Source organism: Furipterus horrens, unplaced genomic scaffold, assembly GCF_987537825.1.
Source record: "Furipterus horrens unplaced genomic scaffold, mFurHor1.1.pri manual_scaffold_4, whole genome shotgun sequence".
NCBI classification, from domain to species: domain Eukaryota; kingdom Metazoa; phylum Chordata; class Mammalia; order Chiroptera; family Furipteridae; genus Furipterus; species Furipterus horrens.
In genome coordinates, this window is record NW_028327174.1 from 73,074,898 (window position 1) to 73,219,076 (window position 144,179).

Sequence of the window (144,179 nt, forward strand, 5' to 3'; positions counted from 1 at the left end):
TTGCCAATGTGCAAGAGGTGAAACAAACAATAGCAGAAGCACTAAAAGGCATCAAAATCAATGAGTTAAAAATATTTTTGAGCAGACTCAAACTTTTTTGAGACTTAATAGGCATATTGCAACAAATGTAGAGTACATTGAAGGTGACTGAAGTTTAAACATGTAAGAATACACAATTTTTTATAAATAAATTCTGGGCCTCCCCTTGTATTAGTTCCAGGAGGTTTTCTTGTTAATTCTTTTGGATTTCCTACATAGATAACAATGTCATCTGCAAGCAGAGATGGTTTTATTTCTTCCTTGCCAATCTGTGTACTTCTTCTTTTATTTTTTCTTTTTTTGGGGGGGGTTGGGGGGGTATTAGTTCTTCCAGTACAGTGTTGAAAAGAAGTGAGAGGGAACATCTTTGTCTTGTTCCTGATCTTATGGGAATGGTTCTAATTTCTCACCATTATGTATGATGTAGGCTGTACTTTTTTTTTTTTTTGTCAAGTTGATGACATTCCCCTTTAGTTCTAGGTTACTGAGAATTTTTATCATGAATGGGTATTGGCTTTTCTCAAATTCTTTTTTCTGTACCAGTATGATCATGTAATTTTTTTTAGCGTGTTGATGTGATAGATCATATTAATAGGTTTTCAAATATTGAACTAGCCTGCATAATTGACATAAATCCTACTTTGTTATGGTGTATAATTCTTCTTATACATTGTTGGGTTCAGATTGCTAATATTTTGTTGAGATTTTTGCATCTATGTTCATGATGGATGTTGGTCTATAGTTTTCTTATAACATCTTAGTCTGGTTAGATTTATGGTAATGCTGGCCTCATAGAATGTTAGGAACATTTCCTCTGCTTCTATCCTCTTGAGAGAGATTGTAGAGAACTGGTATAACTTCTTCTTAAAATATTTGATCAAGGTCCATTTTTAAGGCATAGTTTTCATTTAGGAATTTTATGGTAGCTTAGGGTGAAAGAGCTCAAGTCCTAAGCAAGGTTTCCTGAATTATCACCACAGGAAAAGGCAATGCTAGATCACCTAGAAACCCGCCCTTGATTTGTTTCAGAGCATTCCTTTCCTGATTTCTAGAAGATTTACTGAAAATCCTCTAGATGACAGCAAGCATTGTGTTAGGTGATTGAGAAACAAACAAAAAAAACATACATGCATATGCATAGATAGGTACATATATAGACAAATAAATATATATCCATTTTTTTGTTTAAAACTAAAAATTCTTTTGACATAATTTGTTGAAATAACTGTACCAAGAATTTCCACATATTGTTCATCCAGGTTTTTCAAACATTAACATTTTAGTATCATTTTTCTTTGAGACTTTCAGAGAGGATGATGTTTCATTATCTTTAAATACTTCAACATGTATTTCCAAAACAAAAACAAAAACAGGGACATTCTTTTATATAACTATAATACAATGATTAAAATCAGGAAATTAACACTGATGCAAAACTATTGTTTAATATACAGATCATATTCAAATTTTGCCCTTTGTCCTCATACTGTCTGCTATAGCAAAACAAAATTCATGGTCATATGTTCCATTTAGTTTTTGTTTAATTCCACAGTCATCTTTCGTCTTTCATGACATTGACAATTTTTTTAGGAGTACAGGCTATAAATTTTGTAGACTATCTTTTTATTTGGGTTTGTCAGCTGTTTCTTCAAAATTAGATTCAGGATATGGCTTTTGGTTGGAATGTCACAGAAGTGATATTGTCTTCTCAATGAATCACTTCAGGACGCACATAATGCCAACATACCCCATGTCTCTATTTTTAAAGTACTTAGCAACTAGGATTGGTGAAGGGCACACTGAAATAACTGTGATATAGTCTGATTTGCACAGTAAAAGAGGCATACATGTATGTGTATATCAGACATCTTTTATTCCTTTTTCATAGTCTTTTAGCACACGTTTTTGCTCCAGCTATTGCTGCCACAAACAACTATACTCTGTCATGGGCTTGCCTTGACTGCATGGAGCATCTCTTGCTTTTTGCAGTGGGGCTTCTCTGCCACCATCACATGGATGCTTGCAGAAGCCCACACAGCTGTTTTGGCACAGGCACAAATTGGGGTGTGTAAGGGGATTGACACTTACTGGGACAACCTTGACTACTGAAGAGTAGAGCTAGTGAAACAATCATCTCTTCTGTGTCAGATACTTCTGACAAATCCATGGCACAATCCACACAGCTCCCAAAGACTCTTAGCAGGACCAGGCTCCATGTGCCCACAGTGGTGACCAGCTCAATAACACACCCTTGGATTGGCTTTCTTTCCTTCCATTTACCATTTCTCTCCAGACCTCAACTCCTGCTCCCTGGAATCACTTCTCAAACTAAACCAATTACATACATCCAAGTTCTTATTACAAACTCTGCCTTTCAAGGGAACCCAAGATAAGACACTTGATATTGGGAGTAGACTACAAAGCAAACACCAGAAATGGATTCTGGAACTGAATGCCTGGCACTTCCACTGCTAATGGAAAGTATGAGAGGTGATAACCCCTGGCCTGAATCACCATCACTGGGACTTCCACTGGTGGATGATTGCGATGAAGTGTAGATGGAAATTCAAGTATTTGCTTATGGACTAGGGATGACCCATCAGCAGTCTAAAGACAATGGTATTTATAAGACCTGTGGATTGATTCACTTTTGTTAAGGGTTCTTGAAGACTTTTAAGAAAAACATAGGGTCAAGTTACTAACTTTCAATTCTGGTCAGGCCATGAAAATGAGAAAGCCTCCAAAGCATTATTTAAAGAGATGCTTATCTTTTGCATCCATAAAGCAAGCTGTGCTGATAATCAGACCCAGGATTGAATTGTAAGGTAGCATAGCTACAAAGGAATCTGAAAACAGTGCCTTGACAAGTCCCCTTAGTTCCTGCTGGTTTGATTGAGAATAGCTTTCCTTTGTGTGGAGATCCCGCAAAAAACCTCAAATAAGGCAGTAGCATATAAATAAAGAATTGTAGACCTGGTTAATGTTACCTGAAGGAACTGAGGAAACAGGTATGCTAGTGAATCTTGAAAGTTTGGGGTCAGGGAGGACAATATAATGGCGTACAGGAGAGAATTTATTGACATGTAAAACACTTGGAGCTTCACGCTGAATGGTTTCCTAAACTTTGGATAGAATGAAGACTAATAGCAAATGCTGGAGAGATTTTAAAAGTGCATTGACTGCCATGAGGAAGGAGTCAGAAGGTGCAGGGGGGTTAGAATGTTAGAATAAATTTATAATATGAGCCCTGAGGACTCACCATATGATTATGCTTCTTGTAAGGGCCTAGAGGACATATCCATCTTCAAGGCAGTAAGGAATACAGTGGTGAAGGTACCCCTGGCATCTTTGAGAAGCTCAGTGGTAATTCTTCACTGTAGTTGGTAGTAAGAGATGCTGCTATGGAACTTCATTTCCTATTATCAATTTTATTGAATCCAAAGTATCAGTAGCCAGATGGTAATTATGATAATGAGTGGGAAGGCCAGAGGGGTAATCAGAATGTCTTCACCCACAGGGTTCTGAGATAATATTTAATAGACCATGGTGTTCCTCAGGGCAAGTTAGATGAGTATCCACAAAGGAGTTACTTGACTATATGTATAACCAGAAAAAATCAATAGCTGGTGAACAGAAGGCTGATGCCAGCTGTCTCAATGGAAAATTAAAACCTCTCACCCAGTTTAAAGATTTAAGCAAGTTGAAAAGGAAGCTGTGTAAAGACTCAGCTATACCAGCACAAGTATACATACTACATATTCCCCCAACTGTTCACCAAAAAGATGTATACCCACTTATGGAGAAACTGTACATTAACAAAAGGAAAACATACAGTATAGGCATTTCAAGGTTTATTGGATACAGGATCTGAGCTGACACTAATACCAAGAAGCTCAAAGCACTATCATAGCCTCCAGGGAGATTGGGAAACCAGATGGCCCAAGTTCCTCTCACAGTGGTTCAATGGAGTCCTAGACTCACCTTTGCTTATATCCCTGGTTTCCAAGTGAACAATTGGGATGCAGTATAGTTAGAAACTGGTAGAACCCTCACTTTGGTTTCTTGACCTGTGTAGTAAGAATTAGTATGACAGGAAGGACCAGTGGAAGCTTCTGAAACTTTACATTTTTACTGGCTAAGACAGTGAATCAGAAGGAATACAACATCCTGAGAGGAAATATAGAGACCATCAAAGACTTAAAGAATTCAGAGTGTTGGTACCCACCATATCCCTGTTCAACTCACCTATGCAGCCTATTTGGTCACTGTATAAACAAGATACATCATAGAAAATGATCTGGACTACTATAAACTTAACCTAAGAATAGCCCAAATCACAGTTGCCGTGGTATATTTACTAGAATATAACCACCCAGCATTTGGTACCAAGTATTACACTAGTCAACAGGATCTTTTCAATCCCTAAAGCAGTTGCCATTATTTGAGAAGGAGAGAAGTACACATTCCCTGTCTTGCCCCATAGCGACATTAAGTTTCTTGCTCTCTGTCGCAATATGTGTAGTCCACAAAGACATTGATTAACTTGATATTCTATAGACCATCATGCTACACAGATGGCACTATGCCATTGGACTTGCTAAACAGTGAGTAGTAAAATACTTCCACACCCAGTTCTTAGTTCTTCCATACCCAATGATAATCATAAATGGACAAATGCAATAGCTCTTACCTTACCCAACCAGGCTAAAGAAACTGAGGTCTGCAGCCTGTCCAAGATGAAGAAGTGGGTAACCCACCAGGCAAACAGCCTAGATCAAGCAGAGTGGTGGAAGAGAGGATGAATTTATCACTTACGGCCTTGAGACCAATCATGGATTCAGGGATTGTTGCTTGTTCCTCTCACATTCCTGTATTGAATTTTTTGTAGACATTGTGGTCAGCTATCATCTTGAAGGTTCTATGACAGACTGCATTTAATGCAGGCTACTAACAGATCTGAGGAATACACATTGTAGGGTATATCAGACTCCTCTTATTCCCATTTCACATAGCTACTAGTTGAGCCAAGATGACACCTGATCATTGCAGCAGGTATCTCTTACTTTCTACCCTTGGTCTTCTTTGCTCTGTGAATATGGAAGCATGAGAAAGCAAACACTCCCTAGAGCAGCCATATATCAATAGTGGATAAGATGCTCCCTTCTCTGTGTCTCAGCAAACAGTTTTGAATTCTGGCTCCTCAGATGCTCTCCAGCAGGGAAGAGCCCCCATTGCCTACAAAGGTAACCAGATCAATAATGTGTGTCTGCACTGGTTTTCTTCTTATCCTGTTTTACTCCTAATCCTTCACCCCCAGCTCTTGTTCCCTGGGATTTTGTCCCTAAATAAATGAATGTGAGTGAGCCCTTGTCTCTGGTTCTTCTTTGTGGGAACCCAAGCAAAGACAACAAAGTAAGCTAGAGTCCCACGTATGGTGCTATAAGGTTTTGCAGAGAAAATAACAATTGTGACATGTCTTAAAGTCTCACATTAGAAATTTTCCATGTGGACAAAAGGAAAAAAGTGTTTTAGGTAGAGATCACAGCATGGACAAGAGCAAAGAAGAAGAAAAAGCCTCAGTAAATTCAGGAAATTTTTAGTGTTTCTCAACAGGAGAAGCTCTAGCCTATAGTGTCATGTGCTGGCATTGGCAGGGGGTACTGGAGAAGTAAGTAGGAGTCAGGAGACCGATTTTGTGCCAAGTTAGTTGGGACTTCTCTCTGTAAACAACAAGGGAGCATTACATTAATCCTTATACCAAACGTTCTGCCTAGCCTGAGCAATGTGAAAACCAGCTCCCTTTCCAACATTGAGACAGACATGAGTTGCTCTTACCCATGACTTTTAAACATGAATTTGTTCTGAGAGAGCTGATTGAAATTTCTATGGAAAAATGTATGGGAACATAACATAGACATTGTTGACTACCTATCTAAATCCATTCTTCTCCTCCTGTCCTTCCTTGCTAGAGCTCAAATTTTGTTTGTGCTTACCGACCATACAGTCTGATGTTCAGTGGGGAGACTCACTGGCCTTAGGTGATAGCCTAAGCGAGATGTTGGCAAACTCCTCCTATAAAGAACCAGATATTAAATAATTTAGGATTTGCAAGCCATATGGTTTCTGTTCCAATTACTCAGTCCTGCTGTTGTGCTGTAAAGGGCAGTCTTTAAGAATACCTAATCTTTATTTATAGACATTGAACTCTGAATTTCACATAACTTTTTTATATCACAAGATATTGTTTTTCTTTTGGTTTTGCAACCATTTAAGAATGTAAAATCCATAGCTTATGAACTATTAAAAAATGGGCAAAAGGTCAGATTTACTCATAAGTTTGTCATCCTCATGTGTAAGCTAATCAGGGTGGTTTAATTTCCTTTGCCAAAAATTGGCTTTAACAAGGATAGGTAGTCTAATCCTGACCAATGTGACCTGAATGGTAATATTCTGCAAGCTTTCCTTAATTTAAAAAAGAGGTAAATAAGAAGAAACAGCTTTTTTATTGCCTGTAGTTACTACTAAGTGATGAATAATGCCTAGAGCTGCTGCAGTCATGGTGATACCATGAGGTTTCTTGCCATTTTACTGAGAATAGCAGAGCAGAAGATAAAAACCTGATCGAATCTTTGTAGTATTACTAAGCTATTGAAATTAACCTGAAAAATACTTGAATCATGAAATTTCTAGAGTGTTGAATTAACTTGATGCTAAACTTCTTGTTGTCAGAAAGAATAAAGATCCTTATCATATAGGCCACTTTTCTTTTTCATATAAGACACTTTTAATCATTTTCTGTTACTTAAAGCCAAAAATATTCTAACTAATATATAAGGATCTAGGACAATATTACATGTCATTAAATAGAATAAAGTAGAACTCTAAATGTTGCTATGGGAAGATAATCAAGACAAATTCTTAAGTAAAAGCAAAAAAAGCCAGGTATGGAACAGTTTGCACTGTTAGGTTGTCATCTTTTTAAGATATATATGTATCTTATAACTATATATACATTATATATGTCTTATAACATATATTTTATATGTAATGTATATTATATATATTTTACATATATATAATCTCGTAAAATTTGGGAGGACTATGATTAACCATGATTAGCTCTGGGAAGTGTTATTGGGATGAATAGGGAGAAAAAAGCCAGTTTATTTTAATTGTAGATATTACTTTATTATTTAAATGTTTAAAATAATTTGCAATTTCTTTCTTCAGTGTCTTATAATTTTCCAGATACAGGTCTTTTACATACTTGGTTAGGTTTATTCATAGGTATTTTACTCTTTTTGAAGCAATTATGAATGGGATTGTTTTCTTAATTTCCCTTTCTGTTAGTTCATTATTGACATATAAAAATGCAACTGATCTCTGGATATTGATTTTATATCTTGCTACTTTGCTGAATTCATTTATCAGTTCTAGCAGTTTCTTGGTGGAATCTTTGGGGTTCTCTATGTACAGTGTCATGTCATCTGTGAAGATACAAGTAAGTGGAAGTACATACTGTGTTCATGGATAGGAAGAATTTACATCATTAAAATGTTTGTGCTACCCAAAGCAATCTATAGATTCAATGCAATTCCTATCAAGATTCCAATGATGTATTTCACATAATTAGAACAAATATTCCAAAAATTTATATGGATCCACAAAAGGCCTCACATAACTACAGTGATCTTGAGAAAGAAGAACAAAGTTGGAAGAATCACGCTACCTAATATCAAACTATACTAGAAGGCCATAGTAATCAAAACAGAATGGCACTGGCTTAAAAACAGACACATAGATCAATGGGACACAACAGAGAGCCCAGAAATAAATCCACACCTTTATAGTCAATTAATATTCAACAGAGGAAGCAAGCACATACAATGGCATAAAAAGTTTATTAAATAAATGGTGGTGGGAAAATTGAACAGATACATGAAAAAAGAAATGATACTAGACTACCTTCTTACACCACACTCAAGGACAAATTCAAAATGGATTAAAGACTTAAATATTAGACCTGAAACCATAAAAATCTGAGAAGAAAACAGGCAGTCAAATCTCAGACATTGCTCATAGTTATATTTTATCTGATATGTCTCCCAGGCAAGAGAAACAAAAGAAAAAAATAAACAAATGGGACTACATCAAAATAAAAAGTTTTGCACAGCAAAGGAAACCATCAACAAAATAAAAAGACAACCCACAGAATGAGAGAACATATTTGCTGATACATGTAATAAGGAGTTAATATCCAAAATTTATAAAGAACTTACAAAACTCAATACCAAAAAGACAACCAATCCAATTAAAAAATGGACAAAGGACCTGAATAGACATTTCTCCAAAGAAGACATACAGATGGCCAATAGACATGAAAAGATGCTCAATGTCACTAATCAAAAGAGAAATGCAAATTAAGACTACAATAAGATACCACCTCATACCTCTCAGAATAGCTATCATCAATAAATCAACAGATAACACGTGCTGGTGAGAATGTTGAGAAAAGGGAACCCTTTTGCACCATTGGTGGGAATGAAGACTGGTACAGCCACTGTGGAAGGCAGTATGGAGATACCTCAAAAATTAAAAAGTGGATCTGCTTTATGATCCTATTTCTGGGAATATATCCGAAGAAACCCAAAACACTAATTCAGAAGAACATAAGCACCTCTATGTTCATTGCAGTGTTAGTTACAATTGTCAAGATATAGAAGCAGCCCAAGTGTCCATCAGTAGTAGATGAGTAGGTAGAACAACTATGGGACATTTACACAGTGGAATACTATGTGGCCATAAAAAAAGAAGAAAATTTTTCTTTTTACCAAAGCATGAATGAACCTGGAGAACATTATGCTAAGTGAAATAAGTCAGTCAGAGAAAGACAAATACCATATGATTTCACTCATATGCGGAACCTAATGAACAATCTGCACTAACAAGTAAAACAGAGACAGAATTACAGATAGAGAATAGAATGACAGCTATGGCGGGGGGTAGTGTAAGGGGTGGAGGGATTGAGGAAAAAGGCAAAAGGACTCATGGACATGGACAACAGTTGGGTGATTGTGGGAGGTGGGGTTATAAGAGTGTTAAATGGTAACGGAAAAAAAACACAATAAAATTTTTTAAAATAAAAAATTAAATAATGTGCAATTATTTTAACATTGAAAAGCTGATTAAAAAACAAATAAAACTATTATTTCTAGGTAGACAGGATTCCACAACTCAATGCTGATGCCTAAAATGGAGTATGGCTCTAGGTTCAGATAAACTGTTTCATGTCTATCTTATTCTCTTAATGTGGTATATTTAGTTATGCCATCTTCTCTCTGAGTGAAGCTTGGAAGGGTATAACCTCGGAGAGAAGAGCAGGGACTACCAGATACCACAACTACAACAGTTTAGCTTCTTATCTGAGAGACAGAATATCTGATGGACTTCTTTGGGTGTTAAGACTTTGTCTCATCTCATTTACCATGTGCATCAATAATTCAAAAGTGGGAAAAGGGGTATTTAGTGATGAAGTCTTCCTTAGGTTTCACTAGTAAGATTTTACTTGTCTGGGAATGATTTAGGTAAGGAAGATAGAAGAGAATATTAAGAAGATTGAGAAGAAAATAAAATAAAGAAGGCCTACAGCATGAGAGGTTTAGGAGAGAAATCTGGAAGAAGTTTCTGATGGTAAAAACTACCACAGACATAACAGAAGGTAATTGCAGACAGTGCAGATTTTTCACTATGGTAATTTAAAGGAAATCATCATCTATTTAGGAAGGTATTGTTATAATTAGAATCATAATGATAAAAGAAACTTTGAAGAGCACCTATTCTAAGCCTCTTGGTTTTACGGATGATAAACAGAGGCTGAGAAATTAAAGCGAAAAAGATTATATAGTTCATTAGCTGTAAAGCCAGAACCAGTGTTCAATTTCTTATAATAGTCTCTCTTCTATACCATATTTATAAGAATTATTTTGTCTGGAGGCACTAGGACAAACTAGATGACTTTTCAAAGTCCTTTAAAGGCTAAGGACATTAGTCAAAAACTAAATCTATGATTCATCACAATCAGGGAATTTTTTTCACAAGGGGTCCATGGACTATGCTCATGGAGTCCTGAACCCTCTGGTATTTATGCAAAATTGTGTATATATGTTTGGAAATCTAGTTCCCAGTGCCTTCATACGATAGACTAATCTAACAGCACATATCCCCAAAGCTGAATTTAAGATTAATCTCACAGAATTAAATTAGGAAAAATCATGCAATGAATGAAATAACTGATTATAGAAAGAACCCAAACTCAGCAATGAGAAGTGGCAGGTACTCTCAGGTTCAGTGATTTGGGAATATTTTCTAATGCATCTAATTATATCAGCATATCACAAGCTGAGTGGGTATAGAGGAAAACTTCCCTGTGTTGGGGAATTTATAAAATGTCCAGGTGGCCAATTAAAATTGCACCACAGATTTTCTATCCCTTAATATCTGTTTTTAAAAATAGTCCAGAAAATTTACCAACTCAGCAACCAAAATATGAAAGAGGCATACCCTAAATTTAAAAAGAAAAATAAAAAACTGGCAGGCACAAAAAGGAACATAACATTCTGAAACAGAGTAGAGTATGATTGGGCTTACTATTTGACTTTGCCCTTTCATCCACTTACCCATCTCAGGCTATAATGATTACATAAATATTCCAATTCTGAGTCATGCTAGTATCCCCACCTTTGTAGAGAAAGAAATGTAAATGATCTTACATTTTTTTATTTCCTCACTGTACATTACTAGAAATAGCTACAAGCAAGGCTGGTGATATGGGGAAAGTAAACTACGGGGCTGACTCTAATGAAAGCAAAAGTTCCAGGACTATCACTAAAATGGGGAGACTACCTGATGCCTGAGGATATTTACCTATGGAAATGACATAATTCTCAGCTAGAACAAGCACTCTGCAAGGAGAGCATGACTCAGGCTTTCTAATGCAGCCTGTATCTTGCCACTTATGTCTCTTTAACCATTTCCTTGAGGAACAGAAAAGTAAACAGATGATAAAATACTGTGTCCTCAAACAAAAATTAAAGAGTGGAAACCAAACAGGACTCATATATGGAGAAAAGAAAGTAAAAGGTCACCCACACTGTATCACAACAAATGGAATTATCTCTCAGAGCTATCCAAGCCTGAGTAAGAGGAAAAGAAATGGCATAATGGTGCATGTTACAGCCAGGGAACATAGGCAACATTCCTTAAGTCACAGAATTAAGATGAGGCTGGGATTCAAACCCAGGTGGTCTGACTAGCCCAGGAAATCTGGATAGAACAAAGTTTTGATTTACTAAACTACTTCCTAAATAAGATAAAGCAGTTAACACTACAGTTAGATTTCCAACTCTCAATTTTATTCTTAGGTGTAAATAAGGCAGTGAGATAAGAGTCTCTGGTTCCTAATGGCTTAGAGAACATAAGCCAATTAGGTTATATCCTTCCAGTGATGGACAAGGGCCTTGGGGAGGAGATTAGGGAAAGTATTGCTGGGGAACACTGTGGAAGTGACCTGTACACTCATACTATCTTAATGAAACCTTAGTATAAAAGTTTACTCTTTCAATATCCTCCTGAATAGGAGCCTTGGCAGGGGTCTGGCAAAGCAAGTCAAGACATGTATTAGCACCATGACTGTCGCTGTTTCCAGCCCTAAGTTAAGCAAGCTTGAAACATTTGAGTATTCTTTAAGAAAAAAATTTTTTAAATCCTCACACGAGGATACATTTGTTGAAATTCAGAGAGAGAGGAAGTGGGGGTGGGTGGGAGAACATCCATTGGTTGTCTCCTGTACATGCCCCGCCTGGGGATCGAACCCACAATTTAGGTATGTGCCATGATGGGAATCGAACCCACAGCCTTTTGTTGTATGGGACGAGGCTTCGATGAACCGAGCCACCTGGCCAAGGCCTGGAACATAAGACTATTCTGCCCTAGAATCAGGGTAACAGGAGACTGTATATTATAGTTGGGTTGACTTCTTTCATGTGTCACAACAGCCAAATTAAAGCCCTCTTCTTGTTTTTAAGACAAAGTATAAAAAACACCCAATTTGTTCTCAGTGTGGGTTGGGTCAGTGAAGATGTGCAGAATTTAGTCCTTTAAGTTCAATAGTCAATCTGGAAAACATAAATGCACTAACTATATGGCAGCATATAGGAGGTGAGCAGAGGATGGGTAGAGGTGGAAAAGATGTGATCATTGAAAACATGTTTTAACTTTTCTACATTTCCCCCTAATTCATAGAGTGCTATGGCCTAAAGCTTCTCTGAACAGCCTTGCTTAACTACAGCAGGTAGTGGGCGGGGCCACATTGCTTGGGGTAATGGGGTAACCTGGGTAACCGAGCTAGTGCCTTGCTAACGCTCTGCCCTGGGTGCAAAGTGTCCTTGTCCTGGCAGCAGGTCTCCAACCCCTGGGCAAGATGGCAGAAGGAGGAAGTATTGCACTGGGCTTGTGTGAGGCTGGCAAGATACTAGGATAGGGGGACAAACCCTCCTTCCTCTTTCTGATACCTGATTGCAGGTGGGACCAGGAGAAGGCAGGCACATGTACCACAGAGGTCAGAATGGCAGCAGGGAGAGATGCTGGACGGAGGGCTGTCAGTCTAGCCTCAGGAAGAGAAGGGATAGATCAGGGTGTGGACCCTCTTGGAGCATGTGGAACTTTGGGAAGTTAATTGGGCATTCTGAGAAAGCACCTGGCTGTCCCACACCCTATTCTAATATAAACCCAAGGAAAGGAAGGAAATCTTAGCCACCTCCCAAACATAAAGGCCAGTGTGTTTACGGGACCTTCTGTCCTGAAAGCTGCATGGCCAGTGGTAATGTCAGCCCTGCACACATGTTCCAGGAGAGAACCTGAGGCCTGACAGTGGCCAGGAGGAAAGCTGGGCTGCCTGGATGACTGTGACTGCCTGTGGTTTCTAAAGGACGGTATTTTAAAATGGGAGAAGGAACTCTGGATGAAGCCTATGGTTTTGGTCTGGCCAAGGATGGCTGGGTTTTTCTCCAGGTTTCCCAGAGGGAATGGTCCTAGACACAAGAGTCTGCCATTCTCCCAGATTATGCAGCATTTGAATAAAAATCCTCTCTCCTTTCTTACCAGCCTCTGCCTCTAGAGTTTACCTACTGGTGGTGGCGGGCAGCTGAACCTCCACTTTGGTAATAATACTAATTAGTACCTACCTCTTAGGCTCCATATGAGGATTACAGTAAATGAAATAGTGTACCTGAAGCATATAGAACAGTCGCGGGAACAGAGAATGTGTATTAATCAAGGCCCCTTCAGTAAAAGGAGTTCCCTTTCCATGACAAAGGAAGAAATGTTTGTGAAAGTACTACTTACAGTGATGGTGGTAGGTTTAAGGGAACAAGCAAGGGGTAATAGCCATCCAGAGACTAGCAAGATGGTCAGGCTGAGGGGACACAGGGAGGAGAGTCAGCTGACAGCTGGAACTGTAGAAGACGGACCACTAGGTAGGCACCGTAGTCTAAGAGGGATGAAGATGCTTTGTCAAAGCAGAGCGGTATTGGGAAGAAATGCTCAGGCCTATTTTTTCTGCCATTGCCTCCATCAGCCAAACCCAAACAGCAGCCAACTTGACTAGGCAGCCCAGGAGATGAAGTCCTTGGTGATCAGTTTGCAAAAGCATAGGCAGAAAAGAGCAAAGATTGGATGAGGTGGGGTGGGAGTAGTAGGGAGAAGGGGGAATGCAGATTAAATACTCTGGACCATTTTCCATTTTAAAACAAAAATACTATTTAAATCCTAACAAAGTTGGTATATAACTTTATCTTTTTCCCCTCAGGTGAAGTACCGTATTTTTCACACTATAAGATACATCTGACTATAAGATGCACCTAGATTTAGAGGAAGAAAACAAGAAAAAAATATTCTGAACCAAATGGTGTACTAAAATATTAACTAAAAATAATAGAATAATATTTCAACCATGTAAAGGGAACAGCAGTCAACAGCGGTATTAACAAATGAGGAGAGACTTTAAGGTTCAAGTACTCTTCTAGTTTTCTGGGAACCCCAAAACTCATCATTGCTAGTGTCAGAATTTATGAAGTTCAGTTGCTCATAATTACTGATATCAATCACTTTCTTTGCTATCTTCATACTGACCAGACACCCTCAGATTCAGCAGTAAAGTGGGACATTTAAGCGTCCCCAGGGGTTTCGCATGGGCCTACCGCTTCCTCTTCTAACAGCTGTCACCAGCACTGACAGGTCAGGTAATACACATCATGGTCTGTGACACAATATTCGCTCCATAAGACAGATATTTCCCTCCCCATTTTTGGGAAAAATAAAGTGCGTCTTATGGAGCGAAAAATTTGGCTGAATTATTGTTCAATTGAGCCTTTCTCAGATACTCCTCCTATCTCCCAAAAGACAAGTGCTCAGGGGGTTCCTTTGGGCTTATGGGTGCACTGGAACATTGCAGAGGGTGAGGGTCAAAAGGCAAAGAGTAAAACTTAGTGGCACTACCTGGCATGGACACACCTTGGGTTATTCCCAGTGTCACAGAGAAAGGGGTTCTTGCCTTCCCTCAAGAAAGAAATTGAGAGAGGAGGTAAAACAGATTCAAGAGAAGAGGTTTACTGAAAACAAGGTGGAGGGAAAGGCAAAAAGGAAGGAGTTTGATGCATTAAGGGAGCACAAACTAATAAAGAATACGGCTCCCAGAACTGCTGCCAGGGTCTGGCTTACGTAGGGCTAGATTCTTCATGCAGATGCAGAGTGGAGCTCTTTGGCGCATGCCTTAATAGAAACTTCAAACTTATCTAGGAGAGGCTTAAAAAAGTAACTGAAGAGCACCCACATCTGTTCAAGAGAGGCTCATCCTGTCTCACCACTGAGGAGTAAAATGATGGAACACTGGTGCTTAACAAGAGCAACTTGCTCCCACATACAGAATGAAGGGAGGTCCTGGGCACTTACCTGTTTTCCATATAAACTAGAAATCTAATTTTAGGTAAAACCTCCTGATTTATTGAAGTTTGGTGTTTACTTAAAATATATTTGGAAAACTACCATATGAGCCAAATGAAACATTTTTGCTGAATGAATTTGGCCCTTGGTCCTTCCATTTAGGACCTCTGTGAACCTAGGATCACTGGGAAGGCTAAACATCTTCGTTTTTTTAAATCTCATCATCATACTCCTGCCCCAATATTCCTGATACATGGGTACTCGTGAAACATTCTTTCCTGTTCTCCATGCCTAGTTTCTTCACTCCTCTACAATCCAGTACCTTCTTCGCCCCACCTCCCAACTTCTGCACTGTTTCTTTACGCTCATGTTCTCTCTGTTCCCAGTACCTGCATGGTATAAGGATAAGGAGGGGGAAGACCGAATCAGAATGTTGAAGTAAAAATAACTTCCGTCCATGTTAAAATGTCTCCGAAGGCACTGTGGAGTTCCAAAAGCAAAACCCCAGTTCTCTCTAGTTCTACATGCTGGGTAAAAGAGTCAACACCAAAATTCTTGGTTTGGGTTAGGGCCAAAAGAATAAAAATCAGCTCTAATTGAAATGAGAAAAAGCAGCAGTGCCGGGAGGATAGACACAGGTAAAGCCAGCTGCAAAGTACACAGAGAACCTTGTTTTCCCCACCGCCATTCAACAACTGTAAAACGCCCTATCTACCCTCTTTGAGGAATACTGCTCTCTCATTAATGACATCCGTGCCCCCTTTGCTATTTTCGCTCATTACTGGGCTACCCAATCCCTAACCGGCCCTCTTCTCAGGAGGATCGCATCCAATCCCTGGTTAATTCCCGTTTTTCCTAATCCCGCCTCAAGAAACAGCGTCCAATCCAGAACTGATCCTAGCTCTCCCTGGACTGCGCTGACTCCTTTGGCGGGAACCCAAAATTTACAAAAGAGCTTCATTCTGTTCCCTTTTCCAGGGCCATCCAAGCCTCCTCTAGGGTCGTTCCTCGTGATTTACAAACCTGATGTTAGTGAATTGCAGACTTCTTCCGGGTGGTCTTTGGCTGATTTGGCTTTAATACGAGGCAGGTTACTATTAGGATCTCTCTGTTTCATGAGCTCTGCTAAATCTTGCTCTGAACAATTTAGATTTACAAATTCTAATAGCTAAAAACATAGATGAATGCTTTCTGTAAATGTCCCAACAGCGTATTTCTAGGAAGAAATCCTCCACCCCCTACAGCCCTAAAATCCGTTTAAAAGTGTCTTTAGTCATTTTATCTAGTTCACATTTCAGCGAATTAAATTTAAATCCCTTCAGTTCTGAATTCTCGGGTTACATTAAAATGTAGTAGATGGGGGCGTATGGGCCTCGAGGACGTAATTTTATGTGGTTACTGTCCATTCAAGTCCAAGGAGGACAGGTTGGGATCGTTTTTAAAAGGCTTCTCTAGGAGGAAGCCCAAAGCATTATTTGTGTCTTTACGGGCGCCCCCGCTGCAGGGGGCATACATTTAGGGGTGACCTTTACTGAGCGTGGAGGAAGGGGGTGCTTCATCAGGAATTTACGTCTGCATTCAAATCTGAGATCCCCACACCTGGAGGCAGGTAGCGGGGTCTCCGAGGAGGGGTCCCGTGGGTCTCGGGGAGGGACAGTGGGAGCTGGTGGGCGTGAGCCGCCTCGGCTGCCCTGACCATTGCTACTCCGCTCCAGAGTCCGTCCCCTCTCCCTTGCTGAGAATTTCCCACGCTAATGACTCAAGAGGCCCCCGGGTGCCTCCCCGAGGCGACCAGAGATGCACAGCTGCCTCGGGCCTGGTGCCCGCCCCCGAGTAGCGGAGCCCACGCCCAGAGCCTTCCGCCCGCCTGCCCCGGCGCAGTGCAGCAGAGCGCGCTCGCGCCCCGGGCCGCCCGGCTCGCGCGCACGCGCGCAGGGACCCCGCGCCCTCCGAGGGGGAGGGGGCAGAAGGGGCGTCTCGGGGGCAGGGGAAGGAGAAGGAGGCGGTCGTGTAGCCTCCGGCCGGGCTCGCGCTCACCCCCGCGTTCGCCCTCCGCCTCACCCGTGCTCCGGGAGTGTGAAACGCTTTCTCCCGGCATGCAGCGGGAGGAGGGATTTAATACCAAGATGGCGGACGGCCCGGATGAGTATGATACTGAAGCGGGCTGCGTGCCTCTTCTCCACCCAGAGGTGAGGAACCACGCCGAGCGCATTCCTCGCCCTAAGGCCTTCGGCCATTTCTCTCCCGGACTCGCGGAGGGCGGTGGCCTACGCGTGTAGGGTAGTGGAACCTGCCGAAGTTGAGGAGGGCGTGGAGGCAAATCCAGGCCCGAGCGCGGCTGCGAGCGGATAACGGGGGAGGAGATAGCGGGGCGGGCCCGGCCGGGGCGGGCTCTGGGACGCAGTCCCTGGCTGTGCCTGGAGGCCACAGGGAGAGATGTTGATGGTTCTGCTCTGTCGCCTCGCTGCTGGCGGGTGCACGGGCCGCGGGGGCCTGGTGCTGGTTTGGAACCGCACCTTAAGCCCCTAGTTGTGCCCCAAGCCTCTCCGCCGCGAGGAGACACCGCGTCTGGTTTTCATTTCTTCTGTTCCTTCGCCATGGTGAATGACGCCGTCAGTTCCTTGGACAAAGTGATGTCCTTCCACGTTAATGCCGTTAAGCAGCACCTCAGGCACCTTGTGTCGGATGTCCTATTTGAGCTTTTGCCCTTAAGCGATTAAAAAGAGAGGTCAAAACTTTTGAGAATAGACCCATGCTCACATTAGCTCGTCAAAGTACCGGGGTTTTTGTTTTGTTTTATTTTTGTTTTGGAGCCAGTGGAGGACCGTGCAACACGTTACCCATCATAACACGAGTCTCATTTCTCTGTAAGTAAACAGTGCCCCGCTCCAGGATCAGTCACGTTCTGTACTTGCATAGCTCTTAGTTTATAGCTGAACTGGTGCTAGTTCTGGCCTGGAAGCAGTTCTTGATGCATTCTTATTCTGAACGATCCACAGTGATGTGCGGATGGGCAGCGGCAAAGCTTCCTGAAGAACCTCTGTAGTTTTTATGAGGTTAAAGGATGAAGACAATTTTTGTGTTGTAGTAGGATGAACAAACATGGACGTCTGTACCTGGCTGCTCTGCATTAAAATGATACTGTTTATTGCTGAATTTTGATTTGTAGCATGCTTACATTATTTAGTAAAATGTGAATAAAGAAAAGCACTTACCCATGTAATATATTAGCACTCAACCTCGCTCTCATTCATTGCTTTGATTAATCAAAAAGAGATGGGATAGTTTCTTACGAAAATACCCGGGCCAGTCTCAATAGAAAAGGCTGTTAAGAGATTTCTTACAAACAAAACTGAACATTGAGTAGACATTTTTGTTGTTGTTTTGTTTTTTAACCAAAGTGGTAACATTTTCAGAAATGGGATTGGAGAGCTCTCTTTTAGTTCACACTTAGGCCCTGAAAATATGTCAAGAAGTAGACAAAGTGTTTGCAGATACTTTGAAAATGTTGCCAAGGAATATTTCTATTCATCTATTCCTGTGAAAGTATTTCAGATACTTAAATGTTGATTGTATATTTTATCATACTGGTCCCTCTTCATAAACCTTAGCTTTGTGAAACATGGTTTGGCACTTTAAGAATAATTTTAACTGATAACAAATCCAGAGATTGCTTGGTATAATGGAATGGCCTATAGGCTTGAAGTTTAGAGACGAGTCTTAAGGTTGGCATTTAATAGAATATTACTATAGAAAATTGACTTCCTCATCATTGAAAGTGGAAGTTTTGTATAAATGATGTACACCATTCCTTTTCACCCAACAAACACAGGGGTTGATTTGTTTAGATGGTTTGCATCTTAAGCTAAGGTCTTTCTGCATTTTTCCTGTGGTTTCTGTTGCATTCGTAACTTGCTGCAGACCTGGTATAGTTCTGCATCCTTGCAGTGCATTCTTGGGCAAGCTACTTCTCTGAGTTCTAGCTTTATAATATGGGATGAAATAATAATTACTAATAAGCTATTGCAAGGATTAAGCGCGATAATGTATTTTGTTGTTGTTGTTGTAAAATAAGCAGTGCTTTCAGTCTCCCTTTGGAAAGAAGCTCATTCTCTGTCTTAGTGAGCAAATAAAATACTAGTACTTTTATTTAGCTCCTTTTTGGAGGGAACATAGATTTTGATTAGATACATTTGGGTTCTCATTCTCCATTTGTACTAATTAGCTAAGTGACCTGAGACAAGTACTTGATTACTTAACGCCTCAGCTTATTCACCGGGAAATGGAGATGTTGCCTACCTAGTTCACTTGGCTGTAAAGGATTAGGTGAGACTATATGTTGAGGTTCAAGAACTGGCACATTGTTCAGTTAATGTTAATTCTTTTTCCTGCATCAGAAGAAGGAGGGAGTGTTAAACATTTAATTTGGTTTTAGTGGAATAGTTTTGAAACTTGTGTGAGTTTTAATTTAGTGTAACAGGTCTTTGCAGGAACAAGTTTTATTTTACTGTTCATCTTCAAATTTAACACTGTCACAAAAAAATAGTTTCTCACTAAATATTTGTTGAGTAGATGAATTGTCTGTAGGTTGAACAAATAAGCCATTCTTGAAATCTGTTAGTGTGCAAACTGCTCAACCTTGAAACCTTTCTTAGGGGATTATGTAATTAGATGAAAAATAAACCCTTCTTTTTAGGGGAATTTGCTGTGAGAGAACCTTTTTAATTAAATAATCCATTTGTTTAGTCATTTAAACATTTGTTTATCTTGTTTGGGTCATGCACTGTGTTGAACTCTTGAGACTGATATTTTTGTCGTAAATTCACTGAGAGGCAGTATAGAGTACTGATTTAAAGCCAGGGCTTTGGTAACACACTGAGAATCTAGTCTCTGCCACTTAACTATCATCATGGTCAAATTGTGTATTCTGCATTTTAAAAATTGGGTTAATAGCACCGACCTCTTAGAGTTATTGTGAGTATGAAATAATGTTTATAAAGCAGTCATCACAGACTTAGGCGTGAAGGCTGCCAATCAAATCCTACCTCCTATAGGTCTTGACCTATAGCATATAGTGAATACTGGTGGTGTTTCCCTCCCCCCTCCCTTCCCCTCCTTCCCTCCCTTCCTTTCTTCCTTCCTCTTTCCTTCTTTATTTCCTTTTTTCTCCCCCCTCTTTCCCTTCCCATCCCTCCCCTTTCCTCCCCCTCCCTCCTTTCCTTCCTTCCTTCCTTCCTTCCTTCCTTCCTTCCTTCCTTTTTTTAAAATCCTCACCTGAGGACGTATTTATTGATTTGAGAGAAAAAGAGAGGGAGAGACATCAATCGGTTGCTTCCTGTATGCCCACTGACCAGGGATGGAACCCACAACCTAGGTATGTGCCCTGGCCAAGGGTTGAACCTGCAACCTTTTGGTCCACGGAGTGACACTCCAACCAACTGAGCCACCTGGCCAGGGCTACTTTTGTTTTCTGATCAAATATTTTGTCATAATGGAGGAAATTATAGGCTCTTTGGGAGAGGATGAACTGATGATCAGGGAATTAGGGTGCTAATCCCAGCTCTGACTTTAGGCTAGAGGACATTTAACTATTCTCAGTTTCTTTGCTTTTAAGATAGTCTAGACTAGATGATCTCTTAAGATTTCCTCAAACTCCAATAGTTTGATTGTTATGTTGTAATTTTTCAAGATTGATAGGCTTAAGCATCTATATGCTAGATGTTAGGTTATATGGGTGAAAATGAAATAAAAGGACAGCTTCTGCTCTCCAGAAGTTAATGATCTATTTGGGAAGATATATGCATATGAAACACTTAACAGAATCTAAGTGTTGAATTGAGTACTATAGCCTATAAGCAATGTCAGATTTTTGTCATCTAAAACGGTTAGAAGAAAGACTTAAACAGAGAAATAGAGACCATATGCTGGTCTACAGGTTCACATGACTTGCTATCATCAGTCTTCCGTTTCACCTACTTTAGTAAGTCATCCCAGCTCTTTCCTAGAATGAGGCTGCACTATTCCCTTCTCCCATAGTATTAATATAGGGACTCTCTTGTTTCAGCAAGATCTGACTCAGAGCTTTGAACTGGATTGCCTAGATTATCTAGGGATTTCATCTCTTGTTCTCTTCATTTTTTTCTCTAAATTTCAAAACTTATATTATTGCCTTCTCTAAATTCTTATTCTTTTAATGGTTACGTTTTTGTTTCACATTAATTTTGCTCATATTTGTGTCTCATTTTTTGTTTAGAATATTAAACTGAAGTAGTACGACATCTCTTGTCCTCACAGATTTTATAAAATTTATTTTTTGAAGCTTTTCTTTAGTATAAGTGATTTTGCTTTTTTCCATTATTTTTTTGCTCTCTTGTGTAGTTAGAGATATATATGTACATGTACATAAATTAACTCATTTGCTTTGAGGAAGCAGATACAAAATTACTTTGAAAATTGTTTTTCTCCTTTGATACCATAATAACGATGAGTCAATATATGTAAAATAAAAATACAACTAATTGGCTACCTCATGGTTTGTGGCAAAGCCAAAGTTGAAAATTACTGACCTATAGAACCAAAAAATTATATTTGGTTGTGAGAAATGCCATTGTACTGTTTTGATTTCTTTCTTTTATTTTGCTTACTATTTTTATTTAATTCAAGAGCATTATCCCAAAAGTATTTATTAAGAGTAGACTATGGCGTAGGTAGATATAAAAGTAGATAAATTAAAAGTGTGAGTGCTGGTGTTGGGCTGCTTGAGTTCAGATCGTAGTTTTGCCACTTACTAGCTGTGATCCTGAGCAAGTTATTGAACTGTGTCCCAATTTTCTGAACTAAAATGGAAATATAGTACCTCATGAGATTGTTGTTAAGAGTAAATGAGATAATGTATACAAAATTCTGTGTCTGGCTTTTAGTAACATATTAGCTACAAATGTTGTGGTAAGAAGTTAGTAATATCTCAAGCAATAATATTATACACATGTTAGGTATGGAGGCAACTGACTAAGTAGCTAAGAATTAAAATTGGTTGTCTGGGGATTGAGGAGAGGATGGGCAGAGATCTCTTTATCACAAGACATTTTGCACTATTTAATTTTCTTAAAGATGTGTGCTATAATTTGAGGAGTATTTATTGAGCATTGATAAGTGTGGTCTTGATGTTTTGCTAGGGCATATAGTAATGAGGAATACAAAAATAGAGATTGCAAAGTAAAAAAAGATGAACTGTATGTAGTCCTACAGATCCCTCAGGATAGATGAAGGTGTGTGTGTGTGTGTGTGTGTGTGTGTGTGTGTGTGTGTCTACAATGCACACAGTCTGTTAAAAATTAAAAATGCATGTGTGCCCTGACTCAGTCAGAACATCGTCCCACAAACCGAAAGGTTGCTGGTTTGATTTCAGTCAGAACACATGACTGGGTTGCAAGTTCTGTCTGGGTCAGTGGGTGTGTGTGGGAGGCAACCAATCAATGTTTTTCTCCCTCTCAGTTCCCACCCCCTTCCTCTCTCTCTGGAATCTGTAAATATATCCTTGGGTGAGGACTGAAAAATAATGCACGTGGACCTCCTTTCCTCCAGAGAGTATCCTAAGGGTATGTTAGGGTAGTTAGGGTTCCTTAGTCAGTTAAGGGGTCTTGATGTAGTGTGTGTTTTTTTTTAAGTATATTTTATTATGTTGTTACAGTTGTCTCAGTTTCTTTTCCCTTGCTCCCCTCCACCCAGTACCCTGTTTCCCTCCAGCAGCCCCAGCCCTCTTGGTTCATGTCCATGGGTCATGAATATAAGTCCTTTAGCTTCACCTTCCTCCTGTCTATTTTGTATCAATCAGTTATGATTCTTAGTCCGTGAACCATTACCCCATTTCTCCCCTTCACCCTCCCAGTTGATAACCCTCCAAATGATCCCCATACCTATGATTCTGTTCCTATTCTGTTTGCTTAGTTGGGTTTTGTTTTTATTTTTTAGATTCAGTTGTTGATAGTTGTGAGTTTGTTGTCATTTTAACGTTCAAAGTTTTGATCTTCTTCTCTTCTTCTTGCCCTCCTATGATTCGGATGTTGGCATGTTTAAAGTTGTCCCAAAGGTTCCTAAGCCTCTCCTCATTTTTTTGATTCTTGTTTCCTCATTCTGTACTCGTTGACTTTTTTTTTTTCTTCCTTATGTTCCAAATCATTGATTTGAACCCTAATTTCCTTCCCTTCACTGTTGGTTTTGTTTGGATTTTCCTTCGTTTCACTTAACATAGCCTTCACTTCTTCCTTTCTGCGTTTGCCGTACTTAAACATATCTGACAAGTCTGTAAGCATCATTAACACCAGTGTTTTGAACTCTGTGTCTGTTCGGTTGCCTATCTCCCCATCTGTTAGATTGGCTCTCTCCTCGTTGCTTAGTTCTCCCACTGGAACCTTGATCCATTCCCTCTTTTGGGCCATACTTCTCTGTCTTCTCATCTTGACAGGCTCCTGTGTTTGTTTGCCTCTGTGTCTTAGGTAGAGCTGTCGCACCTGTTATTTTGTAAGGAGCAGAGCCTTAGGTATTTGTCAGTACAGGGCAACCCATTTTACCACATTGTGGCACTGTATGTGTGTGGGGGGGTGGTTTAAGAGGGAACAATATCGTTTGCTCAGCACTTGCCTCTTTTCCAGGCACTTCTGCTTACCATATGGGACTGGTGCCCCTCTAGCTGTTGCCCTGGCCATTGTTCCCAGAGTGGGTGGATCTGCAAATGTTCTAGGACTGTGGGGACCCTTTGAACAAGCAGACTCTGCTGACAGACCAGCAGTTTCTTCCTCTGCCCCAATCTCCACTTGTTTGCACCATCAGAAGCAAAGAGGCTTTATTTTCCCCGGCATTGGATCTGTGAGCTGTGCAGTCTGTCTGGGGCTTGGAGTGCCCCCCAGGTGTCCCTCCCTACTTTTTAAAACAAGTGACTGTGTTTTCAACTAGCCTGTATCTGCTGCTACCACCACACCGCGTCCTCTCTGCCCCAGCTCCACCCCTCCTACCTGTCTGGATGAGTATTTCTTATTTATATCTTTGTTTGTTGAACTTCCATGCAGCATGATTTTCTGGAACTTATGGTTGTCTCTAGTTTTGAGGTAGTTGTATACCTTCTTAGTTGTGGAGGAAGATGCAGTGTGTCTATCTAGGCCTCCATCTTGGCTGGAAGATGCAGTGTGTTTTTAACAGAACCCCCAACAATTACATAATCCAAAAAGGTATTTCAATATCAAGGTGATGTGCAATTCTCTTTCAAAGCATCATCTAATTCTATTATGTTATGATTAGATTGTATTACAGATAGGTAATTCAAGGATAAAATAGCAACTATTTTAAACTTTTGATTTTGAAAACAATTCAGGGTAATATTTATAAAATATGCAAGTAAAATTTTTACCCGGTGTAATAATTATCCAATTATAGGGTAATATCTTCTATTTAAAAATCCTTAAAATAAAGCTATAGGCAGCTAATTACAAAGTACAGTGGAACTCCAGGCTTTTGTAAAGGAGTTATTGTAAGAACTTAATTTCCTGAATTATAGAGAACAGAGTATTTTTAGGTTTCGTTTTAAAAATTGTTGAAAATTTGTTAAACGAATTACTCGTTTTCTAGGGATAATACATACTAAATATGGTAGAATCTTTCTTTGACATATCAGAATATTATAGTGTCTTAGGCTCATCCGTTTCTTTTGCAGTGATTATTGTTGAAGAAATGGAGATGATAGGGCTAAATGTACCTGAAGTCGTTTTTTTCTTTTTTGTACGTGTGTCAGAAAGCTTGTGTTTTTTTTTCAGTTGTTTTATAATGGGGAAAAAAAAAATCAAGTGAAAAATAATAATTACTGATTGAGATGTTACTGTACTATACCCTTGGTCAGTTTTTTAAAAATAACTTTCTGATGATGAACAGTTGTTAATTTGTGCAGGATTTAATGAGGGATAAAATTAGTTACCAAAACCATCTTCATTCTCATGAAAAAAATAAAATCCTTCTATGAGCTGAAGACCGAAGTTGCTTGTGTTAGAATCCTCAGGTTGCAAATGTCACCAACCCTTTTAAAACTTACTTGGACACAAAAATGGGGTAATATAACCCAAATTCAGGATGGCACAGGTGCAATTAAACTCTGAGCCGAGAATGTCACCAAGACACTCTGCCTTCTATCTCTCCTCATCTCTGCCTTTCAGCTTCATCTTCTCCTCATGTAGAGCGGCTTCTTTTTTCTCTATACTGGGTGTATGGATGGATGCCAGCCTTCTTTTTGCCATGTATCTCATATGTAAGTAACCATTAGAGATGGTCTGCATATCTTCCCTTATTCTACATTGGAAAAAAGCATAGGGTTGTCTTGATTTAGGTTGTGTGCCCACCTCTATGACCATGGGATAGGGCACTATAATTGACAAAGATCTCTTGGTTGAAGGTAGGGGAGGGACAGTTTCCTTAAAGAAGAAATGCTAGCAAGCAAAACTATTTCTGTGCTCTATACTCTTAATGTAAAGCATTGTTTATTTGTTTTAATTACATTGAACTTATTCTCAACACTAAATGTTCTAGTTGGGCTACTGAATAGCATTCTCTATGAATAATCTAGACCAGGGGTTGGGAGACTTTTTCTGTAAAGGCTGGATAATAAATATTTCAAGTTTGTGGGCCATGTATAGTCTCTGTAACAGCTACTCAATTCTGTGGTGGTTGTATGATAGCAGCCATCAACAATATAGAAATGAATGGACAAAAGTGTGGTGATTGCTAGGGACAGGGGGGTATAAAGGGACTAAATGGTAATGGAAAAAAATACAATAAAGATTAAATTAAAAAATAATTTTTGTGGCTAGGAAAAAAATAAAACTGAGATTATTTTTTAAAAAGTGAATTGGTATCCTGTGTTCCAATAAAACTTTATATTATAAAATCAAGTGGTGGACCACATTTGACCTGTGGTCTGGTCTATTTGCCAGCCCCTGATTTAGGCAATACCTAGAAACTTGTAAGAAATTTTTACTAAAATATGTGGTATTTCATCACATTGAATCCCATTAAATGCTGGTGTATTTTAACTTCATCGTAACTGGATTCGTGTGGTTGGGTAAAGTGAGAATGTATGTGTATATGTAAGAATCTTATGGATAATGTTGTTAGAATACACATGCTTTCATATACACTTCTCAGAGTTTCTAGTTTAGTATGTGGATTTGTGATATGTATACTTTGAACAAATTCCAGAGGTGATTCTAATAGACACTCCCACACTTGATTCCTCATTCCCTGCTATGCCCTAATAGGTAGGAAAAGTTTTATTACAGGAGGAGGAAGGAAGCTGATTTGACATTTAATGTATGAGGCATTGTACTTGGTGCTTTTCATGTTTCCTCAGTCTGATAGATGATAATAATGATAATTGCTAACACTTGTCATATTATAACTACGAGCTAGGCAGTGTCTTAAACAGTTTTGCATATACAGTCATACCTCAGTACTTGTTGGCTTCAGGACTCGTCAAACCCTGTACTCCTTGCATTTTGATGAGAAAAAAATGTTTTAGCACTTGACACTTGCTTGGGACTCGTTGCACTTGGCTACAATTTCTATGAGTCACCATGCCACCCAGCAAGAGAAAACGCTTTATTGTTAGGTACTTGTCGGTTTCAGTGCTTGTCATGAGTTCCGGAATGAGTTAACGAAAAGTGTGGAGAGGTACCAATGTGTTATATATATGCATTCATCTAATTCTCACGCTTTTTATACCTATTTTACAAATGAGGATATTGTGGCATAGAGAGGGTAAGTTGCTGCTAAGTGGCAGAACTGAGTTTGAATCCAGGTTCAAACAGCTTAAATCCAGCTGCCTCTTTTTTCTAGCACAGCACAGTGTGATAGCAGTGATAATTGTTATAGAGTTGATTGAATATAATTTGCCAGGCAGGCACGGACTAGCTGTGTTTGCAAATGTCCTCATTTTCATAAAAAAATTTTTTGAGACTGTGTTTTAGAGTAGTTTTAGGTTCACATTAAAATTGATCAGAAAGTACAGTGAATTCCCCTTCACCTGCTGCCTCCACACAGGCACAACCTCCCCCACTGTCAGCATCCTGCGCCAGAGTGGTACATTTGTTACAGTCAAGGAACCTGCATTCATTGGTATATTATTTGTATAATACCTGGAGTCCACACTCTACATTATGGTTCACTTTTGGCATACATCCTATGGTTTTGACAAATGTATAATGACATCTGTCTGTTATTACAGTACCAAACAGACTAGTTTCACTGCCCCTAAAGAGCCTCAGTGTTCCACCTATTCATCCCTCCCATGTCCTAACTCTGGCAACCACTAATCTTTTTAGGTTGTTTTCTGTCTCCCTAGCCTTTTTTTAAAAGATTTTATTTATTTTTAGAGAAAGGGGAAGGGAGGGAGAAAGAGAGGGAGAAAAAAATCGATGTATGAAAGAAATATCATTTGATTACCCTTCGCACACATGCCCTAATTGGGACCAACCTGCAACCTAGGCATGTGCCCTGAGTGGGAATCAAACCAGCGACCCTTTAGTTTGCAGGCTGGCACTCAATCCACTGAGCCACACCAGCCAGGTGTTTGATCTTGAGCTAATAAATTGCTTAACCTCTCAGTTCTTCAGTTTTATCTGGAAAATGGGAATAATAATACCTCTTAGGTTTCTTTTGAAGTTGAATTAATAAACCATATTTTGTAGATTTTAACATATGTTTTATATTTTAATATTTCTGAAAATGATGTCTGTTGCTTTTGGTCAAGGGGTAGTGATGTTTTAGCAATAGAATAACCAATTTACTTTGCTTATATATCTCCTTTTAATATATCTAAAGACTACTATATGATAAAACTGCCTAAATAAGTCTAGAAGCAATCTTTCCATTAATAAAAAGAAAACTTCTAAGTCATAGAGAGCACTATATATGGTTCAGTTAGCAGTCTTTCTTAGTGATATGTACAATAATTGTACATCTTACAATCAACAGCATTTTTGCTTCTATGGCATCCTGTCTCTCTCTCTATAAAGTTTAGAAGAGTACTTGGCACATAGAGTTAGCTATTATTTGTTTCACAACCTTTCTTTCTCCAGTTCAAGATTATGGGAGTATATGTATACCATTGTTAAATCTACTTCCACCTTGGAGATTTTATCTCTCTTATCTGTAATTATAAACACTTCATTAGTCTATAATTCTATAACTAGAATTATGAATAAACTGTAGACATTATTTTCTGAAGAACTTTTGCTTTCTGACTGAACACCCAGTCTAATATCTAGGATCTTCCAGTTGTTTTAGAAGTTAATTAACTTGATTTTAGAAGTAACCACTATTTGAACTTTTTTCCTTATTTGTCTCCTTTTTATTCCTGTGAATAATTGAATGTAACCAAATCTCAAAAAAGGGTCACATTTGGGGCAAAAAATTGACAAACTAGAATCTAGCACTATAACATAGTAGACCAAATAAAAACTTAAACTTTCTAAAGTATTATTCATCTGATTTATTCTATATTGTTGAATAGTATATGAATTTTAAAGATATCAGAAATTTAAATTCCAGCAGAGGTTTTATGGCTTTCAAAAAAAGTGGCATATTCCTGGCTGGGTGGCTCAGTTAGTTGGAGCATTGTCCCGTATACCAGAAGGATTGTGGGTTTGATCCCCAGTCAGGGTTTATACCTAGGTTGCATGTTCAATTTCTATTTTAGGGGGCATACGGGAGGCAGCGAATCGATGTGTCTCTCACATCAATGTTTTTCTCTCTCTTATTCTCTCTCTAAAATCAATAAAACATATCCTAGGGTGAAAATTAAAAAATAATAATAAATTTTTAAAAGTGACACATAATTATTGTTGAAAATTTAAGTAGTACAGAAGGGTATGTAGTAGAATGTAAATGCACGTATACATGTATATTTTATATACATGCTTATATATGTTTATGTCCTTGTTTTTGTTACATAAATGGTATACAATATGTTGTAAAATTTGCACTTTTTTCTGAATGCTCTTTGGACATAGTTCATCTTAGCATATAACGATATTTTTCATTTTTTATAATGTCTGGACCTCCTGTGTCCAGCATAGTAGCCACCAATGACATGTGGCTATTTAAATTTACATTAATAAAAATGAATAAAGTAAATCAGCTTTTCAGTCATATTAGTAATATATCAAGTGTTTATTAGCCATGTATGGCTAGTGGCTGTATAATGTTTGTAATTGCAGAAAGTTCTATTGTATGGACAGTTTTTAAAACAATTTGTGTATCTTAAAATTTTGTTTTACTATATCACTCTTTATTGCAGTATATTTTATTTATGATAAATTACATGAATTTTACATTTGTAAGTTGATAGTTTTTAAGAAGTTTATTTTGAGATAATTGTAGATTCACATGTAATTATTTAAAAAATGCAGAGAGATCCTGTGTACCCTTTACCAGGTTCTCCCAATGGTAACATCTTGCAAAATTATAGTATATTACAGCCAGGAGATTAATATCAAATCAGTAAATATACAGAACATTTCCACCACCACAAGATCCTTCACATTATCGTTGTATGTTTATCCACACCAGTCATATTGCCCTTGTATACCCATACTAATCTAGTCTTTATTTCTATAATTTTTAAATTTTAAGAATGTTATTTAATGGAATCATGTCATGTGTAACCTTATAGGATTGGCTTTTTTCATTCAGCATAATTCTCTGGAGATTCTTCTAGTTTGTAGGGTGTATCAGTAGTTCCTTGCTTTTTTTACTGGGTAGTATGTTGATGTATCAGTTTGTTTAACTGTTAACCCCTTGAAGAACTTCGGGGTTCTTTCCATTTTTGGTTATTATAAATAAAGATGCTTTAACCATTTGTGTACAGGTATTTGTGTAAACATAAATATTTCCCTGGATAAATGCCCAAGAGTGCAATTATTGGGTCAGATGATGGTTGTACAATAATATTTTTAAAAAACTGTCAAGCTGTTTTCCAGAGTGGCTTTACATTTTACATTGCAGCCAGCAATATATGAATGATCTGATTTCTGTGTCCTTCCCAACATTTGGGGTTGTCGCTTTTCAATTTTAGCCTGTTTTAATAAATATGTGGTAATTCATTGTAGTATTAATTTTCACTTTCCTAATGGCTAATGATGCTATTATTTCATGTGCTTATTTATCATCTGTATATCCCCTTGGGTGAAATATCTGTGTTTGTATTAGTTTGCTAGGGCTGCCATAACAAATGCCACAGATTGGGTGGCTTAAATAATGGAAATGTATTTTCTCACAGTTCTGGAGGCTAGGAGTTCAACCATGATCAAGGTATTGGCAGGTTTGGGTTTCTTCTGAGGCCCCACTCTTTGGCGTACAGATGGCCAGCCACTCTGTTGCTGTGTTCTCACATAGTTTTCCCTTCATGCACATGTGCCCCTGGTGCCTATGTGTCCAGATTCTTTCTTCTTCCTTTAAGGACATCAATCATACTGGATTAGGGTCTACCCTAATGGCCTCATTTTAACTTAACCCCATCTTCAAAGAGCCAAGCTTCAAATATAGTCACATTCTGAGGTAATGGGAGTTAGGGCTTCAACCTAGGGATTTTGAGGTGCACACTTCAGCCTACAACAGTGTCTTTTGCCAGTTTTTAAAATTGATTATTTTACCGTTGAGTGTTTTTTTCTTAGTAAATAGATATTTAATTTGAAATGATTATTGCAAGAGAGGAAAGAACTATTGCAATAGGAAGAATCAGAAGCATTTGCAGTGGAAGAATGTATTGACCAAAGATCTACGTGTCTCAAGTATCAGGCAGAAAGGGATTTTCTTTCATAGTGAGGTATTAACAAGGCTAGAAAGTACTGAATATGAGGAAGTGGGATGACCAGGAGAGGCATGATGGGGCTGAAGTCAGAGAATATTTTACTCTGAAGCCAGCCTATTTTCAGGAGGGGCTGTTAAGGATGGGTTGTCTGCTGGGTTTATTGTTGAATTTTGAGAGTTTTTTATATTTCCCAGATACTGGTTCTTTGCTGTGGTTTGCACATATTTTTCTTCCAGTCTGTAGTTGTCTTTTTATCCTCATAACATGGGCTTTCTCAGATCCTAAGTTTAAATTTTGATGAATTCCAGTTTATATTCATGGATTGTACTTTGTGTGTCAAGCCAGATCTCTTTGCCAAAATTCCAAAGATTTTCTTCTTCTTTTTTTATTTTTTAACAGTTTATAGTTTTACATGTAACATTTAAGTTCAAGGTCAATTTTGAATTAAAAAATTTTTTATTGATTGATTTTAGAGAGAGAGAGAGAGGAAGGTGGGGGAGGGAGAGAGAAACATCCATTTGTTGTTCCAGTTATTTCTATATTCATTGGTTGCTTTTTGTACTCATGTGTACCCTGACCAGAGATTGAACCTGCAATCTTGGCATATTAGGATGATGTTCTAACCAACTGAGATACCTGGCCATGGTGATTTTTAGTTATTTGTTATGTAAAGTGTAAGAATTAGATTGAGGTGTGTTTATTTATTTGCCTATAAGATGTTCAACAGTTTGTTGAAAAGCTTATCTTTCTTCCATTGAATTACTTTTACATTGTTATCAAAAATCAATTGAGCATGTTTGTACATTTTTATTTCTGGATTCTATGTTCTTTTTTTGTTTTTGTTTTTAAATCTATGTGTCTATTCCTCAGCCAATACTAGACAATTTTGATTACTGTAGCTATGTAATAGGCCTTGAAATTGAGTAGACTGCTTCTTCCTACTTTATTCATCTTTTCTACAACAATTTTAGGTCTTTTAGTAGGCTTCTTATATAAATTTTAGAATAACCTTGTTTATATCTGCAAAAAAATCTTGTTGAAATTTTTATCAGAATTGTATTAAATTCATGCATCAGTGTGGGGAGAATTGACAATTTTATCATGTTGAGTCTTTCTAGTCCATGGGTATTTAGATCTTCTTGGATTTCTTTATCAGTGTTTTGTGCTTTTCAACTTAAAAATACGTATATGTTTGGTTACAGTAGTTTCTATCCTCATGCCCACTTAAGGCATCTCTTCATCAGCTCTCTATTGATACTCCTGCGTCATTGGTTTTGGGACTACCAGGTCATTTCCGCTAGCGATCATTTCTCCCAGCATAAAAAAAAAACAAACCAAAATTGTATTTTTCTTTGATGCCACTTCTCTTCTGTCTGTTGCTTTATTTCTTGGTCTTCTTTGTAGCAAAACTCTTCAAAAGATTAGCCTGTACTTGCCGTTCCCAGTTTTCTTCTGTCTTGAATCAGTTTCTTTCTCATACACGTCCCCACGTTGTCAAAGTATTGTGGTATCTATATTGTTAAATTGTGGTCCTTATCCTTCTTGACTTTTGAACAACATTGATATAGTTGATCTCCTACCTAAGTTTCTTCACTTTGCTTGAGGGAATTGAAGATCAAAACAAGATATAATTTGATTCTCATTAGATCTCCCCTCAGGTCAAGAAGTTTGGTAAATTTAAGTATAGTATAAGGAAAACTCAAGCATTGCTAGTGAGAATGTAAGTTGATACTACCACCTTAGAAACAGTTTAATGATAGTAAGGTTGAAGATAACTCAAAGTCTTTTTATCCAGAGGTTTCACTACTAGGTGCTTATCCTAGAGAAACTTTTACACATGAGACTTCTATACGATTGCTTATTGCAATATGGTTTATAATAGCAAAAAGTCTCTTAGAAGGGGAATGTATGTGGTTTATTCATATAATGCAACCATGTTCAACCTTTTTCATCTCATGGCACATATAAACTAACTACTCAAATTCTGTGCACACCAAATATATATATATATATATTTGCCAGTCTGACAAAAAAAATAGTTTTAATTTTGATTTCGTTCCCAGCAGACAGCTATTATTGTGTCGGCTGTTGTCATTTTTTAATTTGCCAATTTATGAAGGGAAAATAGGTGAGTGTCCCTGACTAAATAGTCAGGTATTGCATGTTTTAAAAATTCTTGTGGCACCTCAGTGGGCCTCTTGTAGCGTACTGGTTGAAAATTGCTGATATAATGGGATATCATCTAGCAATTGCATTGAATAAACTAGAACTACTTGTCTCAGGATAGGTAAATCTCAAAAACATAATGTTAAGTGAAAACTAAGTATGAAAAGAGAAGTACTTTATGATATATTTTGTATAATAGGATATTATACAAAGTGGTGCTTTTCTTGTCATCTAAGCATTTTCCCTGGAGCTCAAAGCTGAGGACAGTAGCTGACAAAGGATTCCTGCAGTGTGAACAGATGTGCTTAACTTGCTGGGAAATGCTATAATTTGTCCTGGAACTCTGTTACTTCCAGTCTGTACAAGATAGAGCCTTTAATGGAGGAAGGGTTCTTTGAAGAGTTACCAGCCCAAGAGGGAGTGTTGTAGGTCTTACTGTTCTCCTTGTGGGTTGCAAACAATTCCTCTGGAACACTGGGACTTTTCCGGAAGGAAGATGTTTGCTTGGCTGGATTCCTGCTAGGTTGCAGAAAATAATTAGGATTCCCTGGGGTGCTTGCTATCTGAGTGGAGTGTTAGAGAATTCTTGGGGAAATGTGATATGGGTCCTTTGGAGTCATTGAAGGCCCAGCAAATGGGGGTTGCTGCTGCTTTACTGAGGAAGTGTAAAGGGTAAGAGGTACATAAAGTGACCTTGCAATGTCAGAGCCAGAGGGAGAGCTTTCTCTGTGTGTGATATTAACTCAGTGATACTGAGTTAAGGGTATTTCCTTGCGCTAACCAAACACTTTATAGAGGCTGGATCGGCTAGAGACTTGAAAGAGACTTAGATCTAAGAGAGGTGCCTGCTCTGCAGAAGCAGCCCAAGGACTATTTATACCACTAAGATAGGGGCTGAGGAGGAGTTTTGAGAAGTGAGCTGGAGAGTGTCTGTTTCGCACCAGAGAATGTTGCAGAGGGAGGTTCTGTTAAGAAAACCAGAGTTGAACAGTGAAGTGGTAAAAATGGATTTCATTCAGACACTATTGCAATAGGGAAAAAGAAGCCCTCAGTATAGAACTGGGCTCAATTCCACATACAGCAAGGACAGTTGTGGATTTAAAGCCAACAAGCAGAATGAGGGGGTCAATGGATGGAAAATATTAAGAGGAGACATCAAGAATGGTATTCTTGCTAAACTAATTGAACAGGATTCTTGCTGAAGGTAGGCCAGAGTGATTGGATATCAAGGATGGGAGATTCTCTTTACTGAATAGGGTTCTTGGTAAAACTGGACTATGTTGTCCAGTAAGGGCAGGGCCCAAGGTTGAGGTCTAGTTGAGCAGAGAACTCAGAGGAGTTGGACTAAAGTTTGGTCAAAGAGAGAGTCTTTGTTTCATGGGATAAATTTTAGAATTTTAGAAGGCCTCACATGAGAGAGCCAACAGTTGGTATTGCCAATGACTGAGGGATTTTTATTGCTGAGAGAAAAGTACAATCTGTATAGTATGAACTTTGCTCCTTTATTTCTCATTTTTCCACCTTTATGCCCATCCTGTGATAGGCAGAATATTCCTTCCCCTTGCCCCAAAGATAACAAGTCTCAATACCTGGAACTTGTGTTACTTTATAAGGGAAAAAGACTTTGCAAGAATGATAAAACGAAGGGTCTTGCAATGGGGAGATTATCCTGGATATTCAGGTGGACCCTATATGTAATCACATGTATTCTGTTTTAAAGATTTTATTTATTTATTTTTAGAGAGAGGGGAAGGGAGGGAGAAAGGGAGAGAAACATCAATGTGAGAGAAACATCTATTGGTTGCCTCCTGCATGCACCCAAACCGGGACCAAACCCACAACTCAGGCATGTGCCGTGACCAGGAATTGAATGGTTACCTTTTTGGTTTGCTGGATGACGCCCTACCAGCTGGGCCACACTGGTCATAGCTAATCACATGTATTCATTTTAAAAAGATTTCATTTATTCTTTTTTAGAGAAAGGGGAAGGGAGGGAGAAAGGGAGAGAAACATTGATGTTCGAGAAAAACTGATTGGTTGCTTCTTGCACACCCCCAACCCAGGCATGTGCCCTGACTGGGAATAGAAACAGAGACCTTTCAGTTTGCAGGGTGGTGCTCAATCCACTGAGCCACACAAGCCAGGGCCTAATCACATGTATTATAAGAGGGAGCAGAGGGAGATTTGAACATACATGCAGAGAAGGCTATATGAAGCTGACCAGCTGGATTTGAAAAAGGTGTCCTCAAGTATTGGAGTGGTGTCACCACAAGCCAGGAAGTACTAGAACCCCACCAGAGCTGGAAGTGGCAAAGAATGGCTTCTCCCCTAGAGCCTCCAGATGGAGCTTGGCCCTGCTGACACCTTGTGATATTGATATTTGATTTTGGACTTCCGACCTCCAGAACTGTAAGATAATAAGTCACTTACAGCAGCAATGGGAAACTAACACATATACCATCCCATAGTACAATAATATGTTTGCATAGCAATAGGAACACAGATGACAGGACAGTTAATTCTCCCTGAGGAGAACAAGAATGGATATGGTGACATTGGAATTGAATTGAAGGATTTGAAAAGTTTGCCAGACCTGAGATGCAATGTGCCTTCTGAGTAGAATGCTGACATGAGCAAAACCTACTGAGGTTTTGAAAGTACATGACTTCTTGGAATGGCTATTAACATGTAGGGAGCTTAGTAGGAAATGGTTGATACTAAAACTGGAAAAATAAATTGGGGTGGTTCGTTCAGTTTTGTATGATTGCTGGAATTTTCTTTTTTTACCATATCTGTATACTCTTAAGAATTCTAAGCAGGGGAACAGCAAAATGTTGAGGATGTTGTGGAGGCAAAACAAAAGAACTGACAAGGGTTTCTTTGGAGAAAAGTAGTTAAGACTTCGTAACTAATTAATTAACATCTGACATTTTGGGAGACAGTCAAGGTTGAATGAGTTTTTACTTTGGACATTTGATAGTTAGAAGTGCCTTCTAGTAAATAGTATAGGAAAGAGGAAGAATATATTGTAGAGGTGATGAGGAAGAAAAAATTATTGGATGATCTTATAAAATTTCATATCTAATCCTATTTTCTTGCTCAAAATTCCCTGATTCTCTTTTGCATACTGAACTAGAGGCCAAAGTGCCTTTGTTTATTTTCATTTGAAGATGAGATTTGTACATTTCTTCTTTTAAGATTTTCAGTGTTTCTATATTTGCATTTTGGTAATTATATTTAACTAATTTACATGTGTACTTGATCCATAAAGTTAAAAAAAACAACTTACAATTCCTAAAAGATATTTTCTCAGAATTTTCCAGACATAGGGCATTCTGTGTGTGCTCCAGCTTTCTGAGGCTAGTTGGAAATGTGGCCAGGACTTGAGTTAGGGCTGCTGGTGAGAAGAGTTGGCTGTGTGTGTGAAGGGCAGGAGGGAGGGAAGGTAACTTCCATAATCAGTTCAACTGCGAGTTATATTATAAGACTATTAGTCAGAATCTTAGAGTTGGAGGATCATATTGGGAATTAATCTCAACTGAAATATGAAATTGGACATATTCTGTAATGCAAGGATGTGGTGGTCAAGTGGACATTTATATCCAAATGCAGTATTGACTCATTCTTTGCAATGTACAGTATTTGAATAAGGATAATTTAACAGCTTCATATATAATGGAGAAACAATGAAAGGATTGCCTTTTTGAAAGAAATGAGGATGTATTGTCATTTTTTTCCAATATTGCATTTGATATTTTTGCCTATGCCATGAAAATGAAAAACCACACTTATTTGCAGATTTGATTGTATTATTAGACTATTCAAAGAAATCATCAAAAAAATCAGAGGTTACATTTTTACATTGTGACCAGATACAAGATAAATCTGAACATTTGTAGTCCCGTATACTAGTTATAACCAGCTCCAAAATACAATGAAAATTGTTTATGTAGATTCCCCATCTGCATAGTACTTACCAAAATAACTCAGAATTGTATGTCAGGATAAACTAGATTTTGCTGCAGAAGCAACCCTAAAATTTAGTGGTTTAAGTGTTTGTGGTTGAGTACGCATGCATTGTGGGTTGGATAGTGGCTGCCCTTTGACCCAGACTAATCAGTACTGTCTGGAACATTGCCAGTTTCCATGGCAGTGGGAAAGAGGTGGGGTTGGGGGGCAGAGGGATGGTATAATGGCTCTTAAAACCTATTCTCTGAAAGCAACATATCTTTTATTTGTATTCTGTTAGTTAAAAAACAGTTAATCACTTGGGCATACTTAACTTTCAAGGAACCAAGGACAAACAGTCCTACCATGTGTTTGGAAAGAGAGCTGAAAATATTTGATGGGTGGTACTAGTAGATTACAGTATGAATATATAAGTCAAGACCAAAAGAGCCCAGGAAGAGGAATAATGGGTGTAACTATAAAAAGTATATTCCTTGAAGTATATTGAAAGCTTCAGTAATTCTAAAAATGCAACAGAAGTGTTTAGATCAGTAAGAAAAAGGCCAATATCTAATCAATATACATAAAAATCTGATTAAAATATTTTTAACAAACAAATTTTAGAACTCAGAGTAAAATTGCCAAAGGATAAGAATGGAAAATTCTCAAAGAAGAAATAGAGCAGGATATTATATTTAAAATTGAAATTTCTATTTAAATTTGGGGAGAATTTAAAAATAACACCTAGTGTCAGTGAGTTTATAGAAAAATGATTAATTGTATATTGCTAGTGGGATTATAAATATAATCCCTTTGCAAAAACAATTTAGATATCATATCAAGAACCATAAAAATATTTATACTCTTTAAGAATCCCTTTCCATGAAGTTTACTTCAGTTAAAAAGAAATGTTAAATGAGTTAAAATAAGTATTTTTTAGTGAGGAAAAATCCATTCATTTATTCTTTGATTTAAGGGCACTAATATGCCACTCTCTGTGCATGCTGAGCACTGGGAATATACAAATAATTAGGGTTCTTGCCCTGTCATAGCTGCAGTCTAATGGCGTAGAGAATGTTGAAGACATAGAAGAGGCATGCCTGAGAAATAACCATCAGTTTAGTTAGGACAGCATATTTCAACCAGTGTGCCACAAAAAATTTTAAAACATTCATTACCTAACTATTTAGTCAGTGGCACTGACCTCTTTTTCCTTAGATTGTCAAATTAAAAATGACAACAGCCAACACAACAATAGCTATCCAGTGTGAATGAATCAAAATTTTACCTATTTTTTTTGTCAGATTGGCAAAACTATATTTTTTGGCGTGCTGCAGAATTTTAGTAATTATTTTATGTGTGGCATGAGAAGAAAAAGGTTGAAAATTGCCGAGTTAGGGAATGTAAGAATAAGCTGAATGTTCAGTGATTGGGAAATGTTTCAGTATGTTTCAATATATCAATTTAATTAAATATTTTGAAGTAGTTAAAAGCAGTGCAGTACTTATAAAAATTCTGTGTAATGGCATGAGGAAATATAAAAGGGAAGAATATAAAATATGAGTATTCTGATTATAGATTGCATAAAATATATAAACACTTTGTCCTGGCTGGTGTGGCTCAGTTGGTTGGAGCATTATCTTGTAGACTGAAACGTCACTGGTTCTATTCCTGGTCAGGGCACATACCCAGGTTGTGGATTTGATCCATGGTGGGAGTGCATACAAAAAAGCAACTAATTGATGTTTCTCTTTTTCTCTCCCTTCCTCTTTCTCTAAAAGCAATGAAAAAATGTCCTTGGGTGAGGATTAAAAAAAAAGAAAGAAAAAATATATACATGTAGGCAAATAAGGATTGTATAGCAGAGTAGAAAGTAATTTGAAAAATCAGGTTTAATAAAAAATGCCTCCTCCTAAAAACACATAATTCCCATCTAATTAATGGGGAGAAAAAAAAAACCCAGACAAATTCCAGTTGAGGGACTTTCTGCAAAATACCTGACTAGTCCTCTTCAAAACTGCGAGCTTATCAAAAACAACAGAAGTCTGAGAAATTGTCCTAGCCGAGAGGAGCCTAGGGAGCCATTTTTTAAATGTAATGTGATATCCTAGATGGATCCTGGAACAGAAAAAGGACATTATGTAAAAACTAAGGAAAGTTGAACAAAGTATCGTATCGTATCGGCAGCCGTCCGTCTCGAGAGACGATGGTGTAGCTTCTTAAGAGTCTATCTGCACCGCCGAGAATGGTTGTGCAGTCCGACTCGGGAGTGACACGGTATCTGTCTCCTCCCGTGTTGAATCGACATCTTGCGATGACGCTGGAGTGTCCTCTCCAGTGAAGCTGAAGCTGAAGCTACAGAGCCTGGGCAGGGTGATATGGAGGGTCTGCTGTTGCCCATGCAGCAGACCCCCCCTCTCTTCGCAGCTGAAGGGTCCAAGGGAAAGATGGAGTCAATACAGCTTGGCTTCAGGTGCGCCGCAGGAGTTGCCGGTGTTGACTACAACGTCAAACCGCCTTAGGGACTCCGGCTCCGGATTTTCTGTCGGGGTTTACTCCCTTAGCCTTTCCCCTGAAGAGGTATGCCGCAAGGCAGCGGAGGTTTTTTGGAGTCAGAGTTTTCCTTCTCTGATGTGCCCTGACTGGAAGATCGAACCAGTGACACTTAGCTTGCAGGCCGATGCTCAATCCACTGAGCCAAACCAGCCAGGACGAACAAAGTATAGACTTCAGTTAATAATAATGTTTCATTAATTGTAACAAATGTACCATACTAGTAATGTTGGATGCTAATAATAGAGGAAACTGGGTGTGTGGAATATGGGAACTCTGTTTTCGTAACTCTTTAACTATCCTAAAAAGTAGTGTATTTTTAAGAGAAAATGTACATATAGGCATTTGTTAATCAAATGTCTGTGGAAAGAAAAAAAGTATGCCAAATTTATGCATATTATTACAAATATGTGTGTATATATGGATTAATGCTAGAAAGAAATGAAGTGATAACAAGTTTTTGAAGAAGCTAGAAGGTGATGAATATTTTCCTGGCCTAAAATTTGTTGGAAACAAGCAATGTTAATTTGATAGTTTGGATTGAGGTAATGGTGGTACCACAACATAGAGAGCCTGTGTCTCAAGCTGGGTTCTGGTTATTAGAAGCAGCACTCAGGTACTGTTAGCCAAGGATCTGGGACCACAGAAGAACACACAATTTGTAAGAGACCAGTTGCTTATTGGAAAAAATTTGAAATCTTTCCATTATATAACCACATAATTTTTGTCCAATCTTCCTGTAAAGAAGTGTGCATCAAATAGCTTAGTGAACGATTCTGTTTTGAGTGTGGTGCCATCTGCTGGCACAATTAATTAAAAACATTTTTAAAGTTATTTTAGGGTTTGGTGTGGCTACTGGTTTTCGTTGTCATTTATTATTCACTTGGTAATATGTTTTATGCTTGTGTTGCCTTTTTTCATGATATATAATCAATATTTCTTTGTAAAAATCCTTATGGTATCCGTAGAATTTAGTTCAGGTGTTAAGATGGCCTCACATTGGCCCCTTGATTTGTTAAGACTTAGAAATGCATTATATACACAGAGACCTTTTTTCTTTTCTATTTTCTTCTTGTCAGCAACGCTATGTAGTATTCTAATTTCATCTTATGTATTTAATGGAATTAAATTTTAGCAGCATAATTATTTAATTAAGTACCTTTAGCTCCTTGAATCAGAGTCCACCCTTGTAGAATGATTCCTGACCACAGACATTTACACAGTACAAGTCATAAGCATATGGTTAAGCCCTAATGGTTTGCTAATTCACCTGTGTATATTGGCTATGCACCAAAGGCAGACTGGCAGGTAACATGGATGTGCCCTAGAATTTTATTGAATTGATTTCTCTTTTTTTTTTAAGTTTGATAATGCATTTAATTAATTTAGAATTATGCATCTATTTAAACATATTTGCCATTATATTTTTTAATTGTCTACATAGTCTTTGCTCATTTTTCAAATGTGTTATAATATTTATGCTTTTCTCAAAATTTTTTTAAATTAGGATTTTTCTTGCCAGTATTCTTTTATTTAAGTCTTTGTTCTGGCTGGAAGTTTTCTGATTTAAGGAGTAAGGTGGGAATCTATAGGAAGAGTCCTTAGGCAGACTGAGGCCTGGTCTTGCCAGGGTATAGTCACATCTCTGAGAAGCCTGGGAACAGATCTTCAATTTATTTTGTCTGGAAATAAATGTTTAGGAAAAGTCCTGGAGCCATTTTGAACAAGTTACTTAGACCTGATGTGCACGAAGCAAATGGCCAGAGTTCCCAGAGCACTCCAGAGGTTCCGGGGAGTTGAGGGGCACAAAGACTCCCCAAGAACAGGAGGGTGTGCATGTTTCTCTCACCAGGGAATGGTATAGGCATCTGTATGTTCTTATGGGGAGTGTGGCTGACCTGGGAAGCCTCCACCTGGGAGCTTGCTGCCTTGAATTCTGCCCTGTTCCTGTTATTTTCAGGCTCATACCATCTGCCATTGCAAAAACTATAGCCTTGGTTTTATTTATTGGCATCTTTCCATTCAAGCATGTTGGAGCCTGCTGAAATTTAAAAAAATCCCAAATGACTAGCCAGTTGTCTTTTTTATACCATTTATTAAGTATCTTTTCCTCCTGATTTTAATTTTCATTCTTCGAGCTCTATTCCATCGCTCTGTTTATAACCAATGTCCCTCTTTTTACATTAGTTTGCTTTTTAACATTATAATTGCTGGTCTCTTCCCTTACTCTTCTTTCTGAATATTCCTGAACTTACCCACCTTGTATGTTTGTTTTCAGACATACTATACCATAGAACCTATTGGAGAATCTTTTCTGACTTACAAAACATCTACATTTGGTTGGTAGTAAACCTAGAAGCACTCGTCCAATAGAGGATTCTTTGCTCTACATCACCTCCCTGTTTTTATATAGGTATATGAATGTAAACTAAAGATTTAATAGGTATAACATTTTTAAAAAGCTAACCAGGCTTCACACAGACACCTGGTAATTGGTTGATTGATTTTATAATTCTACCTGGGCATGTGAATAAATGTATTATGGCATTTATCATCGTGGCATACAAGCCAGCATTTATACAGCAGGTATAGGCGTACCTGCTGTATAAACTTGAGTTCTAACATGCTGATTTCTCTTAGCAATAGTGTATAGTAGCTGAGCTTATCCCAGTTCTTCTCATTCCTGTCTGCTATTTCAGCAGCAGCTCTGGGAGGTACTTTTTCTCCTTCCAGTTCTCTTTAGCAAGTACCAGGTCTTCCTAGTGGCTGTAATTTTTATACTCCCAATACTATATAAAATCATTGTATGTTAGCCTTAGAAGAAATCTTGGAGGACTTCAAATCTAGTAGTTTTTGAACTTTAAAAAAAAGAATTTTTAAAGAGCAGCTGAATTATGGTTGTTTTTTTAAAAATAATTTTTTTAAGAAATCTGATATAAAGCCTTAAAATCTAAAAATAGGATAAATAACAGTTTAAAAAGGGAATGAATAGAATGGGGCTGGGAATCTTTTAGCTCTTTGATGTCCTGATATTGGTTCTTGAAGCAACTCAGGGAACTCTATGCAGATCTTATTCATCCTCCTCTTTTTATAAATAAGGAACCTGAATGAGTCTTTGCTGGGATGTAGCCTAGATAAGAGTGGTAGTCTTTCAATTTAATGGTCTCAAAGACTTTTTCTTTTACACCAAGCTGTTTCTCATGGAATTATTGCGTTTTTTAAAGTTACAATGACCTACATATGTATTTTTTAATTAGTAATACTTTTCTTGGCAGAGCTATCAATTAAATTGCTTCTTGGTTCCTGTTAAAATCAAGGAAAAATTATAGAATTTTAAATACCATTAAATGTTTGTGTGTTGAATTGTATCTGATATAATAGCAAATTTGTAATTAAAAAATAAATAGTGTTTATACATTTATACGATATACTTATTTACATGAACACAGTAGTTTTTTATTTTATATCTTTAAAGTTTAAAAACTATAGTTGTTATTTCTAGGCCTAGTGATACTGGTTATCTTGATAGACAGTGTTGGCATTTGTCATATTGACAGTGTACTAATTCTAGAGACAAACCAGTTTCCAATCTGTTTAAAAGTGAGAAATAAATTTAAGTTCTGAATTACAATTTTTCATTTTGTTTATTGGGAATAAAACAGGTGGGAAATTTGCTTGAACACCATTTCTTTTTATGAGAAAAACTCTTCCTCTCTAGAATTTCTCTTGGGACACATTTAAAGCCATCTTTAAAAAAAATAAGATTTGACATCTGAGACTGTTGATGAATGCCCCCCCCCAAATATATATTATTTTACTAAAAAGTAAAAACAAATAAAAAATCTTACAGATGGGATAAAATAGTGATTTTTAGTATATTTGGAAGATTATATTTGGAAATTCCAGTGAGACAAAATGGACTGTACAGAAACTGAGAATGGATATCTGGGGATACAAATGACATTAAAGAGCTTGAAAACTAATAGTAAGCCTTAAATACAAATTTATTTTGTTTTATGAATATTTGTTATAAGCCTGGGAAGCAGTATATTTGTCATTAGTAAAAAAGAATAACAATTCACCCTGAACAGATTTTCAAATTGAAATAGTTTTTAAAGTCATTGATTTTTAGACCTTATGTTGTCTTTAATTATGTTTTAACTTAATTATTGGAAAGCTCTTGCTTCTAATGTTTGGCTTATATTTCTTACCTACTTTGTCCTTCCACTCTGGCTTTTAGAGTCCTTGAGGGCAAGAGACCATGTTTGCTATATGTTTACAGTGCTTCTCAGCCACAGTGGAAACTGGCACAAATAGAAAAATCAGCAGTACTGATGCAGTGTATGTTTAAAATTCTGGTGTTTAGGTTTTTTTGTTTTTTCATTTTTTTTAAAAAATATAATTCATTAAAATATTTTAAAAAGCATTATTAATGAAGTTTTTTTGGCACCCTCTTAAACTTGGCACTGGCTTCTCACTTATCCTCCTATAAAATGAGATTCAATTTGGATTATTAAATACCAATGGCCAAAAGAGCATGAATTCTTCTAAGGATCTCATTTTTTCCAGATTTCTTGTTATGCTTTATTGTTTTATTTATATTTACATTTGTGTGTGCATGTGAGAGAGAGAGAAAGAGAAAGAGAGGGTGGGAGGGTGAGAGAGATCAGCATCATGGAAATTTGAACAGATGATATTAGAGCTGAATATGCTCAATTTTTCTGTTTGTATATAACAAAACTATGTCAGTTCTAGATTATATTAAGGAGCTGCCTATGCATAGCAAAGTTTGTTCGTTTTAATATGATTTATTGATTTTGCTCTTATAGCCGTCCCAATTTCTTTTCCCTTCGTTCCTCTCCACCCAGTGACCCCCTTCCCTCCAGTTGTCCCCCCACCTAGTCCATGCCCATTGGTTGTGCATATAGTTCTTCTCAACATCTTCTTGTCTACTCCACTCCCTCCTACTATGCTTCTTAATTCCTGTATCATTTCCCCCCGCCCCCCTCCCAACTGGCCTCCCCCCATAATGTTCCCCATACCTATAATTCTTTTCCCAGTCTCGTTGCTACTTAGTTTGCCTTTGTTTCTGTTCCCTAGCTTCTGTTGTTGGCTGCTGTGGTACAGTTTTCATTTTAATGTTCATAATTTTGTTCCTCTTTCTCCTAAACAAGTTCCTTTAACATTTCATATAACGTAGTTTGGATCTGATGAACTCCTTCAGTTTTACTTTGTCCTGGAAGCGCTTTCTCTGCCCTTCTATTCTAAATGACAGCTTCGCTGGATAGAGTAATCGTGGTTGTAGGTCTTTGCTTTTCATTACTTTGAATATTTCTTGCCAGTCCCTTCTTGCCTGCAGAGTCTCCTTTGAAAAATCAGCTAATAATCTAATAGTCTAATTCTCTTCTTCTCTCTTTGCTGCTTTTAAGATTCTCTCTTTATCCTTAATTTTTGACATTGTGATTATAATGTATCTTGGTGTGGTTCTCCCTGGGTCCAGTTTATTTGGAACTCTCTATGCTTCCTGGACCTGTAAGTCTATTTCCTTCCCCAGGTTAGGGAAGTTCTGCTTCATTATTTTTCACATAATTTTTCAATTTCTTGTTCTTCACCTTCTGGCAACCCTATGATTCAGATGTTGGCCCACTTATAGCTGTCCCATAGGTTTCTGAGCCTCTCCTCATTTTCCTCACTTTTCATTTCCTCTTTCTGCACTGATTGACTGTTTCTTCCTTCCCTGTGTTCGGATTTGTTGATTTGACCCCTGATTTTCTTTCCCTCACCACTAGTTTTGTATGTGTTTTTGTTCATTTCAGCAGGACTAGCCTTCATTCTTTCTTCATCTTGTTTAAGATCTGCTGTTAGGTCTGTAAGCATTTTTATAACCAAAGCTCTGAACTGTGCCTCAGAAAGATTTCCTATCTGCTGCTTCATTAGATTAGATATTTGCTGTCTAGTCAGCTTCGTCACCGGGATATCTATCATGATCTGTGCCATCCTGACAGTTTTGTGTTTACATTTGCTTCCTGGGTGGGGCTGTCACACCTCCTATGCAGTAGGCGGTGGAGCCCTGTGCACTCGTCACTACCAGGCGACCCTTCTCACTACGCTGGGGTGTTTTCTGTGGTGGTGGGGGTCCAAGATGGATGCCTGCCATTCAGTCTCTGTTAAGAGACTGGGAGCCTCCTCCTCCGTCCCCACCCCTCCGGGCCTCACAGTCTGAGGCAATGTGGGGGTCTGCCTTCCCCAGCGTTGGAATCGCGAGCTGACAGGTTTGTTCTGCAGCCAGGGTTGCTCCCAAGGCGCTTTTCGCCTCCCCTTAAATACAGGTGTCTGTGCTTACTGCCATGGCCACTGCTGCCGCTGCCAGCACAGCTTGACCTCTCCGCCCCAGTTTTGCCCTATCTACCCGTCCAGACGAGCACCACTTCTTTATAACTTCATACGTTGGACTTCCATTTATTTTCTGGAACTTCTGGTTATTTCTGGTTTTGCAGTAGTTGTATTCCTTCTTAGTTGTGGAGAGAGACGGAGCATGTCAGTCTAGGCCCCCATCCTGGTCGGAAGTCTCCTGTGTGTGTTTGCCTCTGAGTCTCAGGTAGGGCTGTCGCTCCTGTTTTGTTGTAAGGGGCGGAGCCTTAGGGAATCGTCAGTACAGGGTGACCTGTTTCACCACATTGTGGTGCTGTATGTGAGGGGAGGGGTCTGAGAAGGAACAATGCCTCTTGCCCAGCACTCGCTCTCGCCCCCTTTTCAGGCACTTCTCCCACTTCTGAATGGGACTGACACCTCTCTAGCTGTTGCCCTGGCTGTCGTTCCCAGATTGGATGGGTCTGCAGACTTTCTAGGACCGTGGGTGCCCTTTAAACAAGCGGATTCTGCTGAGAGACTGGCACGTTCTTCCTCTGCCCCAGCCCACACTGATTTGCACAGTCAAAAGCAATGAGGCTTGATTTTAGTTGTGGAGGGAGACACAGCATGTCTGTCTACGTCTCCATCTTGGCTGGAAGTCACAAAGTTTTTATTTAAATAGGAAATTGTACACAGTATATCTTTGAATGGTTATAATTTTCTATGAAACTAGTGTTTAATTGAATTTTTATATAAAAAGTTTCTTTAAGGGTATTGACATTTTTAGAACCATCAAGTGGATTTACATTTTATTATTGTTGTCCCTATGTTCCTTATGCGCCTAAGGATAGATCCTTATAAGACAAGATAATAGCTAAGAATGATAGAATAATAATATCCCTGCATTCCTAGTTTTGGGCATTAGAGTTAATTTGGCATGTGATGAAGGTTTTAAAGTAAGGTGTTAGAGCTAGGGGTAATGTTAGAATAATAGAACAATTGGTCTGAGAGAATGAGAGTTAATTTGATGAAGGGATAAAAGTGTTGTATGGAACTAAAGATGAATTTCAATTACTAATTTGTCACTAATTTCTAGTCTTGCATATTTTCTGTTTTGAGAGTGTACCAAGGGGTATATCTATTTGAACATGGTTTTCCTCTAGAGTATGGACCTCAGAAAAGTTAAAACTTAATCATTTCAATAATTAGCATTCTTCAAATAGTGTAAAAACAGAGAAATATTGAAATATTTTCTGTACCTTTTCTTAGTTCTTTGCCTCTGTGTGATTTTCTCTTTAACAGGAAATCAAACCCCAAAGCCATTATAACCATGGATACAGTGAACCTCTTGGACGGAAAACTCATATTGATGATTACAGCACATGGGACATAGTCAAGGCTACACAGTAAGTTTCTATAGTACAGGTATACCCTACATAACATGGTACTTCTATAACACGGTGTCTCTCTAACACAGTTAAAGAATCGGGGAAAACTCCCGTATAACATGAAACTGGGGAAATCCCTGTATAATACTGAATGTGATAAAAGCATTTAAGAGCTAAAGATAACTCATTTAAAATTTTTCATTTGAGTGCATATGTCATATCAGATTTGCCTGTAGAATTTTAAAATTAATCAGAATTTTAAACCCATTTTGTTCATGGAGTGTTAATTACACTTTAAAACTTTAATTGTGTTTTTCGTTTTGCTACATTACACATACATCTATTAGAAAATTTCAGGTGAGTAATATCCAGCCTTTTTTAAAGAAATGGTAATTATGTTTTTATTTTTGTGAATTAATTTGTAGCCCTGAACTGTGCCTAGTGGAAATAAAAAAATACCTCTTAAAACATTCATATCACTGGAACAAAAATTACAGATTTTGAATTTTTGAAACCTAACCCCCCTTTTTGTACTAGTTCTTTGTATAACACGAATTTGCATAACATGACCTTTGTTAGGAACCTAACAATCATGTTATACAGGGGTTACCGGCAGTTGTTTTCTTCTTTGACACTTTGACATCTATATTTTAAGTGAAAATGAACATATATATTTCTTTATCTTTTTAAATATCCTCTAGTTGTGAGGTATTGTTTTCATCCTTCGGTTCTTTAGACCTGATTCCCTTTAGTTCTTTGTACAAATTTAAAATGGCTGATTTAAAATCTTTGTCTAGTAAGTCCAATGTCTGGGATTGTTTGGGACCAGTTTCTATAACTTGTCTCCCTCTACCCCCCAACACACACATGTATGAGTTATATTTTCTTATTTCTTTGGAGGTTTACAATTTTTTGTTGAAAATTGGACTAGTCAAATAATGTAATGTGACAGGTCTGGATATCCGATTCTTCCAGGGTTTGTTATTGCTTGTAACATTTCTAAACTATTCTGTGAAGTCTGTATCTTGGTCTTTGTGGTCACTGAAGTTTCCACTTGGTTAGTTAGGAGTCAGCTAATGATTGGACAGACTTCCTAAACCCTTAGAATCAGTAAGTCTTGATCTTCATTGAGGGATTCTTTGTGCATGTTGGGGCACTTAGCACTCAGCCAGGTAGCTGACAACTCTGACTTGGCCTTGACTTTCTGCTTGCACAGAACCTCGAGGTCAATCAGAGGTGAGAACTTAGGGCCATCACAAATCTTTGTTGAACACATGCACACAACTAGATGCATGTGCATGGCCTTCTAGATTCCCATGAATATGTCCAGGCCTTTTAAAGCCCCTATGGATAGCTTATTCCTTAGGTTTTGGTTTGTCTGTTTGTCCCAGCTGCTATCCATCTTCTCAAGTACCTGTGATGTTAAAACATTTGGCATACAACCCCAGGGAGAAGCTTTTAATGGGTTTGAGTTAGATCTAATAGGTCGTCGGCAGTCGTCCGTCTCGAGAGACGATGGTGTAGCTTCTTAAGAGTCTATCTGCACCGCCGAGAATGGCTGTGCAGTCCGACTCGGGAGTGACACGGTATCTGTCTCCTCCCGTGTTGAATCGACATCTTGCGATGACGCTGGAGTGTCCTCTCCAGTGAAGCTGAAGCTACAGAGCCTGGGCAGGGTGATATGGAGGGTCTGCTGTTGCCCATGCAGCAGACCCCCCCTCTCTTCGCAGCTGAAGTGTCCAAGGGAAAGACGGAGTCAATACAGCTTGGCTTCAGGTGCGCCGCAGGAGTTGCCGGTATTGACTACAACGTCAAACCGCCTTAGGGACTCCGGCTCCGGATTTTCTGTCGGGGTTTACTCCCTTAGCCTTTCCCCTGAAGAGGTATGCCGCAAGGCAGCGGAGGTTTTTTGGAGTCAGAGTTTTCCTTCTCTGATGTGCCCTGACTGGAAGATCGAACCAGCGACACTTAGCTCGCAGGCCGACGCTCAATCCACTGAGCCAAACCAGCCAGGAGATCTAATAGGTATGGTAAACCTTTTAAGTAGACTTCTGGAGAACAACCAGGCAGGTCAAATAATGACTCCTCTTTGGGAATGAAGCTTTGAAAGAACTCAATCCCTATTCTGCTCAGTTCAATACCAATACCTGTACCAGGAACGGCAAACTTATTTTTCAAGGCTGCTGGGCTGCAGAGGATGGGCCCATGCATGACATGTTAAAATGCCACCAGTCTCTCTGTTCTTCCTGAAATTCAGTTTTTTTCTTGACTAAATACTTCTTGGATTGCTTAAAGCCTTTTGTTAATTGCCAGAATTCTGAAAACGTTGACTGACAGTTTTTGCCAGATTTTTCTTTACTTTTATGAATGGGCAAACTTTCAGAGATCCTTAGTCTACTTTCGTCACCCTACTTTTTTGCATATTATGTATTAAAATTCAAAGCACATTGTACCAATTGTATTGAACAAACAAATTATTCTGCTCTACATTCATCTTTCCTTTTGAGACTTTGCTTCTTTTGATATCACCTTTCTTTCCTTTGTCATTAATCTCTCTTGTCCTACCTAAGGCATCATTTCAGCCAGCAAGTATTTTCTAGTATCATGAGGAAAAGCAGCCACCTTTATTTATCCCTCACATACTCTTCTAACTATCCTATTTCTTGAAAAGTATCTAAGTATACTGTCTATAATTTCTACTTTTAAAAATATTTATTAAATTTTGAAACTTATCAGTTCTACAGAGAACAATAACTGTCAGAGTAAGCAGATGTTACACTTTGTTGTTATTACTACAGATTGCTCAGTGTGCTCTTTTCCCTATCTACCCCAAGGGAACCTCTCTTGAAATTGTTGTGAGTCATTTTCATGAACATTCTTATACATTTATACAAATATCTATAAACAATGCTATTGTACGCTTAAAATTATTATAAATTGTATTCTATACTACATATTCTTTTACATCTTTTATTTTTAAAAATTCTATGGCTTTTATGATTTATCATTGTTAATAAAGACCCAGTTTATTTGTTTCACTGCTTTGTAATACAGTAGTCCTCCTTATCCGTGGCTTTGCTTTCTGTGGTTTCAGTTACCCGCAGTCAGCCACAGTCCAAAAATATTAAGTGGAAAATTCCAGAAATGAACAATTTATAAGTTTAAATTATACACTGTTCTGAGCAGTGTGATGAAATCTAGTGCCATCTCATTCCATGCTGCCTGAGACACATATCATTCCTTTGTCCAGCATATTTGTCCAATGCAAGCTACCTGCACTATTAGTCACTTTGTTGCCATCTTGGCCATCAGATCAACTGTGGAGGCATGGCAGTGCTTGTTTTCAAGTAACCCTTGTTTTACTTAATGTTGGCCCCAAATCACAAGAGTGGTGATGCTGGCAATTTGGTGGATATGCCAAAGCGAAGCCTTCAAGTGCTTCCTTTAAGTAAAAAGGTGAAAGTTCTTGACTTAAATCATTTTATCATCTCATCACAAGAAGGGTGAATACAGTACAATAAGGTGTTTTGAGAGCATGAGAGAGAGACCACAATCACATCACTTTTATCACAGTATATTGTTATAATGGTTTTTATTTATTTATTTATTTTTGTGCATTTTATTATTTATTTAGATGTTTAAGCTCTTGCACTAGATTTTTTACAAGCTGGTGCACACTGACAAGTATTTCTCACACAGAACTATAACCACACAGTCCTAGATAGTATGAATATATGCTTGAATTAACATTAATATGCATTACCGTTTTATCCATTACATAATAAAATAAATTATCAAATATCCAAATATTAAGTTACACAGCTCAAAAAGCACATAAAATATTAGATTTCTGCTCAATTCATTAGCATAAACCCACTTTTTTTTTGCAAGAGAGGATGGGAGGGAAGGGAAAAAAATTACATTTCAAACAAAAAGAAGTTGGTAAATTTCAGACTGTATGAAAACTAATACAAGAATTTCAGAATTTTTATGATTAAGAATTGCTTTAGCTACAACGAGGCATTTCTACCTTTACCTTTAAAAAAATATTTACTAAAGAGTGTGTTCTACCTATTCCACACAAGACAAAGGCAACATTTTACTGAAAATACTTAATAGCCCCCTCCCATTATTTTCTCAGGTCCTCCCTATATGTTGCACCCCAAGTGCAAACATTAAAATTAACTGTAAGACTTTTTGTCTGGAGACGTTAAAGACATGTGCTTTTGTACAATGTACATTTTCAAAATGGAGGCTTTCCATATCAGCACAAAATGAGATTTATAGAAAGACATTAAATAATCACTAAACTTGGTATAAAAATCAAAGAGTTGAGCAAACCTGATGTATACTTGTATGAATGTGGGATATGTAGACATAAAGTGAGCAGGCAAATAATCATATAGGCCCTACTTTCTATGTTTGAAATGACTGAAAGGATAAACCACATAAGGTCCAGAATGTTCATAGTTCCTGGGATTTTAGTTCTGTATGACACTAAAAATATACAAGTATTGTGCTGGACATTCTGGTACCTAATCTTTCTAAATATCTTATATATTGATAAGATTTTGGCATGGGGCTAGATTTAAAGATATAACTTAATACTGCATGATTTCAGGAAAAGTCTGTTGGTACAGATGATAAGCACATTTTAAAGCTGAACAGTAAGAATCTTTTGCTGAGTGTCAAAATAGGTTGATCATAACCCAAGCATAGAGGTTGTAATTCTGTCAAGCTTATGGCCTGGTAAAACTGCCTTTTTTAATACTCCTATGGAAGCTTCATTAGATTTATTCACAAGCCAATATGTTGGCTAATGTATATGACAAATTAGGTTCTATCTCAAGTTCCACTTCCAAGGCATTGGCATCAGGCACCCATTTTATTGAATGTAACAGTTGTTTCTGTGACCATTGGAGTCTTTGGTGAAGCACAGCTGCATTTTAGGGCAATACTTCTCCAAATATAAAAGTCGCTTGCTGTTAAAAGCTCCATGCTGCTTTTTTCTTATGAACTGTACTGCATCTTCATATTTCACTCCACCTTCAGTTAATGCAAGGGCAACAAGCACCTGAGCTCTTCCAAGGCCTGCAGCACAATGAACAACAATACAACAACCAGGTTCTTAATGAAACTTAATTTTTACAAGATTTAACTAGTCACCAACTATCTGGTTGGATCGTGTTACATCATCATCAAAAGGCCAATCAAGAACACAGATGCCTTCTTTCTCCACAAGAGTGGTGTCATAAGTTGCTTCACATACTCTTACTGTTGTGGTAACTCTGTATTTCTTAAGTTCCTCTATAAATTTGTTTAAGGTCCCATTGGTTGGATTGTATGTAGTAAGAAATGTCATGTTCTTGTATGTGACTTCCACAGGAGCTGAGTGGTTCATTTGAGCCATGTTAATTTAGTTAAAAAACACTCAATGGGATTATGATAGAATTAAAAAATTGAATACAGAAATGATGCAAAGAAACTGAGTTTACTTCAATATACTCCACTTGACAATCTCAGTGCTCTGAGTATGAAGTTGGGAGTAATGGGAAATGAAATGAACCTCCTAACAAGAAGCAGCAATTCTTCAAACAAGTAATAACTGAGACATAGAAAGGAAGTGCACTGAAGTATACTTCATCCAGGCCAGAACTTGTAAAATGCTCTGCAAATATCCATTCAACACATTCTTATGGGTGCTTCTTGGTGGAGTAGTAACGAATTTCTACAGTTTAGTTGTCTGCAAAGAGGTCATGCTGTGCCTGGCAGTAATCTCCACTGCCTGCTTCAGAAACTCCATAAATGTGACCAAGAACTCCACAGAACTGAGAAATATGTTTACTCATTGAAGATTGTGGCCTAATTATACAGCCGGTCCCAAGGCAATGGTGACACAAATGGCAGAGGTGGTTTTGGCTACAGGATGGGGTGGCAGTGGTTGTGGTGGCGCGGCAAAAGCTTGGCTGTTTTTATTTTTTATTACTTATTGTTATTAACCTTTTATTATGCCTAATTTATAAATTAAACTTCACCATAGGTTCATATGTATAGGAAAAAGCATAGTATATACAGTAGTCCCTCTCTATATCACAGTTCACTTATTGTGGCCTCACTGTATCATGGGATTTTTAAAAATATTATATTTAATTATCTCAGATTTTTCGCTATATCACGGGATTTTGCGGTACTGTATACATATGTTGTTAAAGTTACGTAGGTTTAAGAGTGTAGGATATGTTTAAGAACATAAGTAGTGTTTATAAAAGTGTGGAAAAGGTTAATAAGGGAGTGGGAAAGGTTAATAAGGGACTGGGAACGGTTTATAAGTGTGTGGGAAGGGTTTATAAAGCCTTAAAATATATATAAATACTAAAATAAATGTAAGGTTCCTACTGTGTGGATTTTCACCTGTTGCGGGGGTGTCTAGAACGGGATACCTGCGATAAGTGAGGGAATACTGTACAGGTTTCAGTACTTTTCGCAGCTTTAGGCATCCACTAGGGATCTGGAATACATCCTCTGTGGACAAAGAGGGACTACTGTCTTCTATCACTGGTTACTAAGAGACACTTAACATTGCTTCTGCTTTTTCATTGTTACAATGATTGTGTCAGTGAATGTCCTTCTGCCTCTTTCCCCTGCATGTAAATAAGAGTTTTTCTGAAAAAGACAACTCAAGTGGTATTTCTGGCTTGTTCGGGGTATTCTTTTTCAACACTAGCAGTTATTGCCAAATTGATTTCCAAAGTGGCTGTGTCAATTTATACTTCCATTGTAGGAATAAAGTTCTTTCACTACGTTCTTGCTAAATTCTAGTTTTGTCACACTTAATAACTATTGTCAGAGTGATAGTTATGAATTTTTTTTTTTCTGTTTTGATGGGCCTTTCTCTGATTACAGATGGTGTTGAATATATTTCTTATGTATATTGACCACTTGAGTTTCTTCCTGTGTGAATTGCCATTTTAAATTCTTTACCCATTTTAGTTCTTTTGTCTTTATAATTTGTAAAAGTTCTTTATGTATTTTTGATGGAGTCTACTATGAACTTAATGGAATCTGTGTCACTTTAATGCCTTCCAAGTCATATCAGCCACTCTCCCAAGCCTTTCCCCATCCCCACTCCCGACCCCCACCCCCACCCACCCAGTCTTGTAGCTCATGATTCAGTACTCTTCTCTAGTGTGTCCAAACTTTTTTTTTTTCTCTCTGAAACTTTTCTGGAAACCTGGACTGCCACAAAGGCTCTATCATTCGTGGGTGATTGTTTGATACATTGTTTTCTAGAGTTTTCCTGAGCTCTTAGACCACAGTGAAGAGGGGCTAGAGCCAGTTCGTGGACTATTATAGGGGCCACCTATTACCCAATACATGGGTGAGTGAAACTTCTCCCAGTTCCCTTAGCATACAGGCTGGACTCCCCAAGCTCCCATAGAGGCATTGTCTGTGGACAGGTGCAGAATTATCGTGGGAGGGGGAACAAAATGATGGATGTCTAATTCCACCATGATGCTGATTTCATTCTCTGTCCCATCTCTACTCTTTTCTCATATTTGTCTAATCTTGTTTAGTACTACATTGTTTTAATCAATTCTTAATTTTCAGAAGTGTCTCAACTATTCTTGACCTTTATTCTCATAAAATGAATTTTAGGGTTCTACTTGGGAATTTCATGAGATAATTCATTTAGGATTTAAATTAGAATTTTATTGCATTTGTTGATCAGTTTGGAAGAAAATTGGTATATATATTTCTTGTATACATTAAAGATGTACTTTAATGTCTTTCATTAATCTTATTTACAGTGAGAATGGTAAACATCCTTCCTTATTATTATTTTAGATGGTTTACTATTTTATGTTAAAATAATATGGAAATCTGATCCTAAATTGATTTTATTTAGATACTTTGTTTTAATGATTTTATTTTTATCTTCCTTAAGAATATATTGTCAATAGCATCCTACTCACAGTTATTTGCTATTACTACCCCCTTGTCTCCCAACTAAAAGCCAGCAATTTGAAACAATTATCTTTTTTGTTAAAGGGAAAATGCATAGTCACTTTTAATTGTTAAAAAAATAACCAGTGATTCTCAGTATGGTTAAAAAGATACTTATGGTCACTTACCTCATTTGAAGTGTGAGGTAGATTTTGCTTTTTTAAGGTAATATATGCCTAGTTCACTTAATTGGTCATATGTCTACAATTTTCTGAAAAAGAGTAAGGAACTGAAGAGTGTACCACTGTTATCTCCTGTGATTTGTGAAACTCTTGCTCTTCCCTTAGGTTGATTACTTGTGTACATGTGTATGTATACAGATGCAATACAGAGCCAGAAACAGGAAGGCTATACTAAATATTAGTAAAACTGGATTTCAGTATTAGCTAAGAAGTGAATATAGGTAGAAAATTTAATATTTGTTTTGAATGTCCCATTAATGTTCCATTCCTACCCCAACCTCACCCTGTGGTATGCCTTCCCCATTTTAGAGACCACTCTGATTAAGAAATTACAAATATAGTCAGAGTTCATTTAATTTGTTTTTGTGTCCTGTATTTCCAAGGGTGCAGTATTTTGTTTAGAATAAAGTTGATGGTTCTTGAGGCCTGATGATGGATTCTTGGTGGTTTATTGTACTGTTTTCTTTACATTTCCTTATGCTTGAAAATTTCCAGAATAAAAAGTTAAAAAATATTTATGCTGCCTCACAATGACCAAAAGGAGAAAGGTGGGAAAGGATCAAGCTCTTTGTATGTGCATTTTTATTCATTAAATATGAACAACTTTCCTAGAACTCTCCCAGTAGACTTTCTCCTATGTTTCTTTGGCTTGAACTCACAAGATGCTTTCCCCCACCCACCCCACTTCCCACCTCCACACATCCTTTTAAAATTTGCCTTTATAAATATCAAAGCTGAATTTGTAAATGAAGAATCCTAAGGCTTGTAAAACACCCTTTTTTCTTGACGTTCTTTGTAAATCATTGTATGCTCTTTGTTATTGCTTTTTTATGTCTTTAATATTTTTAAAAAATAAAACCAGAGGCATGTAAACAAGGAACAGACTGACAGTGACCAGAGGGGAAAGGGGAGGGGGGAAAAAGAGGGGAAAGAAGGGAAAGGATCTAGTCAAGGAACTAGTATAAATGACCCACGGACATGGACAAGGACAACAGGGTGGGGATTGTGAGAGGCGGGGTGGGCAGAGCAGGGGAGAGCAAAGGGCAGAGGCGGATTTAACAGCCAGTGCTCCGAAGGGCCCTGCAAAACCCCAGCTTTACACTTTTTTCTAATGACACCAAGTTTGGTCTCATATGTGCAATTTTAATTACATACAAGTTTACAATTGGTGGTAAAACCTGATAGTATGTTTATATTTGCTTATTTTCATTATTTCATTACTACGCTGCATACTATACACATACTCCGCTGCATAGGCCCTACACAGCTGCGCTACAATCGGAGCAATAGAATCGTATTTGCTACTTTGTACTTATAAAGGTTCTCCTGCAGTGCAGACTTGCGATATACGCAAATACGCAGGGATGTAAATGAGTTTGTGGATATGTACTTGTTTCATTTACGGTTTTAAAGTTTTCTGTACGTATAAATAAATATTAAGGTAAGTTGAAATTATATTAAAATAAAATTAATTCCTATTGTTGAAATTATATTAAGATAAAATTAATTCCTGTTACGTCAGTGCCTGGATTTTCGTAGTTTATGAATAATTTTTGAATTTTAATTAATCATTAATATATTGCACTATAATGGAAAATCTCTTCTCTAGTATTCTAATTCAGACTATTAAATTTTATATTTTTCTTTTCGTTGGTAGCTAGAAAAATGAAACATCAAAACTTTGTGATTATTATTATGCTATTATTATACATATATTCAAATTTTATTGGAAATAAAACATTAATAGTACATAATATTTTTTATTTATTTAAAAATATGGTTAACATGTATTTTTATTTTCCCTGTCTCTTTTTTTTTTTAAGGGGCCCAATATTTTCTTCTGCGCCCAGGGCCTCAGCCAACCTTAATCTGCCTCTGGCAAAGGGGGAAAAAAATGGGACAACTATAATTAATTCTAGAGAGAGGGGAAGGGAGGGAGAAAGAGAGGGAGAAAAACATCAATGTGGGAGAAACATCTATGAATTGCCTCTTGCATGTGCTCTGATTGGGGACCAAACCCACAACCCAGGTAGGTGCCCTGACCAGGACTCTAACTGGCAGCCTTTTGTTTTGCAGGATGATGCCCAACCAACTGAGCCACACAGGCCAGGGATCTTTAATACTTTTTAACATAATTTTATGTGCTTTTATAAGCTGCCTCAAGTGTTTTGTGGAATAAGATAAGTAGTGTTAAAAATAAAAACAAGCAACTGATACATGTTTGATTTCTGGTATCCTTTTCTCTTTCACATAATGAGAAAATTGCATTCTTATAGATGAGACAAAACTTTAAAATTATTAGTAAAAACTGTTGGAATATTGATATGTAAAAAGTAACATTTTATGTTGAGAAGTTCATTTTAATTTTTAGGTATTAAAATGGAGCATTATTTTCTTCTGAAAATGTTATTTTTAGCTTTAAATTTCTTGTCAAATAGTAGTATATAATCTGTTCTGTTTTGTTTTTTCAAGATATGGAATATATGAACGTTGCCGAGAATTGGTGGAAGCAGGTTATGATGTGCGGCAACCAGACAAAGAAAATGTTACACTACTCCATTGGGCTGCCATCAATAATAGAATAGATTTAGTCAAGTATGTATTTTCTTTATTTTTAACTAGTTGTTATAAATAAGTTATTATAAAAATGATACTTAAAAAGATCAGCTTTTAAAATATAGATTATACCTTTTTCCTGAAAAAAAAAATGTTTTTAGCATATATTGAATGATTATGTTCCAGATACTTTGCTGAGTGCTTTTCCATGTATATTTGCTTTAATTTTAATTCTTGAAGTAACTTTATATGAAAAATAACAATTACTGCTGTCTTACTTATGTGGAAACTAAAGCATAAAGAGGTTAAATATGCTACTGATGACATACAGCTAATAAAGTTTGGAGTCAGGACGTTAACTCCAGCAGTACAAATTGCAGCTCCCATTCTAAATGTGAATTGTATGGGGAAAAGCTACAAAAGGAAAGAGAGGGGTTAAAAAGATAATAGATAATAATTATCTTGATTTAACTGTTCATACTTGCCTAAGTGATAAATACAAACTAAGTAAAAATGATTTTTATTACTTTTAACCTGCTGATTTAGTATTAGCAAGGTATTTAGATAAGCAAGAATCAGCTGATAGAAATCTTTCTTAGTAAATCTGGTTTATTAGTCTTATAATTTGGACATAAGATCTTTAGATAAAGACATAAATCTGAAATGAACTGCTTGCAAATGTGCAGGTGAGTACAGCACACAAAGTCTACAGGCAGGTAGGCAAAAGAATTTGTTTGCTGTTATAGTTCTGAAGATTAAGCAAGTAATAGCTAAAGCATTGAACTCCATGAATCACTTTCTTCCAGAGAGCATATTTTAATTTTATTTGTTTCTTTTTTTCTTTCATGTATCTCTAATCTTCCCTTTGCTTTCAGTATGGGTCTTTTAATGTCTAATTCTCTTTTTGCTTGTTGGAAATGTTTTTATTTAATATTCATTGGTAAAGGAAATTTTCACATGGTATAGAAATGTAGGTTAGTAGCTTTTGTTGGTTTATTTTATTTTTATTTTTTATTTTTTAAAATATTATTCCACTGTTTTCTGGCTTCTGTTACTCTTGAGAAATCAGTCTTGTGGTTTTGAAGGCTTTTTTTTTCCTGGTTGTTTTAAAATTTTCTCTTTGTTTCTGGTTTTCTGCAGTTTCATGATGTATCTAGGTGTGGATTTCTTTTTATTTACTCTAAATTAGAGATTGCAAGGAATTCTTGATTCTGTTGATTGATGTTTTTATCAGTTCTGAAAAAGATCTCAGCCATATTTCTTCATTGATTACTCTGGCCCATTCTCTTTTTGCTGTCCTTCTGGGACTCCAGTTAAACATGTGTTTCACCTCTTCATTGTAGACTGTCTCTCATCCTCTCTTCTGTGTGTGTTCTATCCTTTTGTCTCTGTTTCATTCTGTAAACAACTTCTATATTGCAGTTTATTTATTCTCTGTTGATGTATATTCTACTGTTAAATCTTATTTGTCATGTTTCTAATTCTGTTTATTTTCAGTTCTAGAAATTTTGTTGTATGAAATTATTTGTTCCTGAAATTTCTAATCTTGTCTTCTATTCTCGGACATAATGAATATAGTTATTTTATAATCTGTGTCTGAGAATGTATAACATGTGAAGTCTGTGTGGGTCTGTATCTGTTATGTTGTTCCTTTGTGTGCCTGATTATCTTTGCATAGGTATTAGACATTGTGTTTGAAAAATTATTTGTTGAATAAGTTAAGGTCAAAGATGAGATTGCCATTTGTTTCTGCTAGGGCCAACTTTAACTTAATTTTAAGGCTTTAGATTTTCTGGATTACTCTGGTGGCTGAAGACCATTCTAGAGCCAGTTTTACTTCGGGTTCTTAATTACTATTACAGTGCACCCTTTTGGGGTCCCACCCATTTCTCAAGGGCAGCTGATGCCCAAGTGGTTTTTTAACTTCTCTAGGTTTTAACCCTTTCATGAATCTTGACCTGATGTATGCTTTTACTCTTCCTAGGCTGTGCTTCTTAGGAAATGTCTCTTATATCTCATTGAGCTTTTTCAGTTTTCTTCAGTGGGAGGTTGGCTCAGATTATCTAGCCTTCCACAGCCTCTAGTTTTTCAATTAATGTATTTTAATCAAAATAATAGATAAATGATTTGAAAAATCAAGTAATACTTAAAGGTTTACCATGGGAAACAGCAGCCCCTCTCCACTCTTTGTGTCCTGTATCTCAAAAGTAACTTTTTTCAATATTTTAGCTGTTTCTTTCAGTATCTGCTCTTGTATTTTATACATTCGCATTGCTACTTTTATCTAGAACATTTTTTTACGGAAATGATAGCAAACATTATTCTGCTTTTCATTTAATTTATATATCTGAGATTTTTCAGATTACTACAAATAGAGCTGTATTATTCTTTTTAAGATACTGTATAATATTCAATTATATGGATTTAATTCATTTAATGGTTTCCCTATAGGTTGATTCTGGTGTTTTTACTATTACAGATAGTGCTGTATTTATTCGCATATCATTTTGCTTATGTTCATATCTATCTGTAGAAGTCTTAGGAGTAAATTAGATGAATTTTGTATTTTAATAAATATTGCCAACTTCTATGCTGTTAGTTTTTGGTTTATCAGTTATATTTTGACTTTCTATTTTGGGATAACTAGATGTCCCAGGTTACCTCACTACTAATACTTACTTCCTCCTTTCTCTATTATAGTTTCAGTTAAATCACTATGCAAAGTTCAGATTGTTGTTAGTATGTAAATTTTCACTGCTGACCCCAGAAGTGTTCTATGGTTATTTGTTCTTTCCTGTAGAATTCTGATTTTTGCCTGAAGTAACAGTTGCTTCATTTTTTTTGTTTAATTTCTATGTACTGTAACTAATTCTTACCATACTCTTAGAACTGTAAAACCCCTCTGTATGCAAACATCAGATAATGTATTAGTTCTTCCTAGATTTCTCCACCCTTCTGCTCCTGCGCTGGCTGTTTGCTCTTTAGAGCTACTATATTACGATTGTCTTGAGACTTTCTTTGACTTCATCCTGGGAAATCCCTTTGCTCCAGTGTTGGTCTCAGTTTCCTGGATCTCAGCTTTTTATCTCTCTTGGTTTGCCACCTGGGTTTTGCAGAGCACATGTTTTGATAGCTTGCTGAGGAGAGTGCTTGGGAGGTAAATGTTTTGAAGTTATAATATCTTCTGGCTTCATACTTTAATGGTTGTTTGATTAATTATAGACTTCTAGATTAAAAACAGTTTTCTTCAAGTATTATAGTTGAGATATATTTGATCTCATTTTATTGATCAAAAAATTTACATTTGTCTTGTATTTAAAAAAATATAAGAAAGTTTGAAGTGAGAATTACAGACAAAAGGTACTGATGCTGCATGCCTTACATATTGTTCCAAACTACTTATGGATTAGTGAGGTTACAAAAAAATTCGGTAAACTAGAGTGAATTAAAAATCATAGTGTCTGTATTCATTATATTTTCAGATGGGTAAACTTAATTTCTTAACAGTACATAGTATAGCAAGTTAACTTTCCTAAAACAAACATATGGTGAATAAATGTAGTTTTCAATAGCAACTGGTATTCATAGCCTCAAGTTTAATTTTTACTATTGGGTCTGGAATTACACCCTGCTTAAAAGCTACAACGTATTACTATTTCATGGATGCTGGCAGAAGATACATGACTCAGGTAGAGACAAAGGTCTTGATTATTCATAGCATAGCTGACATCATGAACATGCCCATGCCCGTCCGTCTCGAGAGACGATGGTGTAGCTTCTTAAAAGTCTATCTGCACCGCCGAGAATGGCTGTGCAGTCCAACTCGGGAGTGACACGGTATCTGTCTCCTCCCGTGTTGAATCGACATCTTGTGATGACGCTGGAGTGTCCTCTCCAGTGAAGCTGAAGCTACAGAGCCTGGGCAGGGTGATATGGAGGGTCTGCTGTTGCCCATGCAGCAGACCCCCCCTCTCTTCGCAGCTGAAGGATCCAAGGGAAAGACGGAGTCAATACAGCTTGGCTTCAGGTGCGCCGCAGGAGTTGCCGGTGTTGACTACAACGTCAAACCGCCTTAGGGACTCCGGCTCCGGATTTTCTGTCGGGGTTTACTCCCTTAGCCTTTCCCCTGAAGAGGTGTGCCGCAAGGCAGCAGAGGTTTTTTGGAGTCAGAGTTTTCCTTCTCTGATGTGCCCTGACTGGAAGATCGAACCAGCGACACTTAGCTCGCAGGCCGACGCTCAATCCACTGAGCCAAACCAGCCAGGGTTAATCATGAACATAATGTTTGCATATGACCCTCCTGCTCTTTAGGTCCTATGAAAGTAATTTGCTGTGGCCCACATGGGTGCAGCACTCACAGTGGGTTTGTGTTTAAGCTTGCAGAATTCAGTGCTTTTATAGTAAGTGGTAAGTAAGCTTGCTCGTTGTCCAGGGGAAGACATTTCCTTATCTTTCAACATTGCTTGATGCAAACATAACTCTGAGAAATGGCCTGTGTAAAGAGCGAGTAGGGCCTTGCTTTTCTGATATACCCAGTAAGACATATGGGGGCACAGGAGGCCCATAGACAAGTATTTATTCTTTTAGTTAGGTTTCATCAGGATGTTTTAAAGGAACTTTCTGCAAGCAAAATAGCTGGGTTACTTTCATGATAAGATATAAGGTTAGTGTAATTTGGAAAGGAGGGCATCTTCAGTCTGGATTAGGTTTATATTCCTAATGTTTTCAATTGCAAGTCTTTCAGCTATTTCTCAGCTTTTACCCTAATGTAATAAAATAGATTAGCTCAACCTCTAGTGTTACCTTAAGACTCTTCATTAACAACAGCTTATTAGCATGTAGTCTCTGATTTTACTTTGATTTCAAGCCAAGACTTTATCAAAGAATATGGCCTTTATTTAAAAAATGGAGCTTATTATAATTTTCTGAGCACATACTATGTGCATGTGCCTTATTCTTCTAGCAATATGTTAGTTTTTTTCTTTATCTTCAAGTTTGTGAAGTTTATCATGCATTGGTAGGTTTCTGTTTATTTATTTACTATTTAAAAATCCAGTTTATGGCCATTAATTTGCTACTTTTAGCCTGGAAACTTGCCTCTTTAGTTTAGGCAAGCATTCTTGCATTGCACCCTCAAGAGTGCCTCATTTTTATTTTTGGTTTATTTTTTTCTTTCAGGAGTTCTTATTTGTCAGCTACTAGAACCAGCCAAATTGATTCTTCTTTTTTTAAAAGTTTTATTCCATCTACCTTTTATCTCTCAATATAGCAGTTGTACTTTGGAGAGATTTTCTTAATTTATCTTCTAATCCTAATTAATTCTAATTTTATCTAACACATTTTTAATTTTCAAGCATTCTTTCTTGATCTCTGTTCCCCTCTTTTAAAAAAAGTTATTTTTTGTTCTTATAAGTATAATTCTCTCACTTTTTGGGGGGTATTAATTATAACTTTTGTTCTCTTAAGTTTTTCATCTCTGTGTATTGTCTGTTTATTTTGGGTTTCCTGTTTTATTTTGGTCTTTGTCCATATCTGAAGTTTTAATCATATCTAGTTCTGTTGAGTCATATTTACAATAGGCATAAAAAAAGTTAATTGAAAGTTGTGGGACTTAGAGAGTTTACAACAGGAGCCTCCCAAATGTCCGTTTCTGGAGTTTTTTCCTCTGGGGTTGTTCAGTTTCTCTAAGAAAAATCTTCTAATTGTGGGGAGGGCCTAAGGAGCTGTCTGGCTGCCAGCTGACCTAAGCAAGGAAAATGGCTTTGGATTCTTATTGTTCAGCAGGTAAACTTTCATTGAGTTGCTACATTTTCAGTAAAATGTCTTATGATTCTCTGATTTCATTCCCTGAGTCTCAAACTTCTCAGGTTGAAGGCATACCCAATACACCTTTTGGCAAAGGTTGATTGATGGTTGAGTGTTAAAAATCAGCGTAAGCCTGAGGCTGAAGCCTAGGTTACATCATACAATGAAGTTTAGGGATGTAAGAATGAACCTGAACTTTTAACAAAGTGTGAATTTCTATTACAGTAACATTAAAAAATTCAAGTAGTGCACACTGTACTGTTAAACCAGTGAATACTTTTCTCGTACTGTCAGCTCTTGATAGCTTCCATGTCACTGAAATGCCTATTTGTGATGTTAAATACTCACTTTCAGTGAGAGTATAGGTTAGAAAACAATTTTTCAGCCACATATATTGACTTTCAACCAGTGTTTCTATTTATATTGCAGCTTCTTATTACTTTCTTAAGAGGTAACAATTGACTTTAGTCCTTTAGCTTTTCTAGGGTGTTATAACATATTCTGGTTTGCTTCTCATTGGTGTTCCCCTCTGGAGACATTTGAGTTTTAGTTATTTGCATTTCATCTTTCAAATACTTTGATATCCCTTGTTCATTGATGGTCCCTTCTCAAAACCTGGGGATCATTAGTACCTGTAATTGTAATACATTCCCTGATAACAACCTTGTAGTATTGCAGGGAAACTCGAGTTTAAATATAAGAATTATACGGTCTTTTTAGGAGTGTAGTTTTGAGCTAGAGTCTTAAAGCTGCAAAGGATAGCATAGAGATATAGTACTTTTCTTCTAGGAGTTTATAATGAAAAGCTAATAGAAGTGATTCTTTCTTAGCATGGGGGGGAAAAAATTCCCCTGTGTTTGTGAAAAAAAGTTACATTTCTAGAACCATGTTGGATAACACTAATTGTCATAGCCCTAGCAAGTATTTGAAATGTGAATAAAAATAACTCTCAGGAAAAGATATATTGACTATGGAGAAGGTAATCAAATTGGTTTTTTAAAAAATTCCAGTTGGAATTTTTCAGGAAGTATTTTCTATCAAAACTCTTCTTTGGCTTAGCTGTACTTCTCTTTGGATTCAAAATACAATTTTCAACTATTATATAATGTCAACGAAGTACCTTAAGAAACAGTTTAGGACTAGTTAAATGTCTGTGTTCAGGTTACAAACATTCTGTATTTCTGTTCAAAAATTACAAAATTTAAAACTGGTATTTTTGACTAAAAATATTTTAGTGTGGAAATATCTTAAAGTACTCCAAACTTTTACATGACAGAGTGGAGTGGGGCTCTCCATTGCATAACGCTTTATCAGCACCAATTTAATAAATATTTATATAAAGCAGAAAATTTCTGAGTCAGGCATTAAGTACGAGTATATTAATGTTAGAACTATGTATATCAAAGAATGATTGCATTAAATGTAGAATAATTTAAGAGCCTCAGTAATATTCATACATCATCAACCATTTGACATTAGAATAACTTGGAAATCATTTATATCGAAGAGTCATTGCATTGATTATTTCCAGAGCAAGCATTGTAAGAAATTGCTAGGTCCTATTCATTTTATAGGATATCAAGGTGTAATGACAATATACTAAACATTGAGGTTGCTCTTTCTTTTTCAAGCAATATAGCTTTAAAGGCATAATAAACAAGGTATCAAAGAATCTTTATGTTATACCTTAAAATTTATATAATTCTTTCATGTATATTGTTTGATTTAATCTAAAGTAATCTGGTGAGAGATAAGTAAAGCTTAAAAATTTGAGCTTCTATCCATGGTAGACTTAAGTGTCTAGCATGTTCTACAGCTCTTCTAATTACAAGATTCTATTTGCTGCTGTTTGAACCAAATCTTTGTGGTTCTGTGACTGCTTGCCTTTTTTGGGGGGGGGAGGGTGGCGGGGGCTTGCTTTTTTATATGATTGTTATTTGGTATTGCTATTCTTTTTGGTAACTTAAAACCTTTTTTTCCTTTTACTTCTAGAACAAAAGAAAATGATGTGTTTTATATTAAATTCTACTAAATATATTTTTTAAACTATCACAAAAGATTGTTTATTTTCAAAGGCATAAACTAGCATGAGATCTAAAATGGAAAATATTTTTTTCTTTTCACGTAATTTCTTGAACTTGAAAATGAAAGTTTCTAAATACTAAAAAATTTGTATTACAGATACTACATTTCGAAAGGTGCTATTGTGGATCAGCTTGGAGGAGACCTAAATTCAACTCCATTGCATTGGGCCACAAGGTTTAAATTTGATTCTGGATTTTTTTCCCCCTTTGATTTCTTCATTAGTCTATAATTAAGCAACTTTTTTTTAATGATATGCTAAAATGAATGGGAGAACTTATGCCAATAGTATATATTAACATCATTGTTATACTAATGTATTGCTGCTCAGTGTTATCTGCATTAGTTTATTGTCCAAAATGTTCTTGGGGAATTAATCATGCTTATAGTAAATCCAGTTAGTTACATGATTGGGTTAAACTTTAGATTTGTAAATGTAATGCTTTTGCAGCCTATATATATATTATATTTACAATTTAAGTTGCCCAGATTATGAGATTATTAAGATCATATTTGCATAGGTTAGAATATAGATGTAAGAATCCTGTACCCTAAATGTGTCTTGACATATTCCTGATATAAAATAACTGAAAAAGATGTTTGTGTTATCTCTTTCACCATTACCGTATTTAAAAAAAAAAAATTTCCAGAGGATACTGTTTGAAATAACTGATATATCTAAGTGTTTATTCTTTTATGTTTTAGACAAGGCCATCTGTCTATGGTTGTGCAACTAATGAAATATGGTGCAGATCCTTCGTTAATTGATGGAGAAGGATGTAGCTGTATTCATCTGGCTGCTCAGTTTGGACATACCTCAATTGTTGCTTATCTCATTGCGAAAGGACAGGTAAAAAAATCACAGTGGTGTTGATGTTTCATCAGATGCTCTTCGTGGGTTAAGTACCTGATATCATTGGTGTTACAAGTATAATAACTTAGTGATATTTAAATATTCCTTTCTGATGGATGAGAGTATAAATAAATATATAGTTTGAGATTCAGCTATGTAATATTTAATGTAGTTAACATAAAAATAAGAAAGGCAATCATGAACCACATGATAGTTCAGTAAGTTGGGCTTTTTTATTTCTGAGAGGGATAGAGATAAATCCCAGAAAGTAAGGGAGAAAGTTTAAGTATTTTAAAAAATATATCATCTGAATTCATGTAAACTTTTTTGAAGATATTCCTGGCTACTTTTTATATAAAATACCTCTCGAGAATAAATTCTTTTAAGATCATTTTTTCAGTTTCTGCTAAAAAAATAATGCGACTTTATACAGATCAGAAAACTTCTCATGACTTAAGTTGTTCTTCTGGTATTTCTCCTGAATGTACATTGACTATAATCACATTAAATATTACAAGTTTATATGTACCATTATTTTGTAATAAGTGCATTTTGTTAAAAGTAATGTCACTCAGGTTTTCTTTCATGTGTTTTCTATGGTTATATTTAAACATTAGCTTTATAGCTAAGGATCTCATCATAAGAGTAAGACATAATTTTAATTTATTATGATTAACACATATTTGTTATTTTAATTTAAATTTTATGCTGATTTATGCCCTGGTCCCGTGGTTCTGTTGGTTAGAGCAACGTCTTGTAAACTGAAAGTTTGTGAGTTTGATCCCCGGTCAGGGCACATATCTAGGCTGCTGGTTCGATCCCCAGTCGGGTACATATGGCGTGGGGGGTGGGGGGAGCACCAGTTGATGTTGCTCTTTCGCATTGATGTTTTCTCTTTCCTCAAGTGAGGATAAAAAAAATATTTTTTTGTTAAATTTTATGCTGATTTCGAATTTGAATAGTATTTCTTTTATGAATCCCATAAGCTATTTGTTTTCGGCAGTGTCAAGCAATGACAGTTATGTGTTGTGCATTATAGCTTAGGAAAAGAGGCATAGAATTGTTAAGTTAATTGCTGGAAGGGGGAGTTTATTATCTATCGCTGTGTTAACAAATCACCCCAAAATCCATTGCATAAGATCTTCACCAGCCATTTATTGTATTTCACTATTCTGTGGTTTGACTGGTCTTGACTAGTGGTTCTAATTTTGATATTGGCTGGGGGCTGCAGTCATCTGGGAGCTCAGCTGAGCTAGAGGACAGCTCACTTAAACATACTTTGTACCTAGAAGGAATAGCAAAAGGGCTGGCTCAGATGGAATGCTGAGACAGCCTGGCCTCTGTATTTCGGTCTTCTCCATGCAGTTTCTTCTGCTCCATAATACCTCTCCACGTGGTCGATCTCTCCAGCAGAGGAAGTGGACTTCTTACATTGTGGCTCAGAGGTCCCAACAGAAATAAAGCAGAAGCTGTTCTGCCTCTTTTAAGTCTTAGGTCTTGTACTGGCACAGTAACATTTCTCCATTCTTTTTTTTTTTTTAATATGTTTTATTGATTATGCTGTTACAGTTGTCCCAATTTCTTTTCCCTCTGATCACCTCCATGTAGTGACGCCCCTCCCTCCAATTGTCCCACCCCCTTAGTCCATGCCCATTGGTTGTGCATATAGTTCTTCTCAACATCTTCCTGTCTACTCCACTCCCTCCTACTGTGCTTCTTAATTCCTGCACCATCTCCCTCCCTTTCCCTTCTTTTCCCTCCTGCTGACTTCCCCCCTCTATGTTCCCCATACCTATGATTCTTTTTCCACTCTCATTGCCTGGTTTGCTTTTGTTTTGATTCCCTAGCTTCCGTTGTTGGTTGTGATATAGTTTTCATTTTAATGTTCATAGTTTTGATCCTCCTTCTTCTAAACAAGTCCCTTTAACATCTCATATAACAGTGGTTTGGATCTGATGAACTCCTTCAGTTTTACTTCGTCCTGGAAGCACTTTCTCTGCCCTTCTATTCTGAATGACAGCTTTGCTGAATAGAGTAATCATGGTTGTAGGTTTTTGATTTTCATTACTTTGAATATTTCTTGCCAGTCCTTTCTTGCCTGCAGAGTCTCCTTTGAGAAATCAGCTAATAGTCTAATAGTCTTATTCTCTTCTTCTCTCTTGCTGCTTTTAAGATTCTCTCTTTATCCTTAATTTTTGACATTGTGATTATAATGTGTCTTGGTGTGGTTCTCCCTGGGTCCATTTTTACTGGAACTCTCTGTGCTTCCTGGACCTGTAAGTCTATTTCTTTCCCCAAGTTAGGGAGGTTCTGCTTCATTATTTTTTCACATAATTTTTCAATTTCTTGTTCTTCTTCACCTTCTGGCAACCCTATAATTCAGATGTTTGCTCTCTTATAGTTGTCCAAGAGGTTTCTGAGCGTCTCCTTATATTCCTCACTTTTTGTTTCCTCTTTCTGCACTGGTTGTTTGTTCCTTCCCTATGTTCCGAATTGTTGATTTGATCCCTAGTTTTCCTTCCCTCACCACTTGTTTCGTATGTGTTTTTGTTCATTTCAGCAGGACTAGCCTTCATTCCTTCCCCATCTTGATTAAGTCTTGCTGTTACTTCTGTAAGCTGTCTTATAACTATAGCTCTGAACTGAGCCTCAGAAAGATTATCTAGCTGGTTGTCTGTTAATTCATGTATTTGCTTTCTGGTCAGCTGCCATCCTGGCAGTTTTTTGCTTCCTGGATGGGGCTGTCACACCTCCTATACTATAGGGGGCAGAGCCCCATGCACTCGTCACTCCTGGGCGACCCTTCTCACCACACTGTGGCACTTTGTGTGGGGTGGGGATCCAAGATGGATTCCTGCCATTCACTCTCCACTGAGAGACTCGGAGCCTCCTCCTCTGTCCCCATGCCCTCTAGCCCTCACAGTCTGAGGCAATGGGGGTCTGCCTTCCCCGGCATTGGAATCGTGAGCTGATGGGTTTGGTCTGCAGCCAGGGGTGCTCCCAGGTGCTTCTCGCCTCGCCTTAAATACGGGTGTCTATGCTTACCTCAGTGCTGCCGCCAGCACAGCTTGACCTCTCCGCCCTGGCTTCGCCCTCCTACCTGTCTGGGCAAGCACCACTTGTTTATAACTTCATATGTTGGACTTCCATGTAGCTTTATTTTCTGGAACTTCTGGTTATTTCTGGTTTTGCGGTAGTTGTAGTCCTTCTTAGTTGTGGAGGGAGACAGAGCATGTCAGTCTAGGCCTCCATCTTGGTCGGAAGTCCTCTCCATTCTTTAAGTTAAAGCAAGTAACAGAGCCAGACCATGTTTACAGTGGGAACACAAGGGCTTGAATACCGGGAGATGAGGTTTATTGGGGGCCGTCTTTGGAGACCAACTACCACAGGGGATTATCCTTGTTCTCTCACAGTTTCTTCTAGACTGGTGGTGGAAGAAGTAGATGGTGTATGACAGTATCTTTAGTGGCTTTCTGTATTGCAGATATAAATTTGCAATACTCATGCTCATGTCTTTCAGTTTTTAACTGTGTAAGAAAAGTGTGTAAATTTTGAAATCTTCATGGTCTTTTTTTTATTAGCTTATTGATCTTGGAGTTTGGATTATTTCAGTAATCTTTTTAACTCTGGCCTAGATATAAGCTATAAAATTCTTAAACAGCAGAGATTTCTATCTGTCACAGTACCTTTTGTACAATAAATGCATGATGATGATAAATGTCTGACAAATAATTCTTTTTCATAAGTAATTTTTTTCTGCTTATAAAAGTAATACATGCTTAATGTAAAATATTTAAACAATAGAAGAGCATGAGTTAGAAAATGAAATCTCACTTTTCCCTTTACCTCCTCCACCCAGTGAGGTCACTTCTTTGAACAGTTTAGTATATATTTTTTCAGCACTTTTTCATGTATCGTATCGTATCGGCAGCCGTCCATCTCGAGAGATGATGGTGTAGCTTCTTAAGAGTCTATCTGCACCGCTGAGAATGGCTGTGCAGTCCGACTCGGGAGTGACATGGTATCTGTCTCCTCCCGTGTTGAATCGACATCTTGCGATGACGCTGGAGTGTCCTCTCCAGTGAAGCTGAAGCTACAGAGCCTGGGCAGGGTGATATGGAGGGTCTGCTGTTGCCCATGCAGCAGACCCCCCCTCTCTTCGCAGCTGAAGGGTCCAAGGGAAAGACGGAGTCAATACAGCTTGGCTTCAGGTGCGCCGGGGGTCCAGAGTCCTTCCCTGGCCTATAGAAGAACTGTGTATGATCTAGCCCTGGATACCTCTCAAGCTTATGTTCTGTCATCTCCCTTTCACTTACTGTGCTTTCACCACCCCAGTCTTGCTATTCCTTGAGCAACTCTGATATGCTATTGTCTTAGGGCCATTGTGCTTGCTATTTCTTTTGCTTGGTAAATCCTTTCCTCAGATAGTCACACTATGCTCTCTCTTTCTCTCTCTCTCTCTCCAATCAGATGTTCAATCAAATTGTATTAGTTTTAATTAGTTCCCAATTATAAGCAATAGTAAATACATATATTTTTATTTCTTCTTTCTCTTACCTTTCACTGACTTTAGTCAATAATACTGTTTTTATTAGTATTAACTTTGTTCTGATAAATATAACTACATTTCTGTTACTTGATTTTTCAGCTTTAAATAACATCCTTTGACTTATAGCTATTAGCAATTAGGCACTCATCATTCTTTTGTGCAACCTTTTTCCATTGTTTTCCCCATTTTTTGTTAATTGGATCAATTTTGTGTTCTTAGGGCATATAGCATTTCAATTCAGTTTGTCATTCTAGTCTTCACAAATGTTTCATTTTAGTTATACTGTTGAATATATTTAGTGCTCACTACCATTCTTTGGGATGATTTTCAGGAGAAAAAGGGGAAATGCTAAGTTATGGATCCCTGTTTATCATGGAATTCCCATAAACTTTTGATCTGGGCTTATTAATGCTTCCTAATAGAGAATACCCATACATCCAGCTGAACTTGGAGAAGAAGTGCTAAGTTTTAAATTCTAACCCAAAGAGAGAAAAGGTTGAATTTTTTTTTCTTTTAGTACTCTAGAGATGTGGCATATTTTACATTTTTTATTTATTGATATTTTTAATACCATCACTTTTTTAAATGAATATGAAAAACTCACAGAAAGGAAGAAGTAACTTAAACATAAGAATTTACCTGTTTGTTTTAATTAAGCATCAGATTTAGTTGAGCTTGAAACCCTGACACTGAAGGAAGTAAAATAAGTTATGGTACTTAATTCTCATATAAGAAAAAAGGAAGCTTATCATTTTTTAAAAAGATTTTCATTGGAAAAAAAAATCAATGTGTATAGTATTGGAAATACTGTTTGAGGTTACATAAGATGTTCCCCAAGACACTTAAAGTAAATCCAAAAATGGATTTGTAATAGATAAGGCATAACATTCAATTACAATATTCATGATGAGGGACTGAATTGATGACGTTCAAACATGTGTTCTAGTTTGTCCAATGTAGCGGTTTTCAGCTTTTTTTCTGCTCCGATACACTTGGCTACTATTGACATCGGGGACTTATTCCCATCAGTAGTTGTGGCTCACAGAGAACTGCTGCGTAGAGATATTAAGTGTCTTATAGCCATACTTACTGTAGTTCTGCCCTCTTTCCATTGACTGGTAAATTAGATAACATAGCTTGGATTAGAATTGCTGGTTTAATGTAATTCAGGAATGGGAGATGGGGAAGGGAGAAAGAGGAAACAATATTTGTTGAATGTCAATTATGTTCCAGGCTTTGGACTAGATGCTGTACACAAAGTATTTCATCTAATTTTTACAAGGGTCTTATGAGGCCATTATTTGTATTTATATTTTTAGATTAGAAAGCTGTAATTTTGCTAGTCTTATAGCTAGCGAGTGGTAGAGCCAGGAGTTCAAACCGTGTCTGTCTTATCTAAAGGCTATGCCTTTCCCAAGCCTTGAAGAGTAGATGGATAAACATGTCTTTTCAATTAATGAATGGTTTTTGACCATCTTCTCTGCTGGGCACTGAGAATATATGAATTTAATGTTATTTTTATTCTCAAAGAACTCCCAGTTAATGAGACAGATGCCTCGGTCATATAGGATAATTGGTCCGGATTGGATTGAGTTAGGAGAGATAATTCTAGGGAATTGAAACTGATAAAATTCCTGATACATTGGGAAGTCATTCATGAAAGGGGGTTTAGATAACTAGGGAACAGTTTTGGTTGAAAAAGTGTTAATTTTAATTTCAATTTGCTAAAAGAAAAATAAATGAAGCCAAAGTGGGGAAATACGGTACCAAGTAAAGCAAAAATTTGGGAAGGGGAGGAAAAGTAATCATGGTTTACCACATGATCTTGCTGGGAATAGTCTTAGATTTATAATAAGGTAAATATCAAATGTTTTAGAGCCAAAATTACAATAGATCTCTTGAGAGGAAAGAATAGGAAAGGTGCATCCTTGTGATGTGATGAGGCAGGGAGAGGAAAGAGAGAAATTCTCATTTTGTATACTAAGGTATCTCAGAACATAATGCCTAAAGCTGAAAGATCAAAAAGTAGCAATTCAAGCATCTTATTCTAAGATGTTAAGGTAAATACCAAAACAATGGACTAAGAAGGTGAAAATAGTGGGAAATCAGGCAGAGAATTGCTTTTTTATCATAAACTTTGCAGAATTAGTTAATTCTAAAAATGTACGTTCATAACAATAGAATGAAAACACTAATTTTTTTGAATTAAAAAGGTCTTTTATTCTTTGTTTTGAAATGCTTAGGCATAAACAAGGTTTCATTATTCCCTTCTATCATGAATTAGTATCAATAAGTTTTCAGAGACTTAAGTGGTTTACTCTGTCCTTTGTGGCTGAAAGATCAAGTCAGGATCTTTAAATGCAAAATATTGAAAGGTTGATTAATAATACATCTTAAAAAGGAAAACCTTAATTATGTTAATTAAATATATATTTGATATATACCAATTAAATATTTACACATTAAAATATTTAATGAAAATAAGTAGTTTTATTTTAAATTAAGAAATTTTCATAGATCACCCATGATTCAGTAGTGTTATATTTGCTTCTCCTATGATGTGTAAATTAGATTTTTCCAAGAAAATTTAATAGGAACTTAGAAACGTTTATTGTCTGATTTTTTTTTTTTAACTCTTATCAGGATGTAGATATGATGGATCAGAATGGAATGACACCTTTAATGTGGGCAGCTTATAGAACACATAGGTATGTAACCGTTATAAAAATACTTATTCACATCATTTTCAACATAATAAAATATAAAATAGGTGACAAGAAAAATAAGTTACTGTAATGGTATACTTATTTAAAGTTTTCAATATGAGTATATAGTATATAACATAAATTACCTTTTCTGAGTGTTGAGTCTCTATGCTTACCTTTACCTTGGTAATTGCAGTACCTTAATCTTTTTTTTTTCAATAATTTTTAAGAATGGAAGAAGTTAATTTTTTTTAAAAAGTAATTTTTTCATGTGATTTGCATATTGGCAAGTTTAAAGTTGCCTTAAATCATTTTTGGAACAATCCAGATTTAAATTTAAAAATAAAATTGTTTAGTTATATAGATATTAATGACATAATTCCAAAATCAAAAAAAGAAAATGTCAAGACCAAGTGTTCTCTCTCATGGAACTATATTACTTTATATGGTGTTGCACATACTTAATACTTCATATCAAAATGTTATCTCATTAGTGATTATAAAATTGTTGAGTATAGATTAGATTAGAAGTGTCCCAAGATGGAATGCAAATACAGCCACAATCAGTTTAGTATATGTGATGATTTCTATAATTGAAATTAGGGTTGTTGTTGTTGTTTTGTTTTTTTTCCTTTTCAGTGTGGATCCAACTAGATTGCTTTTAACATTCAATGTTTCAGTTAACCTTGGTGACAAGTATCACAAAAACACTGCTTTGCATTGGGCAGTACTAGCAGGGAATACCACAGTCATTAGTCTTCTTCTGGAAGCTGGAGCTAATGTTGATGCTCAAAATATCAAGGTAAAAATATCTTGTATTTGTTATGCTATGTGAAATGTGGTTACTAAGAAGTACAATTCTTTCACAGACTGTCAAAGATGGAAGAAACTTATTTAAGCTCAACTAATTGCCTCCATACAAGGATTTGTTTTGAAAGACTGCTTTGTTTACTTACATTTTTTAGTATTGAAGTAATTTTCAGATTTTGGTGACCTTTTCATTAGTGAGTTCTTATTTACTTTTGGAAGTTAAATTATTTAATCTGTATTTTTATAACTAAAGGGAATAGTTTTCTGGTTTCTTTAAGATCATTACAGAGAGTCACAAGTTTGTAGTTAAACCACATTATACATGATAACTTTCAGTACAGTAATTCTTTGATGAGGTCATTTATTGTCTTATTTTTTAAAGATCAAGGCCTTTAAATGTGATAAATACCATTATGATGTTTATAGGAGAGCCCCTTTTCTCCCAATGCGGGACTCATCCAGGAGAAGGATGCAGAAACGCCTAAGCAGAGCTCAGTTACCAGTTACACTCTGAGCATTTAGAAATTTGTAGATGTTTTATAAATATCTGTAAGAATTTTCTATTGGTAGTTTTAAATTTTGGATAATCGTTCTCATTTTTAATGCTTAAGGATCGACCTCACCTTCCAGCAACAGGTTCTTTCTGTGAAATGACTTTAAACTTTTAAACATCATCTTTTAGTAATTTGCATTCATAAATAACTTGTGCCAGTGACAAATATTGTTTAATTTTTACTATAAGCCATAGTATTTTGAGTCATGTTTTTTAAATTTCCAAGGGATGCATGCTAATTAAATATGAAAGGGGTTCAAGCCATATAATAATCTGAAATGGCAATCAAAAAGTAGGTTATCTCCTGCTGGATCAGGACATTGATTTATGTTTCAATATTAGTTCTCTTTCTGTTGGATTCTTCTAAAAAGTGAAGGTTAAACTACTAAAATGAAATAGCTTAGACTAGTCATAAGAAGCCTATTTCACTTAATATAATCAATATTTAGAAATAAGTCTAATTTAAAATAGTTAAAAGTAAATATCAATTATTGGAAACTAAGAAATTGAGGAAACCATATATTTTCTGTATCTCTCTCTCTCCTTCTCTCTCTCTTTCTTTTTGAATTTAAAGTCTTCTTGTTTCTACCATAGTGCCTGACACATGATGGACATTCAAGTATTTGTAGATTGACTCATTAAAGATTTGTGTAGTTTTGAGCTTTACTTCTAAGTTATTTTTCATGACTTGAGTAGTATACCTCTCTGCCATTCTGAAATTATAGAGATAGATATTTACTTTTACAAACATTTTTAAATAGGAAACTCTGAAAGGTTCATCTCACTGTAATTAGTAAGTAGGCCTAAAGGAGAAGGAAGGAGGAGTTGGACTAAATCTGACCAGTAACCTGCTTAGAAGAAAATCAGTGAGATTACCTTATGTTTTATAACCTGAAGTGCTTTTGAGTGCTATTTTTCTTTTCTTTGCTACCAGACAACCATTCCTAAAGTGATCATGCCTCAGAAATACATTTCATATATTTAGTGATATATTATTGAAAAGATAGAACCAGTTTTAATATTGTAAATAGTGAGTCTTCATAGACTCTGTCAAGAACCATATCAGTATGTTAAAACTGCAGTAATACCAAAGAATTATCGCAAGATGACTATATTGTTCTGGAATTTGAAACTAGTAATATATATGTTTAAAGCATTTAAAAATACATTTTCTGTTGTCCATTTCCATGAGTCCTTTTTCCTTTTCACTCAGTCCCTCCACTCCCAACCTCCCTCCCCAGCCTTAGGTGTCATCCTGCTCTCTATGAGTCTGTCCCCATTTTCCTTGTTTGTTCAGTTTGTTCACTAGATTCCACATATGAGTAAAATCATATAGTATTTGTCTTTCTCTGACTAGCTTATTTCCCTTAGCATAATGTTCTCCAGGTCCATCCATACTGTCGCAAAGTGTAAGATATTCTTCTTTTTTATAGCCAAGTAGTATTATGTCCCATATCTTGGCAATTATAAATAATGCTGCCATGAGCATAGGGGTGCTTATGTTCTTTCGAATTAGTGTTTTAGGTTCCTTCAGATATATTCCCAGAAGTGGGGTTGCTGGGTCAAAAGGCAGATCTACTTTGAATTTTTGTGGATATCTCCATACTGCTTTTCACAGAGGCTTTGCCAATCTGCATTCCCACCAACAGTGCAAAAGGGCTCTCCTTTCTCCACATCCTTACTAGTACTTGTTGTTTGTTATTTATTGATGATAGCCATTCTGACAGGTGTGGGATGATATCTCATTGTGGTTTTAATTTGCATCTCTCTGATGATTAGTGATGTTGAGCATCTTTTCATATGTCTATGGGCCATCTGTATGTCCTCTTTGGAGAAGCGTCTATTCAGGTCCTTTGCCCACTTTTTAATTGGGTTAGTGTGGTACGGTGATTGCTGGGGGGAGTAGGGTATAAGGGGACTAAATGGTAATGGAAAAAAATACAATAAAGATTAAATTTAAAAAATGTCTTGATAAAAGAAGCCATTTTTCCTGTCCATATAAAATTTTAGATAACTCCTATTTGATCATGATTTTTAAGTATTTGAGGTGTGGTTTGTAAATTTAATGTCTTTTCAAGTAAATACTGAACACACATTTGCACTGCACATTAACCATTGCATAAACTTTTGATTAGTCTTAGTAAGAGACATAATCTGTAATGAATTTAGACAGAAAGGTAATGGTAAGAGTAGAGATATTTGAAAAGACTTAAATGGTTTGAACCTTATATTTTTAATATTTCCTAGGTTGAGACACATGCATTATTTGGTACTAAGATAGGGTAAACTGGAAAGTAGCTTTCATAATTAGTGCAGTTCATGGGACTACCTTGCAAAATCTAATGTTAGTAATTAAGCTAATTATTTTGCCTGTAGAAATTTTCTTTAAGTTTATGGTATTTTTAAGTCATTTTTCTCTATGAAAATTTCAGTTTTATCTGCCATGTATAATCAGGGTTATCTATTGACAAGAATATTTTAAATGTAATTAATTCCCTGGAAGCTTCTGGAGGAACATTATTTTTAAAGAAAATAAAGTCTAAGGAGTTACTTCAGTTGCTCAGGGAATATTTATATTTTCGGAGTAAAAATAATCTTTCTATCCACACTGGTGGAAAAGTAGATTTTTGTTTTAAAATGTACTTTTTATGTAATTAAAAGGATAAAATAAATATCAGATGTCTTTTCTACTGGAATCTGGCTTTCCTAATATGCTGAAGTCTAGTCACCACATTATAATGGAAATATTTTATTAATTCATGCAACCATCTTCATTGCTGGGAAGTCAGTATTCAGAGATTAAGTCTTTTTTGTTTGTGTGTTTTTTTAAAATATTTGATTGTTTATGCTGTTACAGTTGTCCCACTTTATCCCCCTTCATCCTCCTTCACCCAGCCCTCCCCCCACTTCCATAATCAGTTCCTTTGCAGTTGTCCATGCCCATAGGTCCTTCATATATATTCTTTGACTAATCCCTTCACCTGACAGATGAAGTCTGTATTCTTTCAGAACTTGTACTGAGGGAATAGACAATAGTTAATTAAATGCACATACACACATAGACAAATGTGGTAAAGTGATGAGGGCTGAGAGGGCCACATCGTTTGAGAGTGATTTATGTAAAGATATGTGGGAAAATTCTTACCTTGTAGAGGAACCTACATGTACAAAGCCCAGGGATAGTGAATAAGCCAGGAACAAGCTTGCCATATCAGAGGAACAGAAATGATAGCCTGGACTGATAGCAGTGAGGAAGAGAATGAAGCCACTGAGAGAAGTAGGTGCCAGATCATGCAGCATCATGATAAGGAGTTTTAATTGTATTCTCAGTCATGTGAAACAATTGGAAGGATTTATGTAGGCTGGTTATATCATCTTTGTGTTTTAAATATTTTTAAAAGGCTACTTTGGTTGCTGTATGAAGAATGCATTAAAGAATTAAGAAAGCAGAAAGGACAGATAAAGATCAGTTAGGCTATTGCAATAAGTTGGGCCAGTGACAATTTAATTTAGCCTATTATTGAAGAAGTAGAGATGGAGAGAAATGAATTGATTTGGAAATGATAGTTTAGAGTAGAAATGAAGTAGATTATACAAGGGTGAAAGAAAGCAACATTGATAACTTATGAATTGGTTTGGATAACTAAATGTCTTGTGATATATATTGAGGCTGTGAAGACTGAAGGAAAACTTCTCTGGGGTGAAGGTGATAGGAATTGGTTCAGCTTTAGTCATATGTAATTTGAAGTGGTGCCTTTTAGCTATGTGGAATGCCAAGCTAATTAAGTAAACTTAAATTGCTGCAAGTTTTGAAAGGGAGAAAGTTATTAATTTAAAAAATCAGCTGAGATTCTGTGTCCAGGAATTTGACAAATAAAGTTGATTTATACCTGTATATTTTTATATTTTTTATTTCAAGTGTTAAGAAAGAGTTTGGTAGTAATCATGAATTGTAACAGAAAGATGTAGCCTACAAATCTGGATATAGCTTTAATAGCAAGTAAAAGTTGCATTCTTTAAAGAATATGAAAAATTATACTTGTGTTAGTTATATAACTATCAGTTGATCCTATTCTAAAATAGCTATGGTGAAGCTTAAGGTTCTTAGAAATCTGTCTTTATATTAACTAGGTATTTACCCTTGTAAATTAGTTATTTGAATAAGGAATTCAGTTCTTTTAATGAATAAACAAAAGATTCTTTTATCAGAAGAAGTTAGAACTTATTTTGGGGGGACAATTCATATTAAATGGTAGGTAACTTTAAAATGGCTATTTTGATCCTTAGAAAGATCAGAAAAGGCCATATACTCTGGATTAGAGGCTCTTAATCTGGGACCCACCAGCAGATTTTGGTTAGGACGTGGGTCCATGGACTGCTGAAATTGTTATTTAAAAAGTTACATTTTATCATTTTTTTTCTGGGGAGAGAGTCAATGGCTTTCATTTAATGACAAAAAAAAAATTAAGAATTTGAATTTTAAGTAATAATTGGAGGGGGATGATTTGGGATACTAAGACTTTTTTTTAAATGATCTATGCAGTTTTTTTTTTTTTTATGGCAACATCTCACTTGTAGATTTTTTTAAAAATTGTATTTTACCTCCTTGCACATGTTTTTGGTTATAGATAAATATAGATGAATTGAGTATTGGGGAAACAATCTTTGAGTGATGCCCAAGCATTTGTAAATTTTTCCTTCTAAAACTATCAAAGGACATAATTTTCAGCTTGTAAAGAATGTAAAGTTCCTGAGTTTTGTTAATTAAGATATTGAAAGACTCTTATATAGTTTCTTTAAATGAGGTAAAAAGCTGTTTTCAGACAAGTTACCATTACCTCTTAAGTACCTGACCTAGATGGTCTCCAAGCAAGAATTTTCCTTAGTTTTAATAATGAAATTTGACTCAGGCAAAATATGATCTTCCACCCTCCACCTTCCATGTTTTATCTCACCAAAATCCTTGAAGAATTTCTTTTATTACAAATCACATCATCCATAAATACTCCATGATTCTTGTTGTTACTGCTGTTGTTATCGTTTACTATTTTAGCTAACACATGGAGTGAGCAAAGACAGACTTGATTCAGAACCCTGGTTTTAATACAGTTCTTTAAATTAATTGCTTGTTTATTTTACCAGCTGAATAAAAGAACTATACAAAAGCAGTCAGTTGACTAGAGGAGTAGTTGCAAGATTTCTTAAAGCTCCCTCCATCTTTTTATCTAGGCAAACCCTAGGTGTCACATGGCCCTCTAGTGGAAGGGATGCTCAGCTGGACCGAGGCAACTGCAGAATATTCTCTGGGAGTTGTTATCCAAGGGATTGCTTTTATTCAGGTAATCTTTATAGTTTGGATTAATTAGCTAGTTCTGACAACTTAGGTAATAGAATCTTTGAATAGGTAAGGAGATATTTTAAAGTGAATATTCCTATTTGTGTAAGACCCACCGAGATTATCCTATTCCTAATTAAATACTGTTGATCTTTTTATTAAAGGATTAGTTGGGCTTTTTGTTGTTATTGTGGTGTTGCTACAGTTGGTGGTAGTGATCTGTTTATTTTGCTGTTTGCTTCTTATTTTTTTAGGTTTAAAAATAAACTACTTCATACTTGATAATCATTCCTCATAAGTAAGGAACCCCAAGGCTCCTTATTCCTTTATTTTCATCGAGTATTTTAAAAATAAAATTTCAGTATTTTTTTAAGTAATTTTGAATATTAATTCACACATTCTTGAAATTTTGGCAAACAAAATGTTTAATTCCACTTTTATACTTAACTAGATAAATAGTGGAGAATACTAAAATGAATAGATAATGTAGGTGCCTAACTAAAGGAAATATAAGATTTTAAATTAATAAAGGCAAAAGAAGCATAGATCTAGAATTAGGAATGCTAGTTCTTGTTTCATTTTTCCTTTAAATTGTTTTAGTCTGTTCACTTATATTTCTTGGCATTCTTTTTCTGGAGATAAAAAAAAGCTACAAGTTCATAATGTGAGTTTTACTTTCTTTTTTGTTACTGCTCTTATTCACTTTGGAAATTTGGGGGTGGGTGAATTAATTTAAGATGATCAAGAATTGTAGTACAACAGTAGTAGAAGTAGAAGATGAATTTTCTTTTCATTCCTGTTCTCATCTGGAGACTTTTGTCATCACCGAAATTAAACTGAAAGTTTGGGGAATTTGGTATTATAGTAAATGTTATATAGCAATAACTATTACTGATAAATCTTTAAAGAATATGAAATAACTGATAAACATGATAGCCTCTGATCCAGCAGGTGCTAAAATACCTACTTTTTGATTTGCTCTCTTAATATAAGTCAAAATGCAAGCAAAAATAGAATCTGTATGAGTAAATAAATTTTTTATTGTACCTTGCATGGGAAATCATAAGTAATATTTAATGATTTAGATCCTTCTGGTAATTGACTGCCCAATGTAAAAACAATATTAATGAACTAATAGTGTTTTAATTTATTTTTATGGATGTGCTTTAAAAGTTAGTAACTAAAATATTTTGCTTTTTTAAAAATTTTTAATATAAATTTTTTCCACTTACATTCAGGGCGAATCAGCACTTGATTTGGCAAAGCAGAGAAAAAACGTCTGGATGATCAACCATTTGCAAGAGGCAAGGCAAGCAAAAGGATATGATAATCCATCTTTCCTTAGAAAGCTGAAAGCTGATAAGGTAAATTCATGACCGAAGATTTTTAAATATAGTCTTTTTAAGTAAGATTCATAGGTATACTTTTTTACCATTAGCATTTACAGCCTTTATTTTTGACATTGGCCAATGTAATTTTAAAATATAATTTCATCCAGGATAAAATGAAGGTAGATAGCAAAGTTTTTCAGGGCTCTGACTCTTTGAGTGATGGCAAGTTTGTGTTAAGAAGGGTATATGTGAAATTGTTTAAACTTCCATAGTCTACTGACATAAATTTTAGTTCATTGATTCAGCTGGTCTTTGTTAACTAATAGACAGATAAAAGTTTTTCCTATTTAAGTGCATTTGTTAGTCTGGTAATCAGTTGTGAAAATTTTTAGTCCTAATACAAATATTTTTTTAACTACTCACAATTATACCTCTAATTAATTTAAGCTTTTCATTCTTTTGTGATATATTGTTAACTTTTTTTAAGAGAGGAAACATGTTTTTCACTTCTCTATAGAAATCCCATTTTAGATGTTTCCTATACCTTCAGTGATAAATTGTGGCTTTTGGCTCAATTGCTTATTTGTAATTATATGATTTCAAACTAAGAACATTTTCTCAGAAGAGTCTGTATTCCTTAAAAGTTTCTCTTAAAAAGGGAAAAATTAGCTGACCAACAATTTCTTTATATACCTAAATAATTGACAAGATATTTGCTAGCTTGTCAAATAATCACTACTTGAATGGCTTTAAGCCTTGAGGATTATTTTATGTATGACTTTTTCAGGCTGTCCCAGTGGTAAAACTATTTAAAGTTAAGATCCATCTCCTGTCATCAGAACCAAATGACAAGTTTGGATGAAGGGAAACATTTGAAAGCATGCCTCATTTACTGGTGGTTCAGACTTCCTCCAGGATATAGAACAGTTTTGCTCAACAGAGTAAAAAATAGCTGCTGTCTCATAATAACTAGGCTAGAAATAAAAGTGTCTTGTATTACTTTGGGGCATTTCATAATTTTTCATGCTTTAATTTCTTTAATGTAAATATTCTAAAGTTTTTAAAAAAATTATATCAGATGAAAATGACATAAATTTTAGATATTCATTAACATTTAAAGATACTTATTATAGCAATAATGAACTAAATATCAGGTTTATGTTTTGGATATGCTTTGTTTTTTTTTTCTTTACATTATATTTTGTTTATGCTATTACAGTTATCCCAGTTTGTCTTCCTTTACCCACTCTCTAACCAACCCTGCTACTCAGGCAGCCCCCACACCTTTGTCCATGCCATGGATCATGCAGCTATGTTCTTTGGCTACTTTAGTCCCTATGATGCACTTTATATTCCCATGTAACTGCCAATTTGTACTTCTTAATCCCTTGACCTTACTCGCCCATCCCCCCCAAACCACCTCTCAACAGACAACCATTAAATGTTTTCTGTATCTGTGATTCTGTTTTTGTTTTGTTTGCTTGTTTATATTGTTTTTAGAATCATTTGTTGATAGCTATATGTTCATTTTCATTTTATTGTTCATAATTTTGATTTTCTTCTTCATTAAGAAGACCCTTTAGCATTTCATATGATATTGATTTGGTGGTGATGAACTCCTTTAGCTTTTTCTTGTCTGAGAAGCTCTTTATCTGTACTTTGACTCTATAATGATAGCTTTGCTGGATAGAGTCTTGGTTGTAAGTCCTTGCTTTTCATCACTTTGAATATTTCTTGACAGTCCCTTCTAGCCTGCAAGGGTGTTTTTGTTTTGTTTTGTTTTGTTTTGTTTTGAGAAATCAGCTGACAGCCTTATGGGGGCTCTCTTGTAGGTAACTAAATGCTTTTCTCTTGGTGCATGTCTTGAGGTGGGCCTTTTTGGGTTCATCTTGTTTGGGACTCTCTGTACTCCCTGGATTTATAAGTCTATTTCCTTCACCAAGTTAGGGAAGTTTCCTGTCATTTTTAAAAATAGGTTTCTAATTTCTTGCTCCCTCTGAGACCCCCATGATGCAAGTGTTGGCATACTTAAAGTTGTCCCAGAGGCGTATTACACTGGCTCATTTTTTTGGATTCTTTTTTCTTCTTGCTGTTCTGATTGGTTGCTTTTTGCTTCCTTATTTCCAAATTGCTGGTTTAATTTTCAGCATCATCCACATTACTGTTGATTCCTTGTAAATTGTTCTTTATTTCAATTAATGTATTCTTTGTTTCTGACTGGATTTTTTTTTATGCTCTTGAGGTGCTCACAAAATTCCTTGAACATCCTTATAACCAATGTTTTGAACTCTGCATCTAGTATATTGTCTCCATTTTGTTTAGGTCTTTTTCGGGAGTTTTGTTCAGTTCTTTCATTTGGGCCATGTTTGTCTCCTCATTTTGGCTACCTCCCTATGTTTGTTTCTATGTGTTCGGTAGAGCTGCTACATCTCTCAGGCTTTGCAGAGTGGCCTAATACAGTAGGTGTCCTTTAGAGTACAGTGGCACAGCCTCCCCTATCACTCAAGCTGGGTTTGGGCTGTGTACACCTTCCTTAATTGCTATTGGTACATTCAAGGTCAGCCACTGAATGTGTTCTGTCTCTGAAGTTTTTTGGTCTGCTGCCCTGACGCTGGAGCTCAGAGGGAGTGAGTACAAATAAGTCTGTGCATAGGCCCTTTAAGAGGAATTGCCTGGGATTCCAGCAGTTCCTGTCTTCAACAGCCTCAATCCTCACTTGTTTTTACAGCCAGAGGTTATGGGACCTTACCTTCCTGGCACTGGAACCCTGGGCTTGGGGGCCTGCTGTGGGGTTGGGACCCCTTGCTCTTGAGATATCCCTCCTGATATTTATCTGTTGCACATGGCTGTGGGACTAGGACATTCTGTATCTCCTCCCCTCCTACCAGTCTTGATGTGGTTTCTTCTTTAATTCCATAGTTGGTTCCGTCTTTAATTGCACGGTTATAGGACTTCCATTCAGCTCGATTTGTGATGGTTCTGAATGATGGTGGTTCTATAGTTTAGTTGTAATTTTGATGTGGTTGTGTGATGAGGTGAGCTGTGTTCACTTGTGTTGCCATCTTGACCAGAAGTGCTGGATATGATTTGGTTTAAATAGAGTTTCATTAAAAGATTTAGCAGTTATATTAACATTTGTATATTATCATAATTAGTTCAGAAATTGAGTAGTTCAGTGTTTTTTGCATTTTATTTTATTTTTTTGTATTGGTAGCTTTAAATTTAAGTATATTAACTTTTTTAAAAGGTGACTACATAAAAACATGTGTTGGTTGGAGCTTTTGGGCATTAAGTACTTGTAGTTATATAGACTGTTCTCTTTCCATCTCAATTAGAGAAATTTAAATCATGAACTTGATTTGGTAGTCTGTGAAGTATGTTCTGTATTTAAAACCAAACAAGAAAACAGTAACACTTAGGACTAAATAGTATATACTAAAAGTATGTCATCCTAAAAAGAAAAACAATTTTTTGGATGGTACTAATAGACAATTGGATATGCAAGGAATCTTTATTTTAGAAAGCTACTTTAAAAGCTCTTGGGTTTTTTAAGATGAGAAGATTTTAAACAGATTTATGGTAAAATAAGTGTTAACTTGCTTAATAAGAAGTTAGATGGAAATCTCTAAATTGGCATTTCTCCACATTTAAAAATCCATGATCCTTTTTGTTCACGGTGGTAATCTCACATATCTTCCTCTTTAATGTTATTTATTGATTATGTGAAAAGAGACCTGGGAAGATGGAGTATGTGTACTTTTCCCTATTCCTCCCTGCTAAGTACAATTTAAAAACCTGGATATTAATCACCAAACAAATGTAAGAGAACTCTGGGAAGATGGAGAGAATACAGTAGAGCGGCTAGGGAGCTAAGGACCCAAAGAATGACATGGTATTGAGTTCACCGTGGTTTTGTTTTCTTTTTTTGTTTTTGGTTTTGGTTTTGGTTTTTGTGCCTCATATATCCGAGAAGAGGAGGTAACAAAGCCAGCAACATAGAATCACAAATGGATGCAGACAAATAAAGTCTGCTCTTTAGTCAAAGGGCCACTAAAAAAGGCAGCCTAGCAAAACAGAAACTTTTAGAAAATAACTTTCTGCTAAAGCCAAACACTATAGAAGAAAGCTAGCCCCACCCTCATTCACAACAGCAAAGACCTGGACTTCTACCCTTTGCAGGCTATAATGAGGTGTTCTAACTTTTCTCCAGGGGCAGTGTCAGGAAAGTAGGGAGTTGGGACTTCACCACTGACTGTTAATGAGGTACCATCCCCTGCTATATCAGTGGAGTCTACGTAGGAAACAATAATGAGGCACTCCTTCCAGCCACAGAGGCGTCAGTAGAGGTATACTGGAGAGCTAGAAGTCCCAGCTTTGCTCAACAGTTAGGAGGAGCTCTGTTCTCAGGTGCTAGTGGAGGCCAAGTAGGAATCCTGGATTTGCACCCCACCTGGTAGCATAAGAAAGTGCCTCACTCGCCTCCCAAACTACACAGAAGAATCCATCTAAAAGAAAAGGTTTGACAAAGACCAACGTCTCACAATACCCAGAATGGCCAGGTTTCAAACAAAAATCACTTCTCATGCTGCGAACCAAGAAGATCTGAAACAATGAAAAGAGAATCAACAGATGCCAACAATATGAAAGGTATGAGAATTATTTAAAAGATTTTAAAATAGACATCATAAAAATGTTTCACTGACTATGAGCATGCTTGAAACAAATGAAAAATAGTTTCAGCAAAGAAATAAAAATACAGAAATAGAATATAAAAAAAAACAAATAAAAAATTTAAAATGAAAATTACAATACCCACCCACCCCCCCAAAAAGTAATTGGATGGGCTGAACAGCACAATATAGGGGACAGAGGAAAGAATCAATAACCTTGAAAGTGGAACAATAAAAATTACCATTTTGAACAGCAAAAGGAAACTGAAGGGAAAAAAAAATGAAGAGAGCCTCAGGGACCTGTGATTATAACAGAATATCTAACATTAATATGATTGGAGTCCCAGAAGAAGAGAATAGGGTGAAGCTGAAAACGTACTCAAAGATACAGTGGCCAAAAATTCTCCAAATTTGGCAAAAGACAAAACTACAGATTAAAAAGTAGAATGAACCCTAATGAAGAAATCCTCACTGAACACATCATAGCCAAACTTCTGGAAAAAATGAAAATCTTGACATCGCTTTACCAATACGGTTTAAAAGAATTCAAAGACTGGAAGAGGGAGAGAAATCATAAACCCCAGAAGAAACTGGCACATTTTTTTCAAGTGCCGAATGGAAAGAACTTATCAACCCATCATCCCATACCAGCAGAAAATATCTTTTAGGAATGAGGGAAAATCAACACATTCTCAGATAAAGGACAATTAAGAGAATTTGTCATCAGCAAACCTATCCTAAAAGAATGGCTAAGAGAAGTTTTCTAAACAAAATAAAAGATAAAAGCAAGATTATGGTAAGCAAAACTATGGGTAAATACAGTAGACTCTTCTTAAGTCTTCCAAATTTTGCTTGACAGTTGAGGCAAAAATTATGATACTGTCTAACATGGCTCTAGTATATGTAGAAAATATATTTAAGATAATTTATAACGTAGAGGGCCACACAGGGAGGTAAGCTTTTCATACTTTACTTGAACTGGTAAAATGAAGACACCAGTGATAAGCTACGTTTATATATGTAATATTTCAAGAACCATTAAAAAAAGCTATATTCAGCAACACTGTAGATAAATGAAAATAGAACTCTAGAAAGCTTTCTAGTAACCTACAAGATGGCAGGAAAAAGAAAACAAAAAGCAAAGCACAGAGAAAAGACAAAAATATTATAGACTTAAACCTTAACATATTAATAATTACATTAAATGTAAATGGTCTAAATATACAAAGTAAAAGACAAATACTGGCAGTGTGTATTGTAAAAGATGACCCTATTATGTGCTGTCTATAAGAAACTCACTTCATATATAAGAATATTGTTAAGTTGCTTATATATGGAAATAACAGAGTGGGAACAGTATGTTTCCTTGATACCAAAACCAGACAAGCAGACAAGGACAGTACAAAAAAGACAAAACAAAAACAAACAAACACAAAAACTATAGACCATATACTTTATAAATATCTATCGACTTCCTTTGTGTTGCTCCAAAGATAAAATTGTGGTAGATGTTACAAGGAAGTTGATAAGTTTTATACTTAGAATGGACTTTCTAACAACCAGACCAGTATAAAAATGAAATAGAACTACCTCTGGAGTACTAAGCATTCTGCTTTGATATGTTTTCACAGACACATAATCTCCATTCTGCCCTGTAGATTGTTTAATTTTATTATCTCATTTTAAGGTTTTTAGACATTTTTTGTATGTATCATTCACAATGTCTTCTCCAGGCTAAGCATCCTCAGTTTCTTTACCTAATACAGTTCTTAGACAGTCATTCTGGTTGCCCTTCTCTTTAGTTATAAAAGACCCTGGTAAAACAGGGCGCTGTTTGTTTTTTTGTTTTTTTTTTTGTTTTTTTTTTCAGATTTAATGTGTTTTATTGATTAAAATATTACATTTGTGCCAATTTCCCTTCCCTCTGCTCCCCTCAACCCGGTGGCCCCCCTCCCTCCAGTTGTCCCCCCCTTTTAGATTATGTCCATTAGTTGTGCATACAGTTCCTCCCAACCTCTCTCCGTCTATTCCATTCCCTCCTACCATGATCCCCAATTCCTATATCATCTCCCTCCCTCTCCCCACTCCCCCTCCCTGTTGACCTCCTCCCAATATGCTTCCCGTACCCACAGTTCCTTTTCCACTCTCGTTGCCTGTTTAGTTTGCCTTTGTTTCATCTCCCTAGCTTCTGTTTTTTTAAACCAGTCCCTTTAACATCTCATGTAACAGTGGTTTGGATCTAATGAACTCTTTCAGTTTTATTTTGTCCTGGAAACACTTTCTCTGTCCTTCTATTCTGAATGACAATTTCGCTGGATAGAGTATTCGTGGTTGTAGGTTTTGGATTTTCATTACTTTGAATATTTCTTGCCAGTCCCTTCTTGCCTGTAGGGTCTCCCTTGAGAAGTCAGCTGATAGTCTAATTGGGACCCCTTTGTACATAATTCTTTTCTTCTCTCTTGCTGCTTTTAAGATTCTCTCTTTATCTTTAATTTTTGACATTTTGATTATAATGTGTCTTGGAGTGGTTCTCCCTGGGTCCAGTCTCTTGGGAACTCTCCTTGCTTCCTGGACCTGCAAGTCTATTCCCTTCCCCAAGTCTGGGAAGTTCTCCTTTATTATATTTTCACTCAATTTTTCAAGTTCTAGTTCATCTTCCTCACTCTCTGGCAAACCAATGATTCTTATGTTGGGCCTTTTATAGCTGTCCCAGAGGTTTCTGATCCTCTCATTGTTGCTTCCCATTTCCTCTCGCTGAATTGGTTGACTGCTTGTTCCTTCTCCATATTCCAGTTTGTTGAAATGAACTCTGGATTTTTTTTCCTCACCATCTGTCTCGTATGTGGTTTTGTTCCTTTCGTTATGAAATTTTTTCGCTTCTTTCTTATCTTTTTCCTGCTCTTTTGTGAATTCTGTAAGCCACCTGATAACAATGGCCCAGAACTGAGCCTCTGACAGGTTTCTTATCTGTTCATCTGTCAGGTTCTCTATCTGCTGCCTGGTGAGCTGCGCCACCGGGATTTCTATAGTTGTCTGCCTCATTTTGACAGATGCGTTTTGTTTTCTTGGGCCGGCTGTCCAGGGCAGTGCCTGTGTACGCGTCACAATCCAGCGACCGGCGCCTGCCTGTCCGCGACCTATTTCGCAGCCCTGTGGCGCTTTCTTTGGGGGCGGGGGTCCAAGATGGAGTCACACAGTTATTCAGCTAGGAGACCGGGATCCGTCCTCCCGCCCCCCTGGGTCTCACTGTTCAAGGCGATGCGGTGGCTGCTTTCCCCAGCGCTGGGGTCGCGCACTGCCAGGGGCTTGACTGCAGCCGGGATTTTTCGCCGCCCCGCCGCTGTCCCAGGTGCGACCGCAAACAGCACTGCCCTCTTTAACTCTTACCTGCCCAAATGGCACCGCTGGTTTATAACTTCATATATTGGGCTTCCGTGTAGTTTTATTTTCTGGAATTTCTAGTTATCCTTTGTTTTGAAGTAGTTTTATTCCTCTCTAGTTGTAGAGGGAGACCTAGCGTGTCCGTCTAAGCCTCCATCTTGGCCGGAAGTCGGGGGCGCTGTTTGTCATGAACTGTTTTCTAGCCTGTCCATGTGTTAGCAGCTAGTACTGCTTTCTTCTGTATATGACTATCTAGACACACTCTTATAACTTCTATTCTCATTTTTCACAGTTTTAACAAAGGACTTTAAAATTATTTATTTATTGCCTGTTTCCAGAAGACAGAGACTAGCACCTTGAGTAATACGTATTGTACATATAGTAAGCATATTTGAATGAATGAAGTTCACTCTGGGTTGCATGTTTTCACAAAGGCAATGATGGTTTTTATTGAGGTTACTTGAAACACACGAAACTTTCTGACTAATTGTTTTTTTTCTATACAGGAATTTCGGCAGAAAGTAATGCTAGGAACTCCTTTCCTAGTTATTTGGTTGGTCGGGTTTATAGCAGACCTAAATATTGATTCTTGGCTCATTAAAGGGCTAATGTATGGTGGTGTTTGGGCTACAGTACAGTTTCTTTCAAAGTAAGTGTCATCTTTAACTATTTTTAAAACTAAACATGAAAAATTATAATTCGATCCTGCAGTATAAAAATTACTGTTTCATATGTTCAGAACACTCTTTCTTTGTTATGTGTTTGATCTTAATTCAATGTTAAATGTTTTGGCAAATTTATATGTGAAATATTTAAAAATTTTAACTTTGTTAAACTGATTCTAAAGGTGCTTTCAATGACAGTCTAGTATTTTAAAGGCTAAATTACAGTTTTAAAACATTGCAATAAAAGTGAACTTGAGTTTTTTGCACTCTAAATATACATGTTGTTTATTTCTAGGTAATTATAATGCTTGAGTTTTACTTTGTTTACTTTTCCATAGGAATTATATTTTCTTTGGTCATAGGCAGTATGCAAGAAAGGTTTGATTTTAGTAGCAAGGTAGACTCTAAGGATATGAAATAAGCTTAGTTTTTAACATTATTTTCTTCTCCCTCTGTTTTCTTTAAACATTGTGACTGTTTCTTTTTCTTCTGTCCTTAAATCCCATTGCTTTAAAGCTGCCCATCTAGCAAACCTAGGCAGGTGTCAATGATCCAGAACTTCTCACTTAACTTCTGTTTATTTCTTTAGTACTTTGTTTTCACTTGAATTTCAAGAAAGAGTTCTGTAAATAATTTGTACAGAGATAAGAATGACTAGTAATGCACTAATGTGTTAATGCTCAGGAAGGGGCTTAGTTCTAGGTAATTAATCTCATTTAAGTGTTTCTTGTAGCTGTGAGGGCTGTTATTAAATAGGAATTCACCAAGATTTTCTAAGTAGCTACATAGATGGTTGATCCTGCTTAAGTTTGATGAAATTTATTACTTATTTTTCCTGAATTCTAAATGCTATAAATAATGGCCTTCAATTCCACTAAATTAGCAGTTCATGCTACTTGAAAAGATGTAATGAAGACTTAATGAGGAAATAATGATGAAATGTAGAGAAAAACTTGAGGATTGCTTTGTAATTACCTGTCAGAATTACAATGCATCATCAGTGAATAATATGCTGAATGATCAAGTTACTAAAGTTGAATTTTTGATTAAGAGTATAGGAAAGAGTATAGGAGTATACTGAAATTTTGATATTGAGAAGTAAATGGAATATAATTTTAACTCTTGGTGAATTAAATAAGGAGCTTCAAAATCTTGCTGAGTCATCAGCTGTGAATTCATTTATTGTTGGTTACTATGAAAACAGTCTTGGTTTTTAAACATCCTGGACTTCTGGATTTTGGTTAAACCAGAGTTTACTGTGGAAAACATGTAATTTTCATTTAAATATATAAATACTCATTTTCACAATGAAATAATTAACTCAAATTTTATAAAACTTATGTTTTGCAGGTCCTTTTTTGATCATTCAATGCACAGTGCATTGCCCCTTGGAATATATTTGGCAACCAAATTCTGGATGTATGTGACGTGGTTCTTCTGGTTTTGGAATGATATCCTTTGGTTATAAAGGTCGTATCTAAGCAATTTTTGTTTGTTTTTTACAAACATGTTTAATAATAATTTAACAGTAGTACTGAACTACTCAAAATTGCCAATACTATAACAATTATTTCTAGAAAAATAAGTATGAATAGTATTTCTAGAACAATAAGTATATAAATATTGTTTTTAAAATGTTACATATTGAATAGATTGCTTTTAAAGACTGCTTTTAATAACATCAATAATAATAATAGCTACCATTTATTGTATGTTTAAAGGGCATTTTCTTAAAATACTTTGTATCATTTAATACACATCCTGTATATTAGTGTTATCTCCATTTTATAGATGGGAAAATTTAGGCTTAAATAGGTTAGGCTGTTATCTTTGCCCACAGCCACCCACTAGTCTCAGGTATAGATGAAATAAAAACACATACTTATCAGATTTCATAGCACATATTCTAAACCTTCCTTTTAAACTGTGATTTTTACATTTTAGTATCAAACGATTTTCTCTAAATATTATCTTAATTTCATAACTTATTATTTTGCTAGGTAGTAACAGTTAATTTTCTCTTTTGCTTCATGATAAACATGTAATGCTGCATCTTCAAATATTTGCTAATGTCAGTAAATTATCTCAATATAGTATACTTTAAAAAAATAATATAACTTCAAATCATAAAGTACGCAAATATGTGGATATCAAAGAAGTAAGGTCAGTGTCAACTTCTGGTATTTTAACATAGAAGAAGTCCAGTCAGTAAGGTAGTCTGATTTATTATAGTAAAGGCATTTTTCATAAATGTTTGTTCATAAGTCATTTTCAAAACATTTCCATGAAGTATGTAGATATGTTTTGAATGCGTTAAGTTTTTGGTGACTTGAATGATTTTAATTAATACCTGGTTTCATTTCCCAGTCTTGCGTATTATAATACTGTATTCTTTTCATTAAGATGTCTTGTATTTTAGTTGTAAAACAAAACATACTTATTTTATTTTTGAGAGTAAGGCACAATTGTAGCTACATTGTAATTCTTAAATTTTTATAGTGTATGTGATTACTTTCAGAAAGTATAGTACTTTTAAAATACTTCCTCAGACCCTGGCTGGGTGACTCGGTTGGGGCATCATCCCGTACATCAAAAGGTTGCTGGTTTGATTCCCTGACAGGGCACATACCTAGGTTGTGGGTTCAATCTCTGATCAGAGCATGCATGGGAGGCAACCAATTGATGTTACTCTCTCACATCCATGTTTCTCTTTCTCTTTCTAAAATCAATAAACATCTTCAAGTGAGGATTTAAAAAATACTTAAAATACTTAGCATAATTTTCTAATGAAATTTTTCCATATGGCAGTTTTTACTGTCTCATTCTGGCCTTCAATTATACTCTGACATAAAAATTGTTCTTCAGGGATTTATTATTAAACATTAGAATGGTCTTATTGGGATATTTAGTATGAGTAAAACAGATTTGCTTGTTTTCATTACCTCATCTATTTTAAGTTTCTAAAAAAAGCACTGACCTCTGAAATGACTTTAGTATTCCAGACATATTTTCTAACTTTATTTCCTAAATTGGACAGGAAGTTTTATTTTCAAGCAAAAAAGTTAGATTCCCATCTTAAAGTAATTTTAGACTGTTACTAAACGCTTTATCTGTTATGCATGTAAGTGGATAAAAAGAGGAAAATTAGTAAATTACCAAATAATGAAAACTATGCCAGACTTTCTTATATGGTAGAATTTGAAATTTTTTTCTTTTATTTATTTAGATATCATTAGAAAAATAGCTATGCAAGTTTCCATAGCTGGGAAGTTGAAAATGGGGAGAGGTAGATTTTGAAGGGAAGGCCAAAATAATCAAGTCTATTTAATTTGTCCTAGTTAAATAGTAATATTCATTTTTTAAATGCACAGAATAAATTGCACATGCTAATTTTTTCAAGTAAAAATTGTAGTATGAGAATGCTAAGTTTTATACTTGTCTGTAAAGGAGGGTTGATCATAGTGTTGTCTCAGGATTCTTGAAAAGGTGACTGTAATACAGTTGAAGGCATACTTGACATGTAAGAAGTGATAAGTAAGTCCCTGTTGTTATTTATATATGATTTTTTAAGTTTGTGTCCCAATGGGCTTTAAATGTGCATTTACATATTTGAATGTGTATGTGTGTATCTTACTTATGGAATGTGGAATGAAATCACAAATAACTTTAAATTCTTATTATTTCAAAAACCTTTACACTCCTCTATGTTGTAAGAGAACCATATTCGGACTTATATGAGTTTAGAGCTACATTTTTTGTTTTTCAGTATTAAATTTCTCAGGCCAGAGAGGGAAGCTCAAAAAACCTGTAAGAAGGGAACAGTAAAGAGCCCAGATTACATTATAATGAATACACTAAGGATGTTAGACAGGAAAGAGCCAAGAGGTCCATGATATAAGAGAATGATTAAGATATAGAGATAAAGCAGCGGCAGCTGTCAGGACTACCCCTTCTGCTGACCCCAGTCTCCTCGCTGCTGCTTCTGCCACTTTCCTCGTGCTACTAAGGGCTATGTATGTAATTAAAGCTGATCAGACTAGCTTTGAAAAGTAGAATTACAGTTAATTTTCATTATTAATGGTAGTTATGTTCCATAAAGTCACTGCGAATACCCATTGCTGCTAGCGGAAAAAGAAGGTTAGCTTCCTCTAAGCCTCTGGTCAGAACATTTTTGTCAACCACTCCATACATAAGCTTATTCTACATGTGTTACTTTTTAAACACCAAATTTAATATTTATTGTTGATTCATTAACACCGAACTCATGGCCAACAGTACTATAACCTATGTCTAAACAAAGCCTATCTAATACACATGTTTTTTCTCTAAAGTACAGCACTTAACGAACATAAGCTAGCACTTCATCACTACACTTAGAGACCATTTTAAAAGGCAAAGTCACCAACAGAAAGCACAAAAATATGAAAAATATGACACTAAAGAGACTATTAAAAGGATATTTGTTTATAGAGTGTAAAGGTGAAATAAGAAGGCAGAGTGTCACCTTGTTTAGCTCAGCTGGGATGTGTGTGCAGGGTGACTGTGTATCTTCCAATGTCTTATATTATACCATAAACATAATTTTAAGTTCATAAACCTTCTTGTAAAGCAATTTGGCAACCTATAGAAAGAGTTTTAAAAATATTCTTTGATCTCTTAATTATTTATTAGTAAGTAATCAGGGATAAGATCAAAGATGTATTTACTAGGATGTTTATCATAGTACTATTATAATAGAGACAAATGGAAATAACCTAAATATCCAATTTTAATACAGGGATAGTTTTATCAGTTACACTACATAGGAACGGGATAAAATAGCCATTAAAAATGCTTTTTAAGGACTTAAAAAGTGAAAAAATACTAAATTTTATTTACAGAGTGATTCTGATTTTAAAAGTACACGAAGTATATGAACTAGAAGTGAGTAAATGTAATTTTAGCAGTGATTATCTGTAGATGTTAAATTCATGAGTGATTTTATTTTGTTTCCTGTCCTTTATTTATTTGAAAATTGTATTGACCATTCTTCTTTTATAATAATCTAAAATTCACTGCCATAGCCAATACCGTGAACTTTGGTTAGAACTACTTTTGAAATACTGACAGTAGGTTATAGAAATGCTTTGTGTCTAAAAATAAATTATTTTCAAATAGGTTTTAAGTTTAAGTTTTTGAACTAAAGATAGATATGAAGAACTCTAGAGCCTGGGATTATTACATATATAATAATGAAGAGAGTGCAAAATTAGTATTTTTCACCATTCTCTTCTATGCATTTTCCTCTTAAGCACTTTCTGTAGTTTACTCTTAAGAATTCTTCAGTTTTCTCTGTATCTTTCCTAGTTTCCTTCTCAACACCACCAATATCGCTGTAAATATTCTTGTGTATCTTTTTATACACATGTACAAAAGTTTCTGTGAAGTAATAAAAAATTGTCTTTAAGTTCTTATCATGTGTATTTGACAACAGTGTATAATGAATGATGTGAGGGGAGAGAGTAGTATCTCCCTTTTTCCTTGTTAAAGAAGGTATTGCTCCAACACACCCTACCCTCACTCAGTTGCATCATCAACCTTGATATTCCTGGTATACAAATGGCCACCTTCTCCCTAGGTCCTCACATGGGAGGTAGAGAGCAAGAGAGGTCACATTAGGGTCTCATCTTTATGACCTCATTTAACCTTAATTACGTCCTAAAGACCCTATCTCTAGATCTGGTCACATTTGAGGTTAGGGCTACAATGTATGACTTGAGCATGAGGGGTGTCACACACAATTTGGATCATAGCAGAAGTCAAGGGTGGGATTGATGAGAATTCTGCATTTGTTTTCTACTCTGCATTTTTATACTACTTATACAGGTGGAGGTGAGATTAAGAACTCCGTCTCCCAGGCAGCCTGCCTCACCAGAATCGTCTTCTTTCTTGAACTCCAGTTTGAACTTTATGGCAAAGTGTGACTCGTCCCCTTTCTGTAGTTCTGGTATTTTACAGGGCAGTTGGTTTGATTTGCTGGTTTTGGTTCATTTTGCTGAGTATTATGGTAAGTTAGAGCTGCAGTTCACAGCAGGCGCTCAAATAACAGTCAAGCAGATTAAAGAGTTAAAGGTGAAAAAAGATTCCATAAACACTGATGACAAATATTTATCTCTAACTGAAAGACTTTAAGCATTAAAGTATAAATAAAATTAAGACAATAAAATAATGCTGCTTTTTCCTCTAAAATTAGGCATCTTTTTTTTTTCTTCACTCAGTGCTTAATGCAGATGTAGTAATCAAACATTGTCTTTCTAGTGGTGTTATAAATTGGTTTATCTTTCTGGAAATATATGACTCTAAAATTTATATGAAGCCTTAAAAATGTTCATACCCAAAGATATTGTTTTCATAGTATGTAATAGCCTAGGACATTCTGCTGAGCACTTTGAGGAGGCAGAATAGCATAGATAACAAGAGCCTGGGTTTTAATAAACCTACTCTATCTCTGATTCAGTCTGTAACCTTGGACTACCTAATTAACCTCTGCCTCTGTTTCATCATCTGTAAAGTGAGAATAGCAGGATTTGTCAGAGTTCTTACGTGGTTTAAAGGGCACATTATTGATGAGTATGTTATTTTTTATTTTATTAATGTTAGTAAATATACTGTGATCCCAATTGTAATAAAAAATGCACAGTGCCAGAAATAAAAGAAGTTATCACTGGATTGTGGGGTTATTGTTTTTGTCTTTATACTTTCTAGTGTTTTCTGAATTTCAACAAGAATAAAGGTGGTTTTAGAGCTGGCCACTGTGGCTCATTTGCATATAGCGTCATCCCATAACCAAAAGGTAGCAGGTTCGGTTCCTGGTTGGGGCATATGCCTACATTGTTGGTTCAGGCCCCCATGTGGGTGTGAATTGGAGGCAACCAATAGATGCTTCTTTCTCACATCGATGTTTCACTCTCTTCCTTCCTCTCTAAAAACAATGAAAAAATGTCCTTGGGTGAGGATAAAAAAAAGAATAAAGGTTATGTTAAGCCTTTATGAAAATAACCATGGCATTGTAGAGAATGGCTATTACAGTAAATATTAAAAATTACCTACGGTAGCTGGTCTGACCTATTGCTAAAGCTAAGTTCAAACTACTATTTGAAGATATTTAATATCTACCTTTAAAGAACAAGCAAAAAACTCCTTGAAGTTCATTTGGTATTTAATTCCTGAACATCTCTTTCAAATCTGTAGTCATTTATTGAGCTAGTAGTTAGCCTCCTGCAGATTTCATCCAGGCTACAAGAACCTGACCTATTTATTTACGTTAACACCTTTTTGAAACTCTTACAGTAAGTACAGGTACTGTCCCTGAAAAATGCCAGGGTTCAGCATTCTTTGCACATACATTTATCCAACTTTATTCCTAAGAGAGTTTTAACTGTTGGAATAGGTGAAAATTTGACTTTTGTTTACTTTCTGCTCTGTACTGGTGCATTTTGTGAAATAAAGATGGTGAATGTTGGGAGAAATAGGAGACTGGAGAAAGAGAAATCACTTTTGTATATGGCAGGTGATAATAATCCTTTTCTTCCTTTTTTTTCTCCTGTATTTTATGTGGTTATTTAGTGTTTTGGTATTTACCAAACAAATCTAAGATTATTTTATTCAAGAAGCTGTTCTGTTTCTGTGCTTTATAAGAAATGTAAACAATGTGTATATGTGATAACGTCTAAAAATCTTACAAAATTGTTGTATGATACATTAAATCTTGAAAATGAAATCTTACTGTTCCATATTTCTGTGTCTCAGAAATGTGTTCTAACATTGCTTTATTTTTCCTATGTTATTTAAAAGTCTTTGATTCTTCACTTATTTTTATAAATGCCTACTGCATTTTTAATATTTTCATTAGATAGAAAAACTTGACCAAAGTATTTCTGTTTTAAGCAACTTCATAAATATCTTTTATAAAATTAAAGTCAACTTGAATGTCTTTAGTGATAGCTTAAGTGTTTGGTAGCTGTATAAAGATTTTAATGCATATAAATAAAGTAATATGTTCTTCATAATAACATGAGAAGTCCCTTTTTGCCAAAAGAAATAATTATTTTAAAATGATGTATTTAGTGAATTTTAAAAATCTGTTCACTGACCTGTACTTCTTAAATCATATTTTTATTGTATTTTTTTCATTACCATTTATCCCCCCATAGGCTCTTCCATGTCCACCCACCCCCACAGTCACCATACTCACTGACTTTTGAAAAGTGTCAGATGAGCCTACTTGATTTAAAGTATATACAGGGTTCACATTTTTACTTTTTACATTAAGTTATGGACACAGAGAAAATGTATATTTTGGTGTAGTAGATAAACTAGATTGTATCGTACATGCAATAACCTGTTTTCATGTTATAAATTAATCAGCTTGGATAGTAGATATAACCTATTTTGATGTAATAAATAAACCAGCTTGTATTTTTTGCTTGGTAGGTGGGTTTTTATGGTAAAATTTTACGGATTATAAGTTTACCTATAAGAATAACTCATTTATCATTGCCTCTTTAGATTCCTTAACTTTAGGTACATCTCAACTTTTTATTTATTCATCTTCCATTCCTTGCCAATAGTGTTGCACTTTTCTACAATTTTGGGAAATCTTGGAAATCAGATCCAGGGATAATTAAAGCTACAGAAGAACAAAAGAAAAAGGTAGCAAGATACAATCTAACTAGTCACATGTGCTTCACTGCCAAATTGTCAGTAGTTATAGCAGATATTAAAGTACAAAGGAAGAAACTTGTTTAGAATTTAAAGAAATTTCAAACCAAACTGGATATATGGTTGATGGTCTTGTGATGCCTGTCCTTATGCTTCCGTGACATTTTATAACTTCATGTTTCTCTTATTTATAAGGCTACTGTGATTGCTTTGAGGGGTCAGTACAGTATTTTAAACATCTCTGTAAACCCTCAGCAAATAATATGCATTCAGTAAATGTTTGTTGAATGACTTTGTAAATTGGAAGGCCAATAAATTGGTTGATAGTGCAGGTATGTTATCCCAATCATTGAAATATTTATATATATGGCTCAGGGTACCCCTCACCAGTACTTAGGAAGCCAGATTTATAATCTAAAGATATCATGTAAGTAGAGAATTGGATGAGAGGCAGTTAGATTATTTTAAGAGCTATTTTATCCAGTTTCTGAAAACAAATCCTGATGGATTATTTCTGCCTACAAGAGACCAAACCACAGGCATGTATGTTCTTATGACGTAATCCCCCTTTTTCTAGGCTGCATAGAGATTGCTACTGTAATGTTATAGTATTCTTCAGACATTACTACTAATAGTTTGTCGGACTTTCTTAGTCATAACCTAATATTAAAGATTCAGGACTTAGGTTTATTTTCATGCCTTAATCATCAAAACTCTACAGGGTAAGTAACTTAGTTTTATTCTCAGAGGAATATTCCTATAACTAAGTTTAGGGTTGCCTTTTCATATATCCAAGAAACAAAATTCCTATATTTATACTGTGATGAAATAGCAGAACTAAATTAACAAAAGATTTTATTTGAGCCTAAAACATTAATTAATTAAAGATAAACACGTTTATTTATTGATATTGATGGCACAATAGTTGGTGAACACTGTTCAGTTTTGAATAAAAAATATATATATTTTTTTAATTCACAGACAATAGTTGAACTTGCAGAGACAGGAAGTCTGGACCTCAGTATATTCTGCAGTACCTGTTTGGTAGTATTTTTATTTTCTTCATTCTTCCGCCTAACCTCTTACCCTAGCAGTGGCAGAGTGTAGAGGGTGTGGGGAGCAAGGAGAACAGTTTCTTTTGCTGAGCATGTATCATGCCCTCCAAAAAAGCGATCCACGAAGAAAGATGGTAAAACGATGGCTCCTTCCCAATGTGTTTAATTCTCCCTAATTGTAGAACTTGACTCTAGTTCTGATTCAGAGATGCCGTTTATTTGTATTCACTCTTATTCTCTTTTTCTCTCTTAAAATGTAATTTAACAACTAAAAAACTAAGTAATAAAGTCTTTAAAATCAAAGGTTTAGTATGGTCCCTAATACTGTATTTTTCTAACTCTTATCAATCTGTCTGTATTAGAATGTTTATGCACCTTAAGAGCACTATTTTATCATTGATATTAAACATTATCATCTTCAACCAGGTCTTTGACAAAGATATATAGGAAATTAAATAGCATTTACTTATGGAATTAGTATGGTATTGTTGACATTATTTATTATAGATCTCAAATTTCTATAGAAGAACACAAATTTTTGTTTTAACTATTTTCTGCTTAACTTTTATAGTTCTTGTGTAAATTGCTATAATGGTTGTCATGTTTTTCTACATGGAAATTGAAATATCTCAAATTATACCTGAAATTAAATGCTCTTTTATACCTTTAAGTTATACATTTCAACTGAACTAATGTCTTAACATTTGAATAATAATAGTTAACTTAGTTTAGGGTTATGAAATGAGTTTTTAAAACTGAGCTCTAAATGTCACCTATTTTTTAAGTTGTTTCACTTAGAATTCTTTGACCAAACAGTCATGACTTTGAATATTCAAAATCTATACTGTTGTACTTTTGGAAGCAACTTTGGGGTGCTGACTAGATTCTTTGTATTTTCAAGCATTCTTTAAAAATTTTTGTTTCTATGCTTCACAGTGGGTTATTTACATGATTGGCATTTTTAGCATATAGAATGTTTTTATGTTCTGTGGAAATATTGATCTGTCCTATAAAGTCAAGCATGCATGGCTGATGTGTTTGCCACATGGCAAACAAATGATAGAGTTACTCAGTACAGAGTCATTGTTAAACAAATATTTAATGGCAAGAACAATGCTATTTGTCATCATAGTATAAACATTTTATTATGTGTTACTGCACACTTTGTACTTCTGGATAGATAATTTGATGTCACAAAGTAAGAATATACATATTATAAAATGATTCAAATCAACAGAGGTATTTGTCATGATATGGGTATCCTTCCCTTTGATAGACAAGTTCCTAAGGAGACACATGTAGATCAGAATTTAGTAAAAAATAATTACTTTGTAAGTGAACCAAGGAGACCACTATATTCAGGAGCCTGTGTCTGTCTTCAGTTCAGAATTCATTGTCAAGTGAATTCCCGATGGGGAAATGTAGCTGAGGGTTCAGAGTGGGGTAGAATTTGTTTGATAATAGCCAACTGCTTTCTCCTAAATAGATGTAGTCTCATTGTATGTGGTAAAGAATAACTTACCCTTTTCTTTGATCCACAGGTCCCAATAGTACATGTAAGAACTGTATAGTCCCACTTGTGTTTTTTACTTAGTACCTCAAAATAGCATATAACCTTATGCAAACTATTGGGTAAATGGCAGTGCTTTTGTTGAAACACCAATGAAGGATATTATGTTTCTGGCATAAGTTAACAATTCTAGTTTTTGTTATGTTTCCAGCATTGGGACTATAAGTCCTTCAAAGATTACTACTGAGTTCTTATATTCATTTGACTGATTTAGAATAATATAGAGTAAAACATTTTACAACAGTTAAAACATTAAGACATTATCAACATGAACTCCTATTGCCTGTCAGGAGCTGAATAATTTATTTTAATTTTGTTTTGCAAGAAATAGGGATTACCTAAACTTCCTGAGCATGTTGTACTTTCTTAGATATGGCCATGCATTTCAGTAGGGTACATGCTGTACCTTAATCTGAGATCTCAGGAGGCACTGAAAGAGAAATAGATATGTACACTTAGTTTTTTGCTAGATGTGTTAACTTTGGGAATACTCATATTAAATAATTTTGAATTTTTAAAAGCTTCTATTCACTTCTAACTTGGCCTTCCTTTTAATAAACAATTTCATTTTATTAAAGAACAACTAATAGCATTACCATTAATCACAATAAATTTTGATTCAAAAGCCTAGAGAGTGATGTTTTTATTATTTAGAAATTTAAGGGAATTAAATATAGTACCATTTATACAAACAGCAAATTGGGTTTTGATTCTTAATCACTTCTGAGAATATAAATGTTCTGTTTTCCTCTCTAAGGTATAGTGCCTTTAATAATCTTTTAACGTACCTATTAACAGATACGGAAACCAGTGAGGTCCAAACATTGTGGTGTGTGCAACCGCTGTATAGCAAAATTTGATCATCATTGCCCATGGGTGGGTAACTGTGTAGGTAAGTTTTATTAGTAATTTCTAAATATATTGTCCATTTAAGTTATCCTAGGTAATTAATAAAGTACAATACTAAAGTTTGATAGTGGAAAGTTCATTCCTGTACCTTATTACACTCCCCCTGCCCCCATCCTTCTGATTATCTTCTGGTTGACAAAACAACTCAGTTGAGAAAGAGGAGGAGTTATGAAATTAGTGTCTAGAAAAGATTGATATCATTTCCCTGTCAATTTTTTTGGTGCTTACTCTTTCCTATAAAAATATTTGAAAAGAAGTTATGTACAGAGGCAGACAGGAATGACAAATAAGAACTCTGCGTACTTCAGTGTTCAAGAGTGGTGTAGTCGGAGGAGATACACTGAGTGGTCTGGGAGATGACCCTGGGGACTTGATGAGGTGACAGCAGGGAAACATTGCAAAAGATTGTGTAACTCTGTTGGGAGGAGCCCTTGAAAAGTTGGATTATAAAGTTTATAAAAGTAGAGCTAACAGGGATATTTTAAACATCACAAAGCAAACAGCGTTAAAGCTCAGAATTGTGAGTTACTTGGTTCCTTAGGACTCTTGCCTTCAGAATGAATAATCATTGAAGTTATCACATCGTTGTATATAATTATAAGCATTCTTATATTAAGACTTTAATTAAAACATTAATTTTCTTGAAGAACATTTTCTAAAATAATTAATGTGTATGACTGTTGTCTAAGTTGTATCACACCTTTCATGACAGTTCCTTCGTTCCCGCATCTCTTTCCTGCCCTGGTGTGTTTCCAGTTTTTTTGTCTTAGCTGAAAAAAATTGCTTCTGTGTTGTTCTCTAGGTGCAGGCAACCATAGATATTTTATGGGCTACCTGTTCTTCTTACTTTTTATGATCTGCTGGATGATTTATGGTTGTATTTCTTGTGAGTACAATTAGTCTTAAAAGACAAATGTTTGCATATTCATGCTTACCATATTAACAAAAAAATATGATAATGAGTCTTCTCACTAAAAATTAGTTTGGGGTATCTCACTGCAATAAAGCATAAAGAAAGAAAGAGTTAATAGAACTAGCAAACATGCTCAACAACTAGTATAAGCAATAGAATTATCAGTTAACTACCTTTTAATATGTGTATCCCCTGAAAAATGTGTTGGCTTAATAGGCTTTAAAAAGTTTCTGGGTTAAATACACACATTTTGTACATCACTTGCTTGCTTTACTTTAGTAGTTTATAGGTTTTCTGATTGTGCTAGTTGCTCTTTCTTACCAAACAGTTGAAAAAAGATAGTTGAAGATAAATTTGCAGAGAACTTGAAATATTTTGAAAAGTAAGGTACAATTATTCCCTACTAGAGAATGTGAAAAGGTATTAGAAGTTACTCTTTTTAAGAATAAGTTGTCATTCACTTGATCATATAGGTTTAGTATCTTAGAGGAAATTATGGCTTTTTAGTGCTTTGAGAACATAATTTGGAAAGAGTTTAAATGAAGATATTAGTTACTATGCCTCAGGTCTTGGTGGTACTTAGCATAAAACTGTATTAGAGCCCAGCTTAAATATAAATCTTGGAAGGACTTAATATCATAGATATTAAGAAGAATTTCTGTTATTGTCCTAGTTAAAAAGGAGGCTATGTCCTCAAATATATATTTGTAGTACCCATTAAATAAAAACTATATACAGTACAGTTTTTTTTTTTCCTCCTAAGATTGGCTGCTTCTCTTTCCATTTCTGATTTAATGTTTTTTCACTAATGTATAAAAAACATGTGCATTGAAAGTCATTAATTAAAGCTAGACTCTTGGGTCATGTTTTTTAAGTGGTGCCTACCACAGATGTCTATACGGGTGTCTGGGTGATTATTTAGTAAATGCAAGTACTTCTATTCTGATTTTAGACTGGGGTCTCCACTGCGAGACCACGTACACCAAGGATGGATTTTGGACGTACATTACTCAAATTGCCACGTGTTCACCTTGGATGTTTTGGATGTTTCTGAACAGCGTTTTTCATTTCCTGTGGGTGGCTGTATTACTCATGTGTCAGATGTATCAGGTATGTGCAGGTGCTTTTGTGCACTACTTGTTCTTTTGTGTACTAATTAAAAACTTAGAAATTCACTCCTTGCTTAAAAGACAATAATGTATTCTCTTTTCACCCACTCTTAAATTTCAAGGAATAAAAATTTAATTTACTTTTCCTTTTTACTGTTCTTTCCTTCTTGCTCTCCTCCCTCTTTATTGTATGAAATTTTGACAGAACTTTTTATTTCTTTCTGTTTTTCCTGATTCAGATATATCCAGTTGGATATATTTGTGAGCTTAGATTGATGATGCCATTAATTTTGTGTTTGTTTTCATAGTAATGTTTTATTACCTGCAAATATCGGTATTTGTCTTTCATTAAAATCAGGATCTTTTTAAAAGCTCACTCTTAAAGGGCCTGTGTACATAGTGTCCATCTCTCTATGTGCACAATGCCAAGTAATCTGTTTTAAAGTTTTTTCCCATTTAACTAGCTATCAATGGAAAACCAAAATCAGACTTCTTAATTTTTCTCTGCATTCTGGTCTTCTTGAGAATTAATTAACTTATTTACATTAAATATTCAGAGAGTTAATGCTTTGTTTTCCCTTATCTCTTAGATATCATGTTTAGGTATTACTACAAATGAAAGAATGAATGCCAGAAGATACAAGCACTTTAAAGTCACAACAACATCTATTGAAAGCCCATTCAAGTACGTACATATTTATCAACCTAATATTTACCCTTGGCATATAAATTTCCTTACTAAACCAAATTCAGCAACTAATCTAGTAAAGACAAGTGTTTTCTTTAGGTATGGCAATAGGATATTAAACAGGAAATATTTATTTAACTTAGCAATATGTAAAATAGCATATAAATCCTTCTAAAGTCTGCCTGACATAGCATTGGTTAGTTTATGGTAACTTTAGAATTCATCACATTGACGCTTTATAAATTTGTGATATTCTTTTTTTTCTTAATTGCACAATTCAAATTTTATTGACCTACTAACATCAGTATTTGATCTTTAACCTTTCCATCAATTTATACATTTTCATTTAAAAAGTGAATGTATCCATAAAAGTGAAATAAGATTTTTTAAAAAGTCAATTGAAATTCATATTTAGGGGAATTTCCCAGGTCCTAGGGTGGCTACTTTTCAGTATAAATTATTTATTTTATTTACCCTCTGACACAAAAATTCCCACATGCCTAGTATATATATAATTGAAGTACAATTGACATATAATACTAGTTTCGGGTTTACAGCATTATGATTTGATATTTGTATACTTTGCAAAATGATCACTACATGAGTCTACTTAACATCTGTCAACATACATAGTTAAAAAGAATTTTTGTGATGAGAGCTTTTAAGATCTACTCTCTTAGCAAGTTTCAAATATGCAATACAGTATTATTAACTATAGTCACAATGTGCATGTTATATACCCAGGACTTATTTTATTAACTGGAAGTTTGTGCCCTTTGATCCTCTTCACCCATTTCTGGTAACCACCAGTCTTTTCTCTTTCTATGAACTGGGGTTTTGTTTGTTTGTTTCTTTATCACATACAAGTGACAGCATATGATATTTGTTTCTCTCTGAACATACTACATTTTCTTTATTTGTTCGTCCATCAGTGGACACCTAGGCTGATTCCATGTATTGGCTATTGTACATAATGCTGCAATGTACCATGGAGGTGCATTTATCTTTACAAATTGTGTTTTTGTTTTCTTTGGATAAATAGCTGAAAGTGGTATTACTTGGTCATATGGTAGTTGTATTTGAAAAGTTTTGAAGTATCGCCATACTGTTTTGCATAGTGGCTGCACCAGTTTACATTCCCACCAACAGTGCCCAGGGTTCCCTTCTCACCACTTCCTCACCAACACTCATTAGTCTGGTCTTTTTTTTTTTATTTTTATTTTTTTTATGACTGGTTTACTATTATGTTTTTATTGCCAATATTATAAAACAACTTTTTTTTTCCTTTTATTTTATTGGTTATGCTGTTACAGTTGTCCCAATTTCTTTTCCCCCTGCTCCCCTCCACCGTGCGACCCCCTCCCCCAGTTGTCACCCGCCCTTAGTCCATGCCCATTGGTTGTGCATATAGTTCTTCTCAGCCTCTTCCTGTCTACTCCACTCCCTCCTACTATGCTTCTTAATTCCTGTACCATCTCCCTCCCTTTTACCCCCTTCCTCCTCCCTGCTGACCTCCCCCAATATGTTCCCTGTAACTATAATTCTTTTTCCCCTCTCAATTGCCTAGTTTGCCTTTGTTTCAATTCCCTAGCTTCTGCTGTTGATTGTTGTGATACAGTTTTCATTTTAATGTTCATAGTTTTGATCCTCCTCCTAAATAAGTCACTTTAACATCTCATGTAACAGTGGTTTGGATCTAACAAACTCCTTCAGTTTTCCTTTGTCCTGAAAGCACTTTCTCTGCCCTTCTATTCTGAATGACAGCTTCACTGGATAGAGTATTCGTGGTTGTAGGTTTTTGATTTTCATTACTTTGACTATTTCTTGCCAGTCCCTTCTTGCCTGTAAAGTCTCCTTTGAGAAATCCGTTGATAGTCTAATTGGGACCCCTTTGTACATAATTCTTCTCTTTTCTCTTGCTGCTTTTAAGATTCTCTCTTTATCTTTAATTTTTGACATTTTGATGATAATGTGTTTTGGTGTGGTTCTTCCTGGGTCCAGCCTATCCGGAACTCTCTGTGCTTCCTGGACCTGTAAGTTCATTTCCTTCCCCAAGTTAGGGAAGTTTTGCTTCATTATTTTTTCACATAATTTTTCACTTTCTAGTTCTTCTTCTTCACGCTCTGGCAATCCTATAATTTGAATGTTTGTTCGCTTATAGCTGTCCCAGAGGTTTCTGACCCTCTCCTCATGTTCCTCCCTTTTTTGTTTCCTCTTTCTGCACTGGTTGACTGTTTGTTCCCTCCCTATGTTCCAATTTGTTGATTTGATCCATGGCTGTCCCTTCCTCACCACTTGTCTTGTAGGTATTTTTGTTCATTTCAGCAGGGCTAGCCTTCATTCCTTCCCTGTCTTGATTCAGCCCTGCTGTTAGGTCTGTAAGCTGCCTTATGACTATAGCTCTGAACTGAGCCTCAGAAAGATTCGCTATTTGTTCATCCGTCGAGGCCTTTATTTGTCTTTTCCTTAGCTGTGTGATTGGTATTTCAATCATTAATTCTGCCATTCTGACTGTTTTTATTTATCTTTCCTTGGGCGGGGCACTATCACACCTTCTAGGCTATATTGGGCGGGGCCCGTGTTCTCGTCACAACCTGTTGACCTTTCTCACCACACTGTGGTGCTTTGCGTGGGGGCGGGGGTCCAAGATGGATTCCTGCTGTTACTCTCCGCTGAGGAACCGGGAGCCTCCTCCGTCCCCACAGTCCGAGACAATGGGGTCTGCCTTCTCTGGTGTTGGAATCGCAAGCCGAAGGGTCTAGTCTGCAGCCAGGGCCGGTTCCCAGGCGCCTCTCTCCTCCCCCCAAATACGGGTGTCTGCTTACTGGGTCCCACTGTTCGCTGCTGCAGCTGCCGCCTCCGGCACAGTTTATTCAGCCTCGGTTTCGCCCCTCCTACCTGTCCGGACAAGCATCACTTGTTTATGACTTCATACGTTGGATTTCCATGTAGCTTTATTTTCTGGAACTTCTTCTTATTTTTGGTTTTGCGGTAGTTGTAGTCCTTCTTAGTTGTGGAGGGAGACAGAGCATGTCCGTCTATGCCTCCATCTTGGCCGGAAGCCAGTCTAGTCTTTTTTGATAATAGTCATTCTAAAAGGTGTGAGATATCATACTGTGGCTTTGCTTTGCATTTCTCTGATGACTGATGTTGAACATCTTATCATGTCATGTACCTTTTGGCCATTTGTATGTCTTCTTTGGAAAAATGTTCAGATCTTCTGTCTGTTTAATAAATGGGTTGTTTGGGTTTTTTGCTGTTGAGCTGTAAGATTTCTTTATATATTTTGGATAGTAATCTTGTATATCAGGAATATGATTTTCAAATATATTCTCTCATTCAGTGGGTTGCCTTTTCATTTTGTTGATGATTTTCTTTGCTGTGCAGAAGCTTTTAGTCTGATGTAGTCCCACTTGTTCATGTTCGCTTTTGTGGCTTTTGCTTTTGATGTCAGATTCAAAACATCATTGCCAAGACTGATGTCAAGGAGCTTATTATCTATGTTCTTCTAGGAGTTTTATGGTTTTAGGTCTTACATTCAAGTCTTTAATTCCTTTTTCTCTGTGGTGTAAGATGTTCCAGCTTCATTCTTTTGCATGAGGCTATACAGTTTTCTCAACCCCATTTATTGGAGACTGGCCTATTCTTTATATGTACATTTTTAAAACTTGAATTCAGTTTGATACCAAGAAACAGTGTTTCTTAATTATCTGAAATATTTAAAACTTAAGAGTTTTACTCAAGCTACTTGCCTACCACCTTAAAGCTTTTGCAATGCTACTAATTATTGCATGCTTTTGGAAAGCAAGCAAGTCTTTAATGAAAAGAAAAAAATAAGAGGGTCAATAGGGTAGTTTTGAGAATTTTCCCATAGGTACAGTAGTTATGTAAGATATGAAATGGACTGCTTTTCTAAAGGTGTTCTTAAAGTTCCAGGTTCCCTTAACTTATCCTGGACACTGCCAAATACATGCTGTTTGTAATTATTTTGTCTTTTAGTTAATTTTGAATATAATTTGTCTCCTTTCCAAAGAACCACCAATCAAGGAAAGGTTTTATAAAAATTTACATGAAACAAGAATGAGATACAAATTTGAATAACTTTAATATGTAATTGTGTAACCCATTAAATTAACAAATGAGAAAAGAAAACCCAGGGTTGGCCAGGCTGTGAAGAAACATGAGTGCACATATATTTTATAGTTATAAATAGGTTCTTTTTGGCAAGTAATCTGAGTTATTAAGTTTAGGAAAAAGTATATTTACCACCAAAATTATATTAAAACTCATATATTAAATTATTGTACTAATACTCTTTCTTTCTTGGGTTTTTTGTTTTTGTTTTTTAGCCATGGATGTATAAGGAATATTATAGACTTCTTTGAATTCCGATGCTGTGGCCTCTTTCGTCCTGTTATCGTGGACTGGACCAGGCAGTATACAATAGAATATGACCAAATATCAGGATCTGGGTACCAGCTCGTGTAGCAACGTCTTGATCTTGTGAAGCATATTGCTAAGTGGTGCCTGAAATTGTGTCTGTCCGTGTCTCTCTCACACTCGAAGCCACATCCCTTGAACAATAGCATGCTATGTGTAGGGCTAACAGTGAATTTTACTTTTTTTTTTTTCAACATTTTTGTTAACAAAAGTAAACATGGACAGAACACACCACTGCCATTCTGGGAAGAGTAAAGGTCTTGAAAAGAATTTTAATGGTTCTTAATGTGGAAATTCCCAACAAATTCAACTTTTTGTTTTGTTCTCATAACATTTTTCACAAAAAGAGTGAACTTATTCTTTTGACAGATACTAATAGGAAATGTTTGAGTCTTGCTGAAACTAAATTTATGGTATACAGCTAAATGTTACAGCTAATAGTATTATATTAAATTCCATGGAAGTTGTCTTAAATTGATTCAGAGTAGTAGTATGTACATTTTAGAATGGACATGTAAATACTGTGATGAAAATCATGTGGTTTTATTAGGGGTCCTCTGTAATGTGTCTTCAAAGGCACAGAAAATAATGTTCACCAAAAAAAATGTGCTAATAATATTTCATTGCTATCAGCTGTTGCAGTTCTGATATATTTCTGGTTCAGTGAAATAATTTGTAGTAACCTTGCTATGAGGTTTTATGGTCTGATAATAAAACACTTGCATGAGTATAGTAAGTCATGCTATTTTGTTCAAGCTTAAAAGCCCTACTAAGTGCATGATACACCTCATAGAATGTATACTAGCACATACTATCCAGTAAAGCATAAATTAAGAGTTTAATTTGATGTGCGAACAGTCTAATTTAAGAGTTAAGGTATTTTCAAGAAAAGGCAGAACAAATTAGCTGATGTAAAATTCTCAGTAATAGAGATAAATGAATATACTTTTTAAATTCTGAGCTGCAAAATAAACTGTAGACTAAATGATGGAGTTTAGCTAAAGATGGAGCATGATCTCTGTATATAGCACTGAATAAAAGAAAAGCTAGTGGTTTATCCTGGTTTTAAAAAGATGACCTATTAGAAGGAATTTAATCCCCAAGTTTACTTTAATTTTCTTAATATTGAATGTTACGAAATTTGTTAATACTGTCTGAAACAATTTCGAAAAGATTTTGTTCGTGATGCACTGATTAATTTTTGTTGCAGCATTTTCATGCTCATGGTGAACACATACTCACTGCTTCCATGAATACTGTTTACAGAGTGAGACTTGGTTTAGTTCTCTTTAAGTGCTGCAGCAAACTGTGGTTCGAGCAACCTGTGGGACACCTGTGAGAGGGAATGGGCTAGGGAAGGTGGGAAAAGGGTGGTCACACTGATGACAGATCCTAGGCCAGTGTACAGATTGTGTATCTGTATATAAATAACTTATCAAATAGTTTTCTGTGTGTGTGTGTGTGTTTAAAGCTGCTCATTTCATTTTATCTAACCAAAAGGAAAGGAAGATAACTAATGAGCTTCTAGTGATGTTCAATATTGCTGTTAATAGGCATTATACTCTGCAAGTTCACTGCATGTCTGATGCTTGGTAAATTAGTTTTCCCTGTACAAAGCAGATTACAGGTATTAAAGCAATCTAGTGGTATACCCGCCCCTTGCCTTAGTAAAGAGGAGCAGTGAAAGTGTATATAATTGATGTTCAGTATTTCCAAGTACCATTTTCATATGGGAGTTTCTTTGACCATAAGTCACACATCAAAAAGATTACCCTTGGTGTATGTGAATGTTTTAATATTAGAAAATTGGCATACATACTTTGTTTCTGAAAAGGGAAGAGATAGGTGTAGGGTGGCAATAGCATTGTGCCATTTTTGTCAGTGTGAAAAACTGGTTAACTTTACAAATGTCTCTGCTAGTTTTGACTACTAATTGGGGCAAGTTTTAGATAATTTTAAAATTCATAATTATTTATAAAGGTTTAGAATCTTTTAATTTTTTGTATTTTGAGGCACTTCACATGATGAAGACTCAGTTGCAATTTTTATTGAATACATTTTTATTAACAAACACTGGTGGTTTTCTAGTTTGGTTAAGAGTGTGTTGCCATGTTCTTTCTTTGTGGTACAATATTCTTTTCTGTGCAAAAGAGATGTCTTTCAGTTAAATAGGAAAAAAAAAAACCCTCTAGATGTATAATTACATGGAAAATATTAGCAATGTTAATGCTTTAGTACTAACCATCTCATAGTACCAATGAAATCTGTAGCTCAGAAATGGTCAGATGGTCAGGAGCCCGCGCAGCAAAAGTGTCCCTCTGTTTAATTATTTTGTACGTCTTGTGTGTGGAACCAGCTTAACCCAGTTCTAAAGTTGTGTATGAAGGTGACCCTTTGGGAAATAGTTCTTAACAGCCTAATTGGATACATTTAGCAAATAGAAACTTATTTCTCAGCTCTGAACATGAATTTTTTTCTTTGGAGTTTCTTTTTCTTCATATTTTTGTTGTTCCCAGGAATTTGTTTGAAATATTAATAGGCATAAAATAGCATCATTATACTTAAGCTATGGATATTTTTATTTTATATTTTCTTTATTTATAATTGTGCCAAGTATTATTTTGCTACTTACCGTGTTACTCTGTGGAAAGAGAAACCTGTAAAGTGTTTAATAAATTAGCTCTCCTTACATAAATTAAATCTGTCAAAATTTTGTAAAATATTAATCAGAATAAATATTGACTCTTAAATGTGTGCTTGCTTGTTATTTCACTCGATTCACTTCAAGAAGTTGATGAAACACTGGCAGTGGTACCTTATGATGTGAAAAGATTATTATATATCTGAGTCACCTAAGATTCAAGTTGCAAGACTGTAGAAATTGGCAAAAGTAAAAGGTGGTGGTGGTATTCTAAAAAAAGCTCCACAATTTTTGTGTATTTGTGTGTATGTGTATAATTATTATTTTTTAATAAAGAGAACAAAGTTTTCTGTAAGAATCTTGGATTCTGTGGAGTTAATTAGGTTCCTCTGGGACTGTATGAATCTCCAAGTTTGAAATGTATTTAAAGACACTGTATAGTAAAATATTGGAAAATGAAACCTACCAAACCCTGATATTATTTGAGAAGCTATGCATGACAGAGAAAGCTTTATTTGAAAAACTTAGAAGTAAAAATTATGAAGAAACCTTTTCCTGTTCACATGATTATTTATGGTTTAATTGAGAACTCAGTGGTATTAAATATTTTCCTATAGGACTAATAGTCATCTTATAATTATTTTATAATACTGAAAGTAATGCCTCTAGAGCTCAATGATATTTTGAACAAGTATATAAAATAAAGCAAATTCTGCAGTAAGCCATCAGTTTCATTCTAGGTAGGTAGTTTTCTTCTCTTTGTCTACTTGTCTGGATCACATCCCCCCTCCCTCCAAGTCCTTCCCAGATTGATAGATTGTACCCATGATATCTGGATCTAAGAGTTTATAGACATGATTGGAAATAAATGGTACATACCAGGACAAGAAATCTTCTTGTCAGAAAGTAAACCTAAGTTTCATCAAGTTATTGGTATGAGTTTTCTATTAATTATCTTTATGTTACTTTTAAAATAGAAAAATCTAATTCCAAGTGGAACATTCAGAATGTTCCTTGATCTTGGTCAGCTAAGTCAAAGTCAAGAAAACCTGCCATGTCTCTTAGAATACTCTTTGCCTTTAGATTATGAATGTTTTGCTCAAATAAATCTTACTAGAATATCTCTCATCAGACATTTACTTGGATCGAAAAGTACTTTTGAATAGACAGCAATGTTTCTAGTACTAAGAGAGAGGGACTATTTCCATTCAGAGCATTAGAAAGCCTCATTTTTGCTGCTGCTCCTTCTTGGATTTGTAGATTTATAACTTTCATCAAATTTGGAAATGTTTTCAGTTATTATTAAAATATTTTTTCTTAAGAAATTCCGGTTGCACATGTATTAGGCTACTTGAGCTGTACTACAACTCAATGATCAATTAATTTTTTATTTTTTAAAAAGATTTTATTTATTTACTTTTAGAGAGAGGGTAAAGCAGAGAGGAGAGAAACATCGATGTGAGAGAGAAACATCAATCAGTTGCCTCTCAAACACCCCCAACCCATAATAACCAAACCTGCAATCCAGGCATGTTCCCTAATCGGGAATCAGACCGGTGACCTTTCGCTTTATGGGATGATGCCCAACCAACTGAGCCACACTGGTCAGGGCATCAATTCATTTTTTAAATTCTCTATTTTTCCCAGTGTTTATTTTAGATAGTTTTTATGTCTTTAACTGAAATTTATTCTGCACTATGTCATTAATACCATTCAGTGTATTTTATCATCTGCTACATAATAGTTTGCACCTACCGTGTTGGACTTGGACCATATTTTCTGTATCTACTTTTTGAAAATATGGAGTAGTTGAACTATTTTAATATCCTTACCGCTAATTTTCATGTCTGTCAGGTCTTGGTTTTGATAGATGTTTTTTCCTCCCTCGTTATGGATCGTATTCCTGTTTCCATGCTGGTGATTTTTGATTGACAACACGGTGATTGATGTTGGACACTATGAATTGAGTGCTGGATATTTTTGTATTCCTATAAAAATTCCTGAGCTTTATTTTGGGGTGCAGTAATTTGGAAATTTTGACCCTTTCAGGTTTTATTGTTAACTAAAATTGTTAGGCAGGCCTAGAGTAGTTTTCAGTTTAGGGTTAATTATTCCCCATTAATGAAGCAAGACCTGTGCATTCCATCCAAAGCCCCATGAATGTTTCTCAATCTCTGGTGAGAATGGGCACTATTCCCAGCTCCATGTGAGCACCAGACACAACCCTGTCCTTCAGATGTTTTTTTTTTTCCCATGGTTTTGGGCACATACCTCGCATGTGCTCTCAGAATTCAGCTGAAAATTTGCAAACTGTGTCAGGCTGTACTCCACATATTTCTGCAGTTCTGTGTGCAGCTCTCCCCAGTCCTCTGGACTCAGCCTCATTCCTTTAACTCGGAATGCCTTCTAGTTCTACCTGTTTTACTTCCTTGCACTGTAAGTTGGAAAGTCAAAGCAGTAAGCTTTGCTAATCCCAAGATTGATCTCATTTTTGCCATAACCGTTCTTCATTGTCTGTTGTCCAGTGTCACAAAACCATATATACATATATTTTAAACCATATCTTTTCATGCCTGTTTTTGGTTGTTTCAAATAAAGGTAAAATTGTCCCTGTTATTTCAACTTCACTATAAGTGGAAGTCTGAGTTAATATATATGCATTTTTAAAATTTAACTTCTAATATGGAAAATACTGGCAGATATTATTTTCATTAACTCTTTGGGGTCCTCAATAATTTAAGAATGTTAAGGGATCATAGATCAAAAAGTTTGAAAACCAATGGTCTAGACCAACGTTTCCCAGTGTTCAAGATGTTAGTGGTTTTATTGCCAACTAATACAGTGTAAGGCTTTTTTCAAATTGAAACAGATTCCTCTACCACTGGATGTCAAGATCTTCAGTATGATATCTCTAGCACTCCCTAAGCTTAATCATGAAGTCATTTTGGAATCAAGAGTTCTGCCAGCAGTCCTCCATAAATATACTAAACTACCCCAAGGGGCTGAAAATAACCAAAATGTATCATTTTTAAAGTAAAAATGACTTTGCCATGCAGCACTTTAATATCACATTTGGAATACTTTGGTGCTACCCTGTCAATTTACATCCAAATGATTAATTTTTCCCAGAACAGAGTCTTCCCAAAGTCAAATTCCCTTTTCCACTCCTGAAACTGCTGGAAGCTAAGTTTATAGTTCAGGAGTTTTGCCATGGCTCCCAATTTAAGAGTAATTTTATTTACAAATGAGTATCTAACTTGTTTATATTTTATCAGACAGAAATCTCAAATTACCAGGCACCTGGCAATTTTATTTAGAATATTCTGTAATGTATCTACTAGCTTCTCTAATACAACTTAGGAAAGAGCAAGTATGGGAAATGTTGGCTCTGTGGGGAAGTTCAATTTTATATATATGTATAACATTCTGGTAAGCTACTACTGCCCTTAACCAACCCCCCCACCCCTGCCACCCTCACAGATTTAGTGGCTTAAAATGGTATTTTTTGTTCACAGATCTGCATTTGGTCAGGATTCAACAGAACTATCTTCCTTTATCCCCCCTTGGTGTCCAACTGTGATGGTTCAGAAGCAGGACTTGAATAATCTGTAGGCTCACCCCCCATGTGTGCTGGGTGATAACAGTCTGATGGGTGAGATTTTAGCTGAGGGTCTCTGGCTGTAATACCTACATCTGGCTTCCTTACAGAATCAGGCTTCCTTAAAACATGGTGGCTGAGTTCTAAGAGTGAGCATCTTAAGAGAACGCAACAGAAGCTATTTTTTCTTTTTCTCTTTTTTCTTTTTACCTAGCCTTGTCCATCAGATTCTGTTAAAAATATCACCAAGGTTAGCCTTTATTCAAAGGGAATGGAATTAGACTCCATGTTTTGATGGGAATGTCAAAGAATTTGTGGACATGTTTTAAAACTTCCACATATAGGAATTAACTCCGTAATCTTCATTTCAAGCTATCTCCTTTATTGCCAGTAAACTAATGTAGCCTGCTTAAAGAGAAGGCTGGCCTTTTTCCCAAAGGGGGACTTGGGCACTGCTCAAGGCTATGATATAAAAAAGCATGAATTCTTTCACCTGGGACACCCTCAATTGACTTCCTCCCACATAACACAACTCCTTAATTCTTCAAAATAAGCAACATAATATGTTAAGATAGGCTTTGGAAAAGATTAAGATGTATTCACAATCAGGCTGGTTCAATTTCACTGAAACACACCAATTTCAGACCCTACCCCTGGAAAAGGAAAGTTTGGATTGAGTGAGGCTCTGGTAAACAAAATAACGAAAACATTCCTTACGTAGTCTAACGCTCCTTTTCCACCTGAGCCAGCTGAATGAGCCAGTACAATACAATGTGCTTTGCTACTTATGCAGAATTGGAATATGTTAGAAAAGCACTCCAGTTTCCAGGATTTAGTAGTCTTAAAAGATCATCCTAAGCCTCAGATTTGATAGTTGTCAGTAGGCAGCTGTTTGTAATGATCTTTATGTATAGAAAAGTCTTTAATTATAAAGTGTCTTAACAGTATGCCCACCCTAGATCAATGTGCCTTTCTGAGAAGCTTGTTGGAAGGCCTATAGCCATGTCCTACTGATTCTGCTTTGGTGGGGCTGAAGCAGAGCCTAGGAATCTGCCTTTTAATACTCCCATGTGATTCTAATGCAGGTTGCCTAGGAGCCTTACTTAAGGAAACTGTTCCAAAAGAGAGGAGTAACCACCAAGGTAGAGGAGATACTGCGCTGCTGAAAGGCTAGCTCTGAGGGGTCTGAATGGCGAGGCTTGTTGCTTAGTAACCCTCACTCTTGCACACTTACCAAGAGCTATAATGCATACATTAATTAACCTAGGAGTCAACTGGATAATGGGGTAATCTCTTCAACAAATAAAATGCAGGTAGGGACCAAAAGCGTTTTCCATGGACTGAAATCACAGTAGCTCTTCCTAAAGGTTCATTGAAAGACACCAAACACCCAAATCAAGCTGAAGTTTTATTTAAAATGTAAAAGAAATGGTTCTTGAAAAAGCTGATGAATAAAGCAAAAGGATACAGTGCTCTCTTCCTACTAGTCAGCCAGCTTACCCAAGTATGGGGCAGCATACAGTGAGTGAGTGCTGGTGGAATTTCACAGTAGTTTAGTGTTCAATTATCCTTGCCTAGATTATGTAGAGATTCTCAGTGTGATCTTGGTTCTGGGTTTATGCCTTCACTGAGCATGAACAAGGGCTCCTGCTCCTTGGCCATAGCCAAATCCCTTGGGCCCAAAGTTCTTTGCATAACATCCTACAAAAGAAATGGAAGAGTTACTGCAAGCCCATTGAGCTTTGCTAGCATCGCTTAAGACTCACGGTAAGTTAAAAAACAAACACAAAAACTGCTGACTATACCAAAAAGAGTTCAACTTAAGATGTAAATATAAAGGCCAAGTCCAAGCATTCGGGTTCCACAGTGTTCAGCTGTTATAAGCATGAAAATCAGGCCAGACAAGCTATATATAACATGAAGTTGAAAGAAGACTTGGTCCTGGGGCATTTGTTTTTATTGGGAGGGAAGTTTTAAATGATCAGGAACTTTATTATGTCAATCTCAAATTGTTCTGTGGTCTTCTGTCCTCTCTAAGTATCTCTAGAACTTTATTTTTTAAATTATTTTTATTTTTTATTCACTTTTACTTTTTACATCTTTTATGCAAACAACCAGTGGCACTATCCCTCCTTACCCCATTTTCAGACTACTTTTTGGTTCTTTTTTTTTTTTTTTAATGCTGATAACATTTCCTTAACAAAGCCAGTGTGGGATATTCATATGGCTAGCAATAACTGAAATTAATTTTACCTTTACAATAGATTTCACCTTCTTTCTCAGTCAGAGTTGTTGATTCGAGACTCTTTCCACACTTGGCACATCGGAAACAGTTTTTGTGCCAGGGCTGAAAGAGACAAGTGGATAAGTTTGAGAGGCCAGTTTCCTGCAGGATAAGTTAGACACTCAGGAAGATCAACCCACAGTGAGCTCCTGACTGCTGTGGTTCGACCAGAAGGCTGGAACTGACCTCCCCACTATCTACATTGTTGGTCTGAGTTCAAACTTCATTCACAGCAGGCATGGCCCGTGGAAGGGCCATTCCCTAAGAGCGGTCTGGGACTAGTCACAGGCCTGATGGGCACCTTTAAACAATGCCTTCTTTATGGCTGAGAGCCCTGCAGTTCAAAGAGGTAAGTGATTAGTAACTTCTACATCCACACACCAGAAGAGCATCAGGTGTCTGGACTTCAGTTCACCGCTTTTTTTCCCACTACACTGAATAACCTGCAGATCCAGATTTGTTAACAGCCTGACCTTTTTAGTTAACAACCTTCAGGAGCTCCATGAAAATGAGCTTCATTTAAACATAGATGTGATTTGTCAAATAAGGGCAGCAGTTCAAAAAATTAATGATTCAGATGGAAATGCAATTAAGAAAAAGTTTAATACAAGGCATTTACTTATAAAACAGTGCCTGAGTGGGATGTGGAGGGTTCAGGGGAGAAAAAGAGTGGGGAGCTGTCATTCACTGTCATTACTGCCAAACACCACTTTACCTTTCCTGCTCCAATGATCTTCTCAGCAGCATACACGGAATCCCCACATCTGGAACACTTCTCAGCACCTCCGTATTTCTGAGCAAATTTAGAAGTGTTGGGATTTGTTGTAGGCCTGTGCGGCTGAACACTAGTGGAAAGGAGAAAAAAATATGTAAGGTTTTCTAAAGGGCCCTTGTAAGTCCATAAGGCAGGCATGGAGGGAGTCTGGGAATTCCTGCTGTACCGTGTCGTGGCTGGAGGCCTTGGCAGGTCAACAGAGGGGAAAGAAGACATCAATCTCAGGTGCTGGCTAGAGTTAGTACTTCAACTATTTATGGGCTCATAATTGTTACAATAAGACCCAAAATTAAATATGTTTTGTTAAGCCTAATCTCAGCAAATTTCATTTAATCCCCAGTGCTAGCTTCTCCATTAAAACATTATGTGATGCTTATAAAATCCCATCATAACACATATTCTTAACCCAGAGTCATATTAGTACCACTGGAATCACATCTAGCTTTTTACTTTATGTGAGATTGAAAAATCAATGTTAACTTGAGCTGTTTTTGCATATAGGTCAGTTGACTTAAGTAGTCTATAATTAAGAAAATGAAGCATGTTTTACAAATTAATTTCCCAATACAACTTACACAGGGAAACTGAATATACCACTTTCTTTGTGGAAAAATATTTTTAAAAATTTGCCTATTACTATGTGATCTATTTATCTTTTTTCTCTTGAGTGGTATTTTTGTCACTATTACAAGTCACTGGGTAAACTGTATTTTTCCTGCTTTCTAATTTTTTCCTATTCAATGTAGGTAGGTACACCTACTATGCAAAACACCATTCTGAGCTTTGAGAAGATTTAAAGGCCCTTCTAGAACCTTAATAATTACTTGAGCAGGTAAGATATAAAAACAATAGTTAGCATGTAGCAGATGGTAACAAGTATCAGTTTTTTCTCCTAGAAAAAAATTATACAGTACAAAATTTAAAAAAATTTTATATCCTCACCTGAGGACATACTGTATTTTAATCTCTTTTAGAGAGAAAGGAAGGGAGAGAGAGAGAAACATCGAGGTGAGAGAGAAACATTGATTGGTCACCTCCCATACATACCTGGATGGGGGATCATATATGCCTAGACCAGGGGTCGAACCCAAAACCTAGGTATGTGCCCTGACCAGGAATTGAACACATAACGTTTTGGTTACAGGACGCCATTCCAACCAACTGAGCCACACCAGCCAGGGCACAGCATTTTTTTGAATCATGTTTGATATGACCCCTGGAAATTTTATTCTAAGCAACAAATACCAATTCATAGTACCAATTCACAGTACTGGTTTCTCCAGTTGTCGCTAGTGAGGCATATTTTTCTAAATGTTACCACAACCTGCTGTATATATACTTACTTTTAAAAATGATCTTTAAAAGCTGTTTACAAAGATATCCAATACTTCCAGTTATGAGTTATTTTCTAAATCAGTCAATTATTATACTAACAAGAACTTCATATGGATTATCTCCCACCTGCCTTCTAACGACTTCGCAGGTTAAGGATAATTGTTACCTCAAAATACAGATAAAGAAATGGGAGCTTAGAGGTTAAGTAATTTCCCAGAAGTCTAGGGGATTAGTATACTGGTGGGCCTACACTGAAAACTGCTGGTCTGCCTCAGTGTTCCTGTGCACTCCGTGCTGCCTCCCCAGGAGATCCTTGTGGAGGCGTTTTGTTTGGTCCCTGTGACTGTTACATTTACCACCTGCCACAAGGGTATCCCAGAGCACAGGTGCTCCCAGACCTCAGTCATTAAGAAAGGCTTCTTGGAAAAGGTACCATACTTGGTCCTGAAGGATAATAAGCATGTGGCCAGGCTAAGAAGGGGAACAGGTGAAGCAGCAGTCGAGACAGGTCAGCACAGAGGGCTGGCTAGTTGTTGGAGAAGATGGAGAAGCAGGAGTCAAGGGGAAAGCCCACTCATCTCTGTGACTCTACAGCTATGGCCACAACCACGGCCTGGCTTTCAGAGTCATGGGTGAATTTAGTTTTGTTTGGGGAGGGAGTACAAGTATGTATGCTTTGAAAGGTTTGAAAATAAGATCTTGGGAAATGACTGGATTTTAACAGTTGAAAAAGGAGAACAGAACAAGAACAATGGATTTTAACATAGACAAAGGTAAGCTCGGCTCCTGTAAGTGATGACACAACGATGAATGAGTTGGCCCTTGCACAGCTGGTGCACAACTGAGCAGGGAAAAAAGTCAGTAACAGAGAAAAACGGGCCTCAATGTAGTATATTCTGCAGCACTGGTTTGGGAGCCAATAGATATTCGTTCAAATCTTGACTCTGCCACTTACCACTGTGACCTGAGCCTTAATGTCCTATCTATAAAATAGGGACAAAGTATCAGTAACTGTGAGAATTATATATAATGAACAAAAGTGTTCAGCAGACAGTGGGCACTCAGTAATTATTTTCGGCATGTCCTAATGTACTGTGTTGAAGATCATAAGATTTGGAGTTACACTAGGTTAAGTTCCAGTCTCTACAGTTATCTACAATTAATTAGCTGTGTGACTTTAGGCAAATCACTTCATTCCCACTGTCTCACTTTGTTCTTGAGTAAGATGGGAAGCCCTACCTTGCAGGGCTGTTAAAAGGATTACATGAGCTAATGTGTGTTACTACTGCATGGTATCCAGCCCCACAGGAAGGGCAGAGTTAATGGTCTTGTCCAGGAAAAGGCCACCTTATTGGAGTATTAACAGATTTTGGCCTCTTCAATATAAAACAGATGTGGAAAAATGTGAAGTTCAAATGAAGGAATAATTGGGTCAAAAACAGAAGAAATCAGGTAGCCTGATCATGAAATACCAAGTGAAGTTTGGCAGACTTAGTACCTTGCTACTTTGGTAGTGAAACCTTTAAAGCTAAATACTATTGTCTCAAAGAATCAAAAACAAAAAAAAATATTCAATTTTTAAGTAATTTTAAGTTAGAGAAAAGTAATTTCCTGATGAATGAATATTCTTACACAAAAGGAGTGACTGGGGAATTTTGCTTAGTTGCACATGAGAAATGCATCTCGTGATTCAGATACCACATTTCTTTATCATTTGCCTTCATGCCATATGGTCTCCAAAGTGCAGTGAAATGGAACTAAGTTGAAACCACTTGATTTTGGGGACATCCTGACTGCCTGATGCACCCTGGAATGCTCTTAAACCCGGACTAGAAATCACTGGGATATCACCAAAAACTTTGTTAGTTCCAAAACTGTCAATATTTTGAGATTAAAGAATAGTCTCTAGTTTGCACTAGAAAATCTGAATCACTTGATTTATTTTAAGATAAAAGTCTAAAAACTCCCAGATTCCTGTTCGCCAAACAATATTAATTGTTACAACTCCTTTCTGTAGGTAACGAGCATGGTCCTAACTCACCTCTCTGGCTTGATGCCCAGCCTCTCGCCCCGGTCCATGTTGAGTGTGCCGGCGCCCTGGCCGTAACCATAGCCTTTCGGCCCATACTTCTTTCCGTAGCAGGATTTGCAGTAGATCTCTTCATCATGAATTGCCACTGTTGTGCTATCTAAATTTTTCCTGCAAACCACTGAGGGGGAAAAGGTTAGAATTTAAAGATGTGCCAAAGACACTTTTTCCATGGTCTATAAATGGCAAAGGCACGGGCTTGCTCCCATTCCTAGTTTATTCTGTGGTTTCCCAAAAACCATGAGATGGCATCTGGACTGGTCAGCTACATCTGAGGACTGTCTGCCTTCCTCCATGGATATGACCATTGTTTCAGAAATTTAACATTCTGAAGCCTGGAACTTTTCACTATGATTCACGTTCCTAGTAGGAGGGAGAGAAGTTTGAGCCAGCTATAATTACATGAACAAAAGGAACAGAACTAACACTGAGCTCCCAAACCTGCAACGCTCAAATCTTCTCAGCCTCTTCATACAAATGTTGTTAAATTACAACTTAACAAACAACAAAAGGGTGCCAAGTGCCTGTGGAGAGCTGCCTCTGTAGCGCAACCCCCAAAAGCACCCTCTGGGATAAAAAACGTTTTTCATCCATAATAGTAGTTTTCGTCACCAGTTTCGAAGAGTAAAAGTATTACTCGTTCAGCTTGCCGCCAGCTTCCCCAGCCATGAGAAGTGGGTCTGAAGAACATCCAGGGGTTTCAAGTCTACATTTGTTTTCCCTTCCATCCCAAAGGAGAACACATTCCTTCCGGATGGATTTCTTGCCACAAGACATGTCTACGTACCCCAATTCATAAAACTGCCAAATGCCTTCATGTTTAATCCAGACATTATTTCACTTTCTAAAAGTTCAATTAAGCTTGAGCAAAAAAGAAGCTGTGAGGGAGCTCTTTGGTAGCACAGTCGGGCAGCTGGAATGCCAACATTAGTGTAGTAGAAAAGAAAGAAAAATGAAGAGAGGAAAGAAGGAAAGAGAAGGGCCAGAAAAGGTGACTAACTGGATGCCTGAAAATGGAGGTAAATTATGAAGTCTCTATTATCTTAGACCAGAGTCTTCTCTGGTAGAACAAAGTGACATGACCTACTCTGGAACCTTGACGTCAAGACTCATTTGCTTAAAGGCATCATTAACCACCACACACGACCCAAGAACAAACACCCTTAACAGACATTAAATGTAAATTAATATAAAAACTGTTTTGAAAAACATGTTACTAAAGCAAATTTACACAAATGCAAATTTGATTACATAACCACCTCTCCTTCTCCTAGTCCTCACCCCTATTCCAGCTAGTCTGAGTTATTTTCTTGAAAGGCTTTAGTCAGCAGAGACAAACATTAGGAAGGAGTAGTAAAAAAGACCAGTACAAAAGCCTGACATTTCATAAACACTGACTTTATTATGGTGTAACTACAGTGGCTTAACCTAGCTAGATGAAACTAAACAATTTCTAAAATATTTGCATTTCCTCTGTGTTCATGTACTCTTTTGACTACAAACCTGCTGAAAAATAAATTCCTCAAAAATAGAAATAACTTCTAAGAGAAGGAATAGTTAAACCAAATCTGAGAAACAGTAGCTACGTAGCTTCTCTGTTACTATGGCTTTGTGTTGTGTTTCTAGTTCTCTGTGAAGCAGTTACACTATAAAAAGGTCCAGATACCCAGAATGCTGGTGCATAGAGGAAAAAGACAACTAAAACTTGAGACGTTTTCTCCAAAGATTATTTCTTAGTGTAGCTAAGTTTATTTTTAACATAGGCAGTTTCTAATAGTAATATTCACAGGTAAAGCAAGTAACTGCACATATAGGTGGGTGCCTCACATAACAAATCCTTCATAAAAGAATTTTGTCATTTAAGTCAGAAGATGATTAATGAAGAGCTTTCTGATGAGACTGCTCTCCTGTTTTAAAACTGAAGACTAAGAGGGAACACGCAGCAGAGGGGCTTATCTCTTGCCCTGTTTCTCCATTATCAAGTATTTACTCTTTCGAGTATGGAGGCCTGTGTTGTTTTACATCCTATTTCCTGCCTAAGTCAGTCACTCTGATAATTTCCCATCTAGAAACAACAGTAATTTCCAACTTGCCTCTATAGGATTTTCATATCCTAAGTTCCTTTTCCTAAAATGTAGATGTCAATAACCAGAAATAACTGAATATTCACTACCAGAGAGAACAGAATTTAAGCTTCTAGAGAAACTGAGCTGCTGCTCGACATTTGAGTTTCTACTAACAGTGCAGTGAGGAACAAGCAAGTCAGTTTCAAAGCCAAGGAGCTCAGCCAAAGGAGGAAGCTGGGCTGGACCAGGAGCCATGTGTTCCGTTGGCAACAGAGACAAGCCCCAGACGGTGTGCCAGGAGCTGTTAGGTGCCAGACTACAGATGGCCCTGAACTCTCAGGGAATGAAGCAGCAGAGATAGACATGATAACAAATAAGGTACAGTTGGGGCCACATGGAGGCTAAGAGCTATGAGGACCCAGGAAGACCAAGTGTGTAGGGTCACCTGGCTGTTCTCGGTGCTGGGCTGAACACTTATAAGGTCCAGGAGAACAAAGAGGCCAAACAAAAAACACTCATGCTTCTAAAATAATCTTTGTTCACAAAACCAGTTGTTGTTTTTTTCCTAAAATAAGTAAACTGAAGTTTCTTACACATAATGTGCCCCAGGCCAAGCCCTGGAAGATACTTACTGCACAGAAAGCAGCAGCGGTGGAAGCTTCTCCCATCGCACTGCACCTCTTCCGCATGGTACACAGTCCGCCCGCAGGCCCCACACTTGTTGCCACCTCCCCAGATGGGCATTCTGAAGGAATAAAACATTCATTAGAATGTCCCCAAACCCTGAGAGATATCTTACAAGCCACCCCCTCCCCCCCGCCCCTGGGGTGGGGAACTGTTTAAACCCAAAGATGTTGTTTCTTTATGAACCATTCTAACCATGTCTTTAAACGGCCAGCGTTCCTCCCAAATAACCTCATCTCCTCTCCCAAATTACAGGTTTTTCATTAGAAAGCTCTGGCTTGTCATGCACAAGTTTTTTGTTTTGTTCTGTTTTCTTTTTTTGTCCTACAGGACAAAGGACCTGCATTCAATAGAATAGTACGGGGCGCCAGGCACAAAACAAACTATGCCACTAGAATCCACAGAAGTTCAAGGTGGGGAGCGGAAAGGCAAACACCACCCCCCAGGCACACCCAGTCTTAACAAACAGTTATAAAAACTCAGCTGAAGAAAATACACTTGGGTGGAGTTTTTTATTACATGTTTAATTCACTGTAACACCATCAAATTCTGAACATTTAACATATACAAGTTATAACACACTTTCTAAGGAGGAAGAGAGTGTTGTATTGCCCTGCAAAAACACATTTTGTTTTCGTCTGCTGAAGTTATGTGAGATTATATAGCGTAAGTAGTTGCGTCTGTGACTAGCACAACCACCCTGCACAGAGCCCTGCTGTAACCACAACAAACACCCACCCAGATGGCTACAATTTAAGTTTCTGTGCTTCACTAATACCAAGGTCCTCTAGTCCAGCCAACAGTTAATTTTCCCTCTTGCATGGGGCTGTCAAACCATACAGAACATGCTACCAAGTTCCCTTCCCAGCAAAGTGAACTGTTTGTTGAGGGTGTCAGAACAGCCTTTGAGCAATGTGGCCTGAAATGGTGTTAAAGCTGGAAGCTTTTAAATCCTTGACTCTTTTGCTATGATGTGGGGCCAACATGTTCAAATTTCTTTCTCAATGAACATGTCTACTTGGACCCAGTTTAAATGCTTAGATCAAGATGGCCAACAGACTCAAATGCCCTCACCAGTACAGAAACTTGTTCTGCCAGGACAGGGTGTTATGTCTGCCCTGCCCTGAGTTGGACCCCCAAAGCACAGTCAGAGTTCCTTTTTACCCTACCATCAGTTTCAGACTTCCCTTCTGTGGATGGTATTTGCAGCCCCTGCCTCTTAAGTCCTCAGATGAGCAGCTTGCTTCCCTAGGCACCAGCTGGTTAAGAAAGCTGAAACCTCCTTACTAACTCAAACTTGGCTAGAAAAAGAAGGAAAAGGAGGGCTAAGCAAAAGGACTGAGGAGTCTTCAGTCCTTAAAATAAACAAGAGGTGGTAAATTCCCATTCCTACAACATTAAGATGACCCAGAATCCAACAGCTCTCTGAACACAGCCACGAGGCCTTCCCAAAAGGAAGACTTAGAGCAAAGCATGGTGTTGGGCATCTTCCTGGCACACAGCAGGCATTCTCTTGTCCCTCTTCTGATAGTACTTCCCAGATTCTCTTCAGGGAAGCAAACATCTCTTTCTTGGTACATGTGGGTTAGAGAAGTACCAATTCAAGACAAAATTCAGGTAAGCATTTCTAAACTTTTATACAATTGTATACCACAACAATCAAGAGCATGATGTATGAATTCATCTTGTTGAACAGCATCGAGGCACAGAATCAATAGGTATTTTGAAATAAACAAAAAGCAAGGTCCTTTCAGTCCTTTACCACAGATAGTTTGAGAAGCGTTGGCTGAAACAGTAGTGACTACCCTGAACTCTGGGGCTGGGCATCAGTCATGGCTGCCAGGTCACTGCGTTCTCCCTCCTGCCACGGTGACAGGTTTAGGAGCCGGTCCATGACCCACACCAGTCCAATGAAAGTTAAATCCAGGACTTTGGGTTACAGCTGTGTGAATGCAGGGCTGGAGTTGCTAGCAGCTGTCTAGCCACTATAAGAAAAGCTAAAGAAGCCAGCACAGAGGAACACAGAGATGGAGAGACCAGATGTAGACACTTTATAGCCATGCCTCATCTTATCCTGGACCCTTCAAGTGAACCAATAAATTCTCTTTTTAAGTCATTTGGAGATGGAGCTCCTGTTCCTCGAAACAAACAACAATAATACACACATACACACACAGAAAGACATGACTGATAGGACGAGTTATCACCAAACTATCAGTCTCAGCTTGCAGAAAGCCTGCTTCCCTTATTCAGGCAGGAACAAAGTAATTCCAAGGGTCCACAAGTGTTACCAGGCTATTGTGAAGGCATCCATACAGGATCAATATCTGGCAACAACAGAACGTATTTGCAAGCTTTCCTTCAGTATTTGCATAAACCTCTCATTCCCTTCCCTGGAGACAGGTGCTCCATTGTTTAAATACACAGTGGAACTTGAGCCCGACTGTACGGCCTGACACAAAGCTTGGCTCCAGCAGCCTGCACTGGCTTGAGTTTGGAGTGCACTTAAATGGTATTGACTTTGCCCCATGGTTCCAAAGTTACCTGTGTTCTGGAAGACTCCTGTATGCAACAGACATCTGTTAGAAGTACCCTTGTGACTCCTGAGTAAACCAAAAACCAAATTCAGGCTTGCAGGTAATGACATTACAATTACTTAAAACTGGATGCCAAGAATAGCCCAGCTGGCTTTTTAAATACTTTGCTCTTGTCTAGTCATTTATCACTGTATTAGAAAGTGTACTAACATGAACCTGCTATCTTCCATTTTCACACTTATTTTCTGTGGAGCAATCACCAGTAAGTCAGATTTCTATAAGACTAACACTATCCTGGGGTTGTCTCCAAAAAGACATTTTTAAAAACCTAACTCATCACTTCATTATTCTCTCTCTTTTAAAGGGCAGCTTGGACTAGTTTATGTAATTTAGGGTTACTTAAATACTCATCTAGCATGTCAAGTCTGATTCCTGTTGTCCATCCACAGGAGCCAAATGTGAATGTTTCATCTTTTCAGGAAATACCCATCAAAGTTCTCCAACATGCAGCTTACCATGTAATAAGCTTCTTCCCCTCAGGGGTGGGGACCACATCTTATGTTCTGCACCCCACCTACCAGAGTACTTGGCATATATCAAAATATTTCATTTCCATTGTTTTAAAGAATCCTTCCCTTTTCAACCCTTTGGTATGATCCCCTCTGAGACCTTCTGCCTCTCAAGACAAAGGCCGCACTGCCCTCTTCTCTGTCCTATTTTTGGATTTTGAGTAAACTTTTCAAGTCCTTAACTTTTTAAAAGTCCCATCCAATTTAAAATCTTTCCTAAAGATTTCTGAATAACCCTCTCTGTGATCCTGGCAAATTGTGTAATACAGCATCCTCAGAAAGCTTCAGCTCAATTTGTTTTATGGTTAAGCTGGATAGTGGGTACTTGGGTGTTCCTGACAGTCTCTATTTTGTGTGTCTGAAATATTTCACAATGGAAACAAAGGGAAAGGAAGAGGGAGGGTGGGTGAGGGAAGTTGCCTTAGATGGACCTGGGTTAATGTCACTACTGTAGTGGTTGTACAGCCCTGGGCGGGTCTGTAGTAGAGTTCAGTTTCTCATCTGTAAACTAGGGAACTGAAGCTCTTTTCTCTCTCAGATATTGTGAAGACAAAACTAGGTAAACAAATGCCTTGGTAGACGTAAAGTGACTGCTGGCTTGAAGGTGGAGGGGACATCTCCCACTGTCCGCCCTGCTCTCAGTGCTCCAGTAGGAAAACCCACTGACCAGCACCTAGTGAACAAAGCTCAGAGCCACAGACAGGGGAAAGAAAAAACTTAGCTGTTTAGTCGCTCATAAGCCTTCTTTTCCTGGAACATTGAAACATATAACGATAGTTCCACTTGTGGTGACTGTCTAAGAAATGAAGTCCCAATTTACACTTTTCGGGTGAACTCCTGTGGACATTTGCTGCGTTTGGCAGGGAAAGTGTGACGATCTTCCATTTCTGTCACTCCTTGGCATTGCTATGCACGTAAGAGAACCCAAGGCTTCATTTTTCACACACGCAATTGGCTGCACAACTTCACAACAGCTGACATTAATCACAGCAAACTGGATTTGCACTGAGCAATCTGGGCTGCGTGCCTCTTCCCCAATCCTATGTATTAATTTACAGAATGTAAGAGGAGAAATAAAATCCCAATTTACACACATTTTGCACAAGTAGGTCAAACAGGCTTATTCAGTTTCTCAGTCTTGTTTTTTGGTTTCCAATGTCCAAAGGAATTTCAGTACTAGGACTTATCCACTGTGTTAGATTAAAAAGCTTGTTGACATCCAAATACTACATGCAGTTTCTGTTTGCTGCTTCTGCTCAGTCTAAGACACCACCCAGAATTCGGAAGACCTACCCACAGAAGAAAATTACTATTGTCTAACTCTGAGTCACCTTGTGGTAAAACTACCTCATTTTTTAGATAACCAACGGGAGCTGCAAAATGAGCACATGAGTCCTCACACCACCTGTGGCATTTACCTTCTTATTTTAGAATCTGAATGACTTGAATCCATGAATTTCAAGTCTACAAGTCACCACTTGTAGTTTGTTATTTGTTCAGATACCAAAGACTTGGAATGAGTCTGTCAATACCCCCACATTCTAAATGCTTCCAGGAAGCTTTGACATTATACTACTATACGCATAGCTTTGTTATTATACTAGAACGTGGTTACAGTCCAATTCCCCCAAAAGGAGAATTTATTATAAATCAATTTCATTTTGAACCACATCCAGAGGGGTCACTTGCTAAAGAATATGAAAGTTAGTAGCATTGTCCCCAATTACAATAATTTTTAACAAGGTCAGTATTTAAGAGTTGTCAATAATTGGAAATAAAGCTTTACTTTACTCAATGACCACTCTAAAAATTGTTTCTTCTGCTTCCCAAATTACCTGCTTAGTCTACTTCCCTTATCTAAGTGAATACCATGAACCAAGGATAGAGCCCTTGTGTCTCAGTGATTGCCGTCATGTCTCATTTGACTCCTTTTGCCAGAGCCAAATCCTCAAGCTGGCCTTTAAGATATCTCAGCCTAAGGGTAAATTATGAGCATGGACTTTGGAGTCAAAACAGTCTCATTTCCCTCTTACGTAAAATGAAGATAACAGTCTCTTTCTTACAGAGTTGTTAAGAGAATGAGTTGAAAAAAATGCTTACAGTGGGCACTCAATTATCAGTAGTCTCTATCATCAATATTTAGCAATGTTCAATCTTTGTTGTCAATACTCACGTTCCTCTACCTATCTTATGTATCCATTCATCCTTATGCCTCTAATCCCTCCCATCAGGGCAACTGACTTACCTTCCTCCCTCACCCAGCTAACTCCTGACTTCATTTCTGTATCTCAAATAATTATAGTACATACCGTACAATGCTTTACTGTTTATGAACTTCTCATATAAATGTATTAATTCAACCTTTTATAAGTCGTATCCTCGGTTAGGAGTTCAGGATAAAAGGGTTATTATGAAGTGTGCCTGTTTCTCAGGGAGTTCGACTGTGTGGCAGAAATACGTACACAAACAATGTCAATACAACATCAGCAATGACACAGGTATGTAAAGAGCTCTGCGAAGTCTGCTCAGTCTGCTCCCACAGGGACGGCTACACGTTTCATCTTGTAGAGCCACTGAGAGGGGATTTCTGAAACTGTGTTAAGAAAGATTCTAAAGTTCAGAAAAGGTTCCACATTAAAGAATACTGCGATTAATAATGTCTTCCAGGGAAACTGCAGTGCACATGCCACCTCTAAGACACTCCAGGTACAAGAGAAAGAGTGTGGAACCTAGATCAAGTGTGAGAGTCAGTTATCTGCTGGGTGATCCTGGCCAAACTCCTTAACTTCTGAGTCTCAACTTCCTCAGCTATAACCTGAAAATCAATGAGAACACTCTCATAGGGTGACTTTAAGGACTTCATAACGTTTGTGAAGTCCCTGGCAAAGAGCCTGCACTCCATAAATGTTGGTTTCCTTTTCTTTCAGGAGTACTACTGGGCCTGAATATGGCTACAAAAAGTTCAGTGGTTAAGTGACTTGCTGAGGTCATTGACCTCTAAAAAAGCAAATCCAGGCTCAACCCATGCTTGTTTGATTCCAGGTCCTTAAGTGGTCCCCAAAACTCCCATTTCTGATTTAAGGGTTGAGACCATTCAAGTCACCTGACAATTATCAGTCCTGTGGTATCAAATTACCTACGCACAGCAACACCTTCTTCTACCCCCATCTTCCTCCTCACCATTAAGTACTAATTCTATAGCCTGTTATCACTGACATCTTCAACTTAAGAGTACAGCAGAATCCTTGACAAGACATTTGGATACTACCTACCAAATCACATACTGTAATAGAACACAACCATGCTCTAAAGTCAGTCACTCTGACCTTCAACATCTTCCATAGCAATTCATAATCAGTGCCAACTGCATGATATTTAATTATTCAAACAATTTAATGTTTGCATGATTTACACATTAAGTCAGACTATTTGTCAAGGCTACTGTTTATCTGCTAAATAATCTTAGGTTGGTTAATTGATCTGCTAGTTTTCTTATTTCAAAAATGGAGATAATATTTATATCACAAGGCAGTTCTGACATTAAACAATATACTTAAAACACTTAGAATACTGCCTGCACATGATAAGTAAAAATAATTACTACATTATTTACTTATTATATATTATTCACTTATATAAAGCTTAGTATATGCTTTTCTTATGCTAAACAGTTTACTTAGAATAAATTAATCCTCATAACGACTGAGGTAGGCATTGTCATTATTCCCATTGTATTAGTGAGGAAGCTGAGGTATAGAGCTATTAAATGGCTCATGACTGTGAAACCAAAACAAAACTACCAATTCAACTTAAAAATTAATACCAATAAAATTCAAATAAACTCTTTTGAGTTTATTGGATTGATGTTTCTCTAAAACTAAACCACTGGTAGCAACACAAATAGAGTACTGATTTATATGGCTCTGGAACAGGTTGTTTATAAATTGGTATTTCCTGTACTGCTTACATGTTGGATGAGAATTCAATTCTCTCTTTACTTTTTTCTTTTGGGCGAGAAGCCATGATGAAACCTTTCTTCTTATAGTGCACTGGCCCTAAAATATTTCATGGTATGTGTCCTCTTCTTATGAGTACAGGACAATGAGTAGTACTGTAGGCTATGAGATGGTAAGCAGAAAAAGCAAGGGACCTGATATCCTTTGCAAATGATTCACAATATACTTCTATTGATTCTTTTCTAGGACTTAAACTAAAAATAAAAATTATTAACAATCAGAACTTGTGCCCCGCTCCTTCACAACCCAGTTTGAGAAAACTCCCCTAAGTCAGGGTTCTGAACCTGGGGATCCTCAGAATCCTTGAAATTTTGGGGATCAGTGAATGAGGTACCATGTACTTTATTTAATGCACTTAACATTTTGAGAAGGGGTCCAGAGGCTTCGCCAGGCTGCCGGAAAGGTCCATAACACAGAAACAGTTAAGCAGCACCATCCTGGTGACTAAGGTCCCAAGGGAATCCAGGGATTCCCCACCCCAGAGAACACAAGGGAGTCCAGACTGGAAAATGATGTGGTGCTCTGAGGAAACAAACCTGTGAATGTCTGCATAGGGAAGAGAGCTGGCCTCTGGGCAAGGCCTAGAGATAGTGCTCACATCTGGAAGAGACCTTCACTAGTAGCCTTTTCCCCACAGATTCAACAAAGTGTAAAAGAGTGTCTAATTATAGGGAACCTCTCCAGGTTGGGCTGGACTGAGCTGGGCTGGGCTTTGCATATGCCTTACAACAACCCTGCAAAATATATGATATTACACCTATTTTACAAAATAAAGTAACTGAGGTCAGAGAATAACTTTCCCAAGGTCATCAAACCAATGGGTGCTAAAGCTGGGATATGAACTTGGGCCCAGCTGGAGTCAGCATTGCCAGTTGGGCAATTTAATCAGGACATAAAGCTCTCCTGAGTATTGCTTTCAACAGTCTTTAGTAGGTACCAGTATCAACCAATATTTGTTGAATACATTCAGAGGAATCCATTAAAAACTTATGCTAGAAACCTTAGATCAAATCTGCAAATGCCCATATTGCTTGAGTCCAGCAAAATCTTTGTTCACCACCACTGCAACTTGCTCATTCCTTTATTAGTTCAATTAAGGCACCCCAAACAAGCACTGTGAGTTTCAAGGATTCATGGATGCAGATCCTGTCTCTATCTAACTTCACCCTGAAAGGGCAAAGAAACTAGAATCTGGAGTAGAAGGTACCTTGAGCCGTATCAGTGGCAATCAACTGGGAGAAGTAATGACCAAGAAGATAGTGGAGGGGAGACCATGGAGAGCTTCATAAAATTGATTCGAGTTTGGCAAGCAGTTTTGAAATTTTGTAAAATTCACTCTTTTAGAATATTGCTCATCTTTCCTGAAAAATCTGAAGTAAATTATAGCCAACTTGGTGATTGCTCTATTTGAGTTCTTGGCGTTTTATATAGGTAGAGCTGTAAAACGGGTGAATTAGAGAAGTTCAGAGACCATTCTTCCTATCCAAGTATAAAAAGTTGGACCAAATAAAAAGCATTTATAAAACGAAAATATACTTTGCACACTGCAAATAAAACAGGTTAAACATTTTGGGTAACCATTTAAACAAATATCCTCCAACAAACGTCCTAGCTTGGGAGCGGGTAGAGGTGGGTGTCTCCGGACTTAAAAGACCCCACCACCACCACCCGGGGCTGCCTACATGGACTTTGAAACCCAGGATGTGACCTTCAAGGACTTGTTGCAGAATTTCGCAACCAAGCATTTTTACTTTCCTAATTGTGACTAAATAGTAAAAAATCCGGAAAAAGCTGGGAGTTTTCGATCTGACTTTTAAGGCTCAGTGGGCAAAGACCACCAAACAATGGAAAGCTGGAGCTCTTTACCGCAGCAGGGAAGGATTCTGGGCTACGCAGGCTGTAGAAGCCCCCACCTTACCCCCGGGGTCCAAACCAGCCCTTGGGAAGTTCGCTCTCAGCGCGCACCGCACTCCAGGCAGAGGAGACCCGGAGACTCTGATCCCGCGCTCCCCTCCTCGGAGACAGAACCGGCCACTGGAGGAGGGGGTCCAAGGCTACTCAAAGGCAGAGTAGCAGCCACGCGAAACTCTCGACCTCGCCTCTCTCCCAGAAAACCAGCAGGGACACACTGATATGAAGGTCATGCACTATTATTTATCTGCCCCGTGGGCCCAGGATCCGAGGGCAAAGCCGGGGCGGCTGTGGGGGGCGCTGGTATGAGAAGTGGGGAGGATCAGGGAGCAGGGGTGAGTTGGCTGGCTGGGGGTCAAAATGGGGACTGCGATCGGGATGTCAGAGGAGATGGGGGGCGGGAGCGCCAGCAGGGCTGCCTGAGGACCCCGGGAGGCTGGTGGAACCCTCCTCCCCCAGGGTCTCCGGAGTCGCCCCCACCGTCGCTACTCACTTGAGCCGGAGGCAGGACCACGCACCCGGGCAAAGCTGGCTGGCCAAGCGGAGTCGGAGGGATCCGCGCGAGGAGTACAGCACGCTCAGCCCGGCGAGTGCCGACACTTTTAAAAGATGGTCTGATGGGCGGGGCCTGAGTGAGCCCGGCCTTCACCCTGCCGTGCCCGCCCCGTGCGCCCCGTGGATTCCCGGGCCAGCCCTGGGGGAGTCTAGCCAGAGGATGGGCGTCTGCGCCGCGGGGTTCGGGGCTTACGGACCCAGAAACAAAGGCAGGAATCCCGCCTCTTCCCGCTGCTTCCCGCTGCTTCCCGCCCACTCGGCAACTTCCCACCTCTCCGAGTCCCTCCGGCTGGCCTTGCCCCTCCGCCCCTGGGGACCGAGTTTCTAGAAGTCATTGGGAGTTGGAAAAGGAGCCTTCCTTACCGCGCATTGAGGCCGGGCCGCCGGGTGACCCCGTGGGCAACTAGCCCCTGCCGCCCTGCGACGTACCCTTCCCACCGCGGGCCCCCATTCTCCAGGAGGGAAAAATCCAAGCGGCAGAAAATCGGTCAAATCGGGACTTTCCACCACCCGCTTCCTTGCGTTATCCTTTTAAGTAAACACAACGTGCTTAATTTCCCCAGTGGACAAATATTCTCTGGTTCGATGCCCAGCTTCTGGGAATCCGCAACCTTCCTGTTCTTAAAGAGCAGAATTTCTCCTCTAGACTAAATAAATGACGTTACGAAAACGCCTCATTCCCCATTCCCCAAGTGTTTTGCTTTTCCCACCACAAGGGCACAGCTACACAGGCTGCTATGGGGAAGTAACCTAAACCCAGCCATAAAGAGGGTGCTCCAAAGGGCCAGGGTTTAGGTTTGTTGGTGTCAGAAAAGTCCAGGGATACCAGTGGCAACCGAGGTGACCCAATAACTGAGCTACAGGAGGATGTGTTGTTTTAAACGAAAAAAACAGTAAAAATGCTGGTCTCTGGTTCACATGCTAGGCCTACTGATGACCTCTGTGTCAGAAATGATGATCCCGGCAGTGAGTGAAACTCCCTCTCAGGCCACAAATGCAGTAGCCTCTCTCCCCTGGGCCAGAGCTTGTCAGCCTCCACACTATTGACATTTTGGGCTGGGTAATTCTTGTTACCCATGCCTGCCCCATGCCTCGTAGGACGCCTCCACCCACTAGCTGCCAGTTGCACCCCTCCTTCCCCACTGCAGCAATCAAACTCTCTGCCGCATGCCAAATGCCCACTGGGGGAGGGGGCAGGAGGGAGCAGAAGGCATTGGTTGAGAACTACCAATGTTATATATATACATGACAAAGTGCAGAATAGGCTTATAATAATATTGTTTTGTTTCATATGCTGGGGCCAGTCCAGGATAAATTCATTATAATGGTGCCCTTATTCTCTGTCTACCAAGCACTGTGCAAAAACATAGTGGTGACTGATGTCTCCTGATACTGTGACAGCAGTCTGGAAGAATTCCTGCCTGCTGTGAACTTTTCTAAATATGGGCAATCTGTATTTTCATGATATCAGCTCATGTAAAAGTGACTTGACTTTTGGGACTGATATGAAAAGTTTGTCCTTTAGAATCTACTTTAGTTTTACTGTTTACATTACTTATTTTTTCTTGCATAGGTTTATGTAGTATTTCCACTGAATAAAACTGTATCTGTGAATTTCACTGCTGAGCTGGTTCTCAGTGAACTGTTATCCTTTCTCTCCTACCCTTGGGTTCTATAAGACCTGACCTGTAGCCTTCTGACAGGCTCTTGTTGTCCCTAAATTCCATAGCCACATCCTGTCATTTGAAGTTGGGCTTGCTTCTAACCTGAAAGTATTTCTGCTATCTGTCCATATATGTATTTGTGTTTGTATATTTTACAGTAAGTCTGGAGATAATTTACAACATTTGATTTTGAATAATTCTGTATTTAAGTATCAATATTTTAAAAAGCATTTTACTTCCCTTTTCTTTAAACATTTCTTTAAGTGGTTGACTCTCTTATAAATATTAAGAAATTCTTTCCATTTATTTAGAGTAGTGCAAAAGAAAAAGTATGGGCTTTGTAATCAAACAGACATGATTTCAACATACAACTCTGCAAACTGCTAGCTCTGTGAGCTTGTCCTACTACTTGACTTCTATGCACATGTTTCTTTATGTGTAAAATGATAATAATACACACACTAGAAGGATTAAATCAGACGCTGTCTGCAAAATGCGAAACATTTACCTGGCACATGGTAAATACTCACTCAATAGATGATGGTTATTATGTTAAGCAAGGATATATTGATGTCCTTTTCTGTCTTGAGAAATAAAAACTGTGTTTTGCTGACATTAATCTTTTGTTGCCACTGAAGGTTTTAGTTGTAAGAAGGTATTAAGTGTTTTCCAAAAACAATTGGCCTTCCAGAGGAAAGTAAATTGTGTGCCTGGGAAAAGCTAGTAGGAGAAATTTGGTCTCATAGACAAGAATAAGCCCTTAGTAATTCCACATGGTCCTGGTCTGTTTGACTCTTTCAAACCTTTAAAAGGCAAAATTGAAGATTAAATGTGTCCAGCAGGATGTTTCTTTTTCCCAAGAAATGCACAAGAAATATTATACTTGTAATAGCTCCTTCATTTCTGGAACCCATTAACCAATTTCAGATTGAAGTCCTTTGTCAAGGTCACTCACCTAAGGCAAGGCGAACCAAGATTGCCTTTCTTCATGACCTTGTGCTTCATGTTCAAATTTTAAGAATATTTTCAATATTTTTATTACATGTGACTTCTTCAAAACAAAACCCTGAACCAGATGAGTGTGAATATAAACAAAGGACCTCTTTATTTTATTTTAGAGCAAGGATTCCTTCCTAGAAGTCAGCTATCCTTTAGAGGAGAGGGATTCTGTAGTATATGTTAAATAAAGAAAAAATAAATTCTGACTTTGCTAAACTACACAGCTTATAAAAAAACAAGCAGCTATTTATTCCATTTTATCTCTTAGCCAAGATTTAGTACCAGTGGTGGGAATTAAAAATTACTCATACTCAATCCTAATACTCTGTGATTCATTTTCTTGCAGAGAAAAGAATAAGTTATATATGCTTAAAATTTGAAGGGTAAATTAGAGTGTTTTATTCTGGGTATTTGTCATAGTTGCTTTTTAAAAAAGCTTGCTTTAAAGTCCCACTTCTTTATAAATTGCATTATACATAACTGTTTTTTCTCCGATGATTACTATTTCTCTTCAGTGCTATCTTCTGTTACAGCCTTTTTTTATGTTTTCTTTTCTACTATAGTTTTCTAGCTTTTCTAGCTCTGCTTATGCTTTCTTCTTATAGCAGAATTTTTCTAGCTTTAATGGTATGAAAAAAACTTTAACCTTCAAGGCAGTCCATTCCTTCTCTCTTTCCTCACCCCTTAAATGATGTGTTTCACTTTTCTCCCTTCTTCATTCGCATCCCCAACCACCAGCCAACTTCTCCTCAGCCATCCATCCATGTTGACTCTGAGCATCCATATTCTCTCCCCTGTTACACTTGCAGTGACTGATCTCAGAGGAACAGGTAGTTCTTCAACTCCTTATCAAGATTCCACCCTGCCTGTGCTTTTGATCATTCCTTCGGCATTCTTAGTTATATTCCCTTGCTCTTTAGTTCCTCTGTTTCTGCTATTTCCTTCCTTTCAGATTATAAAAATGCCGTCTACCCCATATTTTTTAAAAATCTGACAAAAACTTCCCTGACTTTTGTAGTAAAATGTTCATGGTTGCCTCTATAGTATCCATTCCTCTTTCCCCAGAGGCCCAGGTTTTTGTTTGGGCTCTGCGTGGGGTCAGGGAAGTGCCTGCACAGCCTTGGTTCAAAAGTGGAGCACTGGAACCAACCAGGGTCTGGATTGGGTGATGGTGGTGGGGATTTGTCATGTGACCTAAGCCCAACCAATCGTGTGAGTCTCTGAACTCTGCTGGGGTGCGGAGACAAAGCTATGCTCACCTGTTTGGGAGGGTGCTATGTGTGTGTATATATATATATATATATGAGGCCTGGGGTTGCTACAGTCACTTTTGCTGGTAGGCAGCCAACCTGAGGATGATTCAACACGGGAGGACAGAGAAATGGAGCCAGACCTCTGAACAAACTTCTCATGAAATTTATCTACCTGCAGAGTCTTTTTATTTGGAAGCAAATGAATTCCCGTTGTTGTTTTGACATGGATTTTCTGTTACTTGCATCTAGGTGGTTTAAAACTATGTCCACAAATTCTTTGAAACTCCTTCAGGTGAACTTTAATTCTGTTCCCCTTGAGCATGCGGTGGATTTGGTGACTCGCTTCTAGAAAATCAAGTGTATGATCTAAGACTAAGTCAAAAAAAGGGTTATGATTGCCTCTTCTTTCTTCTCCCACTCACTTCTGAGTGTGTATGTGTCTGTCTCTCCCTCTCTTTTTCTTGGATCACTTGCTCTGTGGAAGCCAGCCACCATGTCAGAAGGACTCTCAAGTAGCCTGTGGAGGGCCCACATGGTGAGAACCAGCCCTCCAGCCCCAGGGGAGTTGAAGCCTTCTGCCAATGAAAACAAGAGTGAGCTTTCAGAAGGGGAGTCTACAGTCTGGTTAAGCCTTGAAATTATTCCAGTTCTGAATGATACTTTGATTGCAACCTTATGAGAAACCCAGAGCCTCTCACTATGGTCATCAGAGAGCTCCTAATTGCCAGACCAATTACTGTTTTTCAGTCCTTATCCTACTTGACCTTTTGGTTTTGGGGCAATGTCAAATAAATATATGATTGTGGGTATACATGAACAGAATGAAATTTTCTAAGAAAGGTTGCACTTTTGAAGTTTCATACAAATTTAACTTCTATCTTAAGATACTATTCCGATGAGAAATAGGAATAAATTCTCAAAGCTGCAACCACTAGAAAACTTATTTCTTCCCCCTAAACACTAATATGAAAAACAGAGCAGGACTGGCTGTGTGGCTCATTTTGGATCATCATTTTGTATACCAAAAGGCTGGGGGTTTGATCCCTGGTCAAGGCACATACCTAGGTTTCAAGTTCAAGCTCCACTCAGGGTGCATATAGAAGGGAGCCAAATCAATGTTTCTCTCTCACATTGATGTTTCTGTCTCACATTGATGTTTCTCTTTCTCTCTCTCCCTTTCTCTCTCTCTAAAATCAACAAACATATTTTTAAAAATTAAAAACAACAGAGCATATTAGAGGATATATTATAAAATTTTCATTATCTCACTTGTGATAAGAAACACTAGACACTACCAAGAAAATAAAATATATATATTCTGACTTTTACATAGAATTTTTTTCTTGCTACACATTATAGAAAAATGTATATCAATCAAATTGCAAGAAAAATTTTAGAGCTTGTGATAAGGTTTATCAAACAATGTTGATCATTTCCCCTGCTTAGCAAAAGACTAAGCAGAAAATTAGGCTAATTGGGGATTTAAAAATTAGCATTAGGTTGAACAAAGCTCCAGAGAAAACCACATAAAAATTTCCACTTACAATATTATATATAATGCTTCTCTGGGAAGTGATGTAAGGAAGGGTAACAGGATTTTGGAAACAATGCACAATACTATAATTGATAGGCACTTAATTATTTATGGCATATGCCTGCCAGGATTTTGGCATAATCCTCACATACGGAATTAAATTCACTTGTAAAATGAAACTTTTCTTTTAAAAGAAAATAAAAACTGTCATTTTCTGCAGCTCTCACCTCATAAGAAAAGTGTTGATCTATAGAAAAAAAGTTAATCCTTTAGAAAAAATAATAGCTCCTATAAATTCTGTATTTCTATGTTTATAAGGACAGCTGACTTAGATTTTACTTTAAACACTATTGACTTAATACTGTTCCAAAAAGACTTTGGGAATACCTAATTCCCATTCCTAATTCTTAAATAATGTCATGTGTTAAAAGACTCAAGCTTTTTGATTTATTTGTCCCTATGTTCAGTTCAATAGACTTGGAGTGCTACAGCCAAACCAAACTGACCTGTTAATGGCTGGGTATGAGCTTAAATATGTATGTTTGCATGGACTTGCAAAACCATCCGAGTCCTCTGTGAAAGGGCATTGGGCTATCCTGGAATGGTCTTACTCTCCTGTCCAAATTCAGCTGTGAAGTTATAAATGGAGAAGAGCCAAAGTACACAGCATTGGCTATTCTTCAAGCCAACAGCATAGATTGCAACCTAATAACAATAACTATTTATTGAATGTTCCTTGAATGTCAGACATTATAGGAGTATTTTTTTCTGGTTCGAACAACAGCCTTATTAGTTCATTATTTTTTTCCCTCATTTTACAGATGAGTGAAGTGAGACTCATAGAAGTTGAGTAAGTTGTCCCACAAGTGTCAGAACTGGGGTTCAAATCCAGTCTGGATCCAAAACTCACACTCATTTTCATTACTGAATGGGGCCTTTCATCTGTGACTTTTCTGCCATACTAGAAGAGCAAAAAATGTACCTTTGCTTGATGGCCCTAAAGGCTGCTAGCTCCTTGGGCAAGGGTTCGGTCTGGCAAACCAGACATAAACCTTTACAGTCTGAGATTTCCACATCATGACTGACTGGGGTGAAGGCTACCACAAGAAGTGGCACCATGAACAAGCCCAGCTCATATTCAGCCAGGGGAGCAGGCCTGCGCTGGGGCCTTTGCTGGGGGTGGGGGTGTAGAAATGGACATAGATATGAAGAAGAAGCAAACACATTAAAGAAGCCTCACTCTGACTATCCTGTTTGGGCAAAAGCCTGCCAGACGATGGAGGAACAGGTTATGCAACACAAAAACACTCAAGTTTCACTGGGGCATTGACATTTTGTCCCATCTCTCATGAGGGCACAAAGATGAAATAAATTCCTTTTATGGAGAGAGAATGAGGAGACTTGCATGTGGTCTTGCTCCTTCACCCTCTCTGAGAAACAGGTGTGTTTTTTAACCTCTTTGAGTTTAATTTTCTTAAATCTAGGTGGTCAGTAAGGTCCCGCTTAGCTCTAAAATTATGTGATATAGTCAGGTTTTGTTTGTTTGTTTGTTTGCATGGGAAGGTATTCACATGTATTCATTCTGAGACAAGCAGGGAAGCAAATGATGCTCTAGAGCCCGGATCAGTGTCTGGCCCAAGTATGGCACAGTTTTACAGGAGACCCCACTGCTGCCCATGTCTGTCTCTCAACATCTATTATGCTAGAGTCCAAGAGTGGACTTCTTACTTCAGCTACCAGATCTGCCGTCCCTGACCATGGCTATCACCTCATGTATAATGTCTTTCATTAGGGCTTGGTGAAAGCTCAGTTATGTGTAGAACCCACACTGCAAGGAAGTCTTGGGAATGTTTAGCCTTCTAGTCTGGGAAGGACAGGAAGCCTGTCTGAGGAGTGAGTGGGTGTTAAGTGAGCTGGTTGGTAGTGTCTGCCACATTATGTTACATTGCTGAGTACAAAAAGCGTGTGTGTGTGTGTGTGTGTGGTGGGGGGAGATGTATTCACACCGCGAGTTCTTTTCTATAAGTCTGAAAGGGGATACACTAAAATGTTAGTAGTTTGCTTTGAACAGAAGTATAATTATATTCTTTTTATTTCTCTGTATTGACCAATATTTTTACCACGAATGAGTATTACCTGTATAGTTTCCTAAAAGTATAATGTTTATTGTTTACATTTCTATGATACTATACAATACAAAGATATGTCTTATAGATATGTAACTTCAAGATACAGGTGACATAATTAGACCTTGGAAATAACTTTAAAGGGAATGTAAATCATCATTCCAATTCAGATTATGTTATTAAATTTCTATATATTTGAACAAATTTTTTACCAAAGACTCATAGGCAATATATATAATAATGACAGGGAAGCAAAAGTGAGATCTGAAGAAACATTATTATCCAGAGGAATTGTTTTATTTTCTCCTCATTGTCTTTCATTGCTCATTTTAAAACAGTGATAATTTTTCTTATGAAATGAGATCTGTGATACTATGTAGTTTTGTTAACAAGAAAAGATAAATTTGAACTACAAGTCATTTGCATGAAGATGATACAATTGTAGAGACAGCAGTGGTAAACAGAATAGAAGGTAAATCTGGAAAGGGAGGTGAGGGCTAGACCATTAGGGTTTTTTAATGCTATATTAAGACATATGGATTCAATTCAAATCTTGTCTCTTATTCCCTCAGTGGGTGCTGATATTTTTTCAACCATAAAATGTTTAAATATATTCAATCTGTTGCTTAAACTTGACGACTCATTTTGAACTTGGAACAGCTTATGAAATTTCTAAATCAATTATCATGATTCATAAAAACATGGCTTAAATAGTTTGATTTATTTAGTGCCCCAGAGCATGCAGTGAACTGATTGTGTTAGATTTCAATAGCACCTCAATTTGATTCATATAGTTAATTAATCTAGTTTTTAAAGGCACCTGCTATATGCAAGGTACTTTGTTAGGCTTTGGGGAATACAGCATTTAAAGAGATTTCTGTTCTCAAAGAGTTTACAGTTTAGTTATGAGAGCCAAAGCCCTGCAATAAAGAGCATAATGTGAGACATGCTACAATAAGGGAACACAGGAGCCCAGATGGGGACCAGACCCTGGTACAAGGATGTAAGAACAGGGAGTTTTCTTTGGAAGGTGTAGGAAGGAAGGTGAGTGGAGAAGTGAGACAGATACGAGAAGGTGGCCAACATAAGATGCATTATCAAGCCAGGCATCTCTGTACCAATGGGAGTCAAATCCCATGGGAAAATAGGGAAATGATATGGATGCAACCTCAGCATTACTCCACCCAAGGAGCAAAGGAGCTGAGGTGCTTGTTTGCTAATGTTATGGATTGAATGTTGTGTTCCCCCCAAATTCATATGTTGAAGTGTTAACCCCTAACATGAAAGTATTGGGAAATAGAGCCTTTGGGAGATCATTAGGTTTAGATGAGGTCATGAGGGTAGGGTCCTAATGACAGGATTAGTGCCTTCATGAGAAGAGACACCAAG

At 36.9% G+C, this 144,179-nt stretch overlaps 2 protein-coding genes and 1 pseudogene across 3 annotated transcripts; 1 reads left to right on the forward strand and 2 right to left on the reverse strand.

Annotated features, from left to right (window-relative positions):
* Nucleotides 1–17,029: 17,029 nt before the first annotated feature.
* ZDHHC17 (zDHHC palmitoyltransferase 17) lies at nt 17,030–110,890 on the forward strand. 2 transcript variants are annotated; one of them, XM_090273646.1, is made up of 17 exons: nt 17,030–17,225; nt 47,204–47,307; nt 57,948–58,070; nt 66,018–66,095; nt 66,624–66,768; nt 73,964–74,028; nt 74,665–74,827; nt 81,962–82,087; nt 90,612–90,754; nt 92,121–92,221; nt 99,337–99,461; nt 100,452–100,514; nt 102,894–102,987; nt 103,807–103,890; nt 104,870–105,027; nt 105,617–105,711; nt 110,064–110,890. In XM_090273646.1, the coding sequence occupies exons 1-17, from the start codon at nt 17,133–17,135 to the stop codon at nt 110,200–110,202; spliced, it is 1,899 nt and encodes a 632-aa protein (XP_090129772.1). In that variant the 5' UTR covers nt 17,030–17,132; the 3' UTR covers nt 110,203–110,890. The 2 variants fall into 2 exon arrangements, with proteins under 2 accessions (XP_090129772.1, XP_090129773.1); XM_090273647.1 differs by lacking the exon at nt 103,807–103,890.
* On the reverse strand, nt 52,162–52,699 carry LOC150012213 (protein tyrosine phosphatase type IVA 1 pseudogene; annotated as a pseudogene).
* Nucleotides 110,891–117,788: 6,898 nt separating the features above from the next.
* On the reverse strand, nt 117,789–135,356 carry CSRP2 (cysteine and glycine rich protein 2). Its single transcript, XM_090273648.1, has 6 exons — nt 135,153–135,356; nt 125,575–125,687; nt 122,829–122,997; nt 119,393–119,522; nt 118,647–118,740; nt 117,789–118,094 (listed from the first exon to the last, which is right to left on the reverse strand). The coding sequence occupies exons 2-6, from the start codon at nt 125,684–125,686 to the stop codon at nt 118,018–118,020; spliced, it is 582 nt and encodes a 193-aa protein (XP_090129774.1). The 5' UTR covers nt 125,687; nt 135,153–135,356; the 3' UTR covers nt 117,789–118,017.
* Nucleotides 135,357–144,179: the final 8,823 nt, after the last annotated feature.

Bases quoted from the DNA above. Each gene is read 5' to 3' on its own strand.
- ZDHHC17 (XM_090273646.1), top strand. From the start codon at position 17,133: ATGCAGCGGGAGGAGGGATTTAATACCAAGATGGCGGACGGCCCGGAT. The intron at 102,988-103,806 runs GTAAGTTTTATT...GTTGTTCTCTAG, and splicing joins ATGGGTGGGTAACTGTGTAG to GTGCAGGCAACCATAGATAT. The intron at 105,712-110,063 runs GTACGTACATAT...TTTGTTTTTTAG, and splicing joins TCTATTGAAAGCCCATTCAA to CCATGGATGTATAAGGAATA.
- CSRP2 (XM_090273648.1), bottom strand. From the start codon at position 125,686: ATGCCCATCTGGGGAGGTGGCAACAAGTGTGGGGCCTGCGGGCGGACT. The intron at 119,523-122,828 runs GTGAGTTAGGAC...CCTTTCCACTAG, and splicing joins CTGGGCATCAAGCCAGAGAG to TGTTCAGCCGCACAGGCCTA. The intron at 118,095-118,646 runs GTAAAATTAATT...TTTCTTTTGTAG, and splicing joins AGGTGAAATCTATTGTAAAG to GATGTTATGCAAAGAACTTT.